General features: G+C 37.9%; 2 protein-coding genes across 2 annotated transcripts; one reads left to right on the forward strand and one right to left on the reverse strand.

Moving 5' to 3' along the window:
• The first annotated feature begins 19,380 nt into the window (after positions 1–19,380).
• Positions 19,381–39,973, forward strand: LOC135085726 (uncharacterized). Its single transcript, XM_063980525.1, has 3 exons — positions 19,381–19,626; positions 37,254–37,442; positions 39,398–39,973. The coding sequence occupies exons 1-3, from the start codon at positions 19,515–19,517 to the stop codon at positions 39,535–39,537; spliced, it is 441 nt and encodes a 146-aa protein (XP_063836595.1). The 5' UTR covers positions 19,381–19,514; the 3' UTR covers positions 39,538–39,973.
• Positions 39,974–46,106: 6,133 nt separating this feature from the next.
• Positions 46,107–94,058, reverse strand: LOC135085705 (synaptotagmin-7). The gene is made up of 7 exons (XM_063980519.1): positions 93,908–94,058; positions 57,078–57,218; positions 54,967–55,143; positions 54,528–54,608; positions 51,881–52,049; positions 47,325–47,537; positions 46,107–46,535 (listed from the first exon to the last, which is right to left on the reverse strand). The coding sequence occupies exons 2-7, from the start codon at positions 57,216–57,218 to the stop codon at positions 46,435–46,437; spliced, it is 882 nt and encodes a 293-aa protein (XP_063836589.1). The 5' UTR covers positions 93,908–94,058; the 3' UTR covers positions 46,107–46,434.
• Between the last annotated feature and the right edge of the window lie 50,121 nt (positions 94,059–144,179).

Below are 144,179 nucleotides of genomic sequence, written 5' to 3' on the forward strand. Positions count from 1 at the left end.
CCCACCTCACCGGTCGGTCGCAAACTCGTTGAGTAACGTTACTATACTATACTTAAACATAATATTTGTCCGTTTACATCACTCGATATGGATCTTCGCTTGCTCTTTATGGATGTGGTTTGATTGTTTCTTCTGTGTTGCAAGAATTAAAAAAAACACTCTTGGACTTCTAGACTTCTAGTTGGGTCATTTTTTCAGCCCTAAGGATTTCCATATCGACCGGTACTGCCCGCATATCGCGACATTTACCAGATCGTCGGTCCACCTAGTGGGAGGACTGCCCACACTACGTCTTCCGGCCCGTGGCCTCCATTCGAGAACTTTTCTGCACAGAATAAAAAAAAACAAAAAACTATTTTGTATTCTGCAAATAAGCTTTTAAAAAGCGCTTATAAGCATCACTGTATTGCCTTACCACTGCTTCGGGACAATAAAATGGGCCAGTGCTGAGAAGAAGCAACCTTTTTTTCAGCCAGTTTCGTATAGAAGGTGTCTACTTCGGGAAATTTCATTGCAGGTCCTGTCCTGTGACATTGTAACATTCCTCTGTGATAATCTTTGCCTACATTGATGATTTTAATTTGGCGGTCAAAAACGTTCAGTCATCATTGATGTCATTGGGTAGGTTAGTAAGTAAGTAGGTACTGGGGAACATTCGCAAAAAAAGACGTGATCGTGAAAATAATTAAGTATACTTACTTAATATGTTTATTGCCTTAGTTTCATCTGAAAATCAAATCCAGAGACTCTTGAGTCAAATTAAAGTTTATCCATCAGATGAACCATCCTAATAGGACGTATAAATCATAAATCATAAGTAAATCATAAATCACAATAACCTCATGAATATTCTCAGCAAAAATGTATTTACTAATAGCCCATACAGCTGGCTGAAATAAAGGAAACACCACTCGTATACCTTGATTTTTTAGAATCCAGCAGAGATGTAAACAAACACTTTCATACACAATTACACCATAATCACTTACGTGTTCATAATATCATACACATTATTTAACAAGCCCATGAAACCAACTTTATTTTCACGTTTATACAAGTTTGAAATCAATCTTTGAAACAAATTATTTTAGCAAAATACGTGACGATGAAAATTTGTGAGACTTGTCAAATTGACTTGACGTTTAAAATCATGTGTTATCTCCATATTGTCTATGACTTGTCTCTGACACATCAGTGCCGTAACCTGTGAGTCATAGACAATAATCTGTAAATTTAATCGATATTAGTTTAAGTATTCACTTATTCCGATTACTGATTAATTTTAAATAAAAAATATACGATACTTTGTTTAGTTTTCCAGCGATAACTTCGACAATATTGGAGATAACGTAAAATTATTTTTCTACTTTTAGTGTTTACTTTTTCGGAGTCAGTTTAATTTTTAGTCGGTTTTATTTAAACGAAATTATTTTACTTTTTTATGCAATTATGCTTACGTATTGTTCCATTGTTTATTTTTAAGAAAACGAACACTAGTAGCAACACTGTCAAACAGAACTTTTTGCAACTATTTGAAGTTTAATTACTTTACGGATATCATTGATTGTTTTATTACCCAGTGTGTTTTTTGATTACATCTGTGCATACAGTTTGTTTCCTGTTCTCGAAAATTTCATAATCAGTTCACATTCGTTGCGACTTTGTTGCATATTTTTAGTATTTTGACGATCACCCGGCGATGATACGCAAGTACTACAATATTTCACTTCGCGATTAACGAGAGGTTTTGTCGCATCACTAGTTCACAGACTAAAAATATTTTTATGTCAGTTGGACATATTTGATGACATTTCTGCTGATTTCTAAAAAATTAGACTGTAAATTGCAGTTGCATCCAGCCAAGGCTGATGGGTAGAACTTGTTTTTGTTGCTGGTTAGGGTTCCTTAGAAGTAGTCGCGAATAACACGAAAACCCTTTACGCGCACATGTTGTTCGCGTTTTTCTCGCAAGCGTCTTTTCGTGCATACGTCCATTCGCACTCATTTATTTTCGCTCAAGATTTCAAGAGCTCGTGCGTGCATAATATGGCTTTTCGTGCTTGTCTTCGCGCAAGCGTCTTTAGCGCTCGTACCTATCCTTTGCGCAAGAGTCTTCGCGTAAACATCCGTATTTTGGCGCAGCAGGTGTCAATACGCGCGCAATGGTTTTTCGCGCTTGTATTTCGCGCTAGTGTCTTTCACACAAATGTACCAGATCCAGAACCTATTTTGATGCTATTTTACAAGAGAAATGGAAAATAAACATTTCCAAAGTAGGTAGATACTAGAGCAAAAGGTGACTCTAACGAGACTTTACGAAGTTATTTTTTACACTTCACTACTACACTACTTTTGAATTTTCCTTTGCTTTCCTTTCGTATGTGTTATTCAGTTTTAATTCATATTCTACGGAACCCAACCTGCCTTTAATGTCAATTTTTTACTCGCACAATGTAATTATTAACAATAGCCTTTTATGAATAAGATTTGGCAATGGTTGAAGCACAATGAACAAGTTAAAATAAAATAACTTCAACGTAAGAGGTTAGATTAACTTGTAGATAGTGGATACTGAATATTTATCAATGTTGAGATTATCTTGGTACTGATGTTTTTTTTATTGAAGGTATTCTTGTAGAATCACGTGGCTCTACCAGTTCACTATTTCCTCTTTCTTCATGTTTTTTGTGCTACTGTAAGTACTACCACAGAATAATAATAAGTACTGTACTACCTACATAATCTATGTCATAACTTAGCGGCCGCCCGCGACTTCGTACGCGTGGATCCCGTTTTACCCCCTTCATCTATCTTACGCGGTTTAGATTTTTTCATACAAATGTTTTTTCCCGCTCACTCCTTTCCCGTGGGAATTTTGCAATATCCTGTCGTAACTAAGCTTTAAATTTACTAAGGTACCTGCATGCCAAATTTCAAGCGTCTAATTTAAGCGGTTTAGATTTTTCATACAAAAGGATTTTCCCGCTAATTCCCGTTTCCGTGAGAATTTCGGGAATTCCTTTCTTAGTCCACCTCTACGGTACCTAAGCTACGTCCCTTCAAAATTTCAAGTGCCTACGTTTAGCCGTTTAGGCTGTGCGTTGATCTGTCACTAAGTCAGTCAGTTTCTCCTTTTATATATTTAGATTAAGTGCCACTTAATTTTAGACTTACCTATGCGAAAGTAACCTGTCTCTATGTCACCATTTCATGACTTTTATGTATAATATTTGAGCAATGATTAGAAGTTGTTTCCTCATCAGCCAGACAATTTTTACAGTTCCAACTCCTTGCCAGATAGCTGCCATAGCCACAATGACCCAAACTTCATGATTCACTAACATCTTTATTGGGAGCATACGCTGACAAACTTTCAGCTTTTATAAAATGATTAGGTCTGGCGTTCACCGGCTCTTAGCCTATTAGGTAAGCATGAGATGTTCGCATTTATTTATTATTCCATAGTCACTTTTTACGTTATTATTTTTACAGGAAAAGTGGAAATGTCCCTATATTCTTCTCTGTCGGAACTCGACCATTTCTACACAGCAAACGTAAACATCACCACCCCGTCTTGCCAGTGCAGCGTGGGAAGTGTGAAAAAAATCCTTCATCAGATTCTGCCTCTGGTAAATTAGAGGGTCGAGTTCCTGCAGTAGACTAAATGACCTGATGATGATAGGATTCAAAAGAACAACATGTAAATAAGAATGTATAATGACAATTTTTGATATACAGGGTGGAATTTTGTAATGCCACCTGGAGGGAAAGTACTCTTAATACTGTAGATAGAAAATTTTACGCAAAGAAAACATACCTTTATTTTTGAAAAGAAATGGAACTGCATTCAAAGATTTCCAAAAATTTGCTTGTCACACCCGGGAATCGAACCAACTAAAATCTGTTGAAACTGTAACTCCCTGTAATTTTAGTACATCGATAGGGTTAGGTATAAGGATGAAATCTCTTTAACAAACTAATAAATCAAATGAAAGGAAAACCATGAAATCTTAAATTATTTTAATTATTTACAGAATAATGGTATGGTGGTGAATTTTCGAAAAAAATTCATATTGAAATCTTTAATGCACTTTTCTTTCTTTTCAAAAATAAAAGAATGTTTTCTTTGAGAGAAAATTTCTATCTACAATATTAGGAGTGCTTTCCCTCCGGGTGGCATTGCGGAATTCCACCCTGTATAAGTGGTCACGTTGATAAACAAGGTAGGTGCTAGAGCTAGTCTAGATAAATGTGTAATTAGTCCTTAGGCAAGTCTATAAATATTAATTGTCTCCGCGTATGCTAGGCACATTTGAATAATTTATAATTACGTCATCCATGTTATACTGCCTGAATTAATTCATTTACCTACTTACATTTGCATAGAGAGCTAAATGCACTTAGGCTGGGTTGCACCATCTTTCACTAAACAAACGTCAAAAATCCGTCAAACTCCATGCAAAAAACGCTAGTTTTGATTATAGTTACGGTAAGGTGCCGACTGCCGCTACTTAGGCTAAGTAGTGACCTAATAAAAGGCCTAGGAAGGTTATTTAACCTTTGTTGTTTTCATGGATGGAGAACAAGTTTTGATGAGTTTGGTATAGAGCTATAATAAGACCAAGGAGAAAGATAATAAAATAAGATGGTACATCACACAAATAAAAATAGGTAACAAAACTAACTTTTGCCCGCGGCTTCGCTGGCGTGAATTTCAATCAGTCACAGATTTGTAACGCGCGCGTATCTCCCTTCCAAAAACCGGGATTAATATTCTATGTTTTTCGCTAGAGACTCAAACTATCTCTTTTTCAGAATTGTTTCAGTTGTGTAAGTCCTGAAAACGTGACAGAAACGCAGACATTTAATAAAATATGAGTGTCTTTAATTCAATTTAGATATTGCAAGATATGTAGCGTGATACGGCTAAAAGTGACCTCTCACTGTTTCAGTCACGACTGAGACAAAGGCTAGAAAGTACGGAAGCCAGATCTAAAGGTGAAAGAGCTAGATCTAGACACATTCTTGAACCGTTCGAATTTGAATCGCATTTATCGCATACGAAATTGCAACGATTAGACTAGAGAGAATGTGGGAGGCCTATGTTCAACAGTGAACGTACTATGGCTGAAATGATGATTAGGATGAGAGAAAATCTCTATACGTTTCTTGAAAAGATGGTTATTCACCCTGATAAAAATAAAACGCATAAATTTTCTAACTTTTCAGCGCATTTTACATAAAATATTTTTGTTTAATGAAAGTTCTTTTTACAGGGTTTTAACTCAAGCACCGGTTTAAAAACCGGTGGTGTGACTATGATTGGTGCAGATTCATATCGTTCTAGCATCATCATCATTGCTTTCTTTGTCCACTGCTGGACATAAGCATCCCGAAAGCTGCAAGCCTGCAATACATAATGATGCTTTTTTCAGCCAGCCTCTTCTCCCGACAGCTATGTGGACAGCTATCTTCTGTGGTCTTTGGTCTAACATGCACTAACAGGACAAACTTGACCTTCACTGGTTGCGTTTTATTTTCGGTCAAGCTGTAGATCCTGGACACACAGGAGTTGCAGCGGTGGGAAGGAGAGGTGGGAATAGTTCAGTTGATTTTTGATTTTTTGACTAAAATTTTCATACATTTTTTAAACGCGCTCACTAGTGAGCGCATTTGATGTAAACTCACACTCAGCCCACCGGTGTAACTTGCAGATTCGTATGCGAATATTTTTCGAAGACTTCCAGAATAAGACTCCCACTGCGTGCTATGTTCCATTCGGATTACTGGCACGGATCATGCAATTATAACTTTATTGCGATTTGTGTTTTATCTGTAAGATATTTTAAACTTGCCTTTCAAAATTTCAGCGAAGACGGAAGCTCATTTTTGGAGAGAAAGCATTTTTAAAATACACCATAATTTAAAGTGGATAAGTGCCAAATTGGACACATTCAAAGTATTATTAATAGACTACTAGCTTTTGCCCGCGGCTTCACCCGCGTGAAATTTAGTTCGTCACAGATCGTCATAAATTATGTTAATTTGAGTTATAAATAATAATACTGTAAAGTTTCATTAAAATCCATTCAGTAGTTTTTGCTTGAAAGAGTAATAAATATCCAGACATCCACACAAACTTTTGCAATTATAATATTAGTAGGATACATAGAGCTCTGCGATTGGTTCGTATATCACCCTTCCCTGTGAGACCTCATAGTAATGTTTGTGAATACGGGCGTATGTCTATAATTTCAGTGAAACATGCCATATTGTGCCAGTATCAACTCTATTTCTCACTCTATTTTAGTGAAACCAGACCACGTATTGTGGTATAAGACACTAACGTCCGTATTTACAAACGTTGCTTGCTTAAGTGAAGCAGCAAATTGAACGCGCAGCGTTGAAAAGAGCTCTGTGATTGGTTCGTGTGTCACCCTGTGCGTCCACGCGCACTGTGAGACCTCATAGTAATGTTTGTGAATACGGGCGTAATTTTGGCCAACAACAGTGGCCAAAGCAAGGAGTCCCACAATCACTTCCATTGTCTTGTAGCTGAAGTTTTTACTAAAACTCAACAATAGGCCAATGGTGACTGGGAAATTAATAAAACAATGGTTTTGACATTCTATAGGCATTGGGAATTGATAAACACGGAAAAAGCGTAAATACTTTTGTGAAGAAACTCAAACATCAACATTCAGAATCACAATATCATTTTCAGCCTAGAGCCACAGTGACTGAGTTTCTTGCGCAGCTTCTTCTCAGCACTGGCCCATTTATTGTCCCGAAGCAATGGTAGGGTTAATACTGGGACGTGTAAAAGTGCTTTTTAAAAGCCTAATTTCAGAAATAAAGCAACATTTATCACTACCTTCTTATTATCCACAATAGCGAAGTCTTGGCCTGCATTTCAACTGATAGAAAGTGATGATCAGACCGAAGGTGGAAGAGAGCTTCACCCGGAATCCTCTACCACAGAGGAACTGGCTATCTTACTTCTAACAGCAACCTTAACTTCAAACTCCTTCTATGTTCTTCTGATTAGCAGGTCAAATGATAGTTTAACGTTAAGTTTTTATTGGCGGTCAAGCTGTTGATCCTGGCCACACAGAAGTCGCGAGAACGAGAGGTGGAAATAGTCCCGTACCGATAATAAGTGTAGTTTGTAACTTAACATTTCTTTCTATGCTTTTGTCTTATTTTACATGTTACTAAAAAGAGTGAGTTCAGATATTGGCAATTGAAATCTAGTTTTCAAGGAAGTTTCTTGGTTAAATAGGTATATCGACTCCACTAAAATACGCTGGTTACAAAGATGATTACTTTTCCGCTTATTCTACACAAGAAACTTTAGTTTATAAGAGCTTTTAGGGGTCATTCTCCGGATCTGGATTATTTAGTTGATTACCCCGACCTTTTTTATTTTTGAATTTAGAGTAAGTTTAGGTAAAACATTTCAAAATAGACATTGTTACGAGCATATTTTTTATATTGGCCCATCTGTAGCAAGCAGGAATAAAAAGTTATGTGACATCAAAATTTTCATGGTCGGGGTAATCAAAGTTGGGAGTCAGAGTAATCAAAAATAAAACAAAATATTTTATTTTCTAAGGTTTTTTTAAGTTATGGTAAAATAAATGTTATTATAACTAGCCATTTGTTACTTTGATGTATAAACGACAATATTGTAAAGTTTCAACAAAATCTGTTAAGTAGTTGTTGCGTAAAAGAGTAAAAAAACTCTCGCATATACATAATATAATATTAGTGACTCAATATTCTATGTCTCCTATATGGAACAGAAGGCGTCCACAATAGTCCTCCATCGCATTCGGTCTTGAGCTTCGCGTTTGATCTCGCTCCAAGTCTTGCCGATTTTCTTCGCCTCGTCTGCTAGAGTGCGCCGCTGTTTTTTTGGCGCGACCACGTTTGCATTTCCCTGGGGGTTCCAATCTAGAGCCTGCTTGGGGATGTGATCGGGGTCCCTTCGGAGAGTGTGGCCGATCCAGTTCCACTTGCAGCGTTTATTCTGCTGAACGATCGGTATTTCGTGGCAGCGTTCCAAAAGTTCGTCGTTTAAAGATTTTGGAGAATTCGGCGAAAACAGTGGCTGAAGAAGATCTGCAGCTGGTGCGAGATAAACTTAGTGACCTTCCACGTTTCACGCCCATAGGGCAGAACTGGTTTGACGTTGGACCCGAATATTTTGATCTTGCTAGGGTCAATTTCCGTGACTGCCATACGGCTCGAAGTTGTGCGAAGGTAGCTCTGGCCTTGGCAATGCGTGAAGTGATGTCCTTTTCGGTACCTCCAGGATCTGAAACGATGCTCCCGAGGTAAGTTAAATTGTGGACTCGTTGGAAATCTTCTGCACCAACGGTGTGCAATTCTTCACTCCAGATCGTATCTCTTGGGTCTTCCGGTACTGATACCCTTGCTTTACCCTTTTTTCGGCACAATAATTAGAAGCCCCTTATGCCAGTCGTCTGGGAGTTCCTCTTCCATCCAAATGTTTACAAAGACAGGTGTCAGGACGTTAATGGCGGAGTTTACTTCGGTTTACAGCATTTCAGCGGTGATAAGGTCGAATCCAGGGGTCTTGCCAATTTTGAGGGATAATATTATGTATTAATAGGATAGGATTTCATTTTAGTAAAGGGTAATTTTGCTTATTAAACGTTATTTAGTTAATCATTCATTAGTAAAATTACAGTATTATTGATTACCCGGTGACAAATGTCGGGGTAATCAAGGTTGGGGTAGTCAAAAAATTAAGGTTTATTCTGAGCCCTGCCCAATCTGTAAGTTGAATCCCATATGTTTTAATACACAAAAATGCGGTTACATGGACCATTATTCGTACATTCGCAAGAACTTTCCATGTAAAGAAACCTAAAAAAACAGGATAGAGTAAATCAATCGTGCACTGAACCAAGGTCGGGGTAATCATATTCTTATCTCGATAACTCCGAAATCCTGCGACGAGTTGCTTTACCGGTTACCTCGGCACGCAGGCCACCACTAAAGGTTCACGGGGGAGGATAGAGCTCGTTCCTAAATTGCATGGCTAGGGACGTAGGCGCACATTAGCGACCTGTCGGGGTAATCACGGTTAACGCTCGGACACAACTTCAAATAATTATTTTACAAAACGTTTTATTGATATCGTTATACCGTATATATTTTATCAATGTCTATTTAATCAGTAATCGATTTTTGAAAGCGGTAATAATAACGGATTAATTTATACAAGCAAATTTGTTCTGAAATCCGGAGCGCGGACACGTCGTGGTAATCAATTTTTGACGACTTACGATTTTTTTAAATTACTTAATTAACTATTATTAACAAGAACCAAAGTTAAACTATTAGATAAAAATATTTGTTACTAAAATATTATGATATTCGGGTACTTTTTGGCCACGGACACGTGATTTTCTTGGTCGGTCGACCCTTAGCGACATTTCTTTCTGATTTCTGATGTATGACTGCTCGAATACATCTTCAATTTAACTCACATAAGACTTTAGGGTTTACATGCAGATAAAGTTGTTGGAATAATTCACAAAAGCGAGTGAGTGTGTGCCTGTGTGGTGGCTCGCTACTGTTCGTTTGTCAAAAGTTTTGATAGACATTACACTATCGTTATGTGCATGTACACGTACACACACAAGTACCTAAAGCTCACTCGCTTCGTGAGTTGCATAAACTAACCTCCTGTTATTAAGTAGGTATCATCCACATCATCATTAGGTAATTTAATATCCACTCCAAGAGCACGACTCTTCCTGGGTCTGGCCAGACATTTTGTCCTTCAGTCGCCTTTTAGGACTATTATGGAAGCAATAAACGTATTGAGTATTGAGTATTGAGTATTGACTTGAACGGGAAGAGTGGGAGTGGTCTTACTCTACTTTGGTTGGCGGAACCACACGGAAAATTAATTAGGTAAATACAAATACTTGGTTATTATTTACATGGCCTACAGGAAACATAAAAAAATGACAACACTACCGGTCTTTAATGTCATAATAATAGTACTTTGGAGGAAACACTTCGGAGCGGGTGATGACTTTTTGCTGCTGTTAAAAAGCGACACTAATGTAAACGTACGGCTGTTTATTGTGAACGGGACCGCTACCAGTAGTGTCTGTGATTGAAAAATTGAAATAATAATCTTTGTTTGACAAGATTGCAATAATTGGTACTAAATCTGGGACAAAAATGGTTTGATTAAAATGAAAAATTTACTTATATCTCATGTAGGTAGATTTTCACAAGATAGAGGCTTATTTTATGTCCACTGAGGCCACGGGAGGCCTGTTTCCGTCCGTGGTCGAAACTCGAGTACTTTTCCTGCTTCAACGACGAGCTGTGTATCTATCCTGCCCACTGCCACTAAGTTTGGTAATTCTGTGGATTATGTCGGTTCTTCAGTTCTCCTACGGACCTTTGTGACGCATACTTCATCGCTCTTGAGTGACTTTCTTAGACCTATAACGGGACTATTCCCACCTCGAGTCCCACCGCTGTATCTTCTGTGTAGCCAGGTTCGACAGCTTGACCGCCAATGGAAACCCAACCAGTGAAGGTCAAGTTTGTCCCGGGGAAAGTTAACTTTCATTGGACCCGCAACGAAATTAATCAGAACTTTAGTAAAATATAGTAAAAAAACGTCTAAAATATTATAAACTCGTATGTTCCCACCCACAAAGGCTACTCGCACGCAATGGCGGCACTCTTCACGGTTCTCGCGCGCATTATAATACGACCCTTGAATTAAGGTCAAAACCATATTGTTTTTTGGACTGCCACAAGGTACTACTTTGGGTCCTTTGTTGTACCTATCTAGTATTATTATAATGTAGGTATATTCTATGCCTATACGTCATGTTGTGCTTCACTTTATAATCAACACATGTCCAGGTATCCAATTCTTGCACCTCCTAAACTAACTTGCAGGTCCAGACAATATTGTTTTTTGGACTGCCATAAGGTCTTATTTTGGGTCCGTGTTTACACGACAGTCAATTCTGCAGTCCAATTTTGCAGGATCCTGCATTACTGAATCCGGCAAAAATGGATTATCGTGGGAATGTGCCCTTAGCAGTAACCATAGCTCACATAATAAAATAACTAGCTGGATACTGTGATCTACTATCTAGCCTGTAAGCCAGACTATACGTCATCATCATCATCATTTCAGCCATTCGACCTCCATTGCTAAACAGGCCTCTCCCAATGATTTACATAATGACCGATTGGTAGCGGCTTGCATCCAGCGCCTTCCTGCTACATTTACCTATGCTGCGCTTTCTGGTACGTGGCCTCCACTCCAGAACCTTGCTGCCGAATCGGCCGGCAGTTCTGCATACTATGTGCCCTGCCCATTGCCACTTTAGTTTGATTACGTAGGTATCTCCTTTTCCGACTATACAACAGTTAAAATGATATCAGTTCCAAGTTCAACATACTACATGACTAACCCAGGAAACATGATGACCAGTTTTGACCTACACCATTGTCAAAAAAGCGGATTTTCCGCGATTTTCTTTGTTCATAGGAATTGTTATTTGCATAATGCTTTGTGTAACGTCTGATGGTAGATAATGTTACAACTAATTATTAAGTGATAAGGATCTATATCAGGTTGGTAATTGTATAATACACATCACTGATTTCTTCTTCGTTTCAGCCAAATGACGTCCACAGCTGGACAAAGGCCTCCCCCAAGGATTTCTATAACGACCGGTCCTGCGCTGCCCGCATCCAGGAACTTCTTGCGATCTTCACTAGATCGTCGGCCCACCACCTGAGAGTATTGTAAATTGAAGCTGTTTCGCAACAAAAATGTAAATTGATGTGCTGTCGTCTGTAATAACCCTCCTTCCGGCGCAGTCGGGTAAAAAATAAGGTTTTCAACTTCTATGCTGAGACCCTGGTGTCAACCACCATAGTTGTCAGACATGACTTAATAAAACTGACTGTTAGTACCTACATAATCTACTTATTTTATTTCTGAATCTCAGATTAATTCAAGCCTACAAAGTTCTAAAAATACGCCGTCACTCTTACACTATGTGCGCTCTACCTGGGAGACCAAAAACAGTACCTTGCGAGACCTTTAAATATTTACCTACGGGAGAATTGCGTTTTATCAGCTGATGAAATGCGTCAAATTGATTAATGGTTTGATTAAGAATTCGATCGGCTGTTGGATTATTTGTGGTGGACACACTCCTAAAATTAGATAAAGTATTATGATTTATATGTATTTAGATAAAATCTTATTCTTGAGTGTTGTTTCTAGGACGACACCTTGTAAGTTGTAACCTTAGATTCATCGTTGGATTCAACATTTGGCCAAAAATCAGAGCGTGAAGAGTCATCATCCATACTTGTTTATTAGACAGTAAAAACCATACATATTACAACCATATCATTGTTATACCTTACAACATCCAAGGATGCTCAAATTATAGCACACTAAGGTTGAACGCATTGCAAAACTGTTAAGCACAGTGCCCTAGTTTTAGAACGTAGCTAAGAAGCCAATAAGGGCAAGTATCAGGTAAGTATTATGTCAATTCTAGGCTAGGCATCCAGTTTGGCTGGTTTCGTAGACTGACTGGCTATTTCACTAGACTTAACTGGACTTTGCTCGCGTCATTTGCAGTGGAAATTTTTAATCTAGCTAAAGAAAATTGATTATTATGATTCACTCTCAATCATATCTGAGTCGCTAAAGAAATTAGGTTCGATTCACTCTTAAAGATTAATTATTCAAATTCTTTTTTTTGTATCCACAACGAGGTAGCTCTTGGCCTGCATCTCACCTGATGGAAAGTGATGATCAGGCCGAAGGTGGAAGCGGGCTTCAGCCGGAATCCTCAACCACAGAGGAACTGGCTATCTTACCTCTAACTGTCGGATGTTCAATGCTATTAACATTATTGTTATGGCTACAAACTTAGGTAAGATGGTGACAGACTTAGGTAAGCTACCCAGGCGGACTTAGAACAAGCCCTACCACACACCAATTCAAATTCTTGATTAATGTAGGTCCTTGTCAGGGCACTTAGACACGTCCCAAATATACCTTGCTCTACCACCACTTCGGGACAACTTATCGGCTGGTGCTGAAATGTAGGTAGTTACGAAAAAATCTCAAGCCCTCTTATTATTACCAAATAAATACATTTTTGATTTGATTTGATTTATTATAAGTCAAACCCAAGATGATGTAACCCGGTAGAGTACTTCCCATAGATGTCGTAAGGTGACTAAGGGAGAAACATGTGAACACCAGGCCTCCCCAACCCGTCTGACCAGCGTGGGGAGTGTAGGACAAATCCTCCATTTGCCTCTGGTAAATTAGAGAGGGTCGTGCTCCTGCAATGGTAAATTCATGAAAGACAAATAAATACGAACTACTTACGAGGTACCTCAAAAACTAGGAAAAAAATTCTGCGTAGTCTTATAAATTAATATTCGTATTAACACTTTTGTACTTTGACTCATGTATGTATGTATCTATGTATACTAACTTGATTGGTACATACACCGAGGCATCTTATGTAGGGCTTAATAGATGCTATTTTCCAACAAAAATGTAAAGCCTGATTTGCTAGACTGTACGGTGTCATAGGTCGAATTAATTATTAAAATTGATAATAACAATAACAATGTTAGTAATTATTATTCTGTCATATTTAGTTTGAATAACATGTCTGATTGACATTATTATTTAAGAAGACACAATTCTTTTTTTTTTACTTTTCTTTAAAATTATCCGTAAGTTGTGATTCTTGTGGTACTACAGTAATTCTAAGTTCAAGTTCATGACAAGAAAAATCTTCCCCGTAAGGCCCAGAACAGACGGTGAAACGCAACTGCAACGAAACTGCAACTGCTAGTTACTTTTGAGTTTCATCTAAATTTCTGCCATAGCGTCCGTTGAGAGACCACACATGACGCGACCAGTTTGAAACTTTTCGTTTCAGTTTCATTCATCAGAATCATCAGAAAGTTGCAGTTTCGTTGCAGTTGCGTTTCACCGTCTGTTCTAGGCCTAACAAACTTTCATGTACGCTGGATGCAGGCCGCTCTACCAACCGTTCAATATGGAGATCATTGGGGGAGGCCTATGTTCAGCAGTGGACGTCCTGTGGCTGAAATTATGATGATGAAACACCAGAAAAATTGCGCTTAACCAGCCTCGTTGATGATCATCAACGATGACGAAACCTGTTACGGTCTGCACCCGCAATGATCGTACCGTGGCGGATCAGTCATTCAGCCATCAGCCCTGATGACGTCATGGCCACTCATCCGTGACGTGTAACCCAGTTGTATGGTCAATGCTCTGTAACAATACACATTGTTGATTGAGGCAGATAGACCTTAACAAGCACAAAAAGTTGTGATCTTTATGATTTATGGATAGCAAAAAGACTTGATCAAGTCACCAATCATAATCGTACTGCCATTTGTGAGCTACAAGTAATGTAAAGTATCTGAAAGAATATAAAAAGAGAATAAATTGAGTAGCTAGGTAATTTAGAAGAAAATGAAAATATTATGAGATCGTCGGTCCACCTTATGAGAGAACGTCCCATGTTGCGCTTTCTAGTACATGGCTTCCACTTTAGAACCTTGCTGTTTATGTTTAAAAAATTGTAAGACCTGTGTTTTTTACTTACAACAGAGAAGTTCTGGGCTTGCATCTCATCTGACGCAAAGTATGATCAGGCCGAAGGTGGAAGCGAGTTTCTCCCAGAGGAACCGTCACTGGAACTGTTCCATCAGTGGTCCCACTAATAAAGGCGATTTTTCCAAATTTGACTAAGGTAGTGTAGAGTTAGAAGCTTAGCTCTACATGGGTCTGATAACTTTTTCTCAGTGCGAGTCATGTGATGATCTTGGTTACATTTTACATGAAGATGTTTTCCAAAAATCTTGAAACATAAGATAGTTATAAAATAGGGATAATTCCCAGTTTTTGTAAGGAGGAAACGCGTGCTTCTGTGAGGGCTCATTCTAATTGCAATCCAGTTCCAGTAATGCATTACTGGATCAAACAAAACTGGATATAACTGGAAAACTGAAATTCGAACGAATTGATTTTTTGCAAAACTCCTTTCTCCGTGGGAATAAGCCCTAAGAAACCGTAATTCACGACGAAGCCGCGGGCAAAACTTACACTTGAACAAAACATAGGAAGCACAATTAAGATGTAGTACCTAATTGCTATCTTAACCTACTTCAAACAACCGTGAAAGATTATGTAGTACTTATCATTACATCATTCATAGTTATAATAGTGGTATATGTTTTTGTAGCTGTATTTATAAAACACGGCTATAAAACATTACAGTACGTGTGAAATTAGTGACATACTTGTAGAAATACATTAATGTTATGCGAGCGACTGTTACGTTTCACGCAACTAGATCAATTTCGAACAATTTTGGGGTAGTTAAAGGTCAGTTTAATAGTAGAAAACAGGACTATTCCCACCTCTCGTTCCCATCGCTGCAACTCCTGTGTAGCTAGGATCTACAGCTTGACCGCCAATAACCCAACCAGTGAATCAATCAACCAGGCCAAGTTTCTCCCGGAGGAAAGTTAAACTGTCATTGGACCCGCAACGAAATTAATCAGAAGAACATAGGAGTTCGAAGTTAAGGTTCGACTTCCCAGTGTAAAAAGCGGAAGACAGGTGACAATGACAAAATCTACTTCTAAATAAAGCTACGCACTTACAATTTATTTCCACCATTAGGATTTGTCTCACTGGGTGCGGTCTGCGGTCTGCGGTCACGTCAAAGTGAACGCAGCACGCATGAACATTGTCTGTCTCCATAATATTTTGTATAGATGCAATCTGACCGTAGGACGCCCCCCTACAAGGTGGCCCAACGACCTGATAAAGGTAGCAGGAAGGCGCTGGATGCAAGCCGCTACCAACCGGGCGATGTGGAAGTCATTGGGGGAGGCCTATGTTCAGCAGTGGACGTCCTGTGGCTGAAATGATGACGATGATGAATCTGACCGTACAAGTACGAGCAAAGAACGTAAACAGATTTAATTTGCCTTGCCACGACCGTTGATCAATTGCTCTGACCGTGAATGTTATTCATACATGACTGGACTGCGTTTTCTTTGACCAGGGCCCCGATTGCGCTAAATTTTTTTAACTGGAACGCAACTGGATGACGAACGAACATCGGCTGTATTGACAAATCCATAAAATCTTGGTGTCGTTTTGATGCAACTGCGTAAGAGTAAAAGCTGACAGAAAGCTACTCAAAGTCAAACGCTAAGTCAAACGCTTCACGAATATTTGCAGTATTTTAGTTTAAAAAATAAGGTGTTCGGAATTTTATGGAAAGTGCATAATCCATTGTTTTGGTGGTTGGTGTTGTAATGGCTTGGTTTGGAGTCAACTTTACCGCGATACTACACTTCAACTGCAATGAAAATGGAATATAACTGAAGTGTGAACTAGAGTTGCAACGCGACTCTAGTCTTACAAATTAGTGCAATCGGGTTCCTGACCGCAGACCGCAGAACGTAATCAGTGTGACAAATCCTTAATGCAACTTATACACACTTGTGTGAACCTTGTGGGAGTCAAACCCGCGACAGCTTTGTAATCTGAAGCCACCAGATGGCCTTCAGTTCTAGTGTTCGTTGAATCAAGTTTCAGTCATTAATGACCTAGACTGAGATTTGAATGCCTAGGTCTCAAGTTTGGTTGACCGCGCTAATCTCAGGAACTGTCAGGATTTTTTTTAGCGAAAACGGGAAAATTATTCTAAAGATTTTTACGAAGTCGCGGGCACAGAAGGACTGACTCACTTATCACGAAATCTCAGAAACTATCAGTGCTAAGAGTCTCAAATTTTGCATGGGGGTTCCTTTTAGGGCGAAGGTGCTCACTAAGAGGGGATTTTACGAAAAGGGCAAAACGGGGGTTGGAAGTTTCCACGCGTACGAAGTGGCGGGCGGCTGCTAGTTACTAAATAAATAATAATACCTCCTCTTTAAAACAAAAAGGTTTGTTATAAAGATGCTCTTTCAACTTCCATCTTGGTTTTATTTTAACACTCACATTCTGTTACTAACTGAAGACTAGATTGGACATTCAGATAAGTAGCTAAGTGCAATCCTTCAACTTTATAGCATTCAAAATTCAGCACAATGTGTCATTATTTAAAGGTTAATTTGGCAAGAATATACAGGTTGAATTTTTAGTTTGACCTAATTTGAATTGAAATAAAATACGCGCATAATATTATGCGAATCATAAAGGTAGCAGGAAGGCGTTGGATGCAGGCCGCTGCCAACCGTGCGATGTGGAAGTCATTGGGGGAGGCCTGTGTTCAGCAGTAGACGTCCTGTGGCTGAAATGATGATGAAGATGATGAATACACATTAGGGTTGGTTACACAGGTCTATGTATAAGCTACAAGCTGACCCGGCGACCTTCGTACCGCCTATGTTCATTAGAAATAATGGTGAACGAATTTTTAAAATAGGGCTAATAGTTTCGGAGCCTAAGTAATTAATATAAACAATCAAATATTTCCTTAGAGTAGAGACGAAAGTATAGAAAAAAGCGTAGGTACTTAAAATTCTCGAAATACGCTTGATTTCGATGAAAATGAAAACTAGGTAATAAGATTTTTTTACCGCCACATAACCAGTAAAATGTATCCTGAAAATAACACCCTGTATTAAGTATCTACCTATTATAAAAGTCAATAGGAGTATTTCTCAAAAAAAATGTACATTTTGAAAAAAAAGTGTGCTTTGAAACAGTTCAAAAGTTTTATATTTATAAATCATCACACAAAAAAAACACACACACAATTTTGAAGGATGAATATTAATCTTTAAGAGAACGAAGAATTATAGCTATAATCCTACTTATTACCAAATATTTAGATATTTTAAAAATAGTCCTTTTTTACCTTTCATACAAAAACCTGTTTGCCACCCTAGCTTTTTCATGTGTTTTTGTTTCATAAAATGCGATACGTAACTAAATTATTGTAAATTTCTTTGTATTATCGTTCTACAGTAATCGCAGTTTCTGTATCAAATTGATTTTCTATGGGATGATATAATAATTAGCAATTTAAAGCAAAAAAACAAAATGAGTCGCTCTCATTTACTATTTCGTTATTTACTCTTTAGTTACGATTATTTCTACTTTCCCATGGTTTCTGAACAATTCCATATTTTTTTTACACTTACAACAATAGCTGCACTCTGAATGGCTGTTGGCCTGACGTCTCCGCCATACATCTATCGCGAAAATCAGTGAAAACGTGTGTGTTTTGTGGGATTACTTTTTCGTAACAGGAAGTAAAATCAGTGATTTTATTATAGAACGGTAAGTCTTCATTTAACCATTTTCTGTAATACGTGTGGTACGAACATTTAGTAAGCTTTTATATTTGCTGTAACAGCTTTTATCAAAAAAATACTTGTTTCTGATCTCATTTTGTCTAATATTTCGTTACGTTTTTTACGAATTTCGTTACGTTACGAAAAAGTACAACATAATGCTGAGTGTATACTGTTATTACCTGACTAAGCATAGTAATATTCACTACTTAATTTATTTCAAAAAATATAGAGCGTCAATAACAAAAGGATTGGATACTATCTGCTTTACAGAAGTGCCACCAGCAAAAAATCAAATCATTTAGATTACGTTTTTATGTGATTACTTCTTTTGTTTTTTTAGGAATGCCGCCAAAAACCAATGCCGAAAGGCAAAAAGCTTACAGAGAACGACTCAAAATGGATAAACATGATGGAACAAAAATAATTTTATTAAAATAGTATGAATGATTACTCCCTTATTTTATTTCTAACCCCTTAATATTACCCCGTATTTGGGTGCATACTTAAAAATATTTCGAATTGAATAAATGAAGAGCATTCACAATATTTCGCCAATGTATAACAAGCCTTATGGCCTTACTATTTCGTTACTACCGTTTCGTTACGTACATTTTTTTTGAGAAATACTCATAGAGTCTTTTTTATCGATCTGTTACTAGGAAGTTGACATTTATGCAGCAAACTAATTAAAATACTGAACTGAATTTGATTATTCTTTTAGGTTCAGGAACTATCAAATTGAATATTCGTAATTTTAAAGTCGTAACGTTATAATTTTATTTCACTACTACAATAAAAGCAGTCTCTAATTAGATGGCAAGAATAAAATCAAATACTATATAATGAAAACTATGATGACAAACAATATTTCAGCTTCACAAACAGACAAACAAAGTATTCGTTTTACATCGAACGTGTGCGTCCCCTCTAACTCCCACCATACAATTCCAAATAAATCCGATGGGCACACGATCGCGAAACTCAGTCGCTCAACAAACCACAGAGAAGGCACTCGGGAGGTGTCAAAAAGCGCGCCAATTTTGACGTTTCGCTGACGTTTTTTTTTTGGGGGAATCAAAGCGTTCGGAAACATGAAGTTTTTGGTGGTGCTCGCGATTTTCTCTCTCGCTTTCGCGGCTGAGGAGAAAGAAGAAGAAAGACCGAAGACCTTCAGGAGGCTGATCCCCGCTGACGTGCTAAGAGGTCAGTGATATTTTCAGCCTCCTTTTTAATTTTAAGGAAAAATAGTAACATCTTTTAAAAAAAATTAATAAACATTTTTTCGTATAGGTTTTGATGAAACCTCTTTTAAAAAGTATGAAAACTTTTTTTTTTAATTAAAAATAAACAAAAACAATGCTGCTTTGTTCCTAATTAACAAGAAATCACTCATTTGTTAAATCAGTTAATTAAGTATTTAGTAATTGATAATTTGCTAATATCCTGCACTTAATTAAGATTTAAAGCATTACAAGACATTTCAAAATAGTTATACGTTACTAAAAAGTTTCAGAGCAGAAATATTGTTATAATTTAGGCAATATGAAACTTCACAAAAAATCAGGAACCAAAAAATTCTAGTGAATGTTTTTAGAATCGCATACAAAATCAACTAAAAATAACTGTTCCGTGATTAACAAAAAAACAGTTTTGTCATTGTTAATTAATAAATGCAAATAGAGTCAGCATTTTAGCGACTTATTCAACAAAAAGTTGTTAACAAATTCAATAATTAACACTAAAATCTTAACAAATTTATTCATTTGCGTGATAATTAACGATTAATTAAGAATTCTATCACGTTATTACGAGTATTGTGAAACAAATAGTAACTAGTACGTAATAATTATTTACCCTAAAGAATTAACTTAACTTTTATTTAGTTATAGAATTTTATTGTTAGTTTTGCCGCATTTCAGAATTATTTAGATAAGTGCTCACGTAATGTTATTTAGTACTTTTATATGTAACAATATTTAAAAAAATAGTACATTTTTAAAATTACTTATTAATAACTAGCGGCCGCCCGCGACTTCGTACGCGTGGATCCCGTTTTAACCCCTTCATCTATCTTACATGGTTAAGATTTTTTCATACAAATGTTTTTTCCCGCAAACTCCCGTTCCCGTGGGAATTTTGCAATATCCTATTGTAACTAAGCTTTAAGTTTACTAAGGTACCTGCATGCCAAATTTCAAGCGTCTATCTTACGCGGTTTAGATTTTTTCATACAAATGTTTTTTCCCGTTAACTCCAGTTCCCGTGGGAATTTTGCAATATCCTGTTGTAACTAAGCTTAAAGTTTACTAAGGTACCTGCATGCCAAATTTCAAGCGTCTAACTAAAGCAGTTTAGATTTTTCATACAAAAAGATTTTCCCGCTAATTCCCGGTCCCGTGGGAATTCCTAAGTATCCTATAACCTGCCCAGGAGTATGAAGAATAATAATTGTACCAAGTTTCGTTAAAATCCGTCAAGTAGTTTTTGTTTCTATAAGGAACATACAGACAGACAGACAGACAGACAGACAGACAGACAAAAATTTTACTGATTGCATTTTTGGCATCAGTATCGATCACTAATCATCCCCTGATAGTTATTTTGAAAATATATTTCATGTACAGAATTGACCTCTCTACAGATTTATTATAAGTATAGATGGAAACTTGTAAAAATAGTCCTTAAAATGACTTTTACATAAGTATATTTAATTAATTATGATCAGATGTTAATAGAAGAAAGTTTTTTAAGCTGAACTTAATTTAAAACAAAATCATTCGTTACAATTACTTTTGAATTTAATCGGAATATACAGCCTTATTTATCAAAAAAGCAAAAAAGTATGCAAACATCAATATTTACCAAAGAGGTATAGTTGTTGCAATACACGAAGGCGAGTGAGCTTTACATGTGTGGTGGCTCGCTACTGTTCGTTTTCAAAAGTTTGGCAGACATGTGTAATGTTATGTGCATGTACACGTACACACTGTGAGTTGCAAGAACTATACTTGAAGGATACAAAGTAACAAACAAGACCTAGTTCTTGTAGTACTAAAAGCTTACGTAACTAATACGAGTGGGTGATTGCAAGAACGTTTTGTTCAGTATAAATCTAGAATCTAAATCCTTGGCTAACTAGTTTCAAGACACGACTTTGACTAGTCTTTACTAGTGCCTCGTTTCAGCCAAATGACGCCCACTGCTGGACAAAGGCTTCCCCCAATGATTTCATTAAAGTACATTATCTGTTTGATGTGTAGTCCCTAAGTCGCCTCTTACGACACACCCCTGGGAAGAGTAGGGGTTGGTGACAAATGTATTCTACTCTGCCGTCACCACACGGCTCCAGGGCACCAGCAGCGCTCTCTGAAAAACATCAATCTTTTAAACTGCGATCTCCAACCCGCCTGCCAAGCGTGGAGATTATGGCAAAACCCTCCCCTATAGTGGAGGAGGCTCATAGTCCAGCAGTGGACTGTAAAGGGCTGTTGATGATGATGACTTACATTATCAACATCATCAGGTCATTTTGTTTCCACTGCAGGAGCACGACCCTCTCTAATTTATCAGGCAAATGTAGGATTTAACTACACTAAAGAATAACTCAATTGAATCAAGCAACTCTCCTTTATCTGGGTGGTCTGAAAGATTTAGTTTTCTAGCGATAAGACCGCCTAATTTGTATTGTGTCCATCTTACACCATGTAGGTACTTATTTCTTTTATTTGTCAGTTTTTAAAGTTTGCAGTAGTTAAACCTATTTGCTATCTCATAATCTATAATAGGCAGAAGACCTCATAAAGGTACCAGGAAGGCGCTGGACGCAGGCCGCTACCAACCGGGCGAAGTGGAAATCATTGGGGGAGGCCTATGTTCAGCAGTGGACGTCCTGTGGCTGAAATGGTGATGATGATGATATTAAATTATTTGATCAGATTCATCATGGACTATGACAAATTATGGATACCCTATGTCAGACTTTAAGGCACCAGAAATGCCTCTGTAATGAAAACATAACCCTACTTTTCACAGTTATGTAAAACATGGCTTCATGGAAAATTATAACGACAATGCAAATTAAGTTAGAACTTGTTATAGATTACCGATTACGGAAAACCACGACTTGTTTAAACAGGTGACCAATTAGGTACCTATATTATGTATTTATGTACTATTATAGCTTAGAAGTCTTTATGTTAATTATTAGTGTAGAGTTAGAGCTATGAATCATTTAATTAGTACCTGTTAATTCTAAAAAAAAAACATTCAATAAAGAAAACTATCTATTTCATTAAATCACAATAAGAAAAATAGCGCGAAACAGCCTGACTCTATTTTGTTTTTCAGGATTGACATCTGTCATTTTTCAGGTTATAGCCATGACCTGATTATATGGCCAGTATTGTAGAAACAAAACAAACAATAACGGACAGGTATAAAACTTAATAATTTCGAATGGAGGGATACTCAGTTTAAAACGTTATAAAAAGAATAATTATTTGTCTCTTTTTTTGACGAAATCAACGCTACGAGACAACTTCAAAAAAGTTAGTCACTGCTAAACTGCAAAAAAAAATATAGGTTCTTAACTTCAGTTTAATTAATATTGTGAAAGTGTCATGAAAGTGAAAACATCTCACATTCTTCACTTAATTTCATCAAAATTTAAAGTTCATTCATCACTTACCGGAAAGTAATCGAGTCAAATGACGTGTGAAAAAAAAACAAATTAATTTATCTAACGAAATTATGTCTAAATGAAAAAGACGAAAAAGAAAGATAATTGCGTGTAAGTTATACGTTCTAACTATACAACAAAGGATTGATTATTTATTATTTTTAATGTTATTACATAATTATTTAATTAATAATGACTGTAAACCACGAAAAATTGTTACATAAATAATTATGTCATTTCTTGTTTTGCCAATTCATTTAATGGTCAATTTTAATAAACGCACGGTCATTATTTTTATTTCGCGTGTGTAGCACGTTATGCTTTCTTTTTAACACCTTATAAGAGATTCATTGAGTACCTATTTTAACATTAACCACGTAGTTCCAAGTGAATAGAACCACCACTCTTCCCGTGGATGTCGTAGGCGACTGAGGGACAAAGCGAACATCAGGCCTCCCCAACCCGTCTGGCCAGCGTGGGGAGTGTAGGCCAAATCCTCCATTTGTCTCTGGTAAATTAGAGACGTGCTCCTGCAGTGGAGACTAAATGATCAGGGTCAGGATGATAAAATCGTATCGTTTAGTCAATAAATGTATGGGTTTATCGCGTAAAATCGATAAAATAGTGCGCCTTACGCTTACTGGTGATGGGGATGCCTATATGTATACAGGGTGTATTTTGTAAATTATGACTTAAGGTCTATGTCCCCTAGACGGGGCAGTCCACAACAGTCCTCCATCGCGTTCGGTCTTGAGCTTCGCGCTTGATCTCGCTCCAGGTATTGCCGATTTTCTTCGCCTCGTCTGCTAGTTAAATAAAATTTAAAATTGTAAATTATGCCACACATTTTGTTTTTGTTGCCATATAAAAATAATTTCTCCACATTGCCGAGTACGGACGCCATTATCTTATCCGTTGCGATCGCAATTGCAGGCAATCCAGCGTTGCTAAATATGCGTGCGTTGCAACGCTTGCAACTGTCCTATAATGTATACTCACATACTTACAAATTACCTAAGCAATCTTCGTCTGGCATTTGTAAAAAAAAAATTTAAAACACCAAAAAGTTTTTTTTTCTTCAAATATTAGATTGATTTGGGATTCTATTTTTTTTTTTCAATAAAAAAATCAAATTGTTTCTGGTTCACTTAAGACGGTTCTGACTTTAAAAGCCCACGAAAAAATGATAGGTACCTATCTTTATTAAAATCCCTACTTTTTTAAGTCGGTTAAAGAAACGGTAAAACATTTTTTAAGTTCTTCTGAAATCAATCCAGTAGCTTAAAAATGACAAAGATACATCACGCTTTTCAGACCAAAAAGAGACGTTTAAAAAAACCTAAATCTTAAAATATTCATATCGAATTGCATATGGGCACTTCTTCGAAATTGCATTCTTCGGCTGATTCATATGGACAAATTTCAAATTCAATTTTAGGTCTGTAACATAGACTCATATGAAAATAGGTACACCCAATAACATATATTTGGATGAGGGACTCGTTTTTGTAAAGTAGTTTTCAAGATATCGACGTTCAAATATTTTGTGCCCATATGAATCAGAATTTGTTACATATTAATCAAAAATAGAAATAAAATTTAAAATCTTTATTACAATTGGCTCTATATTAAGAAAATAATCATATTATAACAAAAACAATGATCTGTTGTTATGAAAACAATATCAGTTATCAAAATATTACGAGAAAAAAATGCAACGAATTCCACAATAATTCGTGAAAAACTTTTAGTATATATCCATAATATTTTGTCATCATCATAATCATTTCAACCATGGGATCCACTACTGAACATAAGCCTCAATGATTTCCATAATGACCGGTTGGTAGCGGCCTGCATCCAGCGCCTTCCTGTGGGTGGACGTTCTACACTGAGCTTTTCGGCAAGTGGCTTCCACTCCAAAAACTTGCTATCCCATCAGCCATCAGTTCTGCATGCTATGTGTCCTACCCATTATAACTTCAGCTTGCTAAAACATCGGATCGTTTACGGATCTCCTCATTTCAGATTCGATTACATAAAAAAAACCAAGCATAGTCAACTCCATAGTACGCTATGCAACTTTGTGGTTAGTAAGCCTATAGTGAGAGGTCGCTTATCAGTACAATATGTCATCACTGATAACACACACTGGATGTAGACTTTCATCTTATGGCACTAAGGTATTTTCGATGACTCTACCTAGCTGTATCACTTATCCAAGCTATCGTTGTTAAGACGTTCAACACCCACAAGGTGAAGAAGGTGAGATGAGCTTATAGAGGTTGTGGCAATGGCAAACAGTTAATCTCGAAATCATTGGAGGTCTATGCTCAGCAGTATATTATTATGTGCTATGGACGCCATAAGTGTAGCTGAAATAATAATAAAAATAAATAATCGTTGGGCAATTTCATACAGCGCCATTTAGCCACAAAATAAGCAACAAATATGCTTGTGCTATGGTTGCTAGCTTAACGGGTATACTACTTATTTACTGTTTAAACACATACATTATTCATAGTATACAAATGATGATGACTTTTTTTAATTCATAACAAGACCGCAATCGCACCAGGTCTTAAGTGAGATGCAGTCTGGGATGTCATTCTTAGCTAAGAAACACTTTTTTGGTGCTTGATAGACCAAAAACTAATTTATTTTATGATTCATATAGGGCCCTGACCATATGAATCACGCACAGATTAATCAGTTTTTTGCCTAAAATCGAGCAAAACTCGTCATACATACAGATTACAGTGTTGTCATTTTTCTACATGAATCTATAACCCAAAAGCATCACATGAAAGACAGATTAGATTTTTAATGCAATAATATAATTTTATAAAGTAGGCATTGTAATCAGCATGCCACCTGAACCAAGCACAGATGAATCAAGTATTTGCCTTCGTCACACCGGGTTCTAAGCCAACCAGCTCCACGTCTGCCTTCTAGCTCATCCGTTGCAAGATGGGCTTGCCTCCACGCCAGAAACCTCATCTCATGATTAAAACCTGACCAGTTATGGTCAAGAACAGCTCACGCCATATGAATCAGTATTTTACGCCGGACACTGCTTATTTATTTTTTTGCGAACACACTAACTTAATTAAAATTATGAAACATTTTTTTTTGTAGAAGGACAACTTATTAGCGTTCGAAATAATTTTAATTTATATTGATATATCAAAAGGAAAATGCTACATCAACCATTTTGTTCCGGAAAATGGCTAACGGACACACCAGAGAATCACACTTCAAATATTTTTATTTTGTATAAAGACAGCAATTATTTCAAAAATTCAAATTGCGCCAGATAGGGATAAAGCTAAGCTATACGAAAAAAAATATTGCATGCCATTTTGTTAGTTGGTTACAGAACTATACCCAAAGACATCGAAATTTTTGCCTCCGAAGAAATACCCATATGTGTACGTGAACATGCACATAACGATAGTGTAATGTCTATAAACACTTTTGAAAAACGAACAGTAGCTAGCCACCACACGTGTAAAGCTCACTCGCCTTCGCTTCATAATTGAATTGCAACATAACCTTTCCCCATTTCGCAGAGGATGTTCTAGGTCGGCCATTATACAAAAAAACAAAAGAACAATAAAAACCACCAATTTAGTACATCTCCAAGCTTGCGTGAAGGCCCAAAGCGTTGAAACAGGAATGCCTATAATTTAAAAATGGCCGTGGCCCGCCAAAAAAGTTTAAGGTGAACGAAATTCTAAAGAAACGAGTTCTGCATCCGAGTTTTAATTTAATTGATGGCCAGTTACACGCATCCGTTATGTTGCAAAAACAATAAAAACTGTTATTTTGTAACTGTTCTTAATTTGAATTCGATCGGATCTAGTTTTGACTTTTTTTGATAAGGATTTTTTGAACCAAAAAAAGCGTGGACCGGTTTCAATCGGTGAATGAAAATTGAAATAATTATTCCCGGCTCTTGTTCCCACCGCTACAACTCCTGTGTAGCCAGGATCTACAGCTTGACCGCCAATAAAAATCCAATCCAATCTGCAACGAGATTAATCAGAAGAACATAGGAGGAGTTCGATATTAAGTTGGCCGTAAGACTTGGTCAACTTGGTGGACTAGAAAAAACAAAACCATTTGAACATCTTTCTTTTTTAAAGTCGATAAAAAGTAATTTCCATTATTCGAAATATTTTTTTTCTTGACGCTGGCTGGCAAGAAAAGCGAAGCCATTTAAAAAAAAGAAATTTGAATTTTGGAACAATTAAAAAGAAAATATTCGAATTTCAAAATAAAACGATAATCACGTAATCATAACTAACCGGCCTAGATGAGCTACTTACGTTCCAAAGAGTTAGTAGCTAGCTCGTTAGCTCATTAGGGATTCTAGTAGTGTTACGAGCTAGAATGGCCGGCCTAATCCATTTGGTTAGGTAACGTTATGTAAGGATAAATAATGTTCTGATTATACGTTATCCTTGATCTGAAAAGTAGGTTAAAATGATAAATAAATAAGTAAGTACATAAACTAAATGGTAGATACTTATAACTCTCCTTATATGCCGTAAATGGAGATGGGCAGGGCACATTGCACGGATGAACCAGGATCGCTGGGCCAGAAAGACCCTTGAGTTGGAGACCCCGCAACAACACCCGCGGGAGGGAAAGACCGCCTAAACGGTGGACAGACGACATCCGGCAACAGACTGGAGTAAACTGGATGCGTATGGCCAGGGACAGAAGTCAGTCGGTGGAAGGTTGAAGAGGAGGCCTATGTTTGAAGGCGAACCCAAAGGCACATATAGATAGATAGATAGACTTATAACTCTCCTTAATGTTTTAATGTCCTTTTGAAGGCAGATAAAATAAAAATAAAAATAGCAAATAATATACCAGTTGAAAATAGAGCAAAATGTGACTGCATAAGCTGCCATAAAACATGAGGCAAGTTTGGTCAGTAAAAAAACATCTGAATAAAGTTTTCTGGAAGGAATCACTTTCGGCAACAAGATCAATGTTGTAGCTTTTTTGCCTACATAGCAACAAACTGCATAATATAATAATTATTATGTTTATGAAAACAAAACAGATGTAACATTGACATTGTGACATTTCCTTCGGAAGACATTTTGTTGCAAATGCCAAGTTACTTTCAAATTAAATCAAGGTCAATAATGCAGATCTCTTTCATCTATAAATAAATCGAATGACACTATTGGCACAAGGAAATCATAAAAAAACTTTTCCTGGTGTCCTTTTATAAAGGTTTTTGTACTAAATGACTCATATAAATTAATTTTATTGAAGGAGTGAACGGCTGACCGATCTGTTAGCCTTGGAGTGTTCTAGGCGTTCTAAATCCGAAAGTTATTGGCGGGAATAAGGACTGGCTGAATATGATTTGAAAATAAAAAACAAATTAGGTTTTTAAATTCTTCGCAAAAAAAAAAAACAATTTGATAATCTTTATAAAGAATAAAGGGCATTGTAAACATAATAATATAGGAATCGTTTCGGAAAAGTTCATTTTATTGAATGCGAAAAACTAAAGATCGAAAGTTTTTTCGAATAAGTCTAACTCACTTAAGTGTGTATTGTCCCTTATAAACCACATATTAGAGCTCTGTGATTGGTTCGTGTGTCATCCTGTGCGTCCACGTGCTCTGTGAGACCTCTTAATAATGTTTGTGAACACGGGCGTTATTCTAACTCGTTTGGTAATTCATTTATGTGAAACCAAAACTAGGACTCTACGCTCTCTGAATCCAAAGGCGAATAAGTAGGGCGCATTAATATTCAAATTACACGCTCTACACAAGTTCTATGATCATGTTTGTTTTAATTACACTTAAATTACTGCTTCTTTTAATTATGGGAACTAATTTGTCTTCATTATGTCTGCTTGTTAATTGTTAATTTCTCAATTACTTAACGCGCTTTTTTACTACATTTTAGTTGTATTTTTGTTGACGCTAATCTTATTCACTTTGTCAGGATTTTCTTACTGTTTTCAGAAACTTGATTTACTGGACATTATCTGTGCCCAAACAAAGCAGTTTGTACTAGACAAATAAAAACTGCTTAGTTAGATAAGGATTTACACATAACTTAATTTTTAACAGACTGCGCAGGAAGAAACTTTTTGTATTGTGTGGATCCAACTTACGACTTAGCAATCCAATCTTACAATGCCACTATAATATTACTTTTAAAAATAAATCATAATATCTACCGCAAGAAGCGGCTAACATGCATCAAAGCAATACGAGTATTTTACTCATATATTTTGCATTCTAACCGGTTTTTAGTAGATTTACCGTTCATTCCAAATTCCAATTTGCATACGCTCTGGATTCCATTACAATCGTCCATTTTATAAACCGGATTTGCTATTTGGAAAATAAATACATATTCAGTAGGATTGTGTAAGCTTGATGGATATCGATAATACTAATATTGCGTCTGTTTTAGCTACTTATAAGAAAATAAGAGTGAATATTTTTAATTTTATGCACACATGCCCGTTTTCACCATCAATTCCTAATTTTTAAGTGAGCCCTATGACAACAAAATTCATATTATGTGTTACCATAGGGGTCACTTAAAAATTAGGGATTGATGGTGAAAACGGGCAATAGACACTTTCGTGGGATACAAACGATATCGTGATTCAATTAGGCACAACGCCATCTATTGATCAAATTTTAACTGGTACAGCTTTTGAAAAATTTAATAAAAGTACAAAATTACAAAGAAAATATTGTAAAATTCCGTAGGCGTAGTCACACGTTACATACCTATACCTACCTATCGTAGCACTTTGACAACGTGTGACTGCGGTTTTCCAAACATGAAAATTACTATGCAACTACATTAGCAACTTTGTTCAGTTCAGTATTCTGAAAATCTTGTTTTATACTCTTTCAGCGTCGTTTTTTGTCGTAGTTGGGTTTTAGTTTTTAAATGTCTAGAGTGTAAGGCCTCATAAAGGCAGAAAAGGAAGGCGCTGGATGCAGGCCGCTACCAACCGGCCAATATGAAAATTATTGGGGGAGGCCTATGTTCAGCAGTGGACGTCCTATGGCTGAAATGATGATGATAAGGCTTAAATTCAAATATCATTCTGTGTTTGCTTAAAATGACACTAACTAGGAAATCTCCGCCATGTTAATCGCCCGCACGCTTCAATACCTATGAAAGTGAAACCGACGTAAATGTCATTGAGAATTAATACGTTACGTGCGCTCTGCGTACGCGCACCCGGAACAATATGGACCTAGACAGGCGCGGTTACTTCCTAGGGTTGATATATGGCGGGCAAAAGAGAGCTTTATGCCTTTGTTATTTGGTAGAGTATTCTGTGGACTGCGGTTCTAATAGAATATTGCCCGTTTTCACCATCAATCCCTAATTTTTAAGTGACCCCTATGATAACATACAGGAATTTTGTTTTCATAGGTGTCACTTAAAAATTAGGGTTTGATGGTGAAAACGGGCATAAGACTCAAACTCTTCCCTTGGATGACGTAGGCGACTAAGGGACGAATATGCGAACATCAGGCCTCCCCAACCCGTCTGGCCAGCGTGGGGAGTGTAGGACAAATCCTCCATTTGCCTCTGGTAAATTAGATAGTCGAAATAGTCGTGCTTCTGCAGTAGATACTAAACGATCTGATGTTAATGAAAGAGATAAATTTGCCAGTTTCAATCTTAGATACAGATGCATAATAAAATAATAATGGTAGCTATAAAGCAAGGACATACAGAAACTAGATCATTTGCTTTAAATGTCAGAGCTTAAGTGTCTCTGATGCAAAATTGCAATAAATTGGCATTTATCTCGCAATCGTAATTCAAGGTGCAACTAAATGTCAAATGACTAACTTTATCAAGTGACAGTCTTTATCGTCACAAAATGACTGTTATTTACTTCATCATAATGTTTGATTCTCAATAATGTACATTATACTTAATCATCATCATCAGGTCATTCAGTCTCCACTGCAGGAGCACGACCCCCTAATTACCAGAGGCAAATGGAGGATTTGCCCTACACTCCCCACGCTGGCCAGACGGGTTGGGGAGGCCTGATGTTCGCATATTTTGTCCCATAGTCGCCTCTTACGACATCCACGGGAAGAGTGGTATTAGCTCTGTTGAAACCATAATCATTCATGATTTTCAAATCTTGCAGATATCGTTGCGTATTAATTTATTGTATTAAATATTTTAAGTCTCATTGTAGGTACTTCTGCGAAGCCAGGCTGAAGTTTTGTTCAAGTCCAAGCGTTTATGTGCCAAAAACACAGTAATACAGGGTGACAATAATTAGTGGTCACTCTTGTGGCGGAGTTTTGGGCTGACACTGTAGGTTTGTTGTCGACACGAAAAGAAGAAGATAATTAGTAGTGTGTGTGCCGCGTGGTGATGGCAGAGTAGAATACATTTGTCACCAACCCCTACTCTTCCCGCGGGTGTCGTAAGAGGCGACCTAGGTCTACACATCAAACAGAGAACGGGCAGCAGCGCTCTCTGAAAAACATCAATATTTTAAACTGCGATCTCCAACCCGCCTGCCAAGCGTGGGGATTATGGCAAAACCCTCCATTATAGTGGAGGAGGCTCATAGTCCAGCTGTGGACTGTAAAGGGCTGTTGGTGAATAATTAGTAGGATCATGTGTTTCGTTCACAGATCACAGAAACTAAAAGCAGATGTGACAAGGGGGCGGGGCCGGTGTCGCAGCAATATGCCCAAAAACAGAACACATCTCTCGTGAGAGCAATGACGACAGCAGCGACGTCATAATGTTAACAGCTTACATTGCTTGCGTAGTACTAAAGATTATTCGAACGTTGAGTAGGTACTGATACCGCAGTGGATAATGAGCACATATTTTGATTTCTTTGCGTGTGTGAATTTCTTATGCGACACTGAGTTCCAAACTCAGCGCATTAGTTGGCATCTCTCTAATATCTCTATGGTTTAGTTAGATAATTGCTATAACCAAAGTCGAAGTCTAGGCTCGACGATCATTTCGTAAGTGAAAGTGATGCATATCAAAAGTGGATCAGCTCAGACAGTAATCTCGTTTTGTAATCGTATCCATATGGCATTTAGAGCTTCTAGATGTTTCTATACGTATAAACTGCTGTAGAGTTAGTGGGTATCATTGCTGAGGTGATCATCGTCAGGTCATTTAGTCTCCAATGCTGGAGCACGACCCTCTAATTTACCAGAGGCAAATGGAGGATTTGGCCTACACTCCCCACGCTGGCCAGACGGGTTGGGGAGGTCTGATGTTCGCATATTGTCCCTTAGTCACCTCTTACGACATCCATGGGAAGAGTGACTCTGCTGGAAACAGGGTTAACATAATTCTGCATGAAAATAATTAAAAGCCACTGTTATCTTACAATGTCTAGTTTAAACCAATAAATAACAATTCTCTTACATTTTCAACTAGTAAATTAATACGTGAAATGACAGCTCATTGCATATCTATCAATATGCATGAACACAGGTTAATTACCAAACAAACAAAACAAGTAAACATAAAAAAATCGCATTAGTAAACAACAATTCAACTTATTTGACAAGGAAGAATGTAACAGTTGCAAAAACAAGCGTTCGGGTGGTAATAAGAAATCATTAATACATTCTAAACAGTGTTGTAATTATATCGATGAAAAATTTAACGAACGATCGGTACCTAATGAATTTCTATTAGATTTTTTCCGGTACAAAAAATATTTGATTTTTCGTTGCTCGTTGAGGAATGAAATAATGAAAATTATGCTAAAGTTAAAATAAGGCAATAACACAATCTTTCGAGACTATCCTACCTCTCGTTTCCATGGCCATTCTTCCCATGGTTGTAAAAGACGACTAATGCTCGTTTTCACCATCAGTCCCTAATTTTAAGTGACTCCTTTAAAAACAAAATCCCTGTTATGTGTTACCATAGGGGTCGGTTAAAAATTAGGGATTGATGGTGAAAACGGACACAAGGGACCAAACCCAATCCACCTGATCAGGGTGGGGAGTTTAGGCCAAATCATTACTTTTTCTTTTGGTAAAATTATAGAAGTTTGTCCTTCTCCAGTGGAAACTATAATGACTTTATTTTTAAATAGAAACGTTACTCATCTTCCTTCTGATTAACCCATTTATGATGCACAAATAGAAACATCGCGAAATAAGGATGCAACTGGAGATCCTAAACTTTTCGTAATTGATCTAAATTGCGTGTGTCACACATGCTACAAAAATATGTTTACAAGCAAAAATTTCCTATTACCGAACGGAATATTCGTGGTACTTAAGTAGTTACGATTGTTACAAAGTACCTACACAGGCATACAAAAAAGAAAACTATATTTTATACATCAAATTAATAGGTAATTAGGTACTAGCGGGGGCCTGCCACTTCGTTTCGTACGCGTGGATGCCGTTTTACCCGCTTAGGGGTTGAATTTTGCAAAATCCCGTCTTAGTGAGCACCTACGTTCTAAAAGAAACCCCCATGTAAAATTTGAGACTCCTAGCACTTGTGGTTTCTGAGATTTCGTGATGAGTGAGTGAGTCAGTGACATTTAGTTTTTATAAATTGTAGATTACACTTCAGAATTGGACTAAAATGATTCAGATTTTTATGACAAAAAATACCTACCTACAACCTCTGAATATGTAAACAAGGTTATTGTTATAATTAATTAAGGAAGACTGTTTTAATTAGGTTTTTAACAATCACGGTAATCTGTACGTGATAAATTAAAAAAATGGCGCGTAATGAATCTCATTGAAAATGTAATTATCTATTCATTTTAAGGTTAATTTTACAAGGGCAAGGTCGTTACAAATAAGGTAAACTTAATAAGCAGTTCCAATACACTATAGTAAATACTATTACTTATTTACTAGCCGTTATTCAAGAGTTAACTACGAGTAACTTACCTTTATTTCATCATGACTCTATCTAAGACAGAAACAATGGAACATCTAAACTAAACAAATCATGTTTGTTTAGGTCTTAGGTCAAACTCTGGCTCGATTTGAACAAATATTTTTGTGTTAGATAGCCCATTTATCGAGGAAGACAGGCTGTACAACATCACTCTACAGCCAATAGAGACGGAGCAGTAAAGAAAAATGTTGCAAAAACGGGAAATATCTAAACTATTTTCACGCGTACGAAGTCACGGGCACAGCTAGTAGAGAATAAAGGTACAATTATCTAAAATGTATTAGAACTAATTTCCAAACTACATTCATACCTAATAATACCTACTCTAAGACTATGGTAAATGAAGCTGACAAGGCGTAAACCCTTTCAATAGCTGTGATAAATTGACTTGACAGCCGTGATCTTTCCTGAACTAAATGATCTCACCAGAAAAAAAACGTGTAAAACGATGCCAAGATGAGATTGATCATTATGGCTCGCACTAAATTATCAGAGGGCTTATAGTGAGTTTACATCAAACGTCGCGTCAAAAAAAATCTATGAAAGTATCCTTTAGGGGCTCGTCATACATTTATTAATGTATTTTTTTATGCAGTCACTAGTAGACGTTTGATGTTAAATTCGCACTAAGCGAACAGATCTCATATAGAATCTAGCTTCTGACTCTACATCAAACTAACTCTACAAACTGTACATCGATCAAATCATTGTTACCATAATCTAGGAAATAAATGCTATATTATCTTATCAATATCTTTATCTTTCAATAGTCAAAATATTGGCCATTGGCTATAGTGCAACACCAAGTAATGAGAGTTCAAAAACGACTTTTAAAAAAGCTTTTAAAATAATGTCGGTAATGCCCTTGAGCTTAGTTTGCCTCGTCTTGGCCTGCACTACCGTGCCCCCATCTAATCCAGTCTAGACTTAGCAACAGACTTCTTTCAGATTCAAATGTTTTTGTTGTGTGTACATTAAGCGGACGTATTGTTGCAACATAAGTCGGCGTTAAAGAACAATACGCCTTTCGGACTACACAATGCTCTAAGCCTGGATTTGTCCGACCTTGAGCCAGTTCGGTTTGAAAGGACTAGCATTGTACAATTATATGGATGACTTTTTTGTGTTCACACGTTCTTTGTGCAGCAATTTACGAAATGCGATCATTATTGTTAGGGGGAGTAATTGACTTTATTAAGCCTATTATTAAGCTTTGTGCTCCGATAATTTATAGCCGAATATTTTTTGATTATTTTCTAATAACACATCTTTCTGAATTACATTTAGATCTAAGCAACGTATTTTTTTAATATCTTTTTTTGGAAATTGTAATTTGTCTTGGGTTTCAATAAAAAACTATGACACATAAGATAGCTAATAAACACTCAATTCTTCCGTTACTGGAGTATCAAAGATTTTTTTACTAACTGGAATACTTACACCCATATTCACAAACATTACTATGAGGTCTCACAGAGCACGTGGACGTACATGGTGACAAATGAACCAATCACTGAGCTCTATTCAACGCTGTGCGTTCGATTTGCTGCTTCACTTAAGCAAGTATCGTTTGTGAATACGGGCGTTAGTTGATATACCGTTAAAGCACAAATATAGTTACAATAAAATCGTGAAAGTCTTATTGAAAGCTATAATAAAATGACAATAAGCGTGAAATTTCGAATGATTGAAGCGTTTTTTGCCAAAACATCATTGCTAAACGCTTTCTTGAATGAATTAAATTTTATATTTTTAGTAGTTAGACCAAATCGATCACCTTTCTCTATTGGAAGATGACTGTGATTTTTTGTGACGATTTTCTAAATGAAATGATTAATTAGATTGCTGAAAGTTTTTGCGTTAGTTTTTATAAGATTTTTGCAGGAAATAATTAGCATTGAAAATGAAAGCCGGTAAATAAAATACACTCGAAAACTAACCCTCCTTCTGGCGCAGTTGGGTAAATTTGTGTCTGGATTTTCATAGATACCTAATTCTAAGTTGTTTTATTAAAAATTAAAACACTTTAAAAAGCATAATATAATTTGTAGAAAATAAAAAAATCATGTTTTTGTAATATTTATACGATAATGTCATTGTTATTGTTTATGGAATAAATGACTATGACTATGAATTTTATTTAAACAATTTTTAATATTTTGATCCATAAGTATTTGTTTTTGATGTCATATTATAATAAATTGTACTCGATTATTTTTAAGTAAGTACTTATTTTCTAACCTGCTTATAATAATCTAATAATATCCGAACTTAAAAAAGTTAAAACATTGATTTGTCCACTAAATATTATATTCTTAAGTTTTAGTACGTATTTATATTATAGTGTCATTGAAGATACCTACTTACTTTTAAATGCATGCAAAGATTTTAGCGCGATTAAGTATAGTGATAGCAAGGTAACATAATCCGTGAAATTAATTTTGCAACTCATTGCATTGTAGATAATTTTATTGGAAAACTAGCCTCTATAACAATACAATAAGGTGCTTGTGTGTCTTGTTGTATGGTCTTAACGTTTAATGATACAACAGTGGCCAAGAAATCTTCACAAATATTGGACAAACGGAGTTTCTACTCTCACTTTCGAGAGTGGGTGTCAAGTTGTCTCGGACAAATAAATGAATTGTATTGGTTTTAAGATTAACTTAAAATCTAGTATTAACTGAATCGAAATTAATTTGAACCATTTTATATCCATGGAGAAAAAAACTGTTTTGTTTTAATTTCAGATGTTAGGTATTTTAAAACTCACACTCGTAACTTAAAAAATAAAGTTTCATTAGAACAATGAACTAATTTAGCGGATAGGATTATTTATAAAAACCTACGCAGCATTTGAACTTCACAAATCGAAATATTGGAGGCTTGTTTTTGAGATGGTTAGATATTGATATTAAACAGTATGTACTCGTAGTTGAATATTTCACTTATTTTATGGAATTAGAAAAATGCGTAGCACGTCTTCGTGGAACGTAGATCTTTTTACAATGGATTTGAATGCTGAAACATAATTGTATCTTACCTTACCAATAACACCTTTTGTAAACATTATGGATGCAATTAACTATTGAGTATTGAGTATTAATGTCATAATAAATGGCATCCTCTTCAAGTCAACATTTGCCAAGAAAACAATATTTCTCTGAATAAAACTTATTAACCTTAATCCTCTTTCCAGACTTCCCCGGAATGTGCTTCGCGTCCACCCGCTGCGCCACCGTCGAGCCGAGCCAGACCTGGGACTTGGCTCCATTCTGCGGCCGCAGCACCTGCGTCGTCAGCGAGGACACGCCCCCCAGGCTGCTCGAGTTGGTGGAAGACTGCGGACCTCTCCCGCTGGCCAACCCCAAGTGCAAGCTTGACACAGGTTGGTAAAATGACCCTAGCATGTAGCCGAGTACCTTTGAGGAAACCCAGTGTCATTTTCAACCAAGAGAAAAGGATGGAAAAATCGTCATCAGGTCATTTAGTCTCTTCTGCAGGAGCACCTTCTAAGTCACCAGAGACAAATGGAGGATTTGGCCTACACCCCCTATGATAGCCTGAAGGGATTTCAACAGAATTAGTCAGCAGTTGGAGGTAAGAAAGCCAGTTCCTCTGTGGCTGAGGATTCCAGGCGAAGCTCGCTTCCAGGTCCTTCTTGATCATCACTTTCCATCAGGTGAGATGCAGACCCAGAGCTTCGCCTTTGTAGTCAAAGAAACAAACCTAGGAATCAGCACCTTTCTGCCAAAAAGTGCCTGCTCAGTAGGTATAAACAGTAACAAAGGTCGTCCACTGGCCCTGGGCCCTGGCGCCGTTCTGCGGCCGCAGCACCTGCGTCGTCAGCGAGGACACGCCCCCCAGGCTGCTCGAGCTGGTGGAAGACTGCGGACCCCTGCCGCTGGCTAACCCCAAGTGCAAGCTTGACACAGGTCAGTACCATGATCCTAGCAAGAAGTCCAGTATCATTGCAAACAAAGGACGATAAAGAAAACGATGGAAAAACCTTGCATCATCGTCATCAGGTCATTCAGTCACCAGAGACAAATGGAGGATTGGCCTACACCCTCTATGCTAGCCTGCAGAGATTTCAACAGAGTTATTCAGCAGTTGGAGGTAAGATAGCCAGTTCCTCTGTGGCTGAGGATTCCAGGCGAAGCTCGCTTCCAGATCCTTCTTGATCATCACTTTCCATCAGGTGAGATGCAGACCCAGAGCTTCGCCTTTGTAGTCAAAGAAACAAACCTAGGAATCAGCACCTTTCTGCCAAAAAGTGCCTGCTCAGTAGGTATAAACAGTAACAAAGGTCGTCCACTGACCCTGGGCCCGGGCTCCGTTCTGCGGCCGCAGCACCTGCGTCGTCAGCGAGGACACGCCCCCTAGGCTGCTCGAGCTGTTGGAGGACTGCGGACCTCTCCCGCTGGCCAACCCCAAGTGCAAGCTTGACACAGGTAACTTACCTTAGGATGAAGCCCTTTTCAAAGCAAAAAATATAGGAGAGTCTTTTAGCACCGTCACTGGGTAGTCCAGTATTATTGCAAACAAAAGACGATAGAGATAAGGATGGAAAATCCTTGCATCATCATCATCTGGTCATTTAGACTACTGCAGAAGCACGCCCTGCAGCAAATGCAAGAACATAGGTCTGTACCATGATCCTAGCATGTAGTATCGTTGAGGAAACCCAGTGGCATTGCCTCATTGCCCTTTTACAACAGAGAGAGAGAGAGAGAGAGAGAGAGAGAAAAGGATGGAAAAACCGTCAGGTCATTTTTAGTCTCCTCTACAGGAGCACGTCTTCTCTATCAGAACAGCACAGGTTAGTAACTTGGTCTCAGCAAAAAACCCAGCCTTTTGCAACTGAAAGAATAGAGAGTCTTTCATTATCGTTATCAGGTCATTTATTCTTCACTGCAGGAGCACACCCTGCTGCATGTGTGGCACAGAGGTCTGTACCATGATCCTAGCATGTAGTTCATTCAGGAAACTCAGTGTCTCTGTCTCATTGCTCGCCAGCCAAAAGAGTGGAGGTGAAAAACCTTTCATCATAGTCATCAGGTAGTTTAGTCTCCGCTATAGAAGCACGTCCCCTCAAATTTACCAGAGGTACACTCCCCAAGCTGTCCAGATAGCATAAACAGAATACTTAGTTGGTAGTTGGAGGAAAGATAGCCAGTTCCTCTGTGGTTGAGGATTCTGTTGAAGCACTTCCGTCTTCAGCTTGTTCATCACTTTTAAAACCAAACCCAAGATTTTCTTCGAAAGCCACAGAGGGTCAAACTCTACCTCCAGAAAGTGATATTTTCAAACTATATTAAAATTATATTTTTTTCTTTACAGAGAAGACCAACAAGACCGCTCCCTTCCCTGGCTGCTGTCCGATCTTCACCTGCGAAGACGGCGCCAAGTTAGAGTACCCAGAACTCCCCACTCCCCCCCCAGAAGAAGAGAAGAAAGAAGAAGAAAAACCCAAGGCGTAAATAAAAATTAAAAATAAAATCATCCCACAGAATTCCTAACGCGTTTCCGAACGCAACAAAGTGACAGTTGACAGGACTTTTGGCGGTATTTTGTAAATATATTTTTATATAAATCTGTGGGTCGAAAAATTGGTCTCAAAGCCAAAATGGCTGTCGCTCTAGTAATTTATGAACTTTCTAGTGATGACAATAAACGGAATCCATTACCACTTCCTATTTCCTGCCTTTTATCCAATTTCATTGTGTGGAAGAGATCTGTTACAAAAATTGTTTACCTATTGTAAACCTCCATATTTGAAGGGCATGTTGCGACATTTTATGTTGTAGAACTTTTTTTAGAAATCGGCTTTTTTATTTGAATACCTAACATAGTGTTTGTGATATTGATATATAAATAATATAAAAGATATTCAATAAAAAAAATATAAAATTTCTATTTCTGTGTTTTTTTACACCCTTATCATTCCATAATTTCGCAACCTCCATCTGTAATAACTATCTAATATGCATGTATCGCTACAGTTTCAAACAATGTATAATTAAAAAACATCTAAATACATTTATAAGCCATTTAAATAAAAGTTTTTGCTAATGCCTCTAATGAGCTCATTACATTAATGAAGATGAACTATATTAAATTAATGATAATTATAATAAATATCTTGAATGTTAAGAAGGCGATACATAATGCTTCATTAATTATTAGAAAAACAACATTAATTAACTCAATATTTTATTCGGGAATTATGAATTTCAATAAATACGCAATACAATAATTATGTTCATCAACACTTTATAATACGTGTAGGTATAATATAAACGTACAGCTATAATACCTAAACACATTAAAATAAATCTAAAATACTTAATTTAACACAATTCATTGTATTAAAACGTTGAGAAACAAACAATATAAGAATTTACGTGAATATTACAAGAAACATTTTTTAAACTTAACAATCTATAAATACATAGTTTTTATTTTTTCCAACTATATTTATCTAAACACTGATATTCTTAATTATGATATTACATACATATATTGTTAAAACGTTATTATTCTTTTTAACTAGTCCGATAAAATATAATCAACTATATTGTTAAAATCACAATTCTCCTAATTTTAACATTTATTACACTTATTATATTGCACAAATAGACACTGACCGAGTACAATGTTGAGCTGCGAATCTGTTACCCAATTGACAACCGTCAAAAAGTAATAAAAAGAAAAAAAATACATCTACGAAAAAAATTAAACTAAGATATTTTTTAAATCAAAAGCTTTTCGATGTTATGTCGTGTTTCGTGTACTTGTTAATTAAAAAAAGAAACAAAAAAAACCGTTTTCGTTTAAAAATAACAGGTGATAGGCGATTGGAACAACATAATGTAATAACGGTTGCAAATTAGGTAAGAGAGCCACCGAATTTCCGAACGACTAACAAGCTGTCAACAATTCAAAATAGCGGCCGAGAAAAGCGCGCGAAAAATCCGTGAAAAACAACGCAATTTCGGCCATTTTTTTTGTTAAAAAAAAGTTACATTTATTTTATGCAAGTATTGATTCAAAAGATGAAAATTATTTTACTTAGGTCAATCTGTGTTGTGAGTGGCTATTTTAATGTTGATTGTATTTAAAAAAATATGGAAAAATGTCCTAAAAATTTGAAACAGTATCGAAAGGACAGCTTTGGAAATTCTTAAAACGAAAAAGCCAGTATCAACTAAAGAAAAAAATTAGAACTTATCAATATAGCGAAAAATAGAAGTATTAGTAAATATTATGTCTTTTGCTACCCGTATATTCAGTTACAAAATAACTTTATGTATCGCAAAAAATATATCTTTTTTATTTATGACAAATTCACCATCAAAATATAATATATTTTTGAGAGCGCTCCAAACAAAAATGATTTGATATGTTGGGTTATACATCACAATGGTTTCGAAAAAGGAATGCTATTATCTTTAAATAAACTGTTTATCTTCTTCATTAAAATAACTTTTCAATATAATTATTGTAAAATATTAAAATTATTTTAAAAGTTTTAAAATACTCTTTAGCATAAATAACGTAATAAGAAGAGGTAGTGTTTCGGAAGAATAATTAGAATTAATTAAATATACAGTTTCAGAAAAGATTATACATTAAAATATACAGAGCCGAGAGTAAGACAACAGCATGTAATATATATCTATTTATTTACATTTATAGATAATTCCTCTCATGTTGACCTTTCTTTTATACTTACAATATTTTTTATTATTTAAATCTCCCCTAAAACACCAAGATATGCCTCGATTGATTTAAAATCGCAAAAATAAATGTAACATTACGACTAAAAGCTTCAGCGTAACATTTATTTTTAAATGAACATTAAAATGCATAGCAAAAATAAATGAAGTAAGCATCTCAAGAGGTTTCATCCCTATTCACACATGAATATTTTAAAATTGCATTCAAAACACGACAGTAAAAAATATAGTTATTTTTAACTATTTTTAATTAACTACAATGAATATATATTTTTCCAATGTTTTCTACGGCTTTGAGCCATTTTCTTATCTGACTCATACAATTTCAGCAAAAGATTGATTTTCAAACGCTTAATTTTGGATTTTTCCAAAAATGAAATATATCCAATTAAAAATAAAGTTAAAAAAAAAATACAAAATTTATTACATGCGGTACTGACCGTGTCAATTTACTGCCAATAAAATTGTTCATCCTATAAATCCGAATTACATGGTTAAGCTGTATATAGCAAGTGACATGACTAAATATTATTATTTGTCTGTAAAGTGAAGTACCTAACGTTAAGGATAGTGAATTCTCTCTGAGTATCTTTTTATTCTAATTGCAATTTCTTTTTTTTGTTGCAAAATTGTCAGTTCTATTGGTGCAGACTACAAACAATTTTGCTTGCGTGTTAACTGCAGTGAACCGTCGAAAGTATGTCCATTTATAAGGTTATTGCACTTTATTCGTGAGTTTAGTCAATCCCGAAACCAGTTTATACAGATTCATCACAAAATATTGTTAGAATTTACCGATGGTAAGTAGGTATGAGTATATCAGATGTTGAAATAAATAATTACTTTTTGAAAGTAATAATAAAAAAAAAAAACAAATATCAAGAGGCCGATAAGAGCTTACTAGTCCCTAAACATAGAGTTTTTAAAGAATTATAATAATATTAAAGTTAAAAAGTAATATTCAAATAAGGCCTATTAAACATTAGAAACAAGGAAGCTATGTGTAACATTGAATTCCTCCTTTTAATTTAGTTTTACCACAATATGCCTTAAAAATTCGCCACGTCATACCATAACAGATATTCACCGATATATTTTTTTTTTATATTGACCTGTACATAAAGGATATTAATTTATTATGGTAGGCACTAGTTAGCAAATATCAACCCCTTATTATTTATATATAGGCGGACTTATATACGTATATTTAATAAGATGATATTGCGAAAAATCCAAAACTGAGCGAGACCTTAAGTTAAGTGAAACCGAATCTGCTGTGTCCTTTTGAAGAAATTGGTTGCACCGACACTTTACGACAGAATTGCATATCGACGTGAATCCAAAGTAGGCTTACGAATTATACAAGTCTTTAGGGATGTGCTGAGTTCACTTTCATCGGTAATTTAGGGCATTCGTTTTGCTATACTAGCAAAAGAAATACAAAAAGTAACACTTTTATCGATAGTCCATCAGTCATTTACACACGATTATGTTATTACTATTAAAAATCTACAATCCATAGTTCATGTAAGTCATATTCGACTCTAGCTACGGAACTATCCCACCTCTCGTTCCCACCGCTGCAACTCCTATGAATCCAGGATCTACAGCTTGACCGCCAATAAAAACCCAACCAGTAAAGTTCAAGTTTGTCCCGGGGGAAAGTTACGCATTGGACCTGCAAAGAAGTTCAGAACTCGACTCTAGGTATAGACTGGGAAATTGTAGATAAGATTCAGCATTAAAATGCTATACATTCGACCATTTTGATTGTAGGACAATAATTTTGGTATAGCCTGACCAGGAACATAAAAACCCTGGCACAGAGGCGCGTCAATTGCATTTGATAGTGCAACACTGAGTACAGTCGTACCTGTGTTAAATTAATAGGCTAACTTTATGTATCAGGATTCAGGATTACGGGCTAATTTGATATTTTCATAAATTAACGAAAAAATATTATTATAGGTAGCCTGATTTAAATAAATTAAATGAAACCATCAATCGAGCTAATAGAATTTATTTTATTATTCATCAATAAATCAAATTCAGAACTTGAATATTCAACTGCAATGTCTGCTCATGAACGCTTACTTACTTACTTCTTTCCCAATCCCATAAAATTCAACACTTAGAAAGTGACAAAAAATTTTAAAATAGGTAGTTGAAACAAACCACGGCTAATTTTCATAGTGGACTGTACTATACGATGAACATGTCAGTCAATTTGACAACCTTTGTCGGAACATTATTCAATGAAAATATTGTCCGAACCCTTAGTATTTCTCTTCGACAAATACTTTAACACATTGTGAACCACTTTTCTTTCACGACTATAAAAATATTTTAGCAATTTAATTCATAAAACCAATTGCGCACATTTAAAATAAAGTTTGTTTACACTTTGACAGCAATAGACTGACATGCAAGGTGACATGTCAATGAAGTTTTCAGTTACTGTTGCCATTAAAAGAAATTAGTACCATTAGTTTTCCGCAACATGGCGAGGGTTTTTATGTTCCTGGTCAGGCTATATAAAGAACAGTTTTGAATCGCACGGGATCTAGGAACACAATAATGGAACCTTACCTAGTTTAAAAATACGTCAGATTGTAATAATTTCCATAAAACTCATGTCCGATCTTTTTTGTCAAACCCTAGATAATTTCGAAGAAAAAACGTATTTTTAACTGGATATTTGCAAACTCAGCACATCACTATTCAAAACCTGTATCTTTGCGTGACCAGTTTTAAACTCGGCTTACATAAACAAAGTATCGATGCCACAAATTTACAGGCAACGATTACGTAACTACAATCTATTTATTAGAATACTACAGAGTTACTCGTAATTTATTGTTGGCATTTCTAAAATCGATTTCCGAAGCTCTGTTACTTTGATCGAGAAAATAATCGTTGAAAATTGAATCGATTTTGATGATTGATACCTCCAGCAACTAACATATAAACATCAAATCTAACACCTAATACAACAAGCTACTTTACATCTATAAAATATTCTACATTCCACTATAAAACTTTTACAAATGTATACAATATTTTTTGGATTCGGGTGACTTTTTTGATAACATCGAATGACCTACAAATATGGGATGTAAGCATTATAACATGTAGTAACAACAAGCATTCTGATTTCTAATTTATTTTTATTATTATCATCTCAACAAAAATGTTCTATGCTACAACAACACTAATTGTAACTTTGCTGTATAAATAATCTTTTAACTAACAGGTTTCACAAAGTTACAGTTACTGCGTGATTTTTTTCTTTTTCTGATTCAATATTCGTTTTATTTTCGCGATAACGTGAACGTGTTACTGAAAAATTGTTTTTTTTTTACTTGAAAATCACCTTTTTCTCACCTAAAATTGACCAGCCATGTACGTACACACTCCTTACGTTAATTTTAACAATCAATTTAGAATGTATCCCTTACACATTATAAGCACAATAACTTCCGAAATAATAGTAAAAATGTATTTTTGACACACGTTTTTATGTATTTGCAAAATTTGATGAATTTTTCTCTATCACCACTTTTAATATAACAATTTGGCAGTTTGATACTATAACTCTCAGATTTATTATTAAAAATGTATGATAAAATCTCATTTTACTCATAAAATAAAATATATTGAGCAACATCAATATATTATGTAAATAAATGAAACGATAAAAAATATTCGCTGATAACATACAAATGAAAACACTACACGTTTTGTGCGATGCGAACTCGACATTTTCTCGTATATTTTCTAGAATTTAACAATATTTCATTAACTCTAACAATTTTTTTCTTATTAAAAATTCTTAACATTGATCATTCAACTTTAAAAAACGTCAATATTACAGTTTTAAGACGGTTAGTACGAAAACGCTTCAAAATGGAATCGATTGTCGAAAATATCGACTTGCGACCAACACTAATTGATTTTATAGATTTTGAACAGTATTTGTAAATAAAAAAAATAGATTTAACATAAAAAAAGAAAATAATCATTGTATTTTTGTTTATTTTTTATCACTAATTTAGTGTTTTGTCGCTCTAAATCCATTTTTTAGCATTATAGAAATAGTTCATAGACAGAAATAAAGTATTTGTATTATGGAGATCAGAAAACCGGTATTTTTGTCAAATTTTAAATGAATTTAATCTTATAGTTAATTTTGAAAGTGCGCAATCTAAAGAATAAAAAATACTGAAGAAATAATATATTCATAAATATGAGGGAGAAAACTAGGTAAAGTTAAAAAATATAAATATAAAAAAATGAAAGTAGGTAGGTAATGTAACTAAAAATTTAATAAAAAAAAGGTGCGCATAGATGGAATGTGAAGGACAAAAGATGGTAATTTTTTAATCCACTTAAGTTTTTTTCTTTTAAATTTTTCAGTGTTTTAAAAATAAATTAAGAGTTCATGTTAAAAGTCAATGTCTTTTTCCAATAATTTGTTTAATAAAATACATTAAGTGGATTAAAAATTGCCCAAAAGTAGACTCAGAGTGGAGATTCTCTTTTTTTCCTTGCCATTTCGATTTTTTCTTTTAACCGCTCAGTCTTATGACGTTTTGTATTAACTTTTTTTTGTTAATTTCTCTTTTTTATAACAATAAATTACTCTGGCTTCAGGCGGTGCCATTGCACGATGGTCTGCCGTGGCTTGGTGATCATGTCCTGCCAGTGCTTCGTCTCGGTGGCGCCGGAGCCGTTTTTGCCTGAAAAAATACAAAGAAAAATTAAAAAAAGTGTTCCAGAATCATCGAAGCGTCTAGAAGTAGCATAACTTTATAACTTTATAACCACGATAGCCGAACGGTGAAGGGATCGGAGTGGCCGACTCGAGATCCGAAGAACGCGGGTTCGAATCCCACCGCCGCTCGACTATTGTGGTGAGCCCACTCGTAACACAAGCTTATTTAGCTTAACATGAGGGGCTAATGGGACTATTAGTAATTTGGGCAATACAAATTGCTAATAATCTTTAAAAAAAAAAACTACTTTTGAAAGTGTTCCAGAATAATCAAAGGGTCTGGGAGCATACATTCAAAAAAGTGTTCTTGAATCAGCAAAGCGTTTGGGAGCATACTTTTAAAAAGTGTTCACGAGTCACCAAAGCCTCGAGGATACATTAAAAAGTCTTCCCGATTGAGTAAAGTGCTGGGAACATTCGTCTTCACAGTTCTAAACCGAGCAAAGAGATTAAAAATGTAATTAATTTAATTTAATTAATTACGAACCAAATAAAATATTTTTAATGTTTTCATCACAATGCGTATTAAATTTTATATCTGCTTCAATTTGATTTGGCACATTCTGTGATTGGTTCGTGTGTCAACCTGTGCGTCCACGCGCACTGTGAGGCATCATAGTAATGTTTGTGAATACGGGCGTAAATTCATGTTTTGTGGACTTTTTGGAAGGAAAGTGAATTTTTTTAGTAACATCTCTATTTTAGTTGAAACGGAACGCGAAAGTTTATCTTAGAAAAAAGTCTACCAACTCACCAGCTAGGAGTATCCGGCCGATCAGCTCGTTTCTGCCAATATTGTCGAAGTCCATGACCTGGACGTCCAGGGAACACTCCCTGATCTTCTCCCAGGGTACGTTGAAGGAGAAGGAGTCGTTGAACACCGGGTTCAGGGTACACTTGAAAATGGCAGTCTTGCGCTTCTCTATGCGCTTGTCGCCGAACTGTAGCCACACTTTTACGTAGGGATCTGAAAACAATTAGAAAAACCTTTAAAACAAACTCTTGATTGGTTTCAAAAGGATCAAAGTACAATACGACCAGTTCCTTTGCTTGAACTTGGCTTGACACGCTGCCGCGTGTCTAGATTCAAATGACTGAAAGTAGAACCACTTCCACTCTTCCCGTGGATGTCGTAAGAGGCGACTATGGGACAAAATAATATGCGAATAAGGCCTCCCCTATCCATCTGGCCAGCGTGGGGTGTATAGGAGAAATCCTTCATTTGTCACGTAATTAGAAGCGTGGGGAGTGTAAGACAAATCCTCCAGTTGATAAGAGAGAGTCGAACTCCTGTAGAGACTAAATGACCTGATGATGATAAAGAATGAATGAATATGCATTTCAGTAGGTAATAAGTTCGCGCAGCATTTTGGATCAACAAATCCATCAAATTATATGCAAACACATTTTGGAGAATGATCTGCCACATAAAACAACACCTAATTCCCAAACGTATCATCATAAATAGTTTATTGCTCAAGTAACCGTAGTACGTACCTTTCAATTTTCATAACGCCTTTTAAAATTTTCACAGCAAAGTTGCACGCGCGATACTAAAGGCAACATTTCCATTAGGAAGTGATTCTTCAAAAGTGAAGTTCGGTCGACAGGCAATCGAAAGTTTTGGAATCGATTTTAAACTTTTTAAAAGTTTGATGGTTTGGGTTATGCTACCGGGAATGTTAGGAATGAAGGGTGGAGCAGGTAGTTTGGAAATTGTAGGTAGATATAAATATTTTCAAAATTTTCTTCAGGTAGTTTCCTACCCTAAAATGCAAGAGACTTTATCCTTGGATCACAAAACGAACGATGAGTAGATCTTACTAACATACTTGCTGTAAAGTGACCTTAATTCAAGTAGGAAAATCTGTAGAGGCTAAAATGCATGAAAGGAGAGTTTTTTATTTATTTAACCAAATGTATTCGACTAAGTAGGTACCTGAAACCTAAAACTAATATACGTGTCACCGAAACGGTATCCACTAATCACAATGAATTTTAAACATATTTTAATGTCGTTTTAAGGATAATATAGTACATAATATTATTATTCTGTGGTATACAATAATATGATTTTATTCAGCGTTACTGTCGCATCATTTACCGTTTAAAATGTAAAACCTAACTAAGACTTAAGCTTTAAGTTTTAAGTTAGAGCACTTTATGACCGATTTACAGGCTGTCTTATCATCAAAATAAGTATTTAATAATCCTGTTTAAAGTTAAATAAAACTACTTAAATCTGTCGATAAGAGTTTTGAAAGTTCAAACTGAAGTAAAATACAAAGTCAGCGTTTCACTCGCTGAAATTACTCCAGAGATGATTTCAAATGGGTATCCCTACCAGGGCCCTATCAGGGACCTTAGGTAATGCAATCGGGGCCCCTTTTCACCCGTTAGAAGATTAAAAGGGGCACTTCAAAAATATAAAACTCACAAGACGCAATTTACGGGTCATGCGTTTCAAAACAATGCCACTAATAAGTACACCTACTCGATACTAGTAGATGATGCTGTAAGCCTGTAGGTATTTCATCATCGGACAAAAAAATATAATATCTGTTGTCTTTAGTGATAATATTAGTTTAAAAGTATTTTCAGTTTGGCAAGAAAATGATGCCATAATATGGCATTAAGTTCCTTGTTTGAAATGTGCCAGTAAGTTTTCAATAAACCAATCAAATTTTCACTGAATGAAACATTTTTAATTTCTTTCGTGTAAAATCGAGCCCTATCTATTGTGGGGCCCCTAACTAATGTGGGCCCCTAGCTTGCCCTAAATCCGACCCTGAATTTCTCGTTTTTAGACCGTTAGCATGGATGGCAGTAATATTTCAGGAGGGTTCTGCAAAAGGAGACTCATTTTTAATTGGGCTTCACCCCTGATTTATGAAGGTTGGGTAAGGAATGGACTGGAATGGAGGAAATATGATCGCATTTTATAATTGCGCTTGAGTACTTTAAGTACATCATAAATAATAGTTATTATTATTTACTAGCGAAATATTTAGATAGAAGATCTGGCGAAATTCGTACCGCCCTGTTCAATTATGTGTGACATAAAGTCTCAATGGAGAAGTTTCGTGATATTGAAAACATCAGATTTCACTGAATGGGATTAAAATGTAGACCAGAACTAAAAAGCCGGTGAAGCTATTTTTGAAATCCATCAAGAAATGGCTGAGAAATTAATTATTTAAATTACCTCCATTTCAATATTGACAAAATCAAAATCAAAAATATTTTATTCAATTTTGACCACTATTGGCACTTTTAAGAACTTCAAAAAACATTTAAAAAAAGAAAGGTAGCCCTTAAGGGGCACCAACCATCATACTATTACAGTAATTATTATATTCTTAAGTGAAAAGCACAAGAAGCCTTTAAAAAATCGATCGGTTGATATTTTTCCCCGTAACTTCTCCTCATCTCCCAAGGTCGAGACCTCCTGACCCTGTGAGGTTATTCACAAAGGTCAAAATTATTGAACGTCTTGTGATCAGTTAATTGTAACATTCTTGTTAAAGGCATTCAAGGATTCAGGGGTTCCGAGAAGTAGTATTTAAATTGCTAATCTAAGTATCTAGATACTAATATTATAAAAAGGTAAAGTTTGAGTGTAAGGGGTAATCTCGGGATCTACTGAACCGATTTTAAAAATTCTTTCACCAATACCGAAAAATTCCACGCGGTCGAAGCCGCGGGCGGAAAGCTAGTACTACTAACTAATATTATAAAGCTGAAAGTTTGTTTGCTTGAACGCGCTAATCTCAAGAACTACTGGTCCGATTTGAAAAAATATTTTTGTATTGGATAGCCCATTTATCGAGGAAGACTAGGCTATGTTACAACATCACCCTACAGCCAATAGGGGCGGAGCAGTAAAGAGAAACGTTGCAAACACGGGAAATATTATTCAAAGTATTTTCACGCGTACGAAGTCGCGGGCACAGCTAGTATCGAAATAATTTTAATAATAATTGTTGGCTAAATGGCTAAATTCTGAGAAGACTGAAATTGGGAAAGAAGTAGTAGTAATGAGGAGAGAATTGTATAATGACTCAATAAGGTAATGAAAAGTCGTAGGTAATTTATGTTTTAGATAACGTAATTACGAGTACTTTAGAATAGTAACTGTATAAAATTAAGTTTTTTTTGCTACACGAGAAAAACTCAGTGATATGAAAACTGACAACTCACCAGATTTACCGTTGTCCTTAGACATTAGGTTTAAATTCAACCTCTATCACAGAATTATAATAAGTACTACCACAGAATAACAATAAGTACTACGCCTCTATTTAGAAGTAAAATATTTACAACTCCGGTGAACTCCGTCCATTTGGTTAAAATGTTCTATTGTAGAAAAAAACTGACTTACCAGGTTTCTCGTTGATATTCTTTGATTTAGTTTCAACCTATAATTGAAGTAAAAACTGAAAATTCGTCAGATTTACCGTGATGCCCTTATCATCATCATCATCATCTCAGCCATAGGACGTCCACTGATGAACATATTATGCCTCCCCCAATGCTTTCCATGTTGCCCGGTTGGTAGCGGCCTGCGTCCAGCGCCTTCCTGCTACCTTTATGATGTCGTCGGTCTTTATGATGGCCTTAAACAGTTGGTTAATTTTGGACTTCTATTTCTCACCAGATTTCCCGTTAATGTCCTTGGCCTTCAGGTTCCTTGCCTTCAGCAGGGTCAGCGTCAGCACACTGTTGCTGGGATGGTAGCAGAGCGAGGTCAGCAGCTCGCCGCACTTGTCCTTCGCTGGTGGCTTCAGGGCCTTCCAGAAGGACGGCTTCTCGATACGATATCATCATCATCATTTCAGCCATAGGACATCCACTGCTGAACATAGGCCACCCCTGATGACTTCCACATTGCACGGTTGGTAGCGGCCTGCATCTAGAGCCTTCCTGCTACCTTTATCAGGTCGTTGGCCTACCATGTGGGTCCCACGCTGCTTGCTCGCAACCTTGCTGCCCCATCGGCCGTTAGTTCTGCGTACTATGTGCCCTGCCCATTGCCACTTCAGCTTGCTAATCGGGCTATGTCAGCGTCAACCAACAGTGGCTTTTGATATAGGCCATGACCGCGCGATTAGGGGCCATAGCAGACATGCAACTTTTACCATCGGCGACCGGTGATTTTGCGACTGCGTCGAGCTTCCAAAAAGCGACTCAATCGCCGTGTTTGGCGTTTTTAAGTGAGCGGTGTGGAATGTGTGGTCGCTGCCTTCAGCTTATTGCCGACGCTAAAAGTAGCTCATGTGATGTGGCTCTAACTACAATCTGTCAACTCACCAGATTTCCCGTTAATGTCCTTGGCCTTCAGGTTCCTGGCTTTCAGCAGGGTCAGCGTCAGCACACTGTTACTGGGATGGTAGCAGAGCGAGGTCAGCAGCTCACCGCACTTGTCCTTCGCTGGGGGCTTCAGGGCCTTCCAGAAGGACGGCTTCTCGCTTAGGTCCACCTGGAAGGAGAGAGAAGAAGGCTGTGGTAATGGTAGTACAACGATTTGGTAACGGAACACAGTGTGAACTATCACAAACCAGATGAAAAATGCATCAATTTCAATCTTTTAAGGCACACATTTATCAACCCGGAAAGGAATCGTAACCGTATCAACTCGAGGCGGTCAGTATTCTTTGTATGAAACTCCATACTGCAACGCCTCGCCTTACGATTGACAGCGCGCGAAAGACGATGACAGCTCGCGAAAGGCGATAGAGAAGAACTACACTGAACTTTCCTTTATTTGACACTGACAGGGGGGCCACCGTCAATAGTGGATCGCTGGTTCCGACTTTTGCCACGGTGGGAAACCATGTATTGAACGAAGATGGTGGCGCCCTTCTGTCAATGTCGTCGGTGGGACATTTCAGTGTAGTTCATCTTTACCCGTGGCGATACGGTGTTGATCCCTTTCCGAGTTTATAGTGGCATATTAGGAAAACGAACTCTAGACACGCCAATGCCCCCGTCTGCTTAAAAGACTAAAGACGGCCCTGTGTTCCCCGTAACAAACAATAGACTAGAACTATCCTAATATTTTTTCCCTAAGTCTCTCTTTTTCTCTCAAAATGGAACTTCATTAAAATCCATTCAGTGGCCAAAGATTCAAAGCACAGACAGTCAAAGTTACTTTCGTATTTTATAGTTTTTTAGTATACGAGTAAAGTTATTGTCCTTCTAGGCTTCTCCAATTTCCTCAAATTAATCTAATTCTAGGCTCGTAACTCCCAGAAACTAATTTAGCACAACTGACAGCTAAAAACTAAAATTAAAAGTAAAAGCAACTAGGTGTCTCAACAATGAGAAGGAAGTGTAATTAAAGAGTCTAAATTAGAGCCTGCGCGGAACAAAATGGCAGAGTAGCAGGCGAAAACTTTTGCTAAGTAATTTTATGTAGGCGCTCCCACTGAGTGTTTCTAACGAAAGTGGAGTGAGAAATCTCACTGAATTATAAGTTTTATCTGAATTTCTATTTATCTCAGACACAGGTCCTGGGTTCGATGCCCAAACGTAATTATAATATTTCTAATATTTTAAGGACTCCTTCCTAATTTATCTACTTAACAACCTATTATAATGTTAAAGAGTTTTTTTGGATGGATGGACGGAAGCTTGAGCAAAATACTGAACAGATTTTGATGAAACAGTAACATTTTATAGATCGAAATAAAAAGGCCTTTAGATGGGCGAACACACAGGCAAAGTATCTAACGCCCGTATTCACAAACATTACTATGAGGTCTCACAGTGAGCATGGACGCACAGGGTGACACACGAACCAATCACAAAGCTCTGTTCAACGCTGTGCGTTCGATTTACTGCTTCACTTAAGCAAGCATCGTTTGTGAATACGGGCGTAAGTATACTAGGACTGCTGCTTAAATAAGTTTTGTATCATAGTCTGAGAGCATACTGTCCACAGTTTTAATGTAAACGACAATAAAAAATGGGTTTGTTAAATTAATTTAAAAACATCTCATTCTTCACGTTGCTTGTTGGCGAAGAGTTTGCAATTTGATGCTACTTCATTTGTAAAACAGAGTGGTCGTTAGGCAGTTTGCTTAGGGTTGAACCACAGTTAAGTATAGATCGTTTCATCCACGAAGACGCGCCCCACTATTCTTCCGCTAATGTTTGAGTGTTATCGGTACACGCTAAATTATCCATGAGTGCACACGCACACTACAGTAATGACGCTCAAATTGCTCGGATCAATCTCTCCGCTCCCCGCGCTTCCCTCGACCAAAAATTGGTGGGGCGCGTCTTCGTGGATGAAACGATCTAATAAGTATTTTAACTGACCTTTAAAATTGAAGAGGATAGGCTTGGCAATCCTCTGGCTAAACTAAATATTGCAGCAAAATGTATAACTACCTCAATTTTAACACCGAAATGTAAATAATGTTTTTATTGACATAGGGGTCGGAGTGGCTGATTCGAGATCCGAGGAACGCGGGTTCGAATCCCACCGTCGCCGCTCGACTATTTGTGGTGAGCCCACACAAGCTTATTTAGCTTAACACGAGGGGCTAAAGGGATACAAATTGCTAAATCTTTAAAAAAATGTGGTAATGCAATAAACGATCGAGTATTGAAATGAATGCAAATTCTGTTCGAAAAGAAAAAATTAATATCAAGCTACATTTTCATTATCAGATAGTTCAAACTTGGAGTGCAAGTGTGGTTGTGATCTTTAGTCGATGAAGCACATGATGTCGTGCCCTGCGTTTCCAAAAACATTTTTTGAAAAAATATTTTCGGGAAGTTGCAATTTTTGAGTGATATTTTTGTAAAATTGCAAAATTTAGAAAACTACAAAGCAGTTTCATTATTCTGTGGATTATGAATTTTCCAATAAGAAGTGAAGGAGTTCCGAGGTTACATAAAAATCAGAAACTCTTTTATTCTTTCATTATGTTGGTTAATAAAATATTACCTGACATAAAGGCAGGAACACTTCTCCGATGGAGTCGTCCCTCGAAAATCGGTCGTAATCAAACACATGGAGGTGCAGCACCTGTGAAATACGAATTTAATTAATCGAAATGAAAAAAAAGTAATTATTAATTGATTTTTAAGGTAAGGTTTTTCCCAAAGATGTCGGCATTGGACTACTGATTCGAAATTTGATTCGTCCTTTACTGGATCAATAAAAAACAGCTTAGGATCTAGTTCAATTACAAGTATTTGTCAACATGTTTTTTGGAAACACATCTACCAAAAAACAGGATACCTACTGCTGCTGCTGTTTTGCCAGTCATGCAAGATCCCGTGGGAAAATCCCAAAACTGGATTACCATGGGAAAGGGCTCTAATAGTTTTATGAACTGTCATCTAATAAAATTTTGGTACCTATAAGCGTTTACTGAACATACCCGACTCTGCAGCTTCTGTATAGGGAACCCCTCGAAGTAGAAGGTTTCGTTCCACCTGGGGTTCAGTGTCCGCCTCTTGATCTTGGTCTCCAGACGATGCTTTTTGTCGGGGAGCAGCGTCACCCTGACGTAAGGGTCTGAGGTCCCGCTCAAGTCTTTGGCTGGGAGCTCCTTGCCCTGGAATTATGGACTGGTTAACCTTCATAGCTCACAACGTACGACGCGATATGATAGTGCACCCAACCAGTAGGCCTAACTTAGGCCTACAGGATGAAGTTTGCGAACGCTATAAATTTACTGTATTGGATTGAAAAAGAGGCTCAAAGGTGACTGAGTTCCTTCCGCCACTTCTTCTTAGCACCAGCCTATATGTTGTCCCGAAGTGGTGGTAGGGCAAGCTATATTTGGGACGTGTATAAGTGCCCTACAAAGGGCCTAAGATGTACTTTCATTTCATACGATAGTGCAGACGAGCCAGCAAGAAGGACTAGGATGCACGCCACGACAAGATCTTATCGCAGCATTTTATAGATTTTCCGCGATGAGCCCATAACTTGTCTAAAATCTTCGATAAAATTTTATCACGACGCGCATCGTAGTCCATTCAAATCGGCATACTAGGTGGCAATTTTAAGGAAAAGCACGCTCTGGGATGTAAGTCGACCACAATATGCATCCTGAGTCCTGAGCCTGGTTTATGAAAAGTACATAGGTTATTGTTTGAACTTTCTACGAGTATGTGTCAAAACATGTTGTAAACATTCATTATGTAAATATGGTTCAAATTATGGTAGCAATATTGAACAAAACATTCAAAATTAATGGTTTTTATTTTAAAAACATTTGCTTTGTCCATTCACATGAGAAGTGTGCATTACAATATTTATTCTGAATATTAGTATCTACATCGTGACTTTATGTTATTATTCTACATTAACATAATCCATTGTTTAGTTAAGTTTCCTGAGACCACAAATAAATGCTTTTTGTACGAGCCATGTACTAAGTATATTATTTTTAAAAACTTGCCATATTTTCAGGAAAGGTTGGATGGACAATGGAGTCGACGGAAAAACAGAAAAATCTTTCTAAAAATTAAAGTTTTCTAATACATTCTTAAAAGTACTCTACAAAGTTTATTTCACGAGGTCTTAATAGGTAGTTTCATTAAATTAACATAATATTATTTTAGAATTTAATTTATACTTGCAAAGCAATATTTCGAATCAAACAGTTATTACTTTCAATAATATTGTTTACATGCTGAAACGTCTAAAATGAAATTGTTTTGGTGCGCATTCCCAGAAATGTAATAATATAGTTACTTGGCAAACTGGTAATATACCTGTTAGAGAAGTAACTTTGGCCTAATAAAGGGCCGACCTAGATAATTTTCCTCAACAATGTCATTGTAATACTCGTACCAAGTAATTTATACACAAAATAACCTGAGTATTATATTTCTTATTGCAAGACTACATTGTGTTCTATGTGAATAAAGCTTCTTTGTTAGGTATTGTCTAAGAATTTAGGAGTTGTTTAAGGGTTAAAGTAAAAAGCTTTAAAGCCTTATTCGCCCAGTGTTTAGAGCTATATTAGAGTAATCTTCATTCTAAGATTAAGCTATGTGCTTTATGAAAATGAAGTTTAATTTTAGACTTCCATCAATGACTATCTTGCAGATTATTCTAATATACGTTACGTATGCTGGACAAAGGTCTCTATGATTTCACAACAATTGGCTCTGAGCTGCACGCATCCAGGTGATTTCCGCTACCTTCACTAGATCGTCAGTCCACCCTTGCTCTTCAGTCCACTGTCGCCACTTGAGAATTATACCACCAGTTATACATGCTAGCGTGGTATATATACATCCTCACAGCTTCTTGAGTTTGGTAATTCTGCGGGCTAACAGCCATGCGAATGTGAGGAGAATCGTATGCCTGGACAGGCTGTTCTGGGGTGAACTGGGTTGGTTGCAGTATAAAGAACTTCTACAAATCACACACAATGGCCGAATCTTAAGGCTAAGTGAGAGTAAAGACCAGCAGCTTCTTATGAGGGTCTTATGAGGATCGTCTGTCGAGATATTTCCTTAATTAGTCACTCACCTGAATGATTCTCAGTATCAAAGTGGTGTTCTGGAAGTCGTACTCCAAAGAGAAGTGGATCTGGCCGACGTTCTCCGATGGCTCCGAGTTGTCGATGTACATATCCACCAGGGAGATGGACCGGTTCTGGAGGAACGCCATCTGTCAGTTCAGAGTGCAACACTTTAAAGTGGTGTAGACACGTGGTCGACCATGATGCGTGGGGTGTTCGGGGAAATTTCCAGAATTTGTAATTTTTTGGGATATAATTTTCGGAAAGTGCAATTTTTTGGAATTAATTTCCGAAAATTGCAATTTTTGGGATAATTTTCGCAGAATTGCAACTTTTAGAAGAATTTTCGGAAATTTGAATATTTTGGAATAATTTTCAAAATTGCAGTTTTTTTAGTGGCATTTTTGGAAAATTGCAATTTTTCGAGTGAGTTTATTGAAAAATTGCAATTATTGGAAAATGTGTTTGTAGAATCTCTAAGTGTGATTAATTGTCAATTCCAATCTTTATTAAATTGAAATGGAGCAAAAATATTCACTGCGGAAATTATTTTCTTTTAAAAGCAAGTCGTAACAGTTCTGAATCCAAGTTTAATTGTGCTCAATCATTTAACTGGATGCACGTTCCGGAAATTTACAATGCAAAGTAAGTAACAAGTTTCTTAAAGTTATAACTTCTGGAAATTTCCACAAGAAAAGTGTTCCGTGCAGAGTGAAGTAAACACGCAACTTTGAACCTTAACGCAAAGCGTTAAGAACGCATTCTGTGCACACTCGTTGCTTGTACGCAATGAACGAAATTAAAATTTTATATAGAATTTTAAAACCTTGACCATTTGTGCCTAATGGCCTCTGCTAACGTATTTTGAGATTAAATAACTACAAAATATGGTATACTTTAGAATGACTGACACAACTCAGTGTGTATAAATTATCTTTTAAAATACAGGGTGTCCACAGTAAGCCATGGATAACCAGACCCTTATAAAAACAATTTTATACATAGTTTGTACATTTTAACATCCACGCTTTTTGGACACCCCGTTTAAAGTATAATAAATATAATACAGATGTGTAACTTCAAAAAACAACGCTAATAAAAATCTTTCGAAGCTTTCTTTGACAAGGAAAGTATTTAAAAGATACTACAAGCAGTGAAGTATAAAAATATTTTGGTGACGCTATGTATCATGCCGCTAAAGTATATAAATATACACTCACCAACACGAAGAATCGAGATACATCTATCTACATAATATACATGTCATACTTATATTATGTACTTAAACTTATTATATTTCAAAGGGAAAACTTACTAGGAATACAAAAAAATACAATAAACATAATTATATAACGAAATAGAAGTTTTTTCAAAGTATAATATTAAAAAAGAAGATTCTACTGCTCAAATGCAACAACTTTTCATAAAAGTTCGAAGTTTAAATTAATATGAAAAAGCATATTCATACTTTATAAGCATTTAGTATGGGGACGTGTAATTTTTTTTATAATTTGATATTGCTCTTATTTTAGCAGTAGAATTAACCTTTTTCGTTTATTTAAGTATAAAAACACCCTGTATTAGAATGCTAACTTCGAAAGATTTTTGAAATAATAAAATATGTTTAAAGGAAAAATATATTATTTTTGAATATAATATTTATAAGAATCTAACTATTAATAAAATATGTACTTAAAAAGCTTAGGGTACAAACAAAGGCACATCAAAAATTACGAAACGAAATAGAGTTGACTTTAGATTGCAAAAAAGTCGACTTTTGTTCTGTCTTGATGTGCCGTTGGTACGTGATTTGCAAAAATAAACTTTATTCTGTCTAACTAAGGCACTAACCTAATAGGCACAAGATATTTACAAGGTTCTACAGGACTGGAAGATAAAATTGCATCAATTAAATTATAGCACCTAGCGGTGTGCATTAGTTTAAAAGTAGATAATAAAAAAATCAACGGATTTTATGGTTGAAAAACTTGATACAATTAAATTAACTTCAAGCAAGTTTCAAAACTTATTTAAAATGCAGTAAGTTCTTGTAATTTATAAAAAATGTATAAAATTTTATTTCCCAGTCTGTATTTCAAGATAAAGGAGAACAAAAAATAAAATGATGCGATGGGGAGTGCTGTTTATAAATCTAGTTATTTTTAGTGATGTTCTAATATCTATTTCTATAATTTTATCGTGAAAAATCCGTGATTTAAATCATCGTGTTCGTTTCTAATTTATGTGAAATCAAAAATATCACTCCAGTTTAATGTGGCGATTGAGAAGCATTTGATTTTTTGTGCTATTTACAAAAAATCTTCAAATGCTGATTTAAAATCTATTCAAAGCAAGCTCACTCGATATCCGTGGCGTTTTTAAACAAAAAACATATTAAAAACTCTTTTTAAAAGCAAATTCTTAAAGCGTTTCGCTATTTTTTGAAATATTTCACTATTTCTTTCATATACAACCTCCTCTACCTACCATTTTTGATGGAGATAGCATGGAAAGAGAATCCATAGTTTAGAAAATGTCACCAAAACAAAAAAGAAACGGGAAAAAACTAAGAACACATTGAGTTTAAAAAAGGACAGTTCGAAAAAGATTCAACAAAAAAATTACGTAATTTTTGAACACTTTTTTAATTTTTTTTACACTTTTTTGTGCACAGTGGAGTAAAACACTGGCGGCGAAGACACTGAATCGTGAAGATACATAATGATTATGTTTGTATAATGATTATCGATGTTTGAAGATAATGTTGAATTTTCGTGATTTTCTAATTTGTCGAGTGAGACGAGTTTACATTATTGAGTTAGATGTTATAGTTTTCTTTAAACTTTGGATCAAATGGTCGAATTTGTATTTCAAAATGACCTTACACTCACGAAGTTTGAAGTTTGTTTAATCCTCTATCAAACACCCTGTATTAAAAGTGGGTACGATTTAAGATTTATGTAGAGGTCGCTCATTTATACGAGTAGTAATGTAATAATTTTGTAAAAAAAAACCTTAAATTAGTAAAAAGAAAGAAATAAAGACTTTATGTTTCTACAGAAATGCGAGGGAAGCCTCTGGTATAAGCGATAGGTCTTGCGTTTAACTCAATCAGTGTCTGAGGTAGGTATGGGAGCGGCATGAGAGGGGTGACATTGACATAATTATTATGACGTGACAGAGCATACAAATGTGCCCCCCTAGACAAAACGCACTTTTTGATCGAATCGAAAATCGAATCCGTCAAAACTCCATACAAAAAGGGGCTTTTCGACCACTTGTCGACTGGTTTGCGATTATAATTTGCACTTTGTCTAGACCCACTGAAGCCTGAAGATTCGCTGACGTGTAACGTCTCAAAAACACCCTCCCGTGCCGCTCCCATACCTCAGGCGGTAACTGAGTTAAACGTTATACCTATAGTTGAAAAAATAGGTTGATTCTTCTTCTTTTCGTGTCGACAACAAACCTACACAGTGTCAGCCCAAAACTCCGCCATAAGAGTGGCGTTGTCAGCAGCATTCATCAAATCCTCCTGAGTGCAGATGCTCGGGCACTCAGGGCACGACATCAGGTGCTTCATCGACTGGGTTGATAGGTTGATCGATTTGTCGTGTCCACTTACAATATTATGATAGGTACTCGTATGACGAATGTTATATTTTATTGGAAAACACGTGGAAAGTAGCCACACGTCGTATATTGAGTCCTTTGTCGGGTCGCTATTGATTTGTCACAGGGTTGACAAAAAAAATATCCCTCTAATTTTCATCGCCGTTCGAGTAACTCGTGGTGTGAAACGCCTAAAAACTAAAGACCATTCATTAATGTTACAACACTCTACTAACATATTAAATTGTTACAGTATACAGCTTAAAATGACAGATGCTTGGCGTCTCCCTACAAGATCATAAAACGAACGAGTGGATCAGAGAAAAGACGAGGATCAGCGACGTGGTGGAAGAGATAGAGAGCCGTAAATGGAGATGGGCGGGACACATTGCACGGATGAACCAGGATCGCTGGGCCAGAAAGACCCTGGAGTGGAGACCCCGCAACAACACCCGCGGCAGGGGAAGACCGCCTAAACGATGGACAGACGATATCCGGCAGCAGGCTGGAGTGAACTGGATGCGTGTGGCCAGGGACAGAAAACGGTGGAGGGTTGAAGAGGAGGCCTATGTTCGAAGGCGAACCCAAAGGCTGACATAGATAGATAGATAGATAGACAGCTTAAAATACTTGCAAATTTGTGGATCAAAATGACATCCGCTCAGCATTGTGTCCTGCTTTGAGGTAGACCCCAGAACAGGACGCTGTTATTCTGCGGAGGCCATTTTTTTAAAAGAGCGTCACATTGGACGCCATAAACATTGAGTAAAGACTTTTAATGTGGCAAACCTATCATCGTAACCTACACCGCACAATTCTTGTGCGATTCACACCGCGGTCCAAAGCACTCGTGCTGCGAAACGTTTAACGACTAAATACTCAGAATGTATCAACTCTACCATCGTAACTTTTCTTGGGCAATTCACATCGCGGTCCGGTCTTACGTGGTGCGAAATTCCTAAAGATTAAAAGAGCTTAATGTGCCAATCCTATCAGCATATCTACTTACACCACGCAGTTCTGGAGCAATTCACACCGCGGTCCGAACCACTCGTGGTGTGAAACGTCTAAAGAATATAGACTCTACGTACCAGCCCTATCATCGTAACTCTACAATCTACATCGCACAGTGCTTGGGCAATTCACACCGCGGTCCGAATCACGCGTGGTGTGAAACGCCAAAATATTAAAGACTCTACGTATCAGCCCTATCTTCGTAACTCTACGCCACACAGTTCTTGGGCAATTCACACCGCAGTCCGAAGCACTCGTGGTGCGAAACGCCCATAATCCTAAAGACTTAACGTACCAACTCAATTAGTGTAACTAAACTTCACAGTTTTTGGGCTATACACATCGCGGTCCGAAACTTTCGTGGTGTGAAACGTCTAAAGATTTAAGACTCTACGTACCAGCCCTATCTTCGTAACTCTACGCCATACCTATAAATAATTCAGCGTCCATCAATAGGGGTCAAATACAGCCTTTTGGCTTTCAAATTGCTGTACACTTTTTGTTACCCGAGAAACGGTTGGAATTTACTGAAAATGTATTTTTATTGTCGGAAAATATTTACGAAGGGCTGTTCGTTTTGTTTTTGAACTGTGTAGATTGGGTGTAAATGAACTTTTAAATGAATCATTTATTTTGTTACATAAACCATGAATGTATCAATCTACACTACTAATAATAAAGAGGTTTTTTTTTACTTTTGTATGTTTGTATTAAAAAGGCTCCAAAACAACTGGACCGATTTGAAAAATTCTTTCACCCCTAGAGTTCACATTATCCCTGTGGATTATAGGCTATAGAATGTTTACTGGCGGTACGAAGTTCGCCGGGTCAACTAGTTCTTATTTTTCTGTGGTAAGCAAATCTTTACTGAAGAGTTTGTTTGTTTGAATCTGATAGTCTCAGAAACTACTGGCCCGTATTGAAAATGTACCTTTGTATTTGATAGTCCATTTATTAAGATAAGCTATAGGCTATATAACATCACGCTACGATCGATAGGAGCAGAGTATCAATGAAAAATGTTGCAAAAACGGAAAAAATATTCAAACCATTTTCATTTCAAAGTCGCAGCCACAGCCGACTTCAAAAAGGAAGAGGTTCTCAATTTGGCTGTATATTTTTAAACTATGTATAGTGTGGGCAGGATCCCTACTAGATGGACCGACGATCTGGTGAAGGTCACGGTAAGTACCCGGATGCGCAGGTCTTTTATGGAAATCTTTGGGGGAGGCTTCTGTCCAGCAGTGGACGTCATTTGACTGAAACCAAGGATGCATAATAATATGCATACCATGCATAGTACAGTCGCAGAATGAAAAGGTTCGTCACCTTAGTGTCGGTTTTCGCTTGCACTAGGTACTGTAAGAGTCAAACCTGCCAACATAACGGTGCAAGAAACAGTGCTGCTAACATTTAAATAAATATGACGTTTGCTGACGAATGAGGTTTTGCTTGTTTAATTTTCTATCCCATGCATTGTTATAAAATGCAGTTTTTTTTTTTATTTAATAGAAATAATAATGGCAGGCTGAACCAACAAGAAGGTTTTAGTTTATCAATCATAATAATCTTGACAGATTAATCGTCAAACAACTTTGATCTGAATAATTTTGAACTTTACTGAGGAACAGTTAAAGATTATTTTCTCTAACTCGAGATTATTCTGTAACATAGTTTCAAAAGGTAATATGTGCTCGCGATTCGTTGAAGGAATCAATTTGAAAACTGACGAACCTTTTCATTCCGTGACTGTACATTCTAATTTAAGTCTACTTAGCCAAACATTTCTTTACTTCTGTTTAATTAAGCAAAGGCAGGGGGTCACCCCGCTCGTTATGACCCTCAAAACAACGAGTATTTTACTCTAAATTAGAGGTACAGTCGCACACATTGTTGAAAACATTCTTAAGCTTCTACCAGAGTGCTTCCCATGAGTTTAAAATGACATTATCAATGTATGATAGATAATAAAGCGCCCCTAGCGGCTACTTTTAAGAACTAAAATCTTCATAGATTTTTGACGCACTCGCTAGCGAGCACACATAACGTAAACGCATGGTAAGCATATTGTTATCAAAACTTAACTGATTTCAAAATTAGGTTACCTCAATTAGGGTGAATGTTTTAATCGCAGTAAGAGAGGCAAGACACGATGAAAAGTAGCTTATATCCTTCCAATTGTATCTATATCTTAACTGAAATTCATCAAAATAGGTTCAACAGTTTATTATAACCAAACAAACATACTGTAATAAGAAGAGCTATAGTAGGCCGAAATGAAAAGCAATTAATTAGTTAGAACTCTATCTTTATATGTATCTATAAAAGCGAAAGGTCACTGGCTGATTGACTCACTCACTCATAACGAAATCTCAGAAACTAGAAGTGCTAGGAGTCTAAATTTTTTCATGGGGGTTCCTTTTAGAACGTAGGTGCTCACTAAGACGAGATTTTGTAAAATTCAACACCTAAGGGGGTAAAACGGGATACACGCGGGCAGCCGCTAGTCAAAAATAAAGTACGATTCACGATCAATGCTGAAATAATTTTTCAAATCCGTCCAGTAATTTCGGAGTCTATTCAAAACAAACAAACAATCAACTCTCTCTTCTAATTTTAGTATACATGTAGATGACCCGTACTTTAGCTAGGAGAATAGTCCACAAGTGTGTACTGTGTACATTTCATTACTCGACCGTACTGTACCTACCTATACCTGGGTATTTACCCAGGCTCCACATGTTGCTCTCTACAGTATTAATTTACTCTTTGGGGAGTTGGTATGGTTCAAGTTATAAGATAAATATCATAAAGATGTTTCGAGAAAGAATATTGAAAGGTTTTGCTCGTGGAATTATAATAATAATAATAATAAATATAATAAAAGGCGGTGATCCTCAGCACGGCACGCATTGTCCGGAGGTTCCTCAGCCTGTGACCCTGACCACCGGTAGCTTGGGCCCTGCTCCGCTGCCAGCGGGTTAACTATTTTTAAGATTTTTGTTTTTATAATGTATTTTTATTTTTTGATAATTACATTGTAAAAAGAAAAAATTAAAAATAAGAAAGAAAATTGAATAAAGAAATAATAATAATAATAATAAATCTTTGGACAATTTCACACAGCGCCAGCTAGCCCCAAAGTAAGCAACTCAATGCTTGTGTTATGGGTGCTAGCTTAACGGATAATAATATACTACTTATATACTTTTTTTTTTAAATTAAATACATACATATTATACATATTTACACCCAGACCCGTCACAGAAATTAAAATTCATCATTTCAATTTCTGCCCGGCCGGGAATCGAACCCGGGACCTCTCGGCATAGTAGTCCGTTCTGAACCACTACACCAAACGGCCGACAATTGGAATTGCCAAATGGAATTGCCTGCATGAATTTTTAAAAGACATTGTACATGAAAAATACCTTATTAGTTATCAAAATTATAATTAGATAAATACGAAACTTTCGCATCAAACAGCAGCATTTTATTGTCTTTTCTAAGGTTTCTCACAGGAGTAGATGAGATTAGTCCCTAAGTAGGCTTTTTTCCACAACGCATGAACAGGCAGTAAAGAAACTGCCTATTTAACCTTCATAATCATAATCATAATTTTACTGTCAAAACTGTGTACAAAAGGTGGTAACAATAATTTAGTGGCTTCAACAGTGAGGATCAGTACTGTTGTAGAAAATTCAATAAAACTAGTATCTACGTTAATCTTTAAGACATAAGAAAGATATATCTTTTTGAATTATCCAAATCGGACCATTACTTACGAAGATATTAAGTAATAAACATAGGCCGTTTTTGCCGCTAAAAGTCAACGTACGCAGGGCCGCGTGACGTCATTATATCCGAATCGAGCGCAGCCGGCGTACTATTGGGATGGAAAATATTTTTTTCCAGCTAAACCATCAGTTTTAGAAAAAAACTTTTAATAGCATTTATTCATCAAAATAAAGTAACCTATCGACCAGTAATTTTTAAAAATAAAAATTGTGAAAAATAAGTATCGCTATGTCCAAAAACCACATTTTCATAGGATTCGATGCAATGCGGAGACGCGGTTGGGGTGAGTGTAACTTAATGATTGTTTGTATTGAACATAATAATACATAATATGATGCTAATACCCAGTTTCTGGCCTGGGGGGGGGATAAGTCATACCCAGCTTATAGCCTGGGGGGAGGGGCAAGCCTTACCCAGCTTTTGGCCTTGGTGGGAGGGGGGGGAGAGGCAAGTCATGCCCAGTATCTCGCCTGGGGGGAGGGGGGGTATGTAATACCCAGCTTCTGGCCTAGGGGGATGGGGGGGGTCAAGTCAGTTTCTATGGGCTGGGGGGAGGGGCTAGCCTTACCCAGTTTCTGGCCTGGGGGGGCGGGTATGTAATACCCAGCTTCTGGCCTGGGGGAGGGGGGGGTCAAGTCATAACCAGTTTCTCTGGGCTGGGGGGGGGGGGTAGCCTTACCCAGCTTCTGGCCTGGGGGGAGGGGGGGGGGGGTTAGTCATTATTATTATTATGTTTGTACGCTTTGGAGCTCACGGGTCAAAAGTGGCCCGGTCCTTTGTAAGGCTTGCGTGGGGATACAGATCCAACACGTAGAGGCCGTTTTAAGCGCAAAATAATCGACAAAAGTGAAAGTGGTGCACATGCTGGATCTAGTCTCTGACTATATCATGGGATGTAGCCAGAGACCATCCCCAGCCTGTGCACAGGAGCTATTGCAGTTATTGGAGAATGGACTAGGGTTATGGATGAAGGATGGATGGACTGGTTACTGGGCTATGGATGGAGACTACGGGACACCTGCCTGGTTCATAGTCTCGGACTGAAAAAATGGCAGGCGGTGACTAGCCAGCGACTAAATGGGCCCCCCCTGGCGTCATGGGTCGTATAGACCGGACTGAGGGGCAACATTGGCGTCTGCCAGCTTAAGGGTGTAGAGAGGTGTGCTGCGCTTTCTCCGAAGTTACTCGCGGCGTTATGCCCTTTAACACTTCCACCCCTGGAGCATATAGCTCTAGCGACTCCACTCTGACCGGCCGGTTAAGGCAAGCCAGAGGTGAAAGTCCTGCAGACCCTCTCGGATTCCACTTCGGCAAGCCGAAGACGAGGGTCTTGACCGACTCTCGGGAGCACTCGGATTAACAACTGGCCCCGTGGTGTCGCTACTCACCAACAGCTCGCCACAAAGCTGCCCTGCGGGGCTTATTATTATTATTATTATTGGTTTTGGGCCTTCATTTGGGCCATCTCGACCAGGTTTGATCTATTGTGGCAGCCCTTGTCTTTAGAGTTCACTGCTTAGTCCCGTTGAGTCTATAAATTTCCAGATTCTTTGGAGCGTGATATCTGCTATCTCATCCGGGTGCATGATGTGTCGCCCGAGATGGATACTTCTTTTGCTCATAAGCGGGAAGCATGAGCAAAGAACATGCATGTCCGTTTCTTCTTCTGTGTGGCAGAATCTGCACAGAGTTTCCTCAGTCATGTTCATGTTTGATTTGTGTTTGTTTAGTTTGCAGTGGCCGGTTAGTATTCTAGTCACTGCACAGGCTTTGTATCTTTTGAACTTTAGCAGTTCCTTAGTTACTTTGTTGCTATATCCCTGAATGAGTGCTTTTGAGTGTTTTTGTCCCGATGTAGACTTCCACCACTCAATAGCCTCTTGTTTGCAGAGGGCGGTTAGTAGCGTGGTGGCTCGTTGTTTGGTGATGCCACAGAACGGTTCTACGTCGATTTGAGGGTTATCGGCTCCATCTCTGGCGAGTTCATCTGCTACTTCATTTCCTTCTATATTCGAATGTCCTGGGGTAGTCATACCCAGTTTCTGGCTTTTCTGGCATGGGGGGGGGGGGGTGTCATACCCAGCTTCTGGCCGAAGGGGAGTCATATCCAGCTTATGCTTATGGCCTGGGGGGAGGGGCAAGCCTTACCCAGCTTCTGGCCAGGGGGGTGAGGGAGGGGTCAAGTCATACCCAGTTTCGGGCCTGGGGGGGGGGGGGGTAAATCACACCCAACTTCTGGCCGAGGGGGAAGTCATGCCCAGCTTATGACCTGGGGAGAGGATGGGGGCGGGGGAGTCATACCCAGCTTCTAGGCTAAGATTAAATAGATTTCCAGGAGGGAGCAGCTGTCCTTTCCTGCAGCAGCTGGTCCGCCCATGGGAACGGCGAATAGATAGGTAGGTACGTAGGTTTAACTCAGAAAAACTAAATAACAGGTAGGTATTGCGTGTACATCGAAATGATCTGCATAGAAATGTCTTGTAGCCTAGGCAGAGTGTATCTGCCTCAGCTATACCTTATTGTTAGAAGTAAATAAATTAATACTTATACATTTTTATATTTTACTTGGAAGAAGATATGACTGTAACAACACTTATGAACACTTTATTTGAATAAATCGCCAAATATACCACCGCGGAGACCCCAATCGCGTCTCTGCGTTCCATTGAATCGTATGAGCGTATGGATTTTTTGCGTTTTTTTTTCACAATTTCTATTTTTAAAATTACCTATCGATAGCTTACTTTATTCTGATGAATATATGTCATTACAAGTTTTTCTCTCAAACTGATAGTTTGGCTAGAAAAAAATATTTTCTATCCACGCAGTACGCCGACAGCGTTCGGATCGGATACAGTGACGTCAACGGTCCCGCGCCGGGCGGTCAGTGAACTTTTTTAGTAATTTGGCCATAACTTCGTTAATTTTTGTCGTAGAACAAAAATTTTTGGACTGTGTATTAAGGATTTCTTAGCCCTATAAATCTGCATTCACAGCTAAAAATCGAAATGATCCTCGTTATCCATTTCGGATGTACAATATGTTAATATAAAATTTCAACTGCCTAAACACAACGAAGGTAACATTAAGAAGAAGTTAAGATTGTTGTTTTGGGAACAGACTTTGTTAAGATGGTGGTAGCTAGCCAGGTGGACTTAGAAAAACCTTACAACCATCCAAACCGAACGTGGGATTCGAACGAATCGAACGTGGGAATTTCGCGATATCTACGGGAATACAAGACTTATCCCACACTTTTCCACCAGTGCAACTCCTGAATAGCTTGGATCTTCAGAGTGTGTCACGGAAGTCTAGGGCTACGGCCGGATACTCGCGACACCCCCACTCGGGCGATTATGGAACGCCGCGGAGGTTTTAGTGGGTATACCCCGTCCTTTTCAGGTCGCCGGGACACAACACCATGCCCCCTGGCAGTGGTGACGGTGCGCAAAGCATTTCCTCCGCGACAAAAAAAAAGGTCAACTGGAAGAGTAGAAGTGGTAAACTCTACCGAAACCAAACAACATGGCTTTTAAAAATTTAATTAGAATTCAGTCGCTCTCTCTTAACTTGCACCAAACCCTACAAGCGTAGTAGACACAGCCTTCCATTATTCATCTCATGGGCAGCTTGCTACAGGCTGTAACGGGCTACGTTTGGGCTGTGAGTTATGATGAGATAGATTCAGATTGCTTGGTGTACGGACGATAATGTATTACAATAGTTGGTAAATGTTTGTCTTGATTTTAAGGCAAATAGATTAAGATACTATAGTTCTAGCGCTTAACCATGTTTGACGTCTCAAAAACACTCTCCCATGCCGCTCCCATACCACAGGCGCTGACTGAGTAAAGCACGCTAAACATAGACTAAGAAACATACAAGAACGGAGGTTTCATAAGAAGCCCAAGTCACCCAAAAGGTGATGGAGTGTTCTATGATCGGAGTTTCCCTGCGTGATTGAATCAGAAATGAGGAGATCCGTAAAAAGCCTAAGTAACTGACAAAGTAAGCTAAATCGGCAAGTGGCAATCACTTCTTCTTCTTGTCATGTCACAACAAACCTACACAGCGTCAGCCCAAAACTCCGCCACAAGAGTTGAGCACGCAGGACACGACATCATGTGCTTCGTCGACTGGGAAACAAAACCACACTTGCACTCCAATCACTTTTACAAATACACTCGTAGAAGTGATGACCGCTGGGGCTGAATGCTAATGACCACGGATTGGAAAACGTAGATTAGCCTAGGGCTCCCACTAGCTGGACCGACGATCTAGTGAAGGTCGTGGGAAGCGCCTGGATGCGGTCAGCGCAGCACCAGTGTTGTGGAAATCTTGGGGGAGGCCTTTGTCCAGCAGTGGACGTATTTAGATGTAATGAAAGAACGATTTACCTACTCTTAAATGACTAATCGAACATTCCATTTATTTCTATTAAATACGTATTACAAGGAGTAAGTATTATGCAAAGTAGGCACTTCTTATCGTAAATTCTCTCTCAACATCATCTTTCATACAAACATTACTAAAAATTCAATAGCCATTTAAATATGTATGTGGCCTCCAGGAATATGTGAATATGTGATGTATTAAATTGCAGATGTAAATATGGATAGAGCGATTTTCTCCCACATTTCGGGGGAAAATGGAATTCCTTGATTTTTACAGACAACTGCTCGAAATATTTTATCTTAAACTTATTAAGTACTAACTAGGCAGGCACATAGTACGCAGAACTGACGGCGACGACGTTCTAGATGACCATGTTTATAAAATAGAATCATTATAGTAGTCAGTATTTGTGACAGCTGATGGGGCAGCAAGGTTCTGGAGTGGAGGCCACGTACCGGAAAGCGCAGCGTAGGACATCCACCCACAAGGTGGACCGACGACCTCATAAAGGTAGCGGGAAGGCGCTGGATGCAGGCCGCCACCAATAGACCATTGTGGAAATCATTAGGGGAGGCCTATCTTCAGCAGTGGACGTCCTGTGGCTGAATTAAGGATGATGATTTAATTTAAGTATTACACCTACAAACGGAACTATTCCCACCTCTCGTTCCCACCGCTGCAGCTCCTGTGTAGCCAGGATCTACAGCTTGACCGCCAAAAACCTAACCAGTGAAGGTCAAGTTCACAATGTATGTGGGCTAGGTCCTATATACCAGTGTATATCAGTATTACTAAACCAACAATCATCATCTGGTCATTTAGACTCCACTGCAGGAGCACGACCCTCTAATTTACCAGAGGCAAATGGAGGATTTGGCCTACACTCCCCACGCTGGCCAGACGGGTTGGGGAGGCCTGACGTTCGCACATTTGGACCTTATTGACACGTGTGTTAAAGTCATAACACACTTATCAACCTAATCAATCAACCTGATCAACATCGTACCTATCGCCTTTCGCCGTGAGGCGAGGCGTTTACTTACGTTACGGTGCGGAAAGTGTGCGTTGCAGTACGAACTTACAGAGATTCATACAAAGAATACTGACCGCCTCGAGTTGATACGGTTACGATTCGTTTGCGGGTTGATAAGTGAGCTTCATGCTTCAGGTGCTTTTACACCGGTTCGCACTAAGCGTTTCGATGACTCTTTTATAATGTGAACAGGGACTAGAATTCGCTGCCTGCTGCTGTCTTTCCCGAAGACTATAATCCGGGCCTTTTCAAGGCGAGATTGAATAGGCACTTATAGGACAGATATGTACCATCCTAGACTGCATCCCACTTAACACCAGGTGCGATTGAGGTCAAATACCTGCCTTGTTATGCATAAAAAAGTCTCATTTCTACATTACAATCCTGCATTCGTGGTAACATAGGTGGTACGAAGTTCGCCGGGTTTCCTATTATAATATAAACCAAGAAACCTTTGATAACAGAACTATCCTTCCAAATACACGGTAAGACATTTATCTGCACAGTTGTGCTTGTGGGTAGGCCTACATTTAATATAGGTGGGGTAGAAGGAAGCCGTATACCTCCTACTACCCGCATATAAAATTTATGTTATCCAATATTACACGGGGAATTTGTGTTCACAGTACTGTCATGGAGCGACGAGAACAGACAACACATTTTGGGATTTGTAGCCGTTTTATAAATATATTGAATCATCATCATCGTCGTCATCATTTCACCCACATCCACTGCTGAACATAGGCCTCCCCCAATGACTTCCACATCGCACGGTTGGTAGCGGACTGCATCCAGCGCCTACCTGCTACTTTTATCAGGTCGTCGGTCCACCTTGTGGGTTGATGTCCCACGCTGCGTTTATAAGAAGGATTTAAGTGTTTCATTAAGAAGTATTTTAAAAGAAGTGGCTGATCCATTTGTTCTGTACTATCCATCTACGCAACTAGACGTTATTTTCTTATTTGCACTTACATTTATCGCCATACATCGTAGTACATTATTATGATGAAAGATAGGTAATATTATCTTTTTCTTAAAAGCCTGAGACCATAATGTGATATATCCTTTTGCTAGTCTTTCACATAAAGCGAAATTATTCAGTGTATTACAATAGTCGAAAGGCTGACAAAAGTGACTGAGTTTCTTCCGCCACTTCACAGGACCAGACCATAGAGACTGCACAAGATTGGTAATTCATTTATGGGGAAATGTATTAAACTTTTCAATAAATTACTACAAACTGTTGTAGAATTGCCCATTCATAAAAAAGCACATAATATCAAAAGCACCTTAATGAAAAAGGGCTACTATAAAGTTGATGATTATATAAAAGATAAAAATGTTTGGAATAGTTAAAACTACCTAGTTCGCATCATTACTTATGACTATAATATTTTGTATATTTTAAAGACTGTAGTGTAAACCCTTGAAAAGGAGGCTGACAAATTTATAGTGACTTAGTTTCTTGCGCTGCTTCTTCTCAGCACTGGCCCATTTATTGTCCCGAAGCAGTGGTAGGGTTAATATTGGGACGTGTAAAAGTGGACCGGGTACCCGGCGCCGGTTAGCCGGCAACCGGGACGTGTGAAAAGGGCCTAACGTTATCGCCTCGCCTCGCGTTTGACAGCGCGCGAAAGGCGGTAAAGAAAGAAAGACGGTGTTGATCCCTTTCCGAGTTGATAAGTCTGATATGAAATTAATCCATTCTGAGGTGGTAGGTATATGTATACCTCAATACCTGTGATCTCAATGACGTAGGTTACAAAAGTTTTGTGCTCTCGTGAAAGGTCGTGTTTTGTGACAAAACTACTTTTATCCTACCACTGCTTCGGGACAATAAATGGGACAGTGCTGAGAAGAAGCAGCGCAAGAAACTCAATCGCCATTATCAGCCTCTTCGTCTCTAGCTTGAAATGGCTGATCTACCCTCACTGTGGTTAAACCATTCATACATTCAACAGGCATGATGACATCTGCTCTCTGAATGATTGGGTGTATGAATATTGATACGGTACAGTTAAGCCTTGATCACACGTATCGAGTAAACGGGCGAGACAGTAAAATGTTGACTCGGTCGAGACAGTTGGGTGAGCGAGTCACATGCTCGAGCGATCGACCGAGCACTCGGTGTAATGTTCATACACACCGAGTACTCGGCCGAGAGCACTGTCTCGCCCGTTTGCTCGGTACGTGTGATCAAGGCTTTAGCGTCAAATAGTTCGTGACACCCAAAGTTAGAAAAGTTTGCAAAAAGACGTTACAAATTGGAATAAGGTTTTCATGAACAGTATAGTTCGGGCCTTTTCAAAGTGTGAGTGAATAGGCACTTACAGGGCAGATATGTACCTAGACTGTCTCACTTAACACCAGGTGCGGTTGCGGTCAAATACTGTCATGGATAATAAAACAAAGGTTGTGTTGTCAACTTTTTGGCCACTTTGGGTGTCACGAATTTATCTGACGCTGACAGTACACTTTTTAAAAGATTTCATCAGAAATGTATGGTCGACAGACTTTGAGTTTTTTGTAAAATTGATACTACATTTTGATATTATCGCCAGTATTCACAAACAATGCTTGCTTAAGTGAAGCAGCAAATCGAACGCACAGTGCTAAATAGAGCTCTGTGACTGGTTCGTGTGTGACCCTGTACGTCCACGCGCACTTTGAGACCTCATAGTAATGTTTGTGAATACGGGGGTATGTATTGACGCCTTAAGATTTGGTGTCATTTGACTTGATGACGTTATGGGACAGGAAGTCTACACAGATAGCCATTGAGGGAAGTATCTGATCAGATAGCGATTACATAGGGATTATGGTCATTAAGAACACATTATGCTCAAAGTTTGGTAGGATGTCTTAAATCGATTCCAAATTGTCAAATGATAACCATTGAATATATTCACTTTGTATGGATTTCAATCTGTCAGAGGAAATTAAAAACTATTGAGGCCGTTTTTTGCAGGAACTGTTTTTGAAGGATGCCGTTTAAGGACGTCGCACATTTATCAACCCGGAAAGGAATCGTAACCGTATCAACTCGAGGCAGTCAGTATACTTTGTGATTGACAGCTCGCGAAAGGCGATACGGTGTTGATCCCTTTCCGAGTTGATAAGTCTGCTATGAGCTTTATAGTAGTATACGTGTCATATTATTAACGATCACACTTAACATCCCGTATGCTGTGTACCGGGTTACTAAACCTTTGTTTGTCACCTGTCATCCGTTGCAATGGAGGGAAGTCGAACCTTAATTTCGAACTCCACCTATGTTCTTCTGATTAATTTCGTTGCGGGTCCAATGACAGTTGAACTTTCCCCGGAACAAACTTGACCTTCACTGGTTGGGTTATTGGCGGTCAAGCTGTAGATCCTGGCTACACAGGAGTTGCAGCGGTGGGAACGAGAGGTGGGAATAGTCCCGTGTGCTGTGTAGGTACAGCAAAAAGCCCATCCGTTCGAATTTGTAATTCAACAAACACACGTGTGTGTTCACACCACCGTTCAGTTTTGTAGGATCCTGCATTACTGGATTGCCGTGGGAACGAGCCTTTACATAACTATGAAACTATCAAACATTAGTAGGCCAGTCGGGTCAGCCATGATTTATTCATGAACCCTGCAGAGATATCCCGCTGGAAGTACGAAACAGATTCATTTTGCGTTCTTATTCGGACCCTTTTAAGTAGTGATGTGAATGTGAGGTGGGTACATATCGATGAATAAAGTTTTGGGCTGGTTTTAGTGTCACGCGGACCGTCCGAACTTCTAGGGAGCGTTTTAGAGTAATGCGGTCCGGAGGAACCGCTCCGCTCCCTAGCAGTTCATATAGATAGGCTGTGCGAAGCGATCCGCACTGACAATCCGCGTGACACTAAAACCAGCCTTGACAGTCGATAAAGTTTGACAAGAAAGTGTACAAGAAAGGCTACAATGCGGGAGGAATGGCGATTATTTACATAATCTTATAAGACTTAATAAAATCTGTCAAAAGTATCGATAGATGGTTTTCGGCAGCACTACGCTTACCTTTCTTAGTAAGCATGTCCAATGAATTTGATATAATTTTACCTAACTCAGGTTTTTTGCTCCGTTCTTTTTCTCTGAATTTATGTCTATTCAGTCGGACTATTTATGAATTTCCCTTGAAAATTGTACTTGTTTGGTACTTTTTATGTAGAACTAGCTGCCCCGGCGAAGTTCGTACCGCTTATGTTCATCAGAAATAGTTAATGTAGGATTCTACTGGTGATGATTTTTCCAAATATGTCCTGCAGTTTCGGAGCCTTCAATTCCAATCAAACAAAAAAATATTGTCTTTTTTAAATATTAGTGTACCTGTTTTCATTAACAGATCACAAACCTACATAAAACCTTTGTTTGTCTTAAAAATATACAAATAAATATGAGAGCTAATGAAGATTTAGAAACATAATATCAAGCGGTATGCTGAAAGTATCAAAATCCATTAATTTGTTTTGACGTTAGCGGGTCACACAGTCAAACAAGTTAAAAATTTAAGTTAATTTCCGAAGTTTAATTAGATCTTGACTTTGGGCTTCTACGTTATTATTTCATAATCAGAAGTCCATCTAACGTAAGCCGTAAGAGGACTCACAGACGAGCGATAGTATATTATAGTTCGTTTTATCTAAGAAGAGGCGCCCCACCAATTTTTGGTCGAGGGAAGCGCGAGGTGCGGGGAGTTTGATCCGAACAATCCAAGCATCATTATTGTAGTGTGCGTGTACTCATGGATGATTTAGCGTGTACCGATAACACTTAAACATTAACGGAAGAATGATGGGCGCGTCTTCGTGGATGAAACGATCTATATCGGTAACTGTCGTCGACTTAAGTCGGAAGAAACACAACGCAATCGCCGACGACAGATATTCAAATAAGACGACCGTCGCCGATGCCTCGTGAATACCGCCGACGGTCGCCGACAGTCGCCGAAGCATCACGACTCTCGAAGACGGGCACTAACGTAAGGTCAAAGTGTTAACATTTTATGACGGCGAAAGACGTGAGTCTCGCTCTACTACTATCGCAAGCAGTCGCCGACATACGACCGTATTCACAAACGATGCTTGCTCAAGCGAAGCCGCAAATCGATTCAGAGCTCTGTGATTGGTTCGTGTATCACCCTGTGCGTTTACCCGCACTGTGAGACCTCATAGTAACGTTTGTGAATACGGGCGATAATGTCGCTCGTCTGTAAGCTCTCTAAGACTCTTGAGAGGGTTACTTGCTGATGTTGTTGTCATTTCGAAAGGGCTATTGTTATGAACTTCGTGAAGGTAAGTACATGGAAAAGGGCGTTTCAGGAACCTAATGGGAGTAGAAACGCGCGAAAAGTTTTTGAATACAGTTATGTTAGTAGTATTCAGAAGTGTAACCATAAAAAAACTTTTGTAGTCTACCTAGATGACTTTTTTACGTGTTGCTCTTTTTTTACTTCATACTTACTATAGGTCTTAGCATTTAACTCAGTCAGTGCCTGAGGTATGGGAGCGGCACGGGAGGGGTGACGTGAAAAATCTGAAGTCTCGCTGACGTTTGACGTCTCAAAAACACCCTCCCAGGCCGTTCTCATACCTTAGACACTGAGTTAAGCGCTATAACTATACGTTCTTATACATTTCGTTTGTACTTTATTCAGTTCATTAGGACAGAAGAAATTTTGGTTTGAAGTAGATAAAAAATACATCATTACTTTTGGTGACACTAAAACTTTTAGCTTAGTTTCGTTTCTAGAAAATTTCACGAGTGTAAGCCGTTTTATCGCTTGGTTTAATTTCGGAAAAGAATTTCTAAGAAATATTAAAGTTCTGCTCTACTTTCTCTAATCATAAATTCAGCTACGTATCTGATACTTCATCGATCCATAGAAAAACTTAGAAAATTCTTGACATTTAACTTTATAAGCCAGTCACGTACAAGGGCTCACAAATGAATAATTCAACCGAAACGTTTCCAAAGAGAAAGGTAGCGTTTTGTTTCGTTAACGGTAATTAGTGAAATTAAAACTTTATTTCCACGTGTACTAATTGTGGGACTTTTGGTAGCGCCTGTCAACAATTATACGTTCGAACGTTTCAAGGATAGAATGTTGCCACAACAAAAACGGACGGCGACTAGTAATTATTTTGGAGTTCTACGTTGAGGCCAGTTTCATGGTTCGTGATATAGTTTTAGATAATTTAGGGCTTAATTCTTAATCGTCGGATAACTTTTAATTGAAGCTTATATTTGGCACATTGGCAGTTTCAGTATGGGAAATATTATGTCAAAATGTCAAGTTTATTCTTCGATTAATATCTGACGATTTAAAAATCGGCCAAGTAGATCAATCGTACATATTATCGTTCAGACCATTGCAACTACTAACAAAAGTTTGTGTTGAAATGAAAGTTAATTTCCAAAGCAACAACAAAATGCTTTATAAATACATGTTTTCTTCGGCGAATGCGATTCACCAATAAAATAAATCAAACGTTCATAGTTGCGAAGTCTAACAGTAAACATATACTAGGTCAGATCTCAGCCTTCCAGCAAATCTAGGTCTAGATTGTGATCTAGACGTCAACACAGACCAGATTGCGAAGTTAGTTGTGAAACTAGATTCATAATGGAGTCGACTTGGAACGAGATTGTGCAGACCCATAATCAAACCTGAAATCAGGTTTGAGCTCAGCTCTTTCAATTAAGTATAGATCGTTCATCCACGAAGACGCGCCCCACAATTCTTCGGATAATGTTTGAGTGTTATCGGTACACGCTAAATCATCCATGAGTGCACACGCACACTACAATAATGCCGCTCGGATTGCTCGGATCAAACTCCCCGCACCCCGCGCTTCCCTCAACCAAACATTGGTGGGGCGCGTCTTCGTGGATGAAACGATCTATACTTAATTGAAATGACACTGACCGCCTCGAGTTGATACGGTTACGATCCCTTTCCGGGTTAGTAAGTGTGCTATATCTTTAAACCCTTTTGCAACCGATCCTACAGTAACTGGTATAGGATTGTTTACAAAATTAATGACCAAATTCTGACCAATCCTCTTACATTAATTACTTATGAGCGGATTATAAGTATCAACATTTTAGGTACACCCAAAAAGGCTTTAGTTTTGATTGAAATCGCTATTATCTTTTAAGCCAGGATTTTTAATGAGAATTTTCTAATTTATTTAGTGTATTAGGTTGTAGATGACCATGTTAATCTATATTTATTGAAGCGAAAGGTCACTGATTGACTGACTGACTGACTCACTCACTCATCACGAAATCTCAGAAACTACAAGTGCTAGGAGTCTCAAATTTTGCATGAGTGTTCCTTTTAGAACGTAGGTGCTCAGTAAGGCGGGATTTTGCAAATTTCATCTCCTAAAGGGGTAAAACGGGATCCACGCGTATGAAGTCGCGGGCGGTTGCTAGTAAATAAATATAATGAAGCCTGAAGACCAAAAGTTGACAAAAACATTGAATACGGTAAAATTGGAGACGACCAAAATAAGAAGTATATAACTTACTATTCCTAAAGTTAGTAATATGAATATAGAGCAGTATAACTTTAGCACTAAACCTTCAGATGATGTGATAAAACCTAAACTTAGTATGTTTACGTGAAAACCTACCCATATAAAGATTTATGGGTTTGTTGTTGAGAGGACCACGAATGGGGATGTTAGTAGAAAGTTTCATGTAACAATTTCTAAGAACTATTACTTTTGGGTTATTAAATTTTATTATGTTTTCAACAACTTGTTTTTAAAATGTTTGGATTATTATAACTACCTAACCGCCTCCGTGGTCTAGTGGTAAGACCACCTGCTTCAGACGCAGAGGTCCCGGGTTCGATTGCCAGTGGCAGATTTTTGTGTTCGGTTTGGTTGGTGGTAGGGCTTGTTCTAAGTCCGCCTGGCTAGCTACCACCATCTTACTTAAGTATGTCGCCATAACAACAATGTTAACAGCATTATTGTGTTCCGGCAGTTAGAGGTAAGATAGCCAGTTCCTCTGTGGTTGAGGATTCGGGGTCAAGCTCGCTTCCACCTTCGGCCTGATCGTCACTTACCATCAGGTGAGATACAGGCCAAGAGCTTCCTCGTTGAGGATAAAAAAAAACCTAGCTCACAATGATAAACGTTAGAAAGTGTCTGAGTAAGAGTTTCTTACTGCTTTTCCTAAACTGGCCCATATAAGGACGTAGTACCAACACTTATCAATCCGAAAAGGGATCGTAACCTATCAACTCGAGGCGGTCAGTATTCTTTGTATGAAACGCCATAATGTAAAGCACACATCCGCACCGTAACGTAAACGCCTCGCCTCGCGGTTGACAGTGCGCGAATGGCGATGACAGCTCGCGAAAGGCGATACGGTGTTGATCCCTTTCCGAGTTGATAAATCTGCTGTGGTAGGCTTACGGGACTATTCCCACCTCTCGTTCCCACCACTGCAACTCCTGTGTAGCCAGGATCTACAGCTTGACCGCCACAAAAACCCAACCAATGAAAGTCAAGTTTGTCCCGGGGGAAAGTTAAACTGTCATTGGACCCGCAACGAAATTAATCAGAAGAACATAGGAGGAGTTCGAAATTAAGGTTCGACTTCCCTCTATTGCAAAGCGGACGACAGGTGACAAACAAAGGTTTAAAAAACCTTTAAGAAAAGATTAGATGTGTGGTAGGCTTAATAAAACATACTTTTAGGCACACTATATTCTCTGTTTTGCGCTAAACAATTTCTTTCTTTCTTTATGGCTTTTTTAAAACAGTGACCAGCAGACCACTGAAGTATTTCACCATGGAAAGCATGTTTTTTTTCACCTAGTGCAGAAACTAACCATATTTTGTCCTACATGTACAGTAGGCGCGCGAGTTCATGTCCATCGGGGCCTTACTTACTTACTTATTTACTTATACTTACTTATAAGTTGCAAAAAATATGGAATAAGTAGATAAGGTTGACCTACTTAATTGGTAATAATTATCGATATCGACATTAGCATAATTAGTTAGGTAACAGCACTACCGCATTCCTCAGGATGGACATGAACTCGCGCGCCTACTGTAGGTTATTATTGGGTTGGATCGTTCATCCTTTCCTCAGGTCCTATCCCACCTGTACTTCTAATTTCCATAGTTTATTATTCTTTTACCTCATTCATTAACTTAACCACACATTAGGTGATTGCAATCAATCCAGGCTCAGTTACCTAGTTAACGAACAGTTTGCCTGGAGTGTTCTCCAAACAGGCGCCGCGCTTTCAAAACATTAGCTTAACTCTGGAAACTCTGGAATTCTGGATTGGAATATGTAGATGGATTTTACTGCACCGAATCAGGGCTTGTTCCTTGAAAAAAGCAGTGGTAGGGTTAGGGTTAATACTGGGACGTGTAAAAGTGCTTTTTAAAAGCCTATTTGTAAAAATAAATGAGTTTTTAGTTTTTTATGGAAAATGTACCGGTTTTTTTATACGAATAAAAGAGTTCTTTTCTAGTCTTATTCCTAAATTAAGTCATCAATCATATGATTTCGATTCCAAATGACCAGAAAGGTATTAAAACTTTGTTAATTTATCAGAATGTCAAGATATAATGTGACTTGAAGCAGTAGGTTTATTTCCTACTTTTTAATCATTCGATATTCTGAACGTTCGATATTTTGATCATTCGATGAAATGTGTTCAATTTTTGATTTTTGATCATTTTTCGATATGGCGGAGGTAACCCCTTTAAAACGGCTCGTTGAGTGATTGGATTTTGATGCATTTCTTTTAAATAGGTAGAGTTATTCAAGAGGAAGGTTTTTAAGTATATTTTGTACCCGTGCGAAGCAAAGGCGGGTCGCTAGTTAAATTATAAACTATTGAAATATCGGCCCGTAGTGCCCTTCTGAACCTTCCTTTTGTGTGGTATGGGTTTGGATGAAATGAAAAGTGAGTTCAAGCGGAAAGAGATTTAAGGCTGACTGATGATCTGCGTTTTAATCGCCAACACTGCTGATTTCTGTCCTATTTTTTGTGTGATTATTTGTCCGTATATCAAAATTGTTTGTTTCCCTAATATAAATAAAAAAATAAACAGTTATGGGGCTATTACCGGTTTGACGAACAACCCTTTTTTTTTTTATAAAATGATATTCAAGTTTATTAAGTGATTTTATGAATTTACCATGGAATTTTGTTTTTATATATAGAAAGTGTATTTCTATCTGTTTCCTAATATTTTTTTAAATAGGTACTTAAGTTTGTATCTATGAAAATTAAATTTCTCATTTCGTGGAACCCTAAGGCCTAATTCACACGAGAGCTTTTTTAACGTCCGTTAAAAAAGCGTTCAAATAGAACATATGCATACCCAAGTACGTGTTCACACGTCGGCGCTTTTAAAACGCGACGCTTTTTTATCGAGCAGTGTTGCATTTTCAACGCAGAGCGTTGGGAATAGGCCGTATGAAACTTTATATTATTATTCACACGAGCGTTAAAAAAGCGCCGGCGCTGCGGTCAGTACGCCCCGCGCTCTCTTAGTGGTCGGACGTGTTTGTTCTGTTTTGTTTTTTGGGCGTGCTTGTCGAGAACGTCGATACGATGTCGTGGGTGGGATCCTGAAGTCCTTATTTTAGAAGTTGAATCTCGGCCACTTCTATACGCAAAATCCATAGCTGGGCATTAACTCGTTAATCCGTTAATCGTTAATAAACTAAGTTAACATTTCTATTAACGGATTAACTTTTAACTTAACTTTAAAAAATGTTAACGGACTCGTTAAGTTCCGTTAAATTATCCTTAGTCCGTTAATCCAGTACCTACTATTTACCAAAAAGATACAGCAGGCACGCTGAAAAACGCGTTCTGATAAATACGTTCAGGCTTCCAGAACCCAAAACAACAGTTTTTGTAACCAGAGGTGGAATTGTGTAAAGCAATCGTAATCATTTGACAGTTCATAACGTACGATAAAGTCAGTTAAACAAAGAGTTTGACAGAATAATCGTAGATTCGAGATATTCTCGGAGTCGGTGCCAGCCTGCTCAGTGCCAAGCTCAAGAAATGTTCTAAATTTACCGGCACCGACTCCAAAAATATCAATCATGGTATACATTTGTCTTAAATATCTCTGTTCGTTCAGAGGATGTACCCAGAATGTCCTTTGTTTCTTTCTTCGTCTTCTAGCAACACAAATCGCTATTGCTAGTAATTTAGCAGAAACCATTCCCACGTCTTACTAAAGCGAGGGACGAGACGAAAGTGATTTAAAAGCGTTCGTATGAATGATCACATTGAGGACGTTATAAAAGCGCCGACGCCGGGTTATAACGCAACGCTGTTTAAACTCTCGTGCGAATGAGGCCTAAGCGGTCGCATGAGACCACAGTAACCGATGATTTCTAGTGTGTCTCGATCCGCTGGTACTTGAAAGGCTAAAACATTATCTTAAAGTAAACATCAAACAATACCGTTTAAAATTCTCGCATTGGCTTGAAACACAATAAATATTTAAATAAATACTGTGCATGTAGAAATGAAGTAAAAGCGTTACCATTGAACAAAACAGACATGCAAACATTTAGCATGGCTTTTTCAATAAAAATAGATTTAACACAAAATTCGAGCTGTCCTTTTTTACTATACTTCACATTGAAACCTACCATTTCAGTCCAAATGTAGCTAATAGTGTGAAAATACTAGAAAACTTGCAATTTTGTGACTTGTAAGAACTTTCTCAGCCTGTCTTAAGTCCGGTCGCCGGGCAGATAGAATTTCGTCCAATGACCCCAAGCTATCGCTCGCATATAATATTATATTGCTGTCACGCTCGCACAAGTTTCGATAGCAATATAATTACGCGCGATAAGGATGGGTAGCTTGAGGTCATTGTACGAAATTTTATCTGCTCGGCGACCGGACTTTAGCAGTCTATATTTCAGGTACAGAAGTCTATTTTCGTAATTTATTAATAAATAGAACTAGAGGGCAATTTGTTCTAGTATTATCACACTGCATGAAGAAAACATTTAACACCTAGAATCTGCAAAACATCTGTAGGAATACATAGGTTAACGTTACTACAATTTGTGACGTCATCTCCTAAAGATTATTATATTAGGAATTTCATTTATAGCGTCAATAATCAATCGATGACGTCACAAACCATAGCAACCATTGGAACAACGAGGTTTGTCAAAATACTGTCCTACCCCCATTCGTTTGGTAGGTATTCTTCAATCATACGACACCAAGAAAATAGCTAAAGGCAACATGTAAAGAAAATATGGAAAATGTAGAATATTGTGCGTATTTTTTAATTAAATATTAATGTGGATTGTTTCATTATTTTAATAAGAAATAATTTATTAAAGTAGGTATAGTATTCATTAAATATTGAGCGGATTTTTGATTCTCTATGCTAACGATTTTTCTGCCTCAAAGTTTAACTGGCAGATAATGCCTTGGCATCAAGTTTACACAATCTAATGAAACTAACCTAAAATTCAAGCTTAGATTTAGACACAGGCTTGAATATTCATTGCTGCAGATTTATTTACATACTTGAACGTCGTTATCATATTAAGGGCCTAGTATCAATGGATCGGTTTTGATATACGGTAATTGCTGTTATATCATAGTTTGCCTCCAACTTCTCCCTCTATTAATATAGGAGCCTATCGAACTTGAAGCGTTTAGCATAGAGTCAAAGCAGACGATGCGTTGCGACGCGGTGCGACGCCGAAGCGGTGTCGCTACGTCATCTTACATAGCGTCGTGAGCTTTACGCTACATAATTTCAGTCTTTGGGTCATTGCATTAACTTCTCTAATTTACTAGAGACAAACGGGGGATTTATCTTACACAGCTCATAGTGCTCATAGCTTTATATAATAGTAATATCACATTTGTATCCTCATACTAGTTTTTGGTTGAGTTTGTAGTTTATAACACTGGAAATATTAGTAAAAAACAATATAATAATCACATTATAATATTCAATCAAAAATAAACACACAATATTCTACAAAATTCTAGTTACAGTCATTAGCACATCAAGATCTATAAAATAAAAATTCCCTCAATTCACTTTTAACCTTAAACCAAACATTTAAAGTCCAAAGTCCATTGAAATAATTTTATAGCTTGACCTGCTTTCGACTGCTGTATGTGTCGCCCCAAATTAACAACGTTTACCATCCAACATCGAGATACTAAACATAAATAATTACTTACTTTACCAATTTATGGAATTGCCCCAAAGATTATAAAAATTCTCCCTAAGCCCCAACCTTTAAATCACCTGATCTTTGTGAGAGAAAATCATAGAAGCTGTCTTAAATAATATTCAGACTCCAATCTATATACAGTGTGAGTCACGTTAAAGTGTACATATGAAAATAGATGAAACTAGACCTATTTTTATCGACAAAAAAGAGGTCAAAAAATTTTTGAGATTTTTTTAAAAATTTTTATAGAATTTTTTTTCTTCCAATTACTTATTATAAAGAAAACGTAATAACTTTTAAACTAAGCGGTATATCCTGATAAAATAAAAACAGTAATAATGCTAAATAACAGGCGATACTAAAAAAATACATACAATACACAAAAAATGCCAACAAGTAATAAAAAATGATACTTTTTGAAAAAAATCTGCTTAAAAATTCGTGTTTTTTTGGTTATTTGATAAATTTCTCCAAAAAATGCCCCTATAACAGGTGGTTTTTATTGTTGTGTATTATTCTCTATCGTATTACCTTTGTAAAACCAAAAATTGCATGTCTCTATCCCTATCACAACATTTGCTATGATAGTTTGAACAAAGGCCTACCACAACATTATTCTCCTCTACAGGTAGGGACAATTTTAATTTTAACTAAAATGCTTATTTTACTTCGAAATCTTTTGTTTTTACTTGAAATCTAACTTGTCTTTATCAAAATTACAAATCTAGAGCCATTTTCAGTTTCGTTGTTAACGAAGCGTTGAATGGAGCGCCCGGAGAGGCTTAGTTCAAACGATCATAGCAAATGTTGTGATAGGGATAGAGACATGAAATTTTTGGTTTTACAAAGGTAATACGATAGAGAATAATACACAACAATAAAAACCACCTGTTATAGGGGCATTTTTTGGAGAAATTTATCAAATAACCAAAAAAAACACGAATTTTTAAGCAGATTTTTTTCAAAAAGTATCATTTTTTATTATTTGTTGGCATTTTTTGTGTATTGTATGTATTTTTTTAGTATCGCCTGTTATTTAGCATTATTACTGTTTTTATTTTATCAGGATATACTGCTTAGTTAAAAAGTTATTACGTTTTCTTTACAATAAGTAATTGGAAGAAAAAAAATTCTATAAAAAATAAAAAAAAATCTAAAAAAATTTTTGACCACTTTTTTGTCGATAAATATAGGTCTAGTTTCATCTATTTTCATATGTACACTTTAACGTGACTCACACTGTATACAGTGTGTCCGGGCATGTAGTGATCAAACTTTAAGGGCGTAATCTATGGACAATTTTATCGATGAAAATACTTCAAATTTGGGGCTTGACCCATTTCTCGAAAAATTACATCGATTTAAGTTTTTAATTTTTAGTTTACACCTCTTCTTTAAAAAACAAGTGAAAGCGTGGGTAGCTTAACATTAATAGGCAAATATTTTATATCATGCGATAGCCAATAAAATTATCTATTAGTAGAAGAAGAAAGCAGACACAAGTTTCATACATTTTATGGGAGTAAGAATGGATTTAATTAGAAAAATACATTACTTTTTTCACTTCTTTTTCAGTTATTTTCCAACACAAGAAAAACCAGGTCGTTAAGGTATGTTTTATTTGCATTGTATTTTTAGTATTTGAGCTATTCTACAAAACGAATGTAAATTTGTTAGTCTACGTCTATTAGTTTCGACGTAATTGTTGAACAAAGATACCCCTTCCTAGCTGTTTCCATAGTAATCGGAATAGGTTGTGTGATTCTTTCAGGCAGTGCATTTTCGCATGTCGCGTGCACTATGGAAACCGCTGGGAAGGGGTATCTTTGTTCAACAATTACGTCGAAACTAATAGACGTAGACTAATAAATTTACATTCGTTTTATAGAATATCTCAAATACTAATAATACAATGCAAATAAAACATACCTTAACGACCTGGTTTTTCTTGTGTTGGAAAATAACTGAAAAAGAAGTGAAAAAAGTAATGTATTTTTCTAATTAAATCCATTCTTACTCCCATAAAATGTATGAAACTTGTGTCTGCTTTCTTCTTCTACTAATAGATAATTTTATTGGCTATCGCATGATATAAAATATTTGCCTATTAATGTTAAGCTACCCACGCTTTCACTTGTTTTTTAAAGAAGAGGTGTAAACTAAAAATTAAAAACTTAAATCGATGTAATTTTTTGAGAAATGGGTCAGGCCCCAAATTTGAAGTATTTTCATCGATAAAATTGTCCATAGATTACGCCCTTAAAGTTTGATCACTACATGCCCGGACACACTGTATATACAGTGTGAGTCACGTTAAAGTGTACATATGAAAATATGTGAAACTAGACCTATTTTTATCGACAAAAAAGAGGTCAAAAATTTTTTGAGATTTTTTTTTAATTTTTTATAGAATTTTTTTTCTTCCAATTACTTCTCGTAAAGAAAACGTAATAACTTTTAAACTAAGAGGTATACCCTGATAAAATAAAAACAGTAATAATGCTAAATAACAGGCAATACTAAAAAAATACATAAAGTACACAAAAAATGCCAACAAATAATAAAAAATGATACTTTTTGAAAAAAAACTGCTTAAAAATTCGTGATATTTTTGTTATTTGATAAATTTCTCCAAAAAATGCCCCTATAACAGGTGGTTTTTATTGTTTTGTATTGTTTTCTATCGTATTACCTTTGTAAAACCAAAAATTGCATGTCTCTATCCCTATCACAACATTTGCTATGATAGTTTGAACAAAGGCCTACCACAACACTATTCTCCTCTACAGGTAGGGACAGTTTTAATTTTTACTAAAATGCTTATTTTACTTCGAAATCTTTTGTTTTTACTTGAAATCTAACTTGTCTTTATCAAAATTACAAATCTAGAGCCATTTTCAGTTTCGTTGTTAACGAAGCGTTGAATGGCGCGCCCGGAGAGGCTTAGTTCAAACGATCATAGCAAATGTTGTGATAGGGATAGAGACATGCGATTTTTGGTTTTACAAAGGTAATACGATAGAGAATAATTCAAAGTAATAAAAACCACCTTTTATAGGGGCATTTTTTGGAGAAATTTATCAAATAACCAAAAAAACACGAATTTTTAAGCAGATTTTTTTCAAAAAGTATCATTTTTTATTATTTGTTGGCATTTTCTGAGTATTTTATGTATTTTTTTAGTATCGTCTGTTATTTAGCATTATTACTGTTTTTATTTTATCAGGATATACCTCTTAGTTTAAAAGTTATTACGTTTTCTTTACAATAAGTACTTGAAAGAAAAAAAATTCTATAAAAAAATTTAAAAAAATCTCAAAAAATTTTTGACCACTTTTTTGTCGATAAAAATAGGTCTAGTTTCATACATTTTCATATGTACACTTTAACGTGACTCACACTGTATAAAAGAAAGTCGTGTTAGTTACTCCACTTATAACTCAAGAACGGCTGAACCGATTTAGCTGAAAATTGTCAGGGAGGTAGTTTAGAGCCAGGAGAAGGACATAGGATACTTTTTATTGCCATTAAGGCGGAACAAAGTTCGCCGGGTCAGCTAGTTTTAAATAAAATACACTTACTGAAGAGATAAGAAAGTGATTTTTTTAATAGACTACCTAAAGTATTTACGCTATAAATGCTAGTCAAGTGTATCCAACTTAGGGATTTATGCCCGTTTTCACCATTAATCCCTAATTTTAAGTGACCCCTACGAAAACAAAATTCGTGTTATTTGTTACCATAGGGGTCACTTAAAAATTAGGGATTGATGGTGAAAACGGACATTAGAGACACTAAACTAAAGATGATAAAGAAAATATTAAAATGGAGGCAGATCTCCTCATTATTAGATCCAAGTAAGTAAAGGCCAACTGAGAGAGAATGCCTTTGATGAAGTTCGCCTTTTGTAAAGCATTTGTTCGTGCCTGTAATAAGTTTTTTAGTAAATAAATTAGTTAAAAAGCCTTACCACGACTGAAAGGCAAAAAAAACTAAAATCACCAGCCATGGTAATTTATTTAAAATTGACGTTTAAGGAAATTCTGAATTTTTTTTTTTTTTTTATTTTATTTAACAACTTAAAGAAAGTTACATTGAGACAATTACATTTAGATAGCTTTAAAAACCACTAGGGTTTGATGTAAAGCTAACGAGTTTGCAGTGGGTACATTCACAATTTCACATACAATTACATAAATACAGCATAAAAACATTTTAATATTGTTACAATAGCTTTAGGAAATAGTCCTTCAGCTTATATTTAATATTTTTGACAGTGATTTCTTTCACAAATTCGGGTGGCATGCTATTTATAATCCGGGGCAGTAGGTATTCGACTGTGCGTGCGCCGTACGCGTTGTTGGCGCGCGGCTGCCACAGCCGGTTTTTAGATATCGCTCGAGTGCATACAGGGTGGTCGACCCGAGTTTTAAAAGACTCATTAAAAAAGTGCTCTTTTAATAAGGTGCATTGTATTTGTGTATGGATCGGTAATATCTTACAGTATTTAAAGAGGCCAGAGACGTTGTCTTGGAATTTAATTTTAATTTTGTTGGGCACTATGGTTTTAAGTATTTTAAGTTGTAAGTTAAAAATCTGGTCAAGATATGATTTGTAACTTCGCCCGTAACTACTAAGTCCGTATTGAATATATGACTCGGCAAGCGCGTTGTACAGCATTAACTTAACCTTGAATGGAATGCGATTATTCAGAATGGTGATGTTTGCTAAAAATTGCCTAAGCTTAGTACAGACACGTTCAATGTGGGTACTCCAGTGGAATTTATGGTTGATAACTAGACCAAGATATGTTTGGTTATCGACCTTGTCTATTTGTGGGCAGCTGCAAATAGTTGTGTTTGTGCTCATAGTATGTAGGCAATTATGATTATGAGCCACCAATTCTATGGTCGGTGTACTATGTCTTATGTAAGGAGATTTGATTATAAGAAGCTTTGTTTTATTTGCATTAAGGACAAGTCCAGCGTCATGACACCATCGAATTAAAGCATCAAGGTCCATTTGCAAGAGTTTACCGGCTATTTGTGGGTCTTTATTAGCTATTACTAGGCAAGTGTCGTCAGCAAACTGGTAGCACGTGCTGTTTATAATACAGCCGCTCATGTCGTTGACGTAAGACAAGAAATGCAGGGGCCCTAGCACAGAACCCTGGGCCGTGCCCTCCGTCACCGGCAAGGGCGTACTGTAGTTGTTATCCAGCTTCACAGAAAAGGATCGGTTCCTTAAGTATGCTTGACACCATTTTAGCAATGGGCCACGAACTCCGCACCTGTCCAATTTGTCCACTAGCTGGTCGTGCTTGAGCGTGTCAAAAGCACGTGAGAAGTCAATAAATAAGGCCAGTACTTGTCTTTGCTCATTTAGGTGACTATTTACTTCGTCAGTAAACTTTGATAAGAGGCTATGAGTACCTTTACCTGACTGGAAACCAAATTGGCACGAGCTAATTACTTCATGTTTCCTATAGAAATCGTGTATCTGTTCACACATGTATTTTTCTATTATTTTGTCGATTGACGAAAGCAAGGTGATAGGCCGATAATTAGTGTAATCATCACGCTTACCTTTTTTATATACTGGCCTTACACAACCTTCCTTCAGTTTGTCGGGATAAGCGCCAGTCTTGACGCTGTTATTAATTAAGTTAGTTATAGTCTGCGAGATGGGTTCTCCTATTACCTTAATATCTGAGATCGTGACGTTATCGCGTCCTGGTGCCTTATTGGAGTTTAAGTCTTTTATAATTTTATGGACATTTATAGGCGTCGCTTTTTTGAAAAGAATACTTGAATTTAATGATTGAGATGTAGTGTTTTTAACTAATTTAATTTTACAGTTTGGGATAATGCTTTTTATTACTGCATAATCAAAGCTATTCGCAAAATTTTCTGCAATAGTCTTAGAATTAAGTCCCTGAGCATTAAAAGCTTTGTGTATAGCATTATCAATCGATAAATTAACTCTTCCCAACATTTGGTTAACAATACCATATACTTTTTTAATATTTGTATAGTTATTATTTATTTCCTTGATATAATAGTTATTTCTTTTATATTCGAGAACCTTGTGTACTTTATTTCGGACTTTGTTATATTCTAGTTTAAGCGTATAATTATCCTGCTGGTTTTTTAAAATACGGTATAGATTATCTCTCTTTTTACATAATCTAGTGACATTTTCGTCAATCCAAGGTACATGAAATCGTTTAGCAAAATTAATGGTTGGCTTATATTTTTGAGTTTTGGTTGCAGTTATTGTAGCTGATTGAAAAGAGTCGTGTATAAAATTTAATATCTCATCCGGGCAATTCATATCATTTGACTTAGACCAATCTACTTTTTTAAGTTCATCGTAAAAAATCCGGTAGTCAATCAAACATTTAGTCCCACCCTGTATTCGCCTCGGCGTTATAGGAGCGTCGTCGACGCACGCAAAGATGATGCCTCTGTGATCGGCCAGTACTGTGTCGAGCACCGCCGAGGACGGATGAAGCGTGGGGAAGCGAGCAAAAATGTGATCTATGCACGATTTAGTGATTAAGTTTTTATGCGGTTCAATTCTAGTGTACTCTGAAGTCCCACACATCAATCCGTGCTCGCTAAGTGCTTCCATATATGCATCCTTGTATGAAGTTGCCCTTTTTAAATCGATATTAGTGTCGCCGATCAATAGAAAATTGTGTTTCAAATCGTATTTAGAGATGTGGTTGTTTAACTCGTTAACAAACAGGTTTTTGTTAGTGGATGGTGGTCTATAGACAGCACACACAACGACAGTTAATCTTGCATCAAGTTTTAGTATGCCCGTGATATTTTCGAACGTTTTAGTTTCATGTTGCATTTGTATAGTGAATTTAAGATAGTTTCGAACGTAAATTATGATACCACCTCCCTTTTTATTTTTACGTAGTTGTGAGTGCATAGTATAGCCCGTTAGGTTATATAAATTAATGATATCGTTAGAAATACCGACTTCCGTAATTACAATTATATCTAAGTTATAGGTACAGTCATGAATAATTTGCTGTAGTTTAGTAAAATTTTTAATTAATGATCTAATATTAAAGTGTAGGCATGAAATATTGATAAAGCTGTTGGAAGTTACTAGTTGCTGGAAAAACATGTTAGGGGAGACACAATTATTGATTTCATTAATTTGCGTATCCATATTTTATTAATTATTTATAGTATATAATAAAAGTAGGTAGTAAGTAAGTAGTTTTACAGCGTTACAGTTTTAGATGGTTTAGATTGTCTATTGTCTAAGGATGAGCTATGTTTTACAATTTGATTTATATCATTCATAGTACGTATGTAATAAATTTTGCTGTTATTTGTCTTTCGAGCGCATACCCTCCCATTTTTACACCAAACAAATTGACATGATTTATTGAGTAGTTGGGTTTTAGCATTAAATAATAAGGATTTTTGGTACTTGGTTAGGGCTTCTCTGATGAAAACTCGTCTATCAGCTGTCTCTTTGGGAGCGTTGGGCATCAGCATTCCCACGGTGATACATTTATCCTTCCCCGCGTCTATCCATTTTTGTTGTACGGTCTTCGACTTCATTTCGACCATAATTGATCCTGGTTTGTCTTTTGCTCCTGGCATTCGTTGCGCTGACTGCACATCGTTCTGTTCCATATTCAATGCAGAGGCGATTGTTTCAGTTAGGGCGATGACCTCGCTGGGGCTTATATCTGGTAAGCCCGCAACTTCCAGTGAACTAGAGAGGGATTTTTGTTCAAGTTCTCTATGTCCCTGTTCTAAAACAGATACCCGCAACTCCAAGTTTTTGTTTTGGTTTATCAAGTCGTAATTTTTATTTTCAAGCTCTTTGATTCTGGTGTCCTGCTTTTTTATGCTTTGCTCCATGGTTGTAAGTTGCTCACTTAGATACTCCAATGAGGTCTCAAGACCGCTGATCTCCTCTCGAAAAGTTTTCTTCACCTCACGGCTAATATCTTCTACCAGTTTGTCTGCATCGATGAGTTGGTGGCGCGAGGGACCGTCGTCGCTATCCTCCTCCTCAGCGTCCTCATCAGGGGTGATGAATGATGATCTACGAGATAAGTTTTTAAGGCATTCCTCGCAGCTCCACTCTATGCCTGGCGAATTCTTAAGGGTGTTCAGCTGCTTGTTGGATAGCTTGGAGCACGCTGGATCCGCATGCACTATTACATCGCACCTGCTACATTCCAGTCCCGGCGTTTTTTTGGTAATGCTTTTTTTACACCGTAAGCACTTTTTTAGAACCATTTCGAAAGTGGGTAGTTTTAGAAATGTATGCGTAGACTGTGCGCGTCTTAACTCGTCAGGTTTAGAAAGCGAATTCGGTTGTAGCTCTGGACTTTTTCCTGTCCATCATTCAGCTTCTATGTTTTCCTCTCACAACCTATTGATCGCCTCGTAGGGACTTATCTGTTTAATTATGAATAAAATACTTCCATCATACCTCCCTTTACTAAACTAGGTTACGATATTAAAAATGGACGCCCAATCATTAATATCGACCGGATTTTACGTGGTTTTCTATCGGCTATGATAATTTTAATAATAAATGAGAAATGGCCCCAGTTTAAAGGTCGATCCTGTTAACTGACTCTTGTGAATAAAGAACTAAAATCAATGTAGATAAGAGTCTTATTCCTATGAAAAAGTTCTAGAATATTCTAATAGAAGATAAATTTCTCTAAAATATTATCATACCTTTTTGTCCTGTTTGGTTCAACGCTTAATCAGAGTTAAATTAATGTTTTTAGAAATATTCATTTAAATTGGCTAAAACTAAACTAATCTAAGATGTCTACGTTTTTGAAAATGACTACTTTTAGCTATATAATTAAACTTTTTTAGTTTTTAATCCTTTTACTTGCTCGAACGATGTCAGTTATTAATTGTTTAGTTCATAGCTAAACCAACATTGGAATCAGCCACAATATAAAACTATTCAAAAGCTTTTGTTGTATTGCTTCCGTTAAAGTTCATGACAATAATCAAAATATCCCCACTTAAAGATTAAACTCTAAATCCAAATAACATTTTTATAGCCCTCACAATGTTTGCCAGAACTAATCTCTCAAAGTTTCTCAACCAGCTGGCTGGGAATATTGCGAATTTGCCCCCAGATGATTACGTCACTAATATCCTCGCTGCGGTGGCTCCATGGGGCTATTTGCGCGAAAATGTGCGTTTTATTTCCCCAAGATTATTTATTGAACAAAAAAACTTGGTGCTTGAATTTAACTGAGAAAATTTTGTAATAAACAACTGGATGGGCTTCTTTTAGTCTAGAATTTATGATTAAGTGCGTAATTATTTTGTTTTCAGTATAATGTAATTTCTGTTTTAGTACTAATTTCTTTTCAGTTTCTACGTAGGTAGTAGCTAATTTCATCCCCAATTTGTTTTTCACTGTATTAATTTTTGTATACCTAAAATCTACCTGTTTGGTACCTCTTATCTCCTATTCCATCCCATTCACGTCTTCTAATTTTAAACTCAGCCTAAATAAACCTTACTTTATACAAAAACCTATGCACAAGACTCTAAAACTCAACCCCAATTTTCAACCCCCCTATAAATTCACATCCCAACTATATCAACCACCCACAACCCCTAAAACCCCCAACATCCCAAATTGTATTTCCATCCCCGTTATATCAAACATCCACAGTCCCTAAAACCCCCAACATCCCAAATTTTCATCCCATTTCACCCCACTTACGGAAGGATGCGGCGGGTGGTCTTGTCCCTTGACATTCTGGAGCTGCTTGTTCTGCGCTGTCGGTGTCCTATCGCCAGCCGCGGTGGATGCACTCGCGACTGCGCCGGCGCTGCTCCCTGCTGGCGATTTCGCTTGGGGCGAGCTGGTCGAGGTTGTTCTGGGGAAAAAGCGGAAATTTTATAGCAATTATTTAGCGTAGCTTAGCCTAGCGGTTGGGGAAAAGGGAATTTCGTTTCAACCAAATGCTTTTCACTGCTGAACAAAGGCCTCCCCCCAATGTTTTTCACAACGATAGGCCCTGCACTGCCCGCATACCAGCCCTGCGTTGCCCCCACATCCGTTGCTTCCCTCGACCTTTACCTCGAGATTACAGGTCCACCAAGTGTGTGTCCACCAATTACACTTCGTCTCGGGACTATTTTGACATTTTTGACCTCTTGTTCCCACCCTTGCAACTCCTGCGTAGCCAGGACAGCTTGATTGCCAATAAAAACCCAAGCAGTGATTGATGGTCACGTTTGCAACAGCCTGTAGTCACCACTCGAGAAGTTTTCTGCTCCAATGGCCATCCCTTCTATTCTATGAGATATGTGCCTCGCACTGCCACATAAGTTAGGTAATTCTGCAGGCAGGCCACAACCACTCTTTCCGTGGAAGTCATAAAAGGAAACTAAGGGATTGACGCGATCAGCAGGCCTCCCCAACCCGTCTGGCCAGCGTGGGGAGTGTAGGCCAAATCCTCCATTTGCCTCTAGTAAATTAGAAAGGACATGTGCACAGGAATTATAAAATTGACATGTGACATCAAGTGACATCATAGCTGCCTATTGCTAACAAAATAAAGGAAATACCGTTTTGATAATAGAAAGTTGATGTCATCTGACCCTCTACCTAAGAAAAAGGATCACTCGATTCTCCTTATACCCTCAACTTATTTCCGATCTGTTTACCCGACCGCAAAGAACATAGTGTTTCGCACGTATTTTCCTTACAAACTCCCTTTTCACGTTTCAACATAATGCCTATCTGTTTATTCATAAATATTTTCTTTATTCGGGTCGGCTGTATCGATGTCATGACTTATTCCTCAAAATATCAAAGTGTCAGACCCAAAGACAGCGGTTCTAAAACTGCTGAAATATAGTCAAATGATAGTGATACGTCCGTAAACGAACTATAGTTGCTGATATAGCCCAACGGATTAGCAAGCTGAAGTAGCAATGGGCAGGGCACATAGTACGCTGAACTGACGGCCGACGGGGCAGCACGCACCGGAAAGCGCAGCGTAGGACGTCCACCCACAAGGTGGACCGACGACCTCATAAAGGTAGCAGGAAGGCGCTGGATGCAGGCTGCCACCAATCGGCCATTGTGGAAATCATTGTGGAAGGCCTATGTTCAGCAGTGGACGTCCTATGGCGGCTATGGCTGAAATAAATAAGTGGCAAAAATTTGAACTATCAACCCACCATCCTCCTGTAAATGATAATTATATGGGACACTTCCGTATTGTCCAACGGGGCAAAAATTGGAACTGTAACCTAGTCTTGACAGGTAGCGCCCTATCCTGTCAATGTCATAGCTTGGATAGTTCAGTGTTGGACATCTATACTGTACCTACAGCTTTCAAGATTGACATTTTGGTAATGTCCTGCTCCCAATAACTTCCTGCAACTTTTTCAAGGTCATTTGTCTACCTTCATCATCATCATCATCATTTTAGCCACAGGACGTCCACACTGCTGAACATAAGCCTCCCCCAAAGATTTCCAGAATGACCAGTTGCATCCAGAGTCTTCATGCTACCTTTATGAGGTTATCTGTCCACCTTATGGGTGGACAACAACTACTAATTTACTGACAGTTTATCGAATCAATAACTAATTTTACGTTCCCACTTAACTCAACAAGTTTCAGAACCGCTGCCGTCAATATTTTCCCACAAGGAGGGAAATATTTTCCCTCCACCCTAGATAAGCTGCGATCGAAGCCCGATTGGGGTCGCAGCTTAATAATAAGACTGTCCGATGGCACGGTGGTAGGTTAGATATCGACCGCGTTGGAAGTTTCTGGGTTCTATTAGGGAAGAGTCATAATAAGTAATACTATTATGTTTTGAAATGAAGAGTAGGTACTCGTACCTACAGGGAAATAATGATCTGAGTCACTTTTTAAAATTTAGAAGATAATAATTATACAGGGTGGCCAGGGAGTTGACGTTCAAAGCTAAAATTTACCTTATACGCCTTGATGTAAGGAACTTAAATTTTAGCTTTGAACGTCAACGCCATGGCCACCTGTACTCTTAAAATGTAAACGATTGTAGGAATTCCTAAGAGGTAATCAATTTAGAAAACTTTGAAGTCGTTTATAAGATTGAATAAAGACTATTTTGGGGAGGCCTTTGTCCAGCCGTGGACGTTATTCGGCTGAAACGAACGAACAAAGGCCTATTTAAAGGCTTTCGTTACCTATTCACTCTCCCAGACCTCGTCATCATCATCAGGTCATTTAGTCTCCACTGCAGGAGCACGACCCTCTAATTTACCAGAGGCAAATGGAGGATTTGGCCTACACTCCCCACGCTGACCAGACGGGCTTAATGTTCGCATTCGTCCACTTGCGACGACAGTTTGACATCTCGAATTACACTATAGTCGAGGTAATCACACTGGTCGTCACAGGTGGACTTTCTCCCTTGGTGGCCTCTTACGACATCCACGGGACTATTCGTCAGCAATTTACGAGTAAATCGTCCTTTGGAGGAACTGCAGTATTTTCAACTTTTAGCTTAGTGCAGGCTGCTTAAACTAAACTAAAATTAAGTAGTATTTTATATTAAATACTAAAAGTACTAATTAGGTACTAAAACTTACTCAAGCTGTGCTCTGCAGGTCCCACGAGAAAGTACATGAAACAAAAGATTTACAAATTAGATCATTCATTAGTTTAATTTTCACGAAAAATAGTAGAATATAGCAGGTAAGTTAAATGTGAATGATAGGACTTATTCCCACGGATACATTCAGTTTTTGCAGGATCCCTTTTAGTAGTATACGACTCATCATCATCATCATTTCAGCCATAGGACGTCCACTGCTAAACATAGGCCTCCCCCAATGATTTCCACAATGGTATACGACTATACGTGTTTTAATTAAATAACGTTCACAAGAACAATCCGTAAGCAGTTTCCCTCAAAAAATGGGTTCACACGACAGTCCAGTATTGCGGGATCCTGCATTACTGGATTGGCATGGGAATGGACCCTTCCAAATTAACTTTGAACTTTAAGAATTATGTTTAAGAACCAGAAAATGTAATAGATTGTACCAGCTAAACACACATTAATTTGAGAAAATAAATGAATCACTACATACATAGTTTAAAACATTGTTAACCCTCCGTGTACGAGGTGACTAAAAGTTACGTCCCGTACCAGGTGGGGTATGACATACCCCAATATACAAAGTGATAAAACTTTCATTAACAATTTTTTTAGGTGGTATTTAATATTTAATATTGATTATTTACGTATGCTAATTAGGTGTAAGAAAAGCTCTGAGCTGAAAATATGTATTATAACATTTTTGTCATAAAAAAACAAAAAGGCACAATTTCCGTTGTTCTTGTAATTTAGGAATCAGTTTCTTATGTATAATTTTTAATTAGTGCCTTTAATTATGACAACCTTTTTTATTTAACAAAGTACAAGATATTTACTTATAATTTAAAAGTAAATTAAAAACTGGAAGGGTATTAATTTATTTTGATCATCGTATTTCCATTTACCCCAATTCTGATGAAAGAAAATGAGTATGCTCAATGCATAAAATGGTAGCGTAACAATTTAATTTATTTATAAAATATGTTATTCCATTTCAGCAGCCCATAACTTGTATCACCAAGTATACATTGTAGCCTATAAGTGTATGTTCACATACATCTTCGGATTCTTCGGATCTCAGTACTAAACTTCCAGATTCGCACTAAAAGTCATCTCATTTGACTAAAAGTGCTTGAAAATTTCAGATTCCGTGAAAATCACGAAAAATATTATTTGTATTGAATTTTATTCAATTAACAAAGCTAAAAATATATAAATTACACCAAAACTGTTAGATAATTTTTAAAACTTTTTAACAACGTCCCGTACCAGGTGGGGTGTGTGATACCCCCACGCACTTTAAAGGCATGTAACTCAGTTGGTAGTCACCGCTGGATTGATTTTGCAACGCTGATCGAAGAAGCAGCGCCATAATTCCAGCTACTGAGAATTTCAAATTTAGCACTTGCAAATATTTAAAATTATGACGATTTTTAAAGGACTGGGGTGTGTCACACCCCACCTCGTACAGCGAGGGTTAAACAAATAAAAAACAAAAGAACAAAGTCGCTTTTCGCTGTCTGTCCCTATGTATGCTCGAGTTGAGTCCTTGATCTTTAAAACTACGCAACGGATTTTGATGCGGTTTCTTGTATTAGATAGACTGATTCAAGAGGAAGGTTTATTCTTAGCACCCGTGCAAAGACGGGGCGGGTCGCTAGTATTATTATATTTGTATGTGGGGAGATATAGAATGTCATTGGCGAAGGAATGACAGTAATATTGATGTTATTATTACTGATAGTTTCTGGTCCGCATAAGTATCAGGCGTGCCAATACCTTTAGACTGATCCATCAATATCACTTATCTCATCTTTCGGTTCAAATTCGTATATTTAGAAATGGTAACGACAGCACACCAAGCTTAACACCTTATTTCGTTCTAATAAAGTTTATTTTCCAACAAAAATGTATACCCTGATATGCTGTCGCCACCGGAGATCGAATTCCCGATTAGGGAGATCGATGATTTGAATTTCCGCAAATTCTACGACTTCCGTTTCCGTTAGCGAAATTGGAAATTTGATTAGGCTTAGAGGTGACGAAAATTCGACGGTATATCACACTGTAGCATCTTATGTATACCTACATCTTATATTTATAAAAGCGAAAGGTCACTGACTGACTGAATCAATCACTCATCACGAAATCTTAGAAACTACAAGTGCTAGGAGTCTCAAATTTTGCATGGGACTCCTTTTAGAACGTAGGCGCTCACTAAGACGGGATTTTGCAAATTTCAACCCCTAAAGCCTTGATCACACGTACCGAGCAAACGGGCGAGACGTGCTCTCGGCCGAGTACTCGGTGTGTATGAACATTACACCGAGTGCTCGGTCAAGCACTCGAGTAGGTATGTGACTCGCGACGCTCACCCAACTGTCTCGACCGAGTATACATTTTACTGTCTCGCCCGTTTACTCGGTACGTGTGATCAAGGCTTTAGGAAGTAAAACGGGATTCATGCGTACGAAGTCGCGGGAGGCCCCTAGTGGGTGATATTTTGCAATTAAGTGCTGAGGTAGATGTGCTATTAACTACAAAATACAGGATGGTAGAAAAATAAATTAGTCTTTGAAATAATAGTAAATCTTTCATGTGTGTATTAAACATAATGGGTAGAAAAATTTATTATTATCGCAACGATTTTTTTGTATAAAAGAAAAGTAACCTAAGATACTTCTTGTAACATCAGCCTTCTTCCATCGCAAGTTTCGTCAAAAACGGTCCAGCCGTTTTGAAGTTTAGTCATAACGAATAGACAGACGATCAGGTTTTTTAGAAGTACCTTGTATACATTCATTATTTAAAAAACTATAATATTTTTACATTACAAACAGAAACTTCAGTATTTTAAAAATATTCTACCTATTCTCATTTGACTCTCATAAATGAAATATCGCTACACACATAAACTGATTTGTAAATAACGAATTCATATGGCTTTAAAACATGCTAGAATCGACAGCTTCTCGGTCCCTGAATAAATAAACGCTTGAAAACACACGAGCGCATATTCTGACACAATATTAAAGGCAACTAATTACCTTTTGGACGAAACTTGTGAATTTTAAAAATTTTCGCGCGCGATATTTTTATCCCTGGACCACGGTGGACTCAGTGGCTTTTATGATGGCGTCTATCCAGCGGGTTGGCGATCGACCGCGTGCTCTCATGCCTTCAACCTGGCCCTGAACTACCAGTCTCTCCATCGAGTTCTTATTTCTAGAGACGTGACCAAAGAACTCGTGTCCGCCTCTAACCGTCAGAAATGGAAGCACATCGCCAGGAGAGCTACCCTCGGAATTGAAATTACCCCACCATGTACCTCGTCAGCGCAACCACGACCATTCTGACAATAGTGCCTAACTAAGAAGAAGAAGATTTTTATCCCGGTTTTAAATGGGGTGAAACCGGAATAAAACGATCCTGTTTGTCCCCAGGTCTTAAATTACCTCTTATATTAAATTTAAATTGCAACCCTTTCAGTAATTTAAGCGTGAAAGAGTAACAAATATACTCCTATTCTTTAAAACGTTTACACTCATAAATGTTAGCAGGATTGTCCTGAAGTAGTGATATAGCAAGTTATAATAATATTTGGGACGTGTAAATGATCGAAAATAAAGGAAGATTTATAATAAAATTGTCTGACGTGTTGTGTCATGACACATCAGAACGGAAACGTTACCATTCGTCACTGAAGTTCTAACAGTAATTTTTTGAAGGTTTTTAAATTTTAATTCCATTGGAAAATGAAAAACCGCGTGCTTTTGTAAAATGCACATTTTTGACTTACGCACTGTTAGAACTTCATTGACGCATACTCAATGTAAGAAATTGGAACCGATTCTGTTCTGGTGCGTCACGTCACAATACGTCAGACAAATATAAATCCGCCTTTATACATGAGAAACCGGTAAGCCATAGAAACAATAAAGGATTGAAAACGACGCAAAAATACGCCGTATGTTTACTCGTCTACCCTCGTTTGCGTTTCAAAAGGATTTTTATATTGAAAGTCAAGTGCAAGAAGGATTGAGCTTTAAGTTGCTTACATTCTTTGAAAACTGGAAACTTTACTTTGTAAAATACTTCAGGTGGAAAATAAATAAGCTTTTTTACAAAACCATTTTATTAAAATTATACCTAATATGTAGGAAAATCATTTATTTTAATAATAAGCCACGATACGATAATAAGTAAACGAACTAAAGTCGCTGACATAGCCCGACGGATTAGCAAGCTGAAATGGCAATGGGCAGGGCACATAGTAGGTACGCAGAACTGACGGCCGATGGGGTAGCAAGGTTATGGAATGGAGGCCGCAGCGTGAGACGTCCACCTACAAGGTGGACCGACGACATCGTAAAGATAGCAGGGAAGGTGGACGCAAGCCGCTACCAATCGATCAACGTAGAAAGCATTGGGGGAGGCCTATGTTCAGCAGTGGACGTCCTATGGCTGGCTGATGATGATGATGATGATGAAGCCACGATAGCCCAATGGTGTCGGTGTTGGACTGACTGACTTTAAATCAAAGGAACGCTGGTTCGAACCCCGCCGCTGGACTATTGTGGTGAACCTACTCGTAACACAAGCGTATTTTAAAGCTTGCCACTTGAGGTAAAGAGGACAGTCATCTAATGATTTGTATGAAAGAATTAAAAAACTTCTTACATTTACAAAAAAAATAAAATTTGTATACTTGTGCAAAATCTAGGATCATCATCATCATCCCACTGATATCAATGAAAAAAGGCAGCGCGGGACGTCCTCCCACAAGGTGGACCGACGACCTCATAAAGGTAGCAGGAATGCACTGGATGCAATCCTCTAACAACCGAGCAATATGGAAAATCTAGGATATTGAAGTAAAATAACTAAACCCGGGACAATCTCAGATTTTCCCAATTGGCAACCCTAACTTAGGTACTTGTAATAAAAGGTAACAAAACAAACTCGTATTTGAGAGAAACAAGGCTATTATGGCACGTGAACAACACACAAAGCTCTCAAGATGTCCTGCACACTGAGTGACGCTATTGTGTGTGCTGTGACACTTTGTGACGTCAGTCGACCTATATGTATACACTCTGTGCCACGAGTAAACGGCAGGGAAAGCCCTGTATGAAACACTTGTCGAGTTCTTGCAAAATAACCCATCTTATGTTTTATGAAGTTTGAGATTAGCGGTGATTTTTTTGTTCTCTCAATTTCAAAGGCATGCCAAATTCGGATTTTGACGAAATTCTAGGAAACGTCAAGCCGTGAGTAGGTACATAATGTGTCTCCATAAAATAATGTCGCGTTTAAGACCCTTGTTTTTTTATTTTAGTTGAAATGGAACGTGAAAGTTTAAAATCTATTATGAAATTCTAGGAGTAAGTACCTATGCCTTAGTAGCCTTAAGATTTTATTTACTAACTTGGCTGAAGCCGCATGAAAAATCTAGTTTATGATTCATCATAACATAAGAATTACACTACACAAAACCGACAAACATAAGAAATACAAATTCGATACAGCGCATTTTAAGCGGTGTTATCGCTAGAAAGCGATCCCTTCACGACAATCCATAAGCCGATATTTTTATTAAAGTGAATTGGTAAACCAGTTTCCTACAGCAAAGATGGACAGCTTCATTTCCTATAATGCTCATGCTTGCTCCATTTTTGCTTCGCTCGAGCGAGTGGTATTATTCTGCAGAAGCTGTCATACAGCGGACGTGTGTCGCTTCTGAGAATATGAAAAATTTCTTTTTATTTTTAATTTTCTGCGATAGGTTAGAGATACTTTTACATATAGATTTTTTTTGCTTTTTTAACATGAGACGGTAAACTGTCTGATAGCATATTAGGAAGTTGTCTGTCCAATGATCTGGAACTTTTAGCTTCACATGTCTTGAATAGACGGAGAAAGGAACAATCATCTATTAAAGTAAGACAGTGTTGGTGGATTTTTTTTTCTAAATAACAACTTTCTACTTAACTTTCTTTTAAGTACCTTGAAAGAAACATAAGGTTCATTATTAGTTTCCAGCAGCCCAGCAACAGTAAATATATAGTTGGAAACGTTAAAGTATTTACGATTTTTTCACGAAATTGATAAACTTTTTCTAATTAATTTTAAAAATTGAAAATATTAAGTTACTGCCTCAAATGATAAAATTGAATCCACAACAAAAAAATATCAACTTGAGACAGTCAATTCTTAAAAGTGGACTGAGTTTTATTAATATTTGAGATGCCACACTTTTCCTCCAGCTACCCTCTCATATGAGTAACACACACACTCCGCTGGACTGCATTCAAGAAATTTTAATTTCAAGATTCTGTAGCTTAAAGGAAATTAGAATTCACCGCTTTAGAACTTTAAAAATAACATCAAGTGTTTAAAATAAAATGAAATATTTACTATGGAGTAAATAATTATGTGAACAGTTTTCTTGTTTTAAGCTACTGTTTTTGTGGTTGAATTTTATTAATCGCTATTAATATTTGTGTGGGCTGTATTTTTAGTGCAGATAATGTTTGTTTTTCATCTTAGAGGAAAACTCTCTCTTATGAGATTCTATGGGCTATTATTCCAAAAATCAGTTGTTCCATACAAAATACTGTCATAAATTTTAACAAATTGGATGAAACAGGTGATTTTTATTGACCCTAATAAAATTTTTGATCTTAATTCTTAGGTAAAACCACGTAAAACTCTTCTTGATTATTTTGGCAATTGTTTCAAAAACTACACTGTTTTCGATTTAATAGTAACTGAGTTTCTTGCACTGCTTCTTCTCAGCACTAGCCCATTTATTGTCCCGAAGCAGTGGTAGGGTTAATACTGGGACGTGTAAAAGTGCTTTTTAAAGCCTACTTGCAATAAAATGAGTTTTATGAGTTTTTTTTATTGATACAAAAGTTTCTTCAAAAATTACTTCCATCTCTTATGATCTTCAGTATCGCCTTCTGTCAATTGCGAGGCGAGGCGTTACGTTAGCGCTCCTGCACACGACGCCGCCGCCGCGCCGCCACCGCGCCGCCGCCGCGCCGCAGGCGAAATTATGCTTTGACGGCGCGGTGGCGGCGCGGTGACGGCGCGGTGACGGCGTGGTGACGGCGCGGTGACGGCGCGGTGGCGGCGCGGTGACGGCGCGGTGGCGGCGCGGTGGCGGCGCGGTGGCGACGTCGTGTGCAGGAGCGCACGGTGCGGATATGTGCGTTGCAATATGGAGTTTCATACAAAGAATACTGACCGCCACGAGTTGATACGGTTACGATGTGGTTACGATCCCTTTCCGGGTTGATAAATGTGCGACGTCCTTAAGTCCGCGAACTACCCACCTATTTTACCCCTAAACTTCTAAGATCTTCCTACCTTCCACAACAATACAAACTATACCTGAAGGAGCTAACTGAAGGGAGAGACGCGTATTGTTCTCTACGCCATATTGAAGGGTAACTGACATAATGAAACGAGGGTTCAAAGTTACACACAAAAGCGTATCCAGGAAATCATTTTTCGCATCATAAGTAGTTGTAATCTATGTATAATAGATCTTCTATAATAAAAGCGTAACGTCACTGACTGACTCACTCCCTCAGTCATCACGAAATCTCACGAGGTCCCGGGTTCGATTCCCAGTGGGGGCAGATTTTTCTGTTCGGTTTGGTTGGTGGTAGGGCTTGTTCTAAGTCCGCCTGGCTATCTACCACCATCTTACCTAAGTCTGTCGCCATAACAACAATGTTAACAGCATTATTGTGTTCTGGCAGTTAGAGGTAAGATAGCCAGTTCCTCCGTGGTTGAGGATTCCGGGTGAAGCTCGCTTCCACCTTCGGCCTGATCGTCACTTACCATCAGGTGATACAGGCCAAGAGTTTCCTCGTAGTGGATAAAAAAAATAGTGCTAGGAGTCTCACTAAGACAGGATTTTGCAAAATTCAACCCCTAAGGTGGTAAATCGGGATCCACGCGTACGAAGTCGCGGGCGGCCGCTAGTAATGTTTAATTTTTGGAGAAGAGGTTCAAAAGGAAGTTAGGGTTACAATCAAATCGCACTTAGCCTAAGCTAGACTTAAACCTGGCTTATCGTGGCTAGATGAAATACATTATTTCAGAGGGTAGTCCATTATATTATAGGCCTACCCTCAAGTCCCTCAATCCTCATGACAGAACATTCAAATACACTCTAACCCAATTAAGTAAAAAGGACGTATATTAGTCTCCAGAGGCTCAATATGCGAAGGAAGTGGTATGTTAACGACCCACCCACCCTGCCGTAGTATGTGGAGAACAGCCAGAACAGTCAATGACAGAGATGTGGATAGTCAGAATCAAAATCAAAAATATTTTAGTCAGTTTTGACCAGTATTTTGGAACTTATGAACGTAAAAAATGGCCAAAGGATGCTAACGGGACAAAATTAATATTATGCAAATATAAATACCACTCCTGATGATCAAGAGTCTTCATATATCTTAAAAGATGATGAAGAAACAGTATTCTTGAGCACTGATAGTAATTTAACTGATAACCTACCTAAGACAAATTAAACACATAATTAGGACCGATTAGCATCCTTTGGCCACGGAACCCTAAAGAAAGTGGAACTACGTAAGGTCATTTTTTGTGACAATCCTAACATTTTGGAAAAAATATTTTTTCTCGAAATTGCGGCCGAGTTAGAATATAGAAAAATTTTTGCGATAGAGCTTATTTTAAGAAATTTATCTGACCTAAGCAGAGATTCTACTTCGGCGTAGAAAAAGAGAAAAATAATTTCTTAAATTTAAAAAATAATCATACTGTCGTTCCTATAACTAATTTTAAATAATTATAGGTGCTGTACGCGCCAGCATTAAAACCTCATACATTTCAAACTCATGTCACACTATTCTATCACTCATTCTGACAGTCCTTTTTCCTATCCTCTCCCTCCCACCTTCAGTCTCGCTCTTGCATCGCAACGCGCCGCTTCGCCTACCTATCTGGGCGTTTATTACTAAATAAGTATCCAAAATAAACCAATTCAAATAAACACAAATCGCGCGCTAAACTCATCTCAATAAAAATTCAAGTGTTTGTGAAAGTGAAAGAAGAACCAAGCTTGGACCGTCCTGTGGAGTCTGCTCAATCGAAGGTATCCCATCCCATTCCTATCCCAATCTCCTACAACTCCTTTCTGGTCCTACCGAGCCGCATGGTTCATTTCCTATCCTTTACACTTACAGAAAATCACAACTACACATTTTCACGCATCCGTCATTTTGACAACTCTCTAGAAAATTCTAGAAAATTCGCTCGTTTGACACATTCTTTCTGGAAAGTTCGATTCGTTTGATATTTGACACATTCTAGAAATTACTATTCGCTCAAACGTCAACTCGTTGTTTGTAAACACGTGTATTTTTAAATTCAATCTTTTAAAATTTTATTTCAATTCAATTTCAAATTCGCTTACATACGCTACGCATTTTATTTTCCTACTGGATTATAAATAAATACGCACAACTCAACTCATTTTTTAACGCTAGCTCTCGTGCGTGTGTTTGCTCACCTACAATACAATGGAGGGAGTAAAACGCAAAATTAATTTGCTTGAAGCTAAAAAAGAAGCGCTTTTTCAGAGGGTTCAGGAACTATACGACCTCAGCCTAAAGGTCTCCGACCCTCAGATTGAACAAATTTTCATGTCTCGCATGCATTCGATTGAAAAAACGAGATCGGATTTTCTTGATACCATTGACGAACTTAATTTGTGTTATATGAAAAATCATGAGGAACTCAAACCTACATTTGCCGCACTCAACTCGTTTGACGATTTGTACTGTAACATCCTTTCGGTGCAAAGCTCCATCGCACAACTAAAGGCCAACACAGAGCGACGCAAACAGGATTTCGTAAAAAAATTACCGCCTTTAGAACTAGTCTCTTTCGACGGAGCCCCTTCCAAGTGGCCCGTTTTCTACCAAAATTTTAAAACGCTTATTCATGAGAACACTGGTTTGTCTCCAGGTGAAAAGGCTCAATACCTTATAGGAAAACTTTCCGGAAAAGCACTTACAATTTGCTCGGGTATTCCACCTACTGGTGAGAACTATTACATAATTTGGAACAACCTATTAGAAAAATACCAAGACATAAGAGTACAAGCCTCTATGTATTTGGAACAATTAATAAACTTCAAATCGCAATCTTTAGATGAATTTTTGGAACAGTATTGCTCAGCTGAAGCTGCCTTACGACGTTTACAGATTGATGACCTTTCCGATTTCATTTTGACTCATATTGCTCTCAGTAAATTAGACAAAGACACTCTAAATTTATTTGAACAATCCATTAAGCACGTAAAAATGCCTACGTTTAATGATCTCAAGACTTTTATAAAAGTACAAAATAAAATCCATGCTTTACGCTTATGTTTTACGCAGAATAAGCCGTACGTTAATAATAAAACGAATTTCGCATCGCAGTCTAAAAACTCGAAACCGACACAGTCGTTTGTTTCTAATACAGCTTCTGGAGTAAAACCCAATCAACATTACTTCCAATCTCAACCGAATTCGCAAGGCTCATACACTCCATCCGCTGTACGCAAGAATTGTCAACTTTGTAAGACGGAACCTGAACATGCCCTGTTCAAATGCAGTTATTTTCGCTCGAAAAATGCGCCAACTCGCTACTCTTTAGTGAAAAAATGTAACTTTTGCCTCAATTGTTTGGGCTTTCATAATGTTAAATATTGCAAATCTCAAAATCGTTGCTCAGTTTGCCAACGTAAACATCACACTCTTATTCATATAGATAACTTTAACGTGAATAGACCTATGACGTCACAACAGCTGACTTGCAGCGCGACGCTTTCGCCGACCGACGCGTCCATGTCCGCGCCCGGTCCGGTCACGCCGCCGTTGCAATCGATGCCAACCAACAATGTATCTCTCTCTGCAGTCACGCCGTCGATCGCTGATGAATCTAGTACCACGGTCTTATTACCCACCGCGTCAGTGTATACTTATGACAATAATAAGACGTGTCAAAAATTACGCGTGTTTCTAGACACAGGTTCGATGAGCAACTTTATCACAAATAAATGTTGTGCGCGACTGAACTTAAAAGTCAATCCGCTACCTACCACTATTAAGGGGATAGGTCAATCTGAAAGTGTGTCGCTAGGATATGTATCTTTCACAATTGCCTCACGCTTTGATCCCAGGTGTAAATACACTATTAACGCACGCGTCATTGATACAATAACCGATTATTTACCTAATGTAAAGGTTGACATAACCCAGTTATCACATTTACAAGGTCTTCCTATGGCTGATGACAGCTTCGATATCCCTGCTGAAATCGATTGTTTGTTAGGCAATGAGATATTCCCGCTTCTTTTAGGTAGTAATAAAATAACTTCACCGCAATCCTCTGTCATCGCTATCGAAACCACGCTCGGATATCTCGCTATGGGACGCGCTCAGTGCTACTCAGCTCATTCACGCAATGATAATAAAGCATTATTTTGCAATGTAGACTCGCACTCATTAGAATCACTCACGCAACGCTTTTGGGAGCTTGAAAGTGTACCTACTAAGAGACACATCAGCCCTGACGACGAAATATGTGAAAACATTTTCCAATCAACTCATTCTCGCGACGACTCTGGGACGTATACCGTTTCATTGCCATTTAAACTCGACCCATCAGAACTCGGCGATTCTTACTTTACTGCTAGGCGTCGCTTCTATAACTTAGAGAAAAGGTTAGACTCAACTCCGGGCTTACGCACTAACTATAATGAAAATATTCAAGACTGTATCGATCGCGGTTTTCTGTCAAAAGTCGAAAACGCATCGAATTCAGAGGAAAATACTCCAAATTATTATATACCTCATCATGCAGTATACCGACCAGATAAACTCACTTCAAAAACTCGAGTCGTTTTAGATGCAAGTTGTAAAACAACCTCTGGAAAGTCGTTAAATGATGTTCTTTACACTGGCCCAAACTTACAAAGTAATATTTTTGATCTTTTAATTAACTTACGCATTTTCTCAGTCGCTTTATCTGCTGATATTGAAAAGATGTATTTCTGTGTGAAGCTTGATCAAAATCACCACCCGTTTCAACGCATATTATTTCGATTTGATCCTGAATCACCGATTGATACTTATCAATACAATAGGGTTTCTTTTGGCGTTTCTAGCTCGCCTTACCTCGCTATGCGTGTCGTTCGCCAACTAGCTGAGGACGAGCGCGCGAATTATCCTATCGCCGCGTCTGAAGCTCAATCCTGTATGTATATGGACGATTATGTCTCATCGATGGACGGGTTAGAAAAAGCTGAACAATCTTACCATCAAATGGTTAAGATGTTCATGGCCGGGGGGTTTAAAATGGTTAAGTGGATCTCGAACAACCCTGAGCTTTTAAATAAGATTCCCGATTCGCATAAAAATCCACAGCTCGTCGATTTTGACACTGACTCAGAAATTACGACAAAAATCATAGGCATGCAGTGGCTTCCTAATGATGACGTTTTTCTTTACAAAATTAACTCTACTAACTCTGACCAATGCACAAAACGCACGATTCTTTCCGCAACCGCTAGATTATTCGACCCTTTGGGTTTGCTAGGCCCTGTGACAGCGTTTCTCAAACTCTTAATTCAAGAATGCTGGCAGCGCGAACTTGAATGGGATCAGCCAGTTCCAGACTCAATAAAAAATAAATGGAATCGGTTTGATAGTGAGATTAACTATTTATCGCAATTAAAAATATCTCGTCATATAGGAATCACCGCGGGTTGTCACGTCACTATCATGGGCTTCGCGGACGCCAGCGAAGTATGCTACGGAGCTGTAGTTTATGTGCGCGTGAGCTCTGATGCAGATTCACCCGGTGAAGTCTTTCTTATCGCATCCAAATCGCGCGTCGCGCCTTTAAAGAAAATATCTCTTGCGCGACTTGAACTGTGCGCAGCGCTGCTCTTGACAAATCTTTTATTATCGGTTCGCGATAGTATAGAGAATCGTTATCCTGTTAACTCAATTTACGCATTTTCAGACTCGACTGTCACTCTCACGTGGATACATTCTCCCGCGTACAAATTTCACACATTTGTTGCGAATTAATTTGGTTTAAAATGGTTAAGTGGATCTCGAACAACCCTGAGCTTTTAAATAAGATTCCCGATTCGCATAAAAATCCACAGCTCGTCGATTTTGACACTGACTCAGAAATTACGACAAAAATCATAGGCATGCAGTGGCTTCCTAATGATGACGTTTTTCTTTACAAAATTAACTCTACTAACTCTGACCAATGCACAAAACGCACGATTCTTTCCGCAACCGCTAGATTATTCGACCCTTTGGGTTTGCTAGGCCCTGTGACAGCGTTTCTCAAACTCTTAATTCAAGAATGCTGGCAGCGCGAACTTGAATGGGATCAGCCAGTTCCAGACTCAATAAAAAATAAATGGAATCGGTTTGATAGTGAGATTAACTATTTATCGCAATTAAAAATATCTCGTCATATAGGAATCACCGCGGGTTGTCACGTCACTATCATGGGCTTCGCGGACGCCAGCGAAGTATGCTACGGAGCTGTAGTTTATGTGCGCGTGAGCTCTGATGCAGATTCACCCGGTGAAGTCTTTCTTATCGCATCCAAATCGCGCGTCGCGCCTTTAAAGAAAATATCTCTTGCGCGACTTGAACTGTGCGCAGCGCTGCTCTTGACAAATCTTTTATTATCGGTTCGCGATAGTATAGAGAATCGTTATCCTGTTAACTCAATTTACGCATTTTCAGACTCGACTGTCACTCTCACGTGGATACATTCTCCCGCGTACAAATTTCATACATTTGTTGCGAATAGAATTACTGAAATTAATTCGAAACTCAACGCAAAAATTTGGCATCATGTTAATGGAAATGAAAATCCTGCAGATGTAATATCGCGACCTGTAACTCCTAAAGCATTATTAAATCAATTAAATTGGTTTCACTCTCCTCAATGGACAGCTCAGCCAATCTCGCAATGGCCTATCGAGCCATTTCAAGTTTCATCTAACAGTGTTCGACTGGAAGAGAAAACTATCGCTCTTGTTTCAGAGACAAGCTCTCAATCGAACTCTCACCCTTTCGATCGATTAATTGATCGCATTTCCACGTACCCAAAATTATTACGCGCTACTGTGTACGTGTTACGCTTCGCTAAAATACTACGTTCAAACGGAGTGGTTACATCCTCTGATTTAGAACTCGCTGAACTCTATTTAGTACGCCATATACAGGCACTATTTTTTACTCAAGATATGCACGCAATTAAAAATAATAAACCCTTTAACAAATCGCTTCTCAAACTTAACCCTTTCATTGACTCTGATAATATACTTCGTGTCGGAGGTCGACTCACTCACTCTCAACTCAACTATGGACAAAGGCATCCAATCATTCTATCGCCTAAACATCGCTTCACTCAACTTTTAGTTGATTACTTTCATGTATGTAATTTACATACTGGTCCTTCACTTCTACTCAGTCTGCTTAGACAGAAATTTTGGATACTTTCCGCACGTAACTTAGTACGTCAAAGAGTGCATCAATGCAATATCTGTTTTCGTTTAAACCCTAAATCTACAAACCCTCTTATGGGCGACTTGCCATCATTTCGCGTTTCAGAAGCTAAAGCCTTTGTTTATACATCGGTCGATTATGCAGGTCCCTTCTTTATTACTCACATTCGCCGCAGAGGTGTTAAAAGCCAGAAGGCTTATATTTGTTTATTTTGCTGTCTTACAACTAAGGCCCTACACATAGAGTTAGTTTCAGACTTAAGCTCTGATCTATTTCTCGCCGCTTTTCGTCGATTCATTTGTAGAAGAGGCCCCGTTTCCATGATATATAGCGACGGAGGTACTAACTTCATTGGCGCTAAACGCAAGCTTGACGAAATTTACGCTCTTTTAGAATCTGACTCTCACAAAAATTATTTAAGTTCACATTTGGCTGAACAACGCATTAAGTTTCTTCATAGTCCACCATATGGTCCGCACTTTAACGGCATCACAGAGATAAATGTTCGTTATGTAAAAACGCATCTTTATAAAGTTATTGGTCTTCAAGTGTTAACATACGAAGAGTTCAACACTGTCCTTGTACAAATAGAAGGCTTATTGAATAGTAGACCATTGTGTGTTCTTAGCTCTGACCCATCTGATATATCCGCTCTCACTCCCAATCACTTTCTCAATATAACTCCACTGAAATTCTTACCAGTAGAGGATGTCTCTGATATTTCTGACAATCGGTTAACGCGTTATCAGTTAGTCAATAAATTAGTGCAAAGCTTTTGGCGTCGCTGGAGTCAGGAGTATTTAACTTCTCTACAACGCCGTGAAAAGTGGAATACGGTGACCAAACCGATAGATGTGGGCTCTGTTGTTGTTATAAAAGATGACAATGCGCATCCTCTTTGTTGGCCATTGGGTGTGGTTGTGGAAGTATATCCCGGAAAGGACAAAATCATTCGCACCTTAAAGATTCGCACTGCAACCGGTATTTATGTTCGGCCTGTAGTTAGAGTTTGTCCTCTTCCTTTACAGTAACTCAAATAATGCTTTTAACTTTAATTTTTCTTTAACTTCAATTTAACTCAACTTTAACTTTAATTTAACTCAACTTTAACGCTCATTTAACTCAAATTTAACTCATTTAGTTCTCTCTAACGCATGCTTTTTTGCGTTTTTAACTTTATTTTTTTTTACAAACGCTACTCAATCTAGAGGAAGACCTCTAGGCCGGGGGAGTTGTACGCGCCAGCATTAAAACCTCATACATTTCAAACTCATGTCACACTATTCTATCACTCATTCTGACAGTCCTTTTTCCTATCCTCTCCCTCCCACCTTCAGTCTCGCTCTTGCATCGCAACGCGCCGCTTCGCCTACCTATCTGGGCGTTTATTACTAAATAAGTATCCAAAATAAACCAATTCAAATAAACACAAATCGCGCGCTAAACTCATCTCAATAAAAATTCAAGTGTTTGTGAAAGTGAAAGAAGAACCAAGCTTGGACCGTCCTGTGGAGTCTGCTCAATCGAAGGTATCCCATCCCATTCCTATCCCAATCTCCTACAGGTGCAATAATATTCGCCATACACCAACCTACCTACCTGCAATGCAAAGAGAAGCTTAGTGTGTACGTTTCTTTAAATAATAATAAAATTGTAGTTTGACCCAGTACAAAATATTTTTTTTTAAATATTAAAAAAAAAAATAATCTATAGCTATTTGTCACCTGGGTGTTTTAGTCTAACATTAATAATAAGTTAAACTTTGGATATTAGTGATAAAAACAGAATGTCACTTTTTCGGGTCAAAAAAAACACTGTGAATCCCGTCACTAATAGCGGCACGGGACGGTAAAACGTCAGCGAGACTTCAAATCACCTTCAGATTTGTATGCAATGTGTTACCCACAGAATCTAGAAACCCCTTTCTGTTTTGTAGTTTCACCCCTCCCGTGTCGCTTCCTTTTTCAGGCACTGACTCAGTTAAGCACTATATCTATATTTAACTACACAAATGTAAACTTTGATGTGCTGTCACTGTAAAGCCGGTTCTTCAGCGCGTGTTTTGCTCTACACAATGAACAAAAACATGTCAACATTCAACGTTTTTCGTAGAAAATTTTGTTGAATGGTCACATTCACGGTCTGTGAGCACGTATAATTTTGTCCAATGACCCCAAGCTACCAATCCTTATCGCTCGCGCGTACCTAATTATATTGCTGTCGCGACTGTGCGACGGGCGCCCGCAGTGAGTGTGCAAGCGCGACAGCAACATAATTACGCGCGAGCGATAAGGATGGGAGGGTAGCTTGGGGTCATTGTATAAAATTCTACGTGCTCACAGACCAGACCATGTTCTTGTTGAAAATGTAACTTAATATCGAGTTAAAATGGCTGGCTCTTCTATTTGGGCTACACCAAAACGATGTAACTCCAAAATTTAATCTTTTCGAGTGACGGCTGTGTTTGTGGCGACATGCATTAGGATATTGTCGGGTAATGGCTATAGTTACGTCATTATGCCATTAAATAAATGGGTAGGTATACCGTTAAGTTTCAAGGACATTATTGGTGTCTGTCGCATGTCCATTTCGTTTTTTTGGGGTGGAGATATTAAATATTCAGATGTCCATTGACCACCTCTAACAAAGTTTTTCTGTAACACACAAAATATCACGCGGGCATAATAATAATAAATAAATATCCCAGGACATTTTACACTACGCTTCTAGTCCCAAACTAAGCAAAGCTTGTATTATGGGTACTAGACAACGGATATAAACATACTTAAATACTCTTTTTTTTTTGTAAATACATACATATTATACATAGTCGCTGGTATGTTAAAAATATGAAAGTTTGTGGTAATACACATGGATAAAATTAATCTTTATTACTCTTTTAAGTTTAAATCACCGATTTAGATGTAAAAAAGATTATACCGACCAGTTAGTTACTTTAGCATAATATTAGTACCTATGTAGAAATATTTGGGGGATGCCTATGTTCAGCAGTGGACGTCCTATGGGTGAAATGATGATGATGATGATGATGATGTAGAAATATGAGAGGATTCACTACAAATACAAATAGAAATAGACAATTAATTTGTAGATTCAAATCCCGTTGAAATATAGTGATAATTTGATAAACTTGTAATCAAGTTTTTATAGAGTTTGAAGACAAAGTTTAAAATGAGATGAAACGACTTAAAAACAAACGATTTGAAAGAAACTCACGTTTAACTTTGAAACGGCATTAGATCGCATTCTCAAGTTTAATCCTTAAGTCCTTACTTAGTAACTTCATAATCCAGAAAACCTTCTTGAGTTTATTTTACATTTAGCACTCGTGTAAGATTACGGGACTATTCCCACCTCTTGTTCCCACCGCTGCAACTCCTGTGTAGCCAGGAACTACAGCTTGACCGCCAATAAAAACCTCACCAGTGAAGGTCAAGTTTGTCCCGGGGGAAAGTTAAACTGTCATTGGATATTATTCAGAAGAACATAATCTCGCGTACGCTTAGCAATGAAATTTTCTACACACTGCTGCATTTGCTTTAATTAAAATTAAACCAATAATAATTTATATGCGAAAATAACTCTGTCTGCTTGACTGCTACCTTTTCTGGCTTAAACACTTTATAATTTAAATAGAAGTTTAAAGCAGGGAAAAACACGATAGTTTTTCATCCCGGTTTTTAAAAGATTATCCCCTTTTCGCACGCTTTAAAAATACCTATTTTTTTCTGCTACTGGAGAAAAAATTTTTTAAAAATTCTATCTAATGACGACCAAGTTAAAAGTGGGCCAAGTCACTGGAAGACTGAAAAACACGTTTCTACATTTAAAAAGTCCATAAAAGAGCTACATCAATCTAAATTAATTAAACAGACGATCTGTCCGTCTGTCACATAATCTTGCTATCTAAAAGCCACAACGTTGATTACTTAGAGAAAATTATTTAATCCTATTCATTCTAAAAATCCTACGTTTTGTTGGAAGACATAAATTAATTAAGGCCGTAACACATTTATCAACCCAGAAAGGGATCGTAACCGTATTAACTTGAGGCGGTCAGTATTCTTTGTATGAAACTCCATACTGCAACGTACACTTATCCGCACCGTAACAAACGCCTCGCCTCGCAATGAGGGTTTTCGCGAATGAAAGATCCGCTAGATGGCGGGGCGGGACGTGGATGTGAGGTCTGACTGCTGCGTGATTGCTGGATTTTGACATATTGTCAATGTCATGTCAAAAATAACCAATCATGCAGCATTCGGACCTCGCGTCTACGTATTGCCATCTGGCGGATTTCTCATTCGCGAAAACCCTCATTGACAGAGCGCGAAAGGCGATACGGTGCTGATCCCTTTGCGAGTTGATAAGTCTGCTATGACCTTAAAAGCCTAAAGGCCGTTAAATTTGATCCCTTAAAGAGATCCCAAGCTTTCCATAACTCGTGACGTCACTCCATTAAAACACCTTTCATGATAACCGAGTTACAACTACAATACAAAAAGATCTTTATCCACCCGAAATTGGGTTTGAAATTGAATGGCAGATTAGTTTCGAGGGCTATAACAAAGGAGGACCTTGTTTAGAAGGGTTTACGTTTTAATAACATTCTAGGTGACACTTAATTGAGTGTTCAGTCAGCGTCAAATAGTTCGTGACACCCAAAGTAGGGCTGGAAGACGTAGCGTGGGCAGGCCTCCTACTAGGTGGACCGATGATCTGGTGAAGGTCGCGGGAAGAGCCTGGATGCGGGCAGCGCAGGATCGTTCATTGTGGAAAACCTTGGGGGAGGCCTTTGTCCAGCAGTGGACGTCATTTGGCTGAAACGAACGAACGAACCCAAAGTAGCCTAAAAGTTCGCAACGTCTTTGTTACAATTGGAATAGGGTTGACTTTACAGGTGACAGCACATCAAGTGTGCCATCTAATTTGACATTTGAAATCCGGATTTGGACAAGGATAGAATATGGGAAACGGGCGATAAAAATAAGGTATCACCAGTATCACTTAAAAACAGTCAAGATTATTGAATGAAGTTTCTCTTAGCTTATTAGAGCCCTAAGCTTTGCTTATAAAAGCTTCTTTCTTGCTAAAGCTCTTGAGTGACGCTTGAGAGGACTGAAAACTTTCATCCAGTGAATTAAAAAGATTTTGCTTGAAACTTGATATTACATTTTAAATCTAGGTACAGAAATTAGTTAGAAAGTAATAATTTTAAACTACTTAACTTTGACTTAATTCACCAAGCTAGCTTTTGCCCGTGGCTTCACCCGCGAGAATTTTGTCTGTTACAGAAAGATTTTAGTTGTATCCATGTCCTCTAGAAAAAAATGGTATAAAAACTACCCCCCCTGGGTCTCAATCTACTCGAATGATTCTATACTTTAGTATAGTCAACAGAGATACAAACAGGATATTATTATTTAGACTGATAATTTTATTTATCATTTTGTTAAATAAAACCAATTTTTTCTGTTGGTACCATATAAAATGTTTCAAGGTAGTAAATCACAAAACTTTACTTATTCCCAAAATAACCAGAAACAAATCTAATTTAAACGTTCCTTTATTGCATTTACGTCCAAAATAACTCGAAAGCTTCACACACGAAACAAATTAAGCCTAATAAATCGTTTTATATCAGATAAATTATGTAAAAACATAACAAAACACATGGATTTATTATATAAAAACAGATTGCGTGTCCAGACTAATAAAGGGGGAAAATTGTGGAAAAATACAGGAAAATTGTAGGGAAAAATAACGTGATTTCATCGTCCACCTGGTGAATTTAAATTAAGGGTTTCAGACGTACTTTACTTAGGGTAGCTTGGATACACAATAGTCAAAGTCAAGTCAAAGTTAAAGTCAAAATTTCTTTATTTGTTTAGACTAATAAATAGTTCTTACAAATCGTCATTTTGCTCTTAAGGAGCCTCTACATGTCTCATAATCTTTTTACCCTACCAGCGCTTCGAGACCAACATTTGGCAAGTGCTGAGAAGAAGCGCCGCAACAAACTCAGTCACCACTGTCTGCCGGTTAATATAAATACCTAAATAGAAATAGTAGTAGTAGGTACATTCGATTCAGGAGCAGTTCACTGAATTTACCATGCATTCTTGTATGGTGTATCATAAGAATGGGTATACAAGATTGCGTGGTATATTAAACAAGGTAGTGACGTGCTAATATCTAGACTTACATATTAAGGTACTAGTAGAAATGACTCGCATAAATTTGAATAACTTGGATTGACCAGTCCCCGAAAGCAGCGCCTGTTCACAGACATGACGAGTGAACCAGCCATCGCTTCACTCGACCATATTAGAGGGAATGTAACGACCCGCCTCACTACGCCACCACCCCAGAGACATTTTAGTGAGAATGACAATTCCAAGTTATCTCTTAAATAAAAAAAAATAAAAAAACTAATAATAAAGCTAAGTAACAGTCCAGATTGAGAAGCATGACACTATAACATTTGAGAAATTATTATTAGTTTATACATTACTATTAATTTTAATTATTTTTAGTGCGAGCATGAGAGGACCATAATCCTACTCCCAGGATGACTTATCATTAAGAAAATCTCGAGTTGTATAATAGGCTTTTTTAAGCATGTGATCTTTAACTATACCTTTAAATTTATTATACGGTAGCTCTTTATATTTATCAGGGACTTTGTTATAAAAATGGATACCTTGTCCCATAAATGTGGCAAACACTTTATTAAGTCTAAAAGCGGGTATAGCCAATTTATTTTTATTTCTAGTGTTAATTTGGTGAATATCACTTTTATTTTTGAATTCATTAATATTTTGTTGAATAAATAGAATACAGTTTAAGATGTATTGTGAAGCGGCCGTGAGAATGCCAATTTCTTTAAACAATTCTCTAAGGGACGCTCTTGCTTTCATTTTATACAAGTATTACAATATTTTGTTATTGGTCAAAATAAAAATAAATTGCTTTACCTGCCTCAGAAGTAATGGATTAATGACAGGCGTTTAAAGATTTCTATATTACAGACATTTTGTTATTCATAAAAAAAGAAAACAATGAATTAATCTTTAAGTTATTTTTTAAGGTTCTATGCCCGACAAACAAGTACTGAATTGGCAGTGGATGTGCCCCACATCGTAGATGGCCGTTGGGAAAAAAAGTTCTCAAGTGACGAACACGGAAATTGCAATGTCTGCTGGACAGGCTGCCAACTCGGTGGACAGACGATCTGGTAAATATCGCGGGAAACACTGAACACGGTGTCTGACACTGTCCCGAAGCAGAAGCAAGGCTAATATTGGGACGTGTAAAAGTGTTTTTAATCCTACGTGCAAAAATAAAATGAGTTTTTTACCATGCTGAATGGCTGCCATTTTAATTCAAAATTTAAAACAAGTATTTTGATGATTTTGAACTAAATAAACGATTTTCTTCCTTTCTTTCTGGTTGGGTTTTTATTGGCGGTCAAGCTGTAGATCCTGGCTACACCTGGTTGCAGCGGTGGGAACGAGAGGTGGGAATTGTCCCTTTTCTTTCTATTCAGTAGCATGTCATGTTCCACTTTCCATTTCTCGAACATAATGAGCTCAGCTTGGCAAGTCCAAGACAAAAGCTATGTCGGATATGTGGGAAGTGGGAAGTATGTTTCCGACGCTGACCTTTTGGTGCCTTTTGTAAGTGAAGTGAGTATTGTGGAAAAATGTTATTGTTTTGTTTCTGTGCTACTATTATTAGGATGTTGTATAGTTTTTGTATCTGGCTTTGAACGCTTTAGTTTCGGTTAGCAAAAGTCTTTATCATCATCATCATCATTTCAGTCAGTCACAGGACGTCTACTGCTGTACATTGGCCTCCCCCAATGATTTTCACAATCTATACTTCTATACTAATTTATAAATGCGAAAGTAACTCTGTCTGTCTTGCTTTTACGCCTAAACCACTGAACCGATTTTGATGAAATTTGGCATAGAGTCCCGGGAAAGGACATAGGATAGTTTTTATCCCGGTTTTTGAAACAGGGACGCGCGCGATAAAGTTTTTCTGTGACAGACAAAATTCAACGCGGGTGAAAACGCGGGCGGAAAGCTAGTTTTAAATAACTTGAAAATCGAAATGCCTAAGAATTTCACAATGGCCTTTATAAAGAAAAAAAAACAAACGAATTGTCAACCTCCTCATTTTTGAAGTCGGTTAAAAGGAGGCTACAATGGATGACAAATTGTGATGACATTTGACCGCTGGAATATTATGGTGAATCAACTTGTAACGCAAGCGTATACTATACAATGTGTTATTTTTATACTTGATCAAACAAAATAATTCATCACCATCATCAATATTCAGTCACAGGACGTCCACTTCTGAACACAGGCCTCCCCCAATGATTTCCACATCGCCCGGTTGGTAGCGTCCTGCATGCATCGCCTTCCTGCTACCTTTATGAGGTCGTCAGTCCACTTAGTAGGCGAAAAAGAGTAAAATTACCCTTAAAACAACTAATAACTCAAAGCATGACCTTATTAGACAGGCATACTACCAAAAATGTATCACAAATACATCATTCATTGGTTTAAAATTAAATGTAAGCTTTACACAGTAAACTAGTTAGTTGTTAAATTAAATATAAATTAACACACATGGGATGCCTTTAAAAAAGCTTCAGTTAAAACTTTCCCGCAAACCAATAGTGACTTTCCAAAGCTTATTTTAAAACAATACGGGCCCGGAGAGCTTTCATTTTTTCATTATTGAAAGCAAACATCAGAAAGCCTATTGGAATGGCGTCGGCCAACCGGAAACCACAATATAGGCTGTGTTACAGTAGTTCCACTCTATGGTAAGAATTTTTCACTAACTGTATAGTTCTTGCAACTCACGAAGGCGAGTGAGCTTTACTTGTGTCTGTACGTGTACAGTACATGCGCATATAGTTCCAAAATACTGAACTTTCCTATCCATGACATTGACAGCGGGGCGCCACCGTCAATACCGGATCGCTGGTTCCGATTTTTGCCATGTTGGAAACCATATAGTTGAACGATGGTAGCGCCCCCCTGTCATTGAGTTTGGTGGGACAGTTCAGCTTGGGTCATCTATAACGATAGTGTAATGTCTGTCAAAACTTTTGAAAAACGAACAGTCCCGGGCCACCACACATCGTCGCTTGCCTCTCTAACTGACGTATCTTTCATTATTTTCGAAACTGAGTTATCTACACCATCTTAATCAATTTCGCAAGACGAATCGATCTGTCTAATCGCCTGAAAATTTTGCAAAATGTCAGTTACGTCAGTTAGAGAGGCAAGCGACGACATATAAAGTCTCAGTTCAATATTCACTCGCCTTCGTCAATTGCAACAACTATACCTAGTCATAAGTGACATAAAATAAGATACGCCGTTCGGCAGAGTAGAAAAATGACCCACTCCTCCCTTATATGCGAAAGAGGTAATTAAGGAGGAAAATATCGAAAATCAATCATCTCTAACCCTTCTTACCAGCGTGGGGAGTGTAGACCAAATCCCCTATTTTTCTCAGGTTTAAATAGAGCACCTGATTATGAGTTATGATAAAACTTCTTATGATTTTTTCTTTTTTTTTTATGTGACAGGAGGCAAACGAGCAGACGGATCACCTGATGGTAAGTGATTACCGTCGCCCATAGACACCCGCAGACCCAGGGGCGTTACAGGTGCGTTGCCGGCCTTTAAGGTGAAGATACGCTCTCCTCTGGAAAGCTTGCAGGTCGTATCCGTCCGGAAACACCGCAGACGACAGTCCATTCCACAGTTTGGTTGTACGGGGCAGGAAGTAGAAGCCCAAAGGTGAGAACAGTATTATAGGTATAACAGTATATGAGGCCGAACCTGCGCCTTGTAAAGTTGCAGACGATGGGCTGGAGTGAAATACCGTTTCGATCTATTGAGCACACCAAGCTTCTTCGAGGCTAATTTAGCCTTACCCTCTAAATGACCACGGAACTGGACTTCGCTCGATATGTCAACACCAAGGATTCCGATATTAGCTGAGGCAGTTAGGGGAGTGCTCTCGAAACAGCGGGATACGACAAACGGCAACTTTTTGGCGGTGAACGCGCAAACTTGTGTCTTTGTAGGGTTAAATTGGACCAAATTGTGTCGACCCCAGTCTGAGACCTGATGATGTACATTTGAACCAAAAAATCCCAGTTTAGTGCGTGACAGACTGGCGAATGGGTCTTATACTATTTAGTCTCCACTGCAGGAGCACGACCCTCTCTAATTTACCAGAGGCAAATGGAGGATTTGGCCTGCACTCCCCACGCTGGCCAGACGGGTTGGGGAGGCCTGATGTTCGCATATTAAGTTTGCCACTTAGTCGCCTCTTACGACATTCACGGGAAGAGTGAGAAGAGAAAAAATGGCTTACTGGCTCTTATTATATTATTCAAGAACAGTGTTATTTCAAAATACCTGCACAAAATATGAAAACACGCTTATTTAGAGCTCTGTGGGTACATTGAAGATTAATATTTCGCCTTTTATGAGTAGCATCACAGAAATAATTAGTTTGAAATTTGAATATTGTAAGCCGATCGAGATAGCTGCGCACCTCGCTGGAATTCGACTCTCCCTCGCAAAACGCACGATATTATCTTCAACCCGCACCTGGCGACTGTGACGTCACATCGGCGCTCTGGTACGGACGGGGCAAACGCGGGGAGGTGTGCGGGTGAGTGCGAGGGAGAAACGCATTCCAGTTAGGTGCGCAGTTAGCTCAATCGGGTTGTAGCATGTTATATGCGAAAGCAAACGGAAATTTAGATAGAGCGATTCAAGAGGAAGGATTTTAAGTAAAATTTGTACCTGTGCGAAGCAGGGGCGGGTCGCTAGTATAACATGCAATCACGCGAGCGAAGTTGCGAGCAATAGTTATTTAAAAAAATCTGACCCAAAAAACATGGGAAACTTATACAAACAAACTTAACAGCAGTAAGTATCAATTCCACAGAACTAAGCAATCTTACTTAGGTATGTCACTTTTTATTCAGTCGGGGATTCAACTATAAAACCATTCCGAGTCCCGACCGTTCATTTTCACAGCTCCACTGTAACCATTAGTGTTGTGAATGAGGTATATCGATAAAAGATTTTTGATAAACTTGAACTTGAATAAGAATAAAACTAGAGTCATTTAATGGGCAGTGATTCGCGACGGAAAGTTATAAACATAGAGAGAAAAAAATGCTTGGCTTTTGTTGGAAGGAAGGAATAACATAAGGGGTGGCAATAGCACAAAAAGTCAAGTGGCAAAACGTAACAGTTGCAATTTCAAAATGCCTTCGCTCCGATATTTTTTGGTATGTAGTTACTTCGTTCCATGAAGGGATTCGATTTTCGAAGTGATTAAAAAGTGCCACTAATCCTGTCTCTGGCCGCTAGTGTCTCTGTGAAAATGTGACCAGATGCTAGAGATAAACTTAATTATCGATATCAGTCTCAAACTGACGAGAGTACAACACTAGAGTCTACTTTCTTTTAATATTTCCTAAGCTGTCCAGGAGTATTGCCACTTATTTACTCTTAACAGAAAGTCGTATTGGTTTTGCAACGGACTAAAAAATAAAGAAATAAATTTCTAGGAAAGCTTTTGAAATGTTACCCGTTTCTGTATGGTTATACTTTTCAGTCGGTACCACTAAGGTATCTTAATAATTCGTTTAGTAGAAAAATTATATCAATACTTTATTGCATTTCACAGTGTAAAATAATGTATAAAATATTGTCTATCACTAAAATGTTGAATGTTGTTGACTTACGCCCGTATTCACAATCGATTCTTGCTTAAGTAAAGCGGCAAATCGAACGCACAGCGTTGAATAGAGCTCTGCGATTGGTTCGTGTGTCACCCTGTGCGTCCACGCGCACTGTGAGACCTAATAGTAATGTTTGTGAATACGGGCGTAAGGCCGCTGGTAGGTCGCTGGACAAGCTATATTTGAGACGTTTAAGTGCCCAAAAAGGCTCTTTGATAAAAAAATACCAAATTACTAAAGATAGTGTAGTAACTCATAAACTGCGTCAGTCAAGATACTATTAATGTAGTTTACTTACAGTAATGTGAAATACTTATAAATAAACAGCAGGAGTTCACCCGGACTTACCTGTAACAAAAAAAATATGATTAGTGCTTTGACACCTTAGAAAAAAGGGACTGCACATCACGGTAAAAAGGCATTGTGATTTTGTAAGTTGTAATAAGTGGCAGCTAAAATTTATTTAGAGTTGGAAGACCTATCACGGGAATAGGATGATAAATATGTTAAGGATGTTTTTCTCCCCCATTCCCGTGGATATTGTAATGGCTATTGGCTATAGTTCCTGCAACTCACGAAGGCGAGTGAGCTTTGCTTGTGTGTGTACGTGTACAAGTACATGCACATAACGATAGTGTAATGTCTATCAAAACTTTTGGAAAACGAACAGTAGGTAAGTAGCGAGCCACCACACATATAAAGCTCACTCGCCTTCGTGAATAACAACAACTATACAAAAAATATAGTTTATTATAATTAAATTCATGAATTCGTTTCCACATAACCTAAGTTGAGTAAATTTGGAAAGAACAGAAAAGAACTACTATTTAGATCTACACTGTGGTCAGGCTCCTAACAATGTTAATAAAATCAAATGAAGGTTTCCGAAGTGTGCCAATTGCCCAAGTTATAAAACATTATTCGCCATACATTTGTAAGTAAGTAAACAACATACACCTTTATGGACGTTCTCAGAGGCTTGGTACAGTCGGCCTCGAAATTGCTGAATACAATGAGAAAAACTTTTTTATTATTTTAATAAGCCTTTGCCCGCGATTTTGCATGCGTGAATTTTATTCTGTCTATCACCGCCTTAAAAGAAGATTTTTAGGATAGTAAATATCTAATAGCAGAAATGCTTGAGAGAGGCCTTTGTCCAACTGAAACGAACAAACAAACGAAAATTTATGTAACTTGAACTTTGTCTATTACCTACCAAAGCTCTTTCCCATGGAAATGTCCCGTTTTTTGCAGAAATTGTCTTTTTGCAAGAACTGTTTTTTGCAGGATCCCGTTTAGTAGTATACGTGCTTTAATATTAACGTTCACAAGAATATCCCGTTTGCAGTGTCCCGCAAAAAACCGATCCTTTGCGATCCGAATGACTAAAATACAGTCCAGTTTTGCGGGATTCTGCATTATTAAATATATGAACGAGCGCCTATTAGCACTGAATGGCGCCGACAAGTTTCAACACGCGCTGGTCAGCGCTGGACGCTGCCATATAAAATGCCATACAACTTGCTTCCTTTGTGAACGAACGGACCAGCACTGACAAGCGCTGACAAGGGCTGGTAAGCACTTATAAGTTTCCAGCTTTCTTTCTGTATACGGCCATACGTAGATTATGTGGCCGACTGTACATCATTTGCACTTAATTTTATAAGAGCTAGCGTGAGCAATAGCCAAATGGTCTTTATTACGTTTGCATAGAGTGCTTTGTGTGTTTAGTTAGGGTTGCCAACCTAAGTATCTATGAGATCAATTTTTGGCGTTCAATGAAAAATTATGAAGAATAAAACGAGAGAATCAGTCTCTTCTCTTTTTTAGACCTACTATTTTGAAACCCCTTTAGTTTCGAAGCAAGCAACTTAGTTTTTTTATTGCCATTTCTTTATCGACAATTTTATTAATGTCAATAGAACTGGAGAATAAAAATACTTCAAAGGTTAGTCATTTTCCCGTGAAAATCATGACATTTAACTGCTCAAAAAAGTAAATCAAGTTAACTGGTTTTTGAAAAAGCACGAGTTCAACTTCTTGCCAATTCGAAATAACTGGTCGAATTACAAAATAGTTACACTGGTTTAAAATGTTATTTCCATTCTAAATGTCAATTGAAACAAGTGTTTAACCCTCGTTAACTTTTTGTAAAAACATAACCCTCCTTCTGGCGCAGTCGGGTAAAAAGCTTCAACATGTTTAAACTTGAGAGAGATTTTTTTTTATGTGAAGTGCCAACCCTACCATCCTACCACAACAAGGCATAATCATCTTTATTACAGCAGCAATATTACCGGAAGTGGCCAGCATGGGCCAAGATAAGACTTGTTGCATTTGGTTTAAGTATGGCAATTTTTCCCCACCATAAAGGTTATGGCCCCCATGGGAAAGGTGCTTGAAACGTAATAACGCCCGTAATCACAAACATTACTATGAGATCGCACAGTGCGCCTGGACGCACAGGGTGACACATGAACCAATCACATAGCTCTATTCAACGCTGTGCGTTCGATTTGCTGCTTCACTTATGCAAGCATCATTTGTGAATACGTAAGATACGAGTATAAGTGAGCGCAGCGTAGGACGTTCACAAGGTAGACCGACGACCTTATAAAACGGGACTATTCCCACCTCTCGTTCCCACCGCTGCAACTCCCGTGTAGCCAGGATCTACAGCTTGACCACCAATAAAAAGCCAGTGAAGGTCAAGTTTGTCCCGGGGGAAAGTTAAACTGACATTGGACCCGCAACGAAATTAATCAGAAGAACATAGGAGTTTGACGACCTTATAAAGGTAGCAGGAAGGCGCTGGATGCAGGCCGCTAGCAACCAATCATTGGGGGAGGCCTATGTTCAGTAGTGGACGTCCTATGGCTGATATGATGATGATGATGATAAATGAGAAAAGCAAATGTTTCTCTTAGCCTGGGTTTCACCTGGTTTGTTAAAGATAATGTGTATACAAGGCTTCATCAACATAAGATCATTTAGTCTCCACTGCAGGAGCACGACCTCTAAGATACCAGAGGGAAATGGAGGATTTGGCCTACACTCCCCACGCTGGCCAGACGGGTTGGGGAGGTTCGCATATTTGTCCCTTTGTCACTTAACGATAGCTACGGTTTTTATTGGCGGTCATGTTGTAGATCCTGGCTACACAGGAGTTGCAGTGGTTAAAACAAGAGTTAGGAATAATCTCGTAATCTATGGAAAAAGTGGGAGTGTCTCTTTTCTTTTTTTCCAGGCGAGACTTATAGAAACAGTATTTATTCCATTGGGACCCTTTGGATACGGAACTCTAAAAGATAATGATGTTGTTTGGTACTTGGCACTTGGCTGGTACTTGGTACGTAACGCAGCCCTTTCTGTTGTAGTTTGATAGCAGCATTAAGTTTGAGGAGACTTGTAACTTGGCACCTTGGCACAGTGAATATAAAGACATAGTAGGACTACCCTATTTATTTATTATTAGGTACAGTTTCTGTACATCGAATATCTCATAGCAAAAATACAGATGAAAATCACCTACTATACAACATTACTATATGTATAACTTTAAATTGTTTATTGGATTTTTTCACATAATGAAAAATTTATATAGAGGGGAATCTCTTAGCATGCATGTCATTAGTGTCTAATGTTGATTTTTTTACCTCAACGAGGTGTTATTTCAGTTGGTGGAAAGTGATGATCAGGCCATAGGTGGAAGTGAGTTTCACCCGGAATCGTCAACCACAGAAGAACAGGCTATCTTACCTCTAACTGCCGATACATTGTTGTTACGGCTATAGTCTTAGGTAAGATGGTGGTAGCTAACCAGGCTAACTTAGAACAAACCTGACACCAACTAAAACGAACAGAAAACTTGCTCCCATTGTAGGCCAGTAGAATTAAACACAAAAATTGATTAAATCGGAAATAATTCCTACAAAAGATTTTCTTGCTTTAATGGCTTCATTGGTTGCCCATTAAGACTCTCCTAAGTTTTCGACTTCGACGGAGTTGTGCTTAAGTGGTGGGGGCCCCCGAAAGGGGCGTTTTTTCGGTTTTCCGGTTATACCGCGTAAAGGACTTACCCTATCGAAAAGTGGTCTTCTTGACGGTTAAAGGGCACTTAATCCTGCATTGAATAAGACCAAATTCATATGTTTTGGACAAACCGTTCTCGCGCTAAAGTTCGGCAAAGTAGAAAATATACGTATAATTAATGACCCTCTCCACGTCCAATGGCTTGATACCCACATGCTTCCAAGCCTTGTAAAGGGTCGCCTTAACCAGTGTAACCCTAACAAGGCTCACGAGTTTGATTCGCTTATCCTTGTTCGTCCCAGCCGTTCCTTAACTGCGGTTGCTGCACCTCTTCCTGGCACTCTCCTGAACGACTCTGTGTTACCTGATGTGGCTGCCCCTCTTCCTTGTACCCTCCTGTACGATTTCATTGCTTAGCCATATGCCTGGTCCAAGGTTCGACGCCATAAAATCAACTTCGTACGAGTGAAAATACTTTAAATACTATTTCCCGTGCTTGCAACATTTTTCTTTACTGCTTCGCCTCTTTTAGTCGTAGAGTGATTGTATATATCCTATAGCCTTCCTCAATGTATGAGCTATTCAACACAAAAAATAATGATTTCAATCAAACTAGTAATTCTTAAGATTAGCGCGTTCAAACAAACAAACAAAAAACTCTTCAGCGTTTTAATATGAACTTGTTGTTGTTGATTTTTGGCGTCGAACCTTAGACCAGGCATACGGCTAGGCAACGTAGTCATGCAGGAGGATACAAGGAAGAGGGGCAGCCACAGTAGGTAACACAGAGTCGTTCAGGTGAGTGCCAGGAAGAGGTGCAGCAACCGCAGTTAAGGAACGGCTGGGACGAACAAGGATAGGCGCATCAAGCTCGTAAGCCTTGATAGGGTTACACTGGTTGAGGTGGCCCTTTTCAAGACTTGGAAGCCTGTGGGTAACAAACCATTGGACGTGGAGAGGGTCATTAATTATACGTATATTTTCTACTTTGCCGAACTTTAGCGCGAGAACGGTTTGTCCAAAACATATGAATTTGGTCTTATTCAATGCAGGATTAAGTGCCCTTCAACCGTCATGAAGACCACTTTTTGATAGGGTAAGTCCTTTACGCGGTATAACCGGAAAACCGAAAAAATGCCTCTTTCGGGGGCCCCCACCACTTAAGCACAACTCCGTCGAAGTCGAAAACTTAGGAGAGTCTTAATGGGCAACCAATGAAGCCATTAAAACAATAAAATCTTTTGTAGGAATTATTTCCGATTTAAAAGCTAATTCTACTGGACTATTGGGGATCAAACCTAGGACCTCTGGATCCGAGACAATCAGGCTAACAACTGTACCTCAGAAATGGGAGGCTTCCGGCGACTAGGACCGCAATTAACTAGGACCGCGGTCCCAGTCGCCGGATCCATAAAAAATAATAATTTTCTTCCGGCGACTGGGACCACTCATAGATAACTTTAAAGAAAATATTATTCAATCCAAAATCGGTACAGTACTAAAATCCATGAGTGGTCCCAGTCGCCGGAAGAAAATTATTTAATTTTTACGCATCCGGCGACTGGGACCGCGGTCCCAGTTAATTGCGGTCCCAGTTGACGGAATCCTCAGAAATGGTATACCTACATTTTGTAAAAGTGAATACGACGTGTGAACCAAAATCTGTAGCAACAACGTAATAATTTTATTTTATTTTATTTTTATTATATGAAATTTAGTTTATTACAAGCCCAAAAAATATGACCGTACTTCACTTTCTGTCCCTTTCTACACTATGGCACTATTACTGCAGTCGTTTCAGCGAACAATAGGGCATCCAGAAGAATGGCTCTAAGGGCACCTCAAGTTTTGTAGTATTACTCCTATGGAGCAGTAAGAATAAAGAACAAACTATGTTCTGAAGTATTATAATACTAGCTTTTGCCCGCGACTAGTTTTAATAATAATATTTCCCGTTTTTGCAACATTTTTCTTTACACAGAAGAACAGTACTTCATGAAATTAGCACGTTCAAGCAAATAAACAAACTATACTGAGCCTCTACGAGAGACCAATTTGGTACAAATACTTAATTCTTTTTTTTGCTCTTTATGTTGATCTGTATTGTAATATCTTTGATACCAAATGAATATGTTTTCTTTCTTTATTTCTTTTCTTTCAAAGTCTTCAGCTTTTATTATTATTAGATTCATGAATCTTTGTGCTAGTTATTAACTAAACTATTGTTTGTTCTAAGCAGATAAGCGCCTGATTCTCTCAAATTGTGTACTGACGACAATATTTAAACAGTAGAATATATTTTGTAGTATATTATGGAGGCTTCCGGCGACTGGGACCGCAATTAACTGGGACCCGCGGTCCCAGTCGCCGGATTATTAAAAATTAAATGATATTCTTCCGGCAACTGGGACCACTCGTAAATGATAACTGAAATAAAAAAATGTACAGTCACACTAAACATTTTTTAGGTGAAATAATTGAAGAAAAATCCTTTTTAATTTAAAAACATCACTTATTAATATAAAATGTTTATTTAAAAAGGGCTACTTGACCTTTAAATCGACGAAGCTTTATACACCATAGCTTGGTTATACTGATTTAATAAAAAAATCAGTCGTTTGATTTATAGTACGTATAGTAGATTTATAGTGGATTTATAGTAGATTCTAAGGGGAAAAATAATAAGCATTAAAATATGTTGTACTACATACATGAAATTCAGTAAATAATAATTTACTGGTAGAAAATGTTTTAAAGTATTCAGTCCAATATTAGTATTTGTATTAATGTATGTAATTATGTAAAAATGGCCTAGCTTAATCTACTTATTGCTAAGCGCATAGTATAAAATCATGTCTAGAACGAGTCAATGATAATTCAAATAAATAATTTAGAATTTTTTTCGTATGACTGTACCGATTTTGGCCTGAATAATATATTTTTTTAAGTTATCTATGAGTGGTCCCAGTTGCCGGAAGAAAATTATTTATTTTTTACGGATCCGGCGACTGGGACCGCGGTCCCAGTTAATTGCGGTCCCAGTCGCCGGAAGCCTCTATTAGTGCTATTTTCAATATAAAAAATATAAAATTGTCTCCGACTTCAGCCAAAGGACGTCCGTAGCTGACAAAGGCCTCCCCCAAGGATTTCCACAACAACCGGTCCTGCGCTGCCCGCATTCAGGCGCTTCCCGCGACCTTCACCAGATCGTCAGTTACTCGAGTGGGAGGAAATCCACTACATTTTCTTGCCTGTGTTCGCCACTGGAGAATTTTCTCTCGATTGCAATCGACTAAATGCAGCTGTGGTAGCAACCCTATTATTAGTGAATCAACGTTCTTTGTGCTTGTCTAGTTGTAAACTACTTGGATTAGAAGACTGGGTTACCACAAACTTATATTTAAAAAATATTTCATTCTTAAAAGCATAGCATCCTGGGTATCATCATCATCATCATCATTCAGCCATAGGACGTGCGGCTGAACATTGGCCTCTCTCAATGATTTCCATAATGGCCGATAGGTATAGATTGATTCATCCACGATGACGCGCCCCACCATTCTTCCGCTAATGTCTGAGTATATATATAGTGCATACGCACACACTACAATAATGACGGTCGGGTTGCTAGGATCAAGCTCCCCGCACCCCGCGCGACCTCGACCAAAAATTGGTGGGTCTTCGTGGATGAAACGATCTATTATCATCATCACCATCATCATCGTCATCATATTTTCAAGCCTCTGCTGAACATAGGCCTCCCCCAATGATTTCCTTAATGACGGGTTGGTAGCGGCCTGCATCCAGCGTCGTCCTGCTATCTTTATGAGGTCTACCTTGTGGGTGGACGTCCTGTACTGCGCTTTCCGGTACGTGGCCTCCACTCAACCTTGTTGCCCCATCGGCCGTCAGTTCTGCGTACTATGTGCCCTGCCCATTGCCACTTCAGCTTGCTAATCCGTCGGGCTATGTCAGCGTCCAAGATGTGGAGTGGAGATCGCGTACCAGAAAACGCGTGAGACGTCCACCAACAAGTTGGACTGACGACATGATAAAGGTAGCAGGAAGGCGCTGGACGCAGGCCACCAATAGATCAACAAGGAAATCATTGGGGGAGGACTATGTTCAGCAGCGGACATCCTATGGCTGAAATGATGATGATGATGTCAGCGTCCTAGGTACCTATATCTTTACTGTTTGTAGTTGTTCCAACTCGTACAATATTAGAAGAAGAAGTCTTCAAAATACACAATTTAACCTAAAGTAAGCAATAAGTTTTGTCAGAGTAAACGAAAACATTATAGAAGTTTCAGAAGAACTTTCAAAGTAGGGTAATTTAACAAATAGCATGAATAAAGAAATTGAGCTCAACATTTTCATGTTTTTCGGGTAAAAAACTTTTTATTACTTACCTACACGTTTTCTTGGTAGGTACAATTGACAACTCAACATTACTAAGTATAATACATTTTTGTAAGAAAATATCAAATAAATAAAAATACCTAAGATGCTATAGTTCACATTCTTCTAGCTCTTCAAGATCTAGAGGAATATTATCCATCAACCGTTACGACAATTCAGTTTTGCGGGGTACAGTAATGAAGGATCTTGCCGTGTGAACACACATACGAGTAAGTGTGTTCGAAATTCGAATTGATCGGTTTTTTTTTTGCGGGACACTGCAAACGGGATGACTGTTCAGTTTATGTGAACGAAAATGGATCCCGCAAAACCGGATTGCTGTGGGAACGAGCCTCAACACGAGCTAAATATTGCGAGTCAAGCTAGTATTTTATAACAAAAAACTACTTCTGGCGCAGTCGGGTAAAAACAACTATCTTGGATGTTTAACTACAGACTGCTTCTATGTTCTTTTCATACGTCATTACGGAGTTTTAAAGTCCCTATCTGTAGTCCCTTAAGGACACTTTAGGGCGCGCAAAAGTCATTGAATGTTCTTATGTTTGTTGTTTGGCGAAACTTTGTTGATGTCTTGAGCTTAACTGATGGATTAAGTATTACTTCTCAACTTCTAATGTGTGTGGAGTGCGATTGTTAAAGTATTTGTATACTATATGTAACACCTAAATGTACTTAAGGAAGGAATAAACATATTGAGTATTGAGTATTTATACTTGTGAACTTACGTGTGAGAAGATTATTATTGTTTGAACTTAAGTAAGTACTGGAAAATGCAGCGTGGGGACGTCCACTCTCAAGTTGGACTGACGACCTCATAAAGGCGCTGGATGCAGGATCATTGGGGGAGGCCTATGTTCAACGGTAGACGTGCGTGGCTGAAATTATGATGAAGTACCAGTTCGCACTAAGCGTTTTGCTAACTCTTTCAATATGCGAACAGCTATGGACTGGAATTCGCTGCATGCTGCTGTCTTTTCCCAACAATGATCGGGGATTCTTCAAGGTGAATAGGTATTTACTGAGCAGGTATGTACTATCATAAATTGCGTCTACACTTAACATAAAATGTCACCACCATCATCATCATTTCAGCCACAGGACGTCCACTGCTGAACATAGGCCTCACCAATGATTTCCACATCGCCCGGTTGGTAGCGGCGGAGGTAGAAAAATACCTTCTGCTCCATAAAAATATTTTTATCAGACAGAGACAGACAAACTCACAAAAAATTGTTATAATTTGAAAACCATGCGAGTGGAATCAGGTGAATGTTGTCCATAAAAATGATATTTTATTTCCAACATTTCTCTTTCATTTCATAGCGTTTACCTTTGTCACCTGTCATCCGCTCTGCACTGGAGGGAATCGATCCTCCGACCTTCTATTTCTTCTGATTAATTTCGTTGCGGACCCAATGACAGTTTAGTTTTCCCTCAGGACAAACTCGGCCTTCACTGAACGTGAAGTTGTCAGTCAAACTGTTTCGTAGCTACACAGTAGGAGTTAAGGACGTCGCACATTTATTAACCCGGAAAGGGATCGTAACCGTATCAACTCGAGGCGGTCAGTATTCTTTGTATGAAACTCCATACTGCAACGCACACTTATACGCATATTTACAGCGCGCGAAAGGCGATGACAGCGCGCGAAAGGCAATGACAGCTCGCGAAAGGCAATGACAGCTCGCGAAAGACGATACGGTATTGATCCCTTTCCGAGTTGATAAGTCTGCTATGAGCTTCAAAACTAGAGGGGGGAATGTCCTGTATGTTGCTAATATAACACAAAAACTGATTCACCAATCAGCTTACGAATTTTCATCCCTTATTTCACCCCTTCTAGTTATATTTTTGTTACTAGAATACCCATTTTCTTCTTCAAGTTCTAATCAAACTCTGTTTCTTTCGTCTAAATTGGTTTCTATGTATTTGCGATCTACCGCTTTTCATTCAGCAACAGTTGTTGCAATTCACGAAGGCGAGTGAGCTTTACATGTGTGGTGGCTCGCTACTGTTCTTTTTCAAAAGTTTTGATAGACATTACACTATCGTTATGTGCATGTACACGTACACACACAAATAAAGCTCACTCGACTTCGTGAGTTGCAAAAACTATATTATGAAATCGTCCCGATCACTCTACTTTGATTTACGCCTGTAAAAACATTACTATGAGGTCTCACAGTGCGCGTGGATGCACATGGTGAAACTTGAACCAATCACAGAGCTCTATTCAACGCTGTGCGTTCGATTTGCTTCTTCACATAGGCAATCATCGTTTGTGAATACGGGCGTTAGTATCGATATACGTACATCTATACTATCTATACTAATATTAGTAGGATGCGAAAGTAACTCTGTCTGTATGTCTGTATGTCTGTATGTCTGTCTGTCACGCTTTCACGCCTAAACCACTAAACTGATTTTGATGAAATTTGGCACAGAGATAGTTTGAGTCCCGGGAAAGGACATAGGATAATTTTTATTCCGGTTTTTGAAACAGGGACGCGTGCGATAAATTTTTTCTGTGACAGACAATCCACGCGGGCGAAGCCGCGGGCGGAAAGCTAGTAAGGTATATTGTTAAATGGCAATCGCCTCGTTATTCTCAAGTACACATAAAGTCGCAAAATGGCCTTAAAATTTCACTCACGTAGCTACCGAATTCGTATGCATGAATCTTGAGTAGGTAAGCGAAAGCAATTTAAGGGTTTCAATTTTAGAGAGTCACAGATGAATTATTGCGATACATTAATTCGACTTAAAAAGCTATAGAAAGTTAAATTGTTCATTGTTTTTGGACTTTAAGGGATGACAATAAGGCTAGAAATATGGTGGGAAATATTATATTTATACCACTTCTAGCCATAATCCGGCAGAGTAGAATAGAAATAGGGTGATTTCCACTCTTCCCGTGGATGTCGTAAGAGGCAACTAAGGGACGAATATGCGAACATCAGGCCTTCCCAACCCGTCTGGCCAGCGTGGGGAGTGTAGGCCAAATCCTCCATTTGCCTCTGGTAAATTAGAGGGTCGTGCTCCTGCAGTGGAGACTAAATGATCTGATGATCTCTTTCACTCTTTATTAAAAGAACCTACCCAAAAATACTAAAGTAGTCTGTCTTTTTTAATCACTGTACCGATGAAGATGACATTTTGCAAGGAAATGGTTTGAGACTCAGTCAAAAAGATCGCGAAAGATCACTGACTCACTCACTCATCACGAAATCTCAGAAACTACAAGTGCTAGGAGTCTCAAATTTTGCACGGGGGTTCCTTTTAGAACGTAGGTGCTTACTAAGTCGGGATTTTGCAAAATTCAACCCCTAAGGAGGTGAAACGGGGTTTCGCGGGCGGCCGCTAGTTTTCTATACAAATCACTTATTCAATTACTAATCTCTCAATCTTCGTATCCATTGTGACTTTCTCAGGTAATAGTAGAACTTTGAGCTTACAAAAGCTCGTCTCACCTCATCCATCCTTTCAACGTTGCCAAGTTTGGGAAAGGATAGTTTAGTGATGTAACGATATATCGATCCATCTCATCATCCATCGATATGTAGTATCTAAGCTTCAATATCGGTGAATAAACCACGGATACCTTGGCGCACTTAAGGGACTCCTATTTAGGTGTAAATAAGACGTCAATATAATTATAGGTGACAATTTATTGCTTGACAAAGGTTGTCAATGCTTCACAATACTTGTCAAAGGTTGTCAATTGGTTAATTATGTCAAAATTCTCCAGAGTACATCTGGACACCGCTGTACAGCTTTTCGCATCTCAAAATACAGTAACATCTATTGGCTTTTAACTTAAACAAGTTCATTGGACTTTATAATGTTTAAGCGTTTTGAGTTACTTTCCAAGTAACGCTATAGTTACTTGGAAATTGGAAGGTTTATACCAAGGCTGCTCAACCTTTTGAAGAGTCGGGCCAAACGGTGGATTCAGTCGTTAACGACGGGCCATCTACATTTTTGACAGCTAACTTCAGAGAGATCTTAAAGTTTGTATTTTTTATTTGGTGCGTTTTTTTTCATACTGTACATGCGCGGGCCACTTAAAATTATTTTAGGGGCCACACTGTGGCCCGCGGGCCTGGAGTTGAGCAGCCTTGGTTTATACAATCGGCATTTCAGTTTTCTTCGAAAAACGGGGCGGAATACGTAACGTAGCAAAGTTATTTATTATAATCTTCAGCATGTGCCAAATAAAGTCAGGGCCTTGGATTTTTGCGAAATAAGTTCGTTCGTTTCAGCCAAATGACATCCACTGCTGGACAAAGCCCTCGAAGCATTTCCATAACGACCGGTCCTACGCTGTCCGCATCCAGGTTCTTCCCGCGACCTTCACCAGATCGTCGGTTCACCTAGTGGGAGGCCTGCCCACGCTTTCGGCCCGTGGTCGCCACTTGAGAACTTTTCTGCCCCAACGGTCGACGTTATATCGATATTATCAACGCGTCCCATCCCTAGCTGCGTTAAGCCTTTAAGTGAAGATCGTTTTCACATTATAATGGAATTTCGGTTCTAAGAACTGTATTGCCATTATTCCTGTCTAGAAAGTTTATTCATTTATTTATATTAGTTTATTCATTTGAATAAAATGCAGTGTCTTTGCACTTTGTCTTTGGGGCTTAGTCTCTGATTTTATCAGACTTGCAAATAAGTTTTTGTGGTTTCGATCAACATAATTTATTATTAAAACGTGAAATTTTGTGAGGGTAGATGAATGTTTATTACTCTTTCACGCTAATACCTAATGCTGGATGAATTTTGAAACTTTATAATGTTTAAGCGTTTTGAGTTACTTTTTCTAGGTTTTTTAGGCAAAATCTGGAAAAAAGTGAAAATAATATTCGTTACGGGAACAACTAGGTACTTTAGTAACCTCTCAAATTGGTAGCCCTACCTATGCGAAAACCGTTGGGGTATTGAAAAAAACAGTAGACTATAATCCGTGTGATTTTGGCAGACCACCCCTCTTCCCGTGGATGTCATAAGAGGTGACTAAAGGACGTCGCACACTTATCAACTCGGAAAGGGATCGTAACCGTATCAACTCGAGGCGGTCAGTATTCTTTGTATGAAACTCCATACTGCAAGGCACATTTATCCGCACCGTCGTAAACGCCTCGCCTCACGGTTGACAGCGCGCGAAAGGCGATGACAGCTCGCAAAGGCGATACGGTGTTGATCCCTTTCCGAGTTGATAGGTCTGCTGAGCTTATGGGACCGATATGAGTGAACATTAGCAGGCCTCCCCAACCCGTCTGGCCAGCGTGGGGAGTGTAGGCCAAACTTCTTAAAAATTACCTAGTAATGAGACTAACGCCCGTATTCACAAGCATTCTATGAGGTCTCACAGTGCGCGTGGACGCACAGAGTGACACACGAACCAATCACAGAGCTCTATTCAACGCTGTGCGTTCGATTTACTGCTTTACTTAAGCAAGCATCGTTTGTGAATACGCGCGTAAGCTACTTTATAGGTTTCAAAGTATCAAATTATCTAGCTCCAACTACTAAAATTGTCTACAGTTTTAGTAAAATAACCCTTATTCCACTGTCATAAGCAATAATCTCAGGTGAGGAATGAGTTCATTACTTGACGTCACTGTTGAGAAATATTACCCATCTCTCTTCATTATTCTCAAGCTACCTGCAATACCGTAAATGGAAATAGTCGTGATGTATTTCCAGAGTTCTAAATAAGTACTAGACAATACCGTTCCGAATGAAATTGAGTCGATTCTGTGGAGGGTAGTTGAATAGAAAACATGGTCGATCTGTTTTAATCTCTACTAATATTGAATTAATTCAATTATGCAACAAGAAAGTTTAAAATTAATTATTTACTAAGTAATAGGTATTATAAATGCGAAAGAACTCTATGTTTGTCTGTTACGCTTTCACGCCTAAACCACTAACCCGATTTTGATGAGATTTGGTATAGAGACAGTTTTAATCTCGGGAAAGGACAAAGGATAGTTTTTACCCCGTTTTTTTTAAACAGAGACGCGCGCGACACGATTATTCTTTGACAGACAAAATTTCGGGCGAAGTCGCGGGAAAAGCTAGTGCTTTAATATTTAATGGACTTTAGTACACAAATCGAGTGTTATTTTGTATACTAAAGTGTAGAAGTTTAGCACAGCCTGTCTATTAGTTTCTTAGAAGTCTACAAATGGCGTTTTCGATATGACGTCACGCACGGATTCGCGAGAAATGTCATTTCCTTGACACGTTTCGGCAATAAGTGACGTTGACATTCAAAAGGTGCCTATATGTATCAGATATAGGGTTCAATTTACCTCAACAAAGGTTACAGGTATCTTTATGTCCGTAGTAGGATAATATTTCTTGAGAAAATGACGATTATTAATTTAATTTGTGAATTGACAAAGTTTTAACCGCCTCTGTCGTCTAGAGGTAAGACCACCTGCTTCAGACGCAGAGGTCCCGGGTTCGATTCCCAGTGGGGGCAGATTATTCTATTCGAAGTGGTTGGTGGTAGGGCTTGTTCTAAATCCGCCTGGCTAGCTACCACCATCTTACCTAAGTCTGTCGCCATAGCAACAACGTTAACAGCATTGTTGTGTTCCAGCAGTTAGAGGTAAGATAGCCAGTTCCTCCGTGGTTGAGGATTCTGGGTGAAGCTCGCTTCCACCTTTGGCCTGATCATCACTTACCATCAGTTGAGATACAGGCCAAGAGCTTTCTCGTTGTGGATAAAAAAAAGTATAAAATTATGAAATGAAGTGACAATAGTCGAACGGTGAAGATGTTGGACTGGGCGACTCGAGATTCGAGGAACACTGGTTCGAATCCGCCGATGGACTATTGTGGTGAACCCATTCGTAACACAAGCATATATTTTTTTATTCAAAACAAGGCAGGTATTTGACCGCAATCGCACCTGGTGTTAAGTGAGATGCAGTCTAGGATGGTACACATCTGCCCTTTAAGTGCCATTGACTCTCGCCTTGAAAAGGCCCGGATTATAGTGTTCGGGAAAGACAGCAGCAGGCAGCGAATTCCAGTCCCTGCTGGATATTGCTGTCGCGACTGTGCGACGGGCGCCCGCAGTGAGTGTGCGACAAGGATGGACAATTTGGGGTCATTGGACGGGATTCTACGTGCTCACGGATCAGGCTTTAGCTGTTCGCATTATAAAAGTGTCATCGAAACGCTTAGTGCGAGCTGGTGGAATTTAGCTTAGTATAAGGTTAAAAGGGTCAGATTTCCGAACCGATGTTAAGCGGAGAATGGACATGGCGCACAATTTTTGTTGAAGATGCCAAAAAATACTACAAAAAATTAGAATGAATACTGTATTTTTACTTTTTTGATATCTTTAAAAATGACTGAAATATTCAAGCTCAAAGTGCGCTCTTCCGCTAGGAGCGATTTTCCGCGCGGATTTTGAAAATGTGACGTAGTAACATGAAAAGCTGCATGTAAGATATTATCTGTGTACAATGGTTAGAATGGTTAGTAGGGGAGCCGAAGCGGGGATTTCGGGACTTACTAAAGAGTGGCAGACTAACATACAAGGAAATACTTTGTACAGTCACGGAATGAAAAGGTTCGTCAGTTTTCAAATTGATTCCTTCAACGAATCGCGAGCACATATTACCTTTTGAAATTATGTTACAGAATAATCTCGAGTTAGAGAAAATAATCTTTAACTGTTCGTCAGTAAAGTTCAAAATTATTCAGATCAAAGTTGTTTGACGATTTAACTTGTCAAGAAGATTATTATGATTGATAAACTAAAACCTTCTTGTTGGTTCAACCTGCCATTATCTATTAAATAAAAAAACACTACATTTTGTAGCATTGCACTGATGGGATAGAAAAATAAACAAGCAAAACCTTATTCGTTAGCAAACGTCATATTTATTTAAATGTTAGTAGCACTGTTTCTTGCACGGTTATTTTGGCAGGTTTGACTCTTACAGTACCTAGTGCAAGCGAAAACCGACATTAAGGTGACGAACCTTTTCATTCCGCGACTGTACCTGGTTGATTACCTTTAAGTATGAATTTTTGATATAAAACGGCATTAGTTCTTATGCCTCTCACCCAAAAATTACCTCAATTAAGCCCAAATTTGAGACCGCAGCCAAACTTTGAGTGACGATGGAAACTAGCCTAGATGGAGGACACATGAAATTGAACTTCTGCTTCTTCATTGATAAAGACTTATCATTTACCATACCTTATCATTTTGTATTCCATTTTCAAGTCACTTTTTTTTTGCTTACTGTTTAAACAAAACGTGGGATTTTTTCAAATCTCAGGTCTTTTGAACGCACATCTGAACGATGTCTGGTTTTAATTTCTTCAGTTACTCCGTGACCATGGCGCTTGCAACAGTGCCGAAATATTGGAAACTCAAAACTAAGGTACATGGTAACAATCCCGTCAGTAATAATAATAGGAAAATGTCTTGAAAAATAAGTAAATCGTATATTATTTTATATAACTAATTTTATTATGTATCATACTTATAACTAATCACTTCATTCAGAACTAGAAAACGATTCCAAGGATTCCACTTTTCTTCAATAGATGATCAAGATAAAGAGGTATTTATTATAAATTGCTCTTCCACCATTTCAATTATTCTATCTTACTTGATGAAATCTTTTTCAATTTTATTTACATGGTCATAACATTTTCACCATTCCTCTGCACCAATTTGTGAGGTACACCTGAAACCCCCGATAAAGCAGCTATTATAAGAATAATATTAAAAAAAACCCTCCTTCTGACGCAGTTAGGTAATAAACTAAATGTATCCAATTTCACTCCAACTTACTGTCAACTCAACGACGCGCTTTAAAATCAAAGATTGACTTTGATTTATGCCTTATCCTTTACAATACACACAATATGACTTGCTTGAGCTTTTTCGACTTTTTCACAAAAATAACAAATAGGCATGAAGAGATTACAAAATTTCTGCAGCGACTGACAGTTCACTTGATTTACTTTGACAGGTGACAATAAAGCCATAGACATTTGCCATATGAAAGACACACTTTTCCAATATTTTTGTTTGCCATGAGATTCTGGTACACCTATATCTATCATTTAATGAAAAGATAAACTAAACTTTTTCAGCACAACGAAAATCTGCTTTGGCGCGTAGCAATGCAACGTGACAACTGCAGTTCGGACTTCTTTATGCGTCCACTACACATACAATAAAATTCGAACTATCGCACATTTTTTCTTTTTAATTCTAATTCAGTAAAAAATGATTTTGAAACCTTCATTCAAAATTCAAAAGTTATTATCATATGACAGAACTTATGACCAGACTATGTACATTGAATAAAATATTTTTCTTTTTATCATCAAGCTTAGCAGTCTAATAAGTTACTATGACACTCGAGTTAATCCACATTCAGCACCATAGCCTCCCCTTCTACAAGGCCCTCTACAAATGTCAAAACGTCACTTAACCCTTTTAGCACCAGTTCTTTTGTTTTTGAGAAGATGTACCCAAATTTTTATATCAATTTAATTATAGTCCAGTCGTTTGGTACAAATTAACGTGGTTACCTGGAAAGTGTTCCGGGAGTTTTGAAAATTGGTGATTAAAATAGATTTCGCTATGCTCTCTGTTAGTTAAGTGTGATTGCCGCGCTCGTTGCGAAATTGGAAAAATGCTGCCTTAGAGAAGATTTTTGTTAGTTACATTCTTTCCTATTTCGTCGTTACAGCCAAATGACGTTCACTGCTGGACAAAGGCGAGAGGCCTTTGGGTTTTCCATAGGTTTTTCATAATGAACAGTCCTGCGCTGCCCGCATTCAGGTTCTTCCCGCGACCTTTACCAGATCGTCGGTCCACCTAGTAGGAGGCCTGCCCACGTTACGTCTTCCAGCCCGTGGTCGCCACTCAAGAAATTTTCTGCCCCAACTCTGTCTGTCTCTACGAGCTATGTGTCCCGCCCACTGCCACTTGATTTTAGCAATTCTGCGTGCTATGTCGGTCACTTTGGTTCTCCTGCGGATCTCCTCATTTCTGATTCGATCATGCAGGGAAACCCCGAGCATAGCCCGCTCCATCACCCTTTGGGTGACCTTGAGCCTTCTTATGAGGCCCATAGTAAGCGACCACGTTTCAGAACCTTAAACTTTCCTATTTATTTCACGACTAGCTCTTGCCTGCGGCTTCACCTGCGTGAAATTTAGTGTCACAGATCGGCATAAATTAATCTGGATTACAAACAAAACAACAATATTGTACAGTTTCAACAAAATCCGTTGAGTACTTTTTGCGTGAAAGAGTAACAAACCTGAGACACAGGAATCTTCCTAGTTCAGGTATCAACCCACCAACATTCTTACTTTTTGTTTTTCCTGATTGTTTGTTATCATAATATTATCTGTTATGTTGGTGAGAAATAAACATTACTTTACTTTATTTTAAACTTCCAGACATCCAAACTTTCGCATTTATAATATTAGTAGGATACAATTATGTAGGTAATGTAGAAACAAACAAAGACAAAAAAAAATGTATACTTCAGCAACGCGAATTTTTTTATACTTCAGCATATTTAGGACACCCGGCAGCGTGTCCTGCCATGATCAAAGAAAAAAGAACTCGCAATTTAGCAGGTACATTAATTTGACTGTTTCACAACTCTAAATCTATTTAACTTACATTACATGAAATTTATCACATTTATCAAAGCTTCTTAGCTTGTCTATGTCCCAAAAATTATAAAATGAAAAAAGTAGTTGTCAAAAACCTTTTTAAGGCGGATTTTTTTCAATAAGGCGGGCGCGCGCGCGGCTATAAACGAGGTCACAAAATTCGGAAAGAACATAGCGAAATCTATTTATTCACCAATTTTCAAAAATTCCGGAAAATTTCCAAGTAAAATTAACAAATAACTGGACTATTTACTCGTTATTGAGCACAGAGACACAAACTTGCTTATTTTTCCAGAAAATTTATATTTAAGTGCATAATTGTAAAAATGGCTTCATATTGCACAAAATTGGCAATAGCTGGCATAATAATGGTTACTTTTTTAGCGCCTAGATTGAAATGTGATTGAACGATGACAACTAACAACAGTTGTCAGTTAGGTAAAATTTTATTTTAGTTGGAAAAAGACAAAAAGTGGTAAATGGGTTAACGTGTGGGGGCTGCAAAATCATGTTGTGACGTCACGCGCGAATATTGGAAATTTTTGAAAATTTTAAAATGTCCGTAAACTTCTCGAGGCTCTATATTCGGTAATACTGGATGGATTGAGGTGAAATAAAAACTAGTGTAATGTGTGTGATCTAAACTTTAAATTAAGTCATAATTTAACTTAATATTACAACTTATGCGTGTTGTCCATTGGTGTGGAAATAACGAAATCTCGGTTCATCATCATCTCAGCCATAGGACGTCCACTGCTGAACATAGGCCTCCCCCAATGCTTTCCATGTTGCCCGGTTGGTAGCGGCGTGCGTCCAGCGCCTTCCTGCTACATTTATCATGTCGTCGGTCCACCTTGTAGGTGGACGTTCCACGCTGCGTTTTCCAGTACGCGGCCTCCACTCCAGAACCTTGCTGCCCCATCGGCCGTCAGTTCTGCGTACTATGTGTAAATCTCGGTTATTCAAACACATTCTCCTCTCCACTTTAGGGTCCGTTCCCACGGCAATCCAGTGCGGGATCCAGTAATGCAGGATCTACCCACAAGGTGTGTCTTTGGAATTCGAATTCGTTATTCGAACGGATCGTTTTTTTGCTGGACTCTGATAACGAGATGTTCATGTGGACTTTACTTAAACACTAAACAGGATTCTGCAAAAACAGTTCCTGAAAAAAAACGGGACGTCTCCGTAAGAAAAGGCCCGTAGTGAAAACCGGGCCTTACAAAAGGTTTCCATGATGTGGCTAGTCATGCAATTATCTTCACACCTTCCTCAAGAGGACAAAGCAGATTGGGAAAGGTCTTACCCCTGCAGTGGGATACAATAGAGTATTAAATCCCACGTCAATATCAAGTTACTTTCGTTCTAAAACGCTGTTAAGAATGAGTAGCTGGTTTCTTTGTAACCCATGCAAAGGCGCACTGTTGTAAGGTCCCTCGCCCACGGCGACTTTTTTAAGCGATTCCGTCGCGCGTTCGCATCGATACAGTCGCAATGCGGTCGCTAGCTGTGTGCCCTCGCCCACATAAACGCGGTTCTATCGCGTGGCAAATGCAATACTGTCGCGATGAAAACGCGATTCAGTAATCCTCCCTCCGTTCTCTCCCCAATGTCGTCCGACATGGTCGCGCGTTTGCATCGATACAGTCGCGCTACTGTGGCGCTGTCAGTGGCGCGTTAGCATCGCTTTTGTAGTGCGTTGCAAATGCGACTAACGCGCGATGCGAGCGATGCTGTCGCTCGTTTAAATAAATAAATAACCCTACAGGATGCTACGTAATTAATGTAATTGACTGTGTAATAATTAAACTGGAGGTTACTCACATTGTGACATTTTTGTAGTAATTAATC

This window comes from Ostrinia nubilalis, chromosome 29 (genome assembly GCF_963855985.1).
Source record: "Ostrinia nubilalis chromosome 29, ilOstNubi1.1, whole genome shotgun sequence".
In the NCBI taxonomy this organism is placed as follows: Eukaryota; Metazoa; Arthropoda; class Insecta; order Lepidoptera; family Crambidae; genus Ostrinia; species Ostrinia nubilalis.

What these genes read in the sequence shown, in the direction of transcription:
- LOC135085726 (XM_063980525.1), top strand. Translation starts at nt 19,515, where the DNA reads ATGAAGTTTTTGGTGGTGCTCGCGATTTTCTCTCTCGCTTTCGCGGCT. An exon ending in CCCCGCTGACGTGCTAAGAG is followed by an intron (nt 19,627 to 37,253) that starts GTCAGTGATATT and finishes TCCTCTTTCCAG; the next exon opens with ACTTCCCCGGAATGTGCTTC. An exon ending in CAAGTGCAAGCTTGACACAG is followed by an intron (nt 37,443 to 39,397) that starts GTTGGTAAAATG and finishes TTTTCTTTACAG; the next exon opens with AGAAGACCAACAAGACCGCT.
- LOC135085705 (XM_063980519.1), bottom strand. Translation starts at nt 57,218, where the DNA reads ATGGCGTTCCTCCAGAACCGGTCCATCTCCCTGGTGGATATGTACATC. An exon ending in TACAGAAGCTGCAGAGTCGG is followed by an intron (nt 54,609 to 54,966) that starts GTATGTTCAGTA and finishes CGTATTTCACAG; the next exon opens with GTGCTGCACCTCCATGTGTT. An exon ending in CGGCCGGATACTCCTAGCTG is followed by an intron (nt 46,536 to 47,324) that starts GTGAGTTGGTAG and finishes GTATTTTTTCAG; the next exon opens with GCAAAAACGGCTCCGGCGCC.